The sequence below is a fragment of the Danio aesculapii genome, chromosome 23 (assembly GCF_903798145.1).
Source record: "Danio aesculapii chromosome 23, fDanAes4.1, whole genome shotgun sequence".
Taxonomy (NCBI): domain Eukaryota; kingdom Metazoa; phylum Chordata; class Actinopteri; order Cypriniformes; family Danionidae; genus Danio; species Danio aesculapii.
In genome coordinates this window covers 31,077,930-31,197,929 of record NC_079457.1, presented here as the reverse complement: position 1 = coordinate 31,197,929, position 120,000 = coordinate 31,077,930, and the positions used below count along the sequence as shown (strand labels likewise).

Sequence of the window (120,000 nt, the reverse complement as noted above, 5' to 3'; positions counted from 1 at the left end):
TAAAGACTTCTGTTTATTTTAGCCTTACCACTAACCAGTGCAGATGAAACATATATCAGTATTGATAAAGAATGGAGCACAGGCTGTAGTTTTTCCAGACAAATTGTTTTAAATTGAACATGCTACTATGAGAGATTAGGAGAACTGGCAGGGGTCATATTCTTTTACATGTAACTGTTTATTCTACAGTTAGTTTTCATGGCATATTGTTCACAGACTTATCAGTCTGCTATAACGTCAAGCTGTGCATTAAATCTGGGAAAAACACTAGTATTAACGCATTATATTGATGGGCTCATTTAGTAGCAAACTTGAGCTTATGTGACTTAGACTTTTCGTTGAAAAAAGCTCCTGATATCCACCTTTTGTTTTGCTGCCGCCATCCTCACGTGTGTCTCACACACCTTATACTTTTATATTTATTTTTTATGATTTGAACTTTTTATTGATTTGTCTTGTTTCAAATAATGCACATGAATATCAAATACAGAGCATTAACATAAAAGCAGAACAATGCAAAATAAATAAATACAATAAAGAAATAAATCAGATAAATTAAGTAAACCAAACCAAAACGAAAGAAGAAAAGGGTGGTGGGTTGCTAATATCATAGCCTTAATTATTATTTTGTCTTGTTACATGTTTGCTAATATTGTGGGTTGCAGAAATTTAGAAATTTTCCCCATTTATCAAAATAAATTTCAATTATTCCATGTAAACTGTAGGAGAGTTTTTCAAAGGTTGCTACTCGTCCTAACTCTGAGATCCACTCGAAGATCGAAGGTCCCCTGGAACATTTTCAGTTTTTAGTAATCACCCGTCTGCCTAGCACGATACACCTCTGTATCCACTGTGATTCAGCTTTATTCATGTGGCTTAAGGGACAGGGGTCACCAAGTATGTTTAAGCTTGGGCAAAATCAAACTGGGTCTGCAATATCTTTACAAGGTATTCATGCACCTCTCTCCAAAAATGTTTCACTTCTGGGCATTGCTATAATACATGAATAGGTCACCTGCTTCTTGGCATCGCCAGCATTCTGGATTGTTTGTGAAACCTGCTCTGAACAGTCTCTTATGAGTCCAGTAAAATCGGTCAAATTTTAAACTGTATAAGACGTGTTCTAACATTTCTAGACTTTAAATTCCCAGCAATTTTTCCCCAGTTCTCGTCTTTAAATGTGCATCCCAAATCTCTTGACTTAAGAACTAATATTTTCACTCGTTTGAGTAGTGCATAGTATTTAGAAGCTTCATTGCCAGTACCTATAATATTGCGGGCCATGTAATAAAAATTTTTACCCTTAGGAGAATTTGAAAGGGAGCCAAAGACATTTGTGAGCAAATGTCTCAACTGTAGATACCTCCAGAACTGATTATTAGGCAGATTAGTTTTATGCTCAAGTCTTTCAAAAGATATTAATTTGCTATCTTCATAAAGATCTTCCAAAATGTTAATATTATTATCTATCCATTCCTTGCATAATACTGGTGTTCCATCTGGGCTAATCCAAAATTGTTAATAAATGGAAGACGAAGGATTTAGGAAAGGGTCCGATCTGAAATGTTAATTCATTCGTTCATTTTCTTTTCTGCTTAGTCCCTTTATTCATCCGGGGTCGCCACAGTGGAATGAACCGCCAACTTATCCAGCACATGTTTTGCGCAGCGGATGCCCTCCCAGCTGCAGCCCATCACTGGGAAACATCCATACACAATCACACACATGCACTACGGCCAATTTAGCTTACCCAATTCACCTATACCGCATGTCTTTGGACTGTGGGGGAAACTAGAGCACCCGGAGGAAACCCAGGCAAACACAAGGAGAACATGCAAACGCCACTCAGAAATGCCAACTGACCCAGCTGAGGCTTGAACCAGCGACCTTCTTGCTGTGAGGCGATTGTGCTACCCACTGCGCCACCATGTCGCCCAAATCCGCAATGTGTTTTTCAAATTGTTTGGAGATGTGAAATAATTGGATGGTTGCGTACTGGCATTGGTAATTTCACCATTAATAAGGACATTCTGGAGGTAACATCCATTGTCCCAGGTGCATCAAACCAAATGCGTAATAATACAGAGATAATTTTGGGAGACCTAGGCCTGCCCTCTTAACTGGAAGCTGCAGTTTCTCTAACTGCATTCGAGGTTTCTTCGCATTCCACAAAAATTGTTGTGCCTTTCCCTGCTGTCATGTGAGAGCTGCAACCCAGTACTGGGAAACACCCATACACTCTCACATTCACACACTCATACACTACGAAAAATTTAGCTTACCCAATTCACCTATAGTGCATGTCTTTGGACTGTAGTGGAAACCAGAGCACCCAGAGGAAACCCACGCCAACATGGGGAGAACATACAAACTCCACACAGAAATGCCAACTGACCCAGCTGGGACTTGAGTCAGCAACCTTCTTGCTGTGAGGTGACAGTGCTAACCACCATGACACCCTTGAAAAAAATATACATATATTTATTTTTGTTTATATTATGATAGACACATTTTGACCCTTAAAACAAAACAAGTAACCTTAAAAGTATGATAGAGCCGCATTTGAGTGCTAAAACGCAACTCAATACAATTCAGTCTAAAAATTGTGCATACGTCAACTCTCAGTACGTGTTCATTTATTTTTCCCAGACAGAATTTAAAACGTTAATGAGCACTCATTATTTGCAAGACTTGTTTAAGCTGTGTATAAGTTGTGTTTACCTGAAATTAGCAGATCCGCCCCGATATATCGCCCTAGTAGAACTATTGTTCCAGCCACCAAAGATGAATTTATAAATAACTTACCTGATCTTTCTTTATTTCGAAATGCAAACGCAGATGACCTTGATGTAGTAACCAGCAGTATGGAGGCCATCTTTACTAGCACTCTAAATACCGTGGCACCCATCAAACTAAAAAAGGCTAGAGAGAATAAAACTACACCATGGTATAATAGTCATACCCGCGCTCTCAAAACAGCAACCCGTGCCCTGAAACGTAAATGGAAAAAAACTAATTTAGAAGTTTTTAGAATTGCGTACAAAGACAGTATGTCCAGCTATAGGAGAGCTCTAAAATCTGCCATAAAAAATAATCATAACAATCCTAGATTCTTATTTAACACCATTGCTAAATTAACAAATAATCGGCCATCTTTGGAACAAAATGTTCCACCGCAAATTAGTAGTGATGACTTCATGAATTTTTTCAGCAATAAAATAGAAGGCTTTAGACAGAAAATAGGAGATATTAAACTTTCTGCACGGCCTTATACTTCAGAGCCAGTAAACACGCCACTGAATCTAAATAACGTACAGTGCTTCAAAATCATAGAACAGGAAGAGCTAGATAAAATTCTAAATAGTTCTAAACCAGCTATGTGTATGTTGGACCCAATTCCAACAAAGTTACTGAAAGAATTGCTACCTGTTATAGGCGAACCTCTTCGTAATGTTATCAACTCTTCTTTATCTTTAGGCCATGTTCCAAATCCTTACAAGCTAGCTGTTATTAAGCCTATTATTAAGAAACCACAACTGGACCCCAGCAACCTAGCTAATTATTGGCCTATTTCAAATCTTCTATTTATGTCTAAAATACTAGAAAAAGTTGTTTCTGTTCAATTATGCTCCTTTCTGCAGACGAACAATGTTTTTGAAGTGTTTCAGTCAGGTTTCAGAGCTCATCACAGTACAGAAACTGCATTAGTGAAAATAACCAATGATTTACTTTTAGCTGCTGACCAAGGGTGCATCTTGCTATTAGTTTTACTCAATCTTAGTACGGCATTTGACACCATTGACCACAGTATCCTCATAAATCGCTTAAAGGTGTCCAGGGACAGGCTCTACAATGGTTTAAGTCATACTTAGCTAACCGTTACCAGTTTGTGAATATTAATGGACAGCCTTCACAAGTCAGCCCAGTAAAATACGAGGTGCCTCAAGGATCAGTTTTAGGCCCTTTGCTGTTTACAATATACATGCTACCCCTGGGAAACATTATTAGAAGACATGGGATCAGCTTTCACTGCTATGCAGATGATACTCAATTCTATATTTCAACTAAACATGACGAGACGTCTAAACTGTCCAAGCTAACTGAGTGTATTAAAGATGTTAAAGACTGGATGACCAACAATTATCTTCTCTTAAACTCAGACAAAACAGAATTATTACTTATTGGGCCTAAATCCTGTACACAGCAGAAATCACAACTCGACCTACAATTACAGGGATACAAAGTTAGCGTTAGCTCTACTATAAAAGATCTGGGTGTCATATTAGACTGCAATTTAACTTTTAAAAATCAATCATATATCCCATGTCACAAAAACTACCTTCTTTCATCTGAGAAATATTGCTAAGTTACGAAGTATGCTATCCATCTCAGATGCAGAAAAGCTAGTCCATGCTTTTTTGACTTCTAGGCTGGACTACTGTAATGCACTGCTTGCTGGCTGCCCAGCATCCTCTATTAACAAACTTCAATTAGTACAAAATGCAGCTGCCAGAGTTCTTACCAGGTCTAGAAAATTTGATCACATCACCCCAATTTTATCCTCCTTACATTGGCTGCCTGTTAAGTTTCGTATTGAATTTAAAATATTGCTTTTTTTACATATAAAGCTTTAAATAATCTAGCTCCTGTTTATCTAACCAACCTTCTGTCTCACTACAATCCAATTCGCTCTTTAAGATCTCAAAACTCAGGGCTTCTGGTAGTACCTAGAATAGCAAAGTCGAGTAAAGGAGGTCGAGCCTTCTCATTTATATTTCCTAAACTCTGGAATAGCCTTCCTGATAACGTCCGAGTCTCAGACACACTCTCCCAATTCAAAACTAGATTAAAGACCTATCTGTTTAGTAAAGCTTGCACTCAGTGCACAACTTAGCGGGTTTCCACACAGGTTCTGCATCTTGTTTATATACACTATGAACAGCAGCTATGCTAAATATTCTCTTTATTCTCCATTTCCACCTGGGGATACTCTTCCCGAGGCCCTCCAAGACCCAAGATCCAAGACCAACGACGAGATGATCCCAAGGTTTCCGTATCCTGGACCAGGCCCTATCCTGAGCAGCTACTCATGGAGGAGTGGAGAACATGAGACTGATTCCTGTGACGCTCCAGGGACAGACGAGTCTTCGCTGAGGCCAGCTTCCAGCCTCCGCCGCTGAGACTGCAGCTCTGCACAAGACGTTTGGCCAGCGGAGAAATTAAAATAGTCGTGCCCAACTGAGCCTGGTTTCTCTCAAGGTTTTTTTTCTTCACTTTCGCCAATTAGTGAAGTTTTTTTTTCCCTCTCCGCTGTCGCCACTGGCTTGCATGGTTCGGGATCTGTAGAGCTGCGCATCGTTGGATTTGCTCTTCAGTGTTTGGACTCTCAGTAGTGATTTTTAAACCACACTGAACTGAGCTACACTGAACTGAACTTAGAATCAGAATCAGTTTTATTGCCAAGTGTGCTTCACACACACAAGGAATTTGTTTTGGCTACACTACACACTGAAAAACACTACACTACAACACTACAAACAGAACTACACTGTTCCAATTTACTATGACCTTTTATGTGAAGCTGATTTGACACATATCTACATTGTAAAAGCGCTATACAAATAAAGGTCAATTGAATTGAATTGAATTGAATTGAATTTTTTAGCATCTATAACAGGTGAGGATCTGAATCCAAATCCCATCATTTAGTTTCCATGGCAGTTATAACCATGGCGATTCTCCTTGATTCGTTTGGAAAACTCAATTGAATTGGAATTTCAGTTTTGCGTTGAACTTGCCTCTTCTGCTGACATCTGTACTGTTGCATCAATCAGCCCGTGACATCATGACATTCAAAAGTGTTCCCTTAGTCGACATCTGTGTTGTCGATTAGAGGACCTCAAAACATTTTCACAACACCTTTCTGTTTGCGCTCACTTTCAGACATCTGTGCGTCAGCACAGGAGTGACAGTTAGACCTGTTCGTCACAGGAAACTGCAAGTGTGCAGTAAATAAAGCCGCCTGCCACCAGCGTGCATGCTAAAACACAGAGACCACAGCAGCATCAACATCATCCTTTACCTCAATCTGAGAACATCAGCAAACAATAACAGTAACTTGGGTTAAAATTGCACTCTCAGTATCTCAGTTTTCAGATGTGCATGTGAGGAGCTCTGTTTGCCCGTGCAGAAAGGATTATCATCAATTGAACTCTAAGGACCATGAGGTGAGTGCTATACTTTGTTTAGTGAAGTGTTTATTCATTTAATAGAATTCAGTACACTCCAAATAGGTTTTTTGCTGCTTGTTCAAACTACTTATTTAAAATGAGCTGATTCAACACAGTTCATGAGTTGTTTTATGTTTAGTCCACTTAAAATTTGTAAAAAAAATTATGTTAACTTAATCAATTTGTGTTGAGACAACATGAAGGAATTGTGTGGAACCCAGCACTTTATTACAGTGGACAATTGATGTTAAGTGTTTCAAAGATCGTGTGCTGAATAGTTGTATATACTTGACCTAAATATATATATATATATATATATATATATATATATATATATATATATATATATATATATATATAATTATTATTATTATTATTATTATTATTATGATCAATTGCTCAGGTATATGTTGTTGAGTCAAAGTCACTTTTATTAGTGTTAGTAAATTAATGTATTGATGTATGATTTACATCAGTGTTCTGAGGTGTTTTGGCATGTTTGGTCCTCAGTATACTCAGTGACTATTTTTAATCTTTCGAATTTTGGTTTCTGTTTTTACTCTTAAGCATTTTTTTGCATTTGAACATATAACGAGAACTAATCTACACAACCAAATTACACAACCAAGAAACAGAAATATGCGCACATCTAGGATTCTCAAAGGCAGGTGCTCGATCAAAAACGAACACAGTGGCGAAAGATCAAAAGAATCGGCACACTACCACTTTCGCTCTCAAAAAAAAGTTTAATATAACGTTAAATTAAAAAATTTAGAGAGCAAAAGTGGCAGTGTGCCCATTATCTTTTGATCTTTTACCAAAAATTACACCCCAAAAACATATTTGGTTGAGAGAAGACTGCGAATGAACACTTTATATATTAAACGAATGACTAAATAAAAAGGGGGACACATGTCTGTGTCGTGTAAACATGAGAAGTTCTGAACTTCAAAGTTGTAATCTTGAATCAAAGTCAGGATCGTCTTGAAAAGCATGCTGCTCTTGCACTGAAGTCTTCCTTTAAGAGAGTTTCAAAGAAACGTGCGGCTTTGTGTGCCATTTTGAAGTATCAGTGTGATAACAACATAAAAAGACATGTTTCAAGTTCCAAGATATTGATCAATCCTTTTCGTAATCATTTTCATTTTTGAATTTTACTTTAGGTATGTTAGTCCTCTAAAACGTAACTTTCTTTAGGCCAGGGGTGCCTAAACTCGGTCCTGGAGGACTGGTGTCCTGCAAAGTTTAGTTCCAATCAAAGTTAGACACACCTGAACCAGCTAATCAAGCTCGTTTTAGGTATACTAGAAACTTCAAGCAGGTGTGTTGAAGGAAGTTGGAACTAAACTATGCAGGACACCGGCCCTCCAGGACTGAGTTTAGACACCCCTGCTTTAGGCTATAGTCACTCAGTTTGACATTCAGTTTCTGTTAAAGTCCCTGTATTCCTAGTAAATAAGTTCTGCTGTTTATTTTTCTAAACGTTCTGCTGACTTCACTTTGGGGCTGAGGATTGAAGTGTGTTCTCTATGTTTATCTTTTATTTAGTTCTAATTCAATATTATTCATTCATTAATTTTCCTTCGGCTTAGTTCCTTTATTAATCAGGGGTCGCCACAGCGGAATAAACCGCCAACATTTCCAGCATATGTTTTTGCATTCATACTCATACACTACTGCCAGTTTAGTTTATTCAATTCACCTGTACCACAAGTCTTTAGACTATCGGGGAAACCGGATCACCCGTAGGAAACCCACGCCAACACAGAGAAAACACGCAAACTCCACACAGAAATGCCAACTGACCCAGTCGGGACTCAAACCTTCTTGCTCTGAGGCGACAGTGCTAACCACTGAGCCACCATGTCACCCTAATTCAATATTATTTACCAACAAGTTTAGTCTTCTTTGTTGCACCTCTGAACAAAACCCCTAGACTGAAAAGAAAGCCGTAACAAGCTCTAACTACAACAGGATGTTAGTAACCTTGCTCTTATATATGGCTAATATATAGATACAATGTTAAACGTTCATAAAAAATTGAGAAATAATCTACTTGTGAATGTGTACGTTACTATTAACCCTTTAGGATGCACACCTTGAAAGTATTTTTTGGCCCACATCCTGTATTAAATAATATACTGGCACAACTCTGATAAATAGTATTAAGCAATTAAAATAATAATGATAACCTATGGATAAAAGGTCAACCAGGTGGTTATGATGCCTCTTAAAGGGTTAACAGCTTTCTACTTCCAGATTTAAAGTTAAATTCAATGTGTTTTCTTTGTAATGTTCTGTATATGTTGGACTCCATGATAGCGGTCTTCATATGTAATCAGTTACATGTGTTGTTTTGGTGTGGTGGGTATGAGGTCTGTAATTTGGACCTGGAGACCCTGATGACCCAGTGAGAGACCCATCTGTGCCACCAGTTGACCATCTGCTCTGTAATGCCACATAGCTGTGGGATCAGTGCCTTCGTTTTGCAATATGGAGAAACCTTACACTCAAAGCTCAGTATTGAGTGCTGATATAGCATTCAGGTCTTGAGGATGTTGAAATCATAACACTGGAGACATTTTGTGTTAATTGCAGGGATTGAATTATCATTCTATTACAATGTAATAAAGGTGTTATTACTATGTAATAACATGCGATATTATCAGCACAAAGCGAGAAAAGCATTAAAGTGAGTATTTTGAGAAAACACTTAGCTTGCCTTTGTTATCATGTCTTTTAAAAGCTTTACAGTGATTGTTTTTCACACCAACGCTGTAGGAAAGCAGTGGAGGATTAAACCTCTGCACTTTGTGTCGCTGCTTCTTAAGAATATTAGAGTCACATTAAGAGAATATGAGTCACTTTATATCATAATATAGTCTCGGAGTGTGATATGTTACCTGTAATTTGCATATGGACTTGGTTTAGTCTGGATTTACTGTTTGTGAGTCAAAGGCAAGGCATCTCATTTTGGTTCTGCATCAAATCCAATTGAGAAAATAGATTTTTAGCACCATTTATTATTTTTAGTTTGTATACAAAATGTGTATTGTAAGGTATTTAAAATATAATATAATATTATTATTTTATTTTTAATAAATAAGTAAATATATATAATATATCTATTTATTTATTTATTTTTTTTATTATTTAATTGTAAAATTGTTACATTAGCTATGATTCCATCCAAAAATGCGAATTAACTTTATGCACAAAATTGGATTATCGCATAAAAGATGTGCGAATAAAATGGTGTTTCCATCCAACGAGTCAAAGAGAACAAAATCGTCACTTAAGGATTAACTTGTGTCAAATTTTAACAGTAAAAACGGAATTAGCTGTGGTAGGAGAAGCTGCATGAATCTTTTCTTCATTTAATATTACTTGCGCCTCAGAAGACAATGTCGACACGCAATAAATGTGTGTTTGAAGGTGTGAGAGGCGGAGCACAGACGCTCTTGATTCTGGAGGTGATTAATAATATAACACTAATACTGGAATGGTTAAAGTGTTTTAGAATGACCAAAACAACATTTCAGATGTTTTACAATGTAGTCAGCCTGCTGATTCATCCATTCACACACATTTTCATCATCACATGATCTCTAATTTTCAAAATGTATTCAAATCTTGGCATTTCCATCAACCTTTTTTATGCGCATATCTAAAATGTGCATAGTTGGATGGAAACATAACCATTGTCATTCTGCAAAATATATTTATATAGAAATAAAAACAACAGATGTTTTGTCCTTTACATATTAAAATACATAATATAAAATATTGTCTTTTCAATAATTAAAACCTTTTGGTGAAAATAAGATTGTGATAAAAGTATAAAGACTAGAAAAAAACAACTATAAACTATAAACAACTATATTTTATGTGCTTCTTTTAATATGTTGATATTTTTCTTTATTTTCTATTATAAAAAAAATTCAAAATATGCACATTTTTGTTCAAATATAATTACTACTAGTTCAGGAAAAAAGGAAGATTTAACTAAGCATTTATTTAATTTATTTAATTAATAAAAAAGTGTAAATATACCTAACATTAAACCTAAAATAAACATGTATTCTATTCACTTTTTTGATTCCTTTATTATTTATATTATTATTTATTACAATAGTAATTACTACTAACTCAGAAAAAAATGCAAAATGCAGTTTATTATTAGCCCCTCTGAATTATTAGCCCCCCTGTTTATTTTTTTAAAATTTCTGTTTAACCGAGAGAAGATTTTTTAAACACATTTCTAAACATAATAGTTTTAATAACTCATTTCTAATAGCTGATTTCTTTTATCTTTGCCATGATGACAGTAAATAATATTTGACTAAATATTTTTCAAGACACTTCTATACAGCTTAAAGTGACCTTTAAAGGCTTAACTAGGTTAATTAGGTTAACTAGGCAGGTTATGGTAATTAGGCAAGTAATTGTATAACGATAGTTTGTTTTGTAGACTATCGAAAAGCTTAAAGGGGCTAACTGCTTTTATTCTAGCCGAAATAAAACTTTCTCATTAAATAAAAATATTATCAGAAAATTTCCTTGCTCTGTTAAAAATCATTTAGGAAATATTTAAAAATATAAAAAAAAAATCAAAGAAGGGCTAATAATTCTGACTTCACTTATATATAATTTAAAGCTATATTAGACTTTGTTTGGTGCTCTTCATGTTTGAGCAGAATGTTTTATGCAATTGTTGTTTACTTAAACAGGGCCTATAAAACTGTGATGTAACTGAATGTGACTAAAAACAGCAGAACGTTCTCAGCATTAAAGCAGATCTATTTTTAGACCGGCCACCCCATTTCTTCTTTTTTTTTTTTGGGGCCATGTTTGTGATAATGAAAGTGTGGATGGAAAGTTTTCATCTTAGTACACAAGTGGTTTATCGACATCCTGCCACTTTATGTTTAAAGTGTTGCATAAGGAAGCCATGGTTTGATAACTCTCGAACATCAGATTTAATTAAATTGTTTTATTTAAATGTATTTTATTTTAATTCATTACATCTTTTTATTAATTTGTTTTCAGTTTCAGTTCAATTTAATAAACTTTGTATTTGATTTGTTTGTCTATTTATATATTTTCATTTATTTACATTTTGATTTTTGTTTATTTATTTTTATTGGTTTATTTTAAGTAATTAATCTTAATGAAATTTTATATATTTTAATGTATTTTTTATTTATGAAGTTATTTAATTTACATTTATTTTAATGTAATTTCATATTTATTTATTTCATTTGTTTATTTATTCATTCATTTGTTTCTTTGTTTGCTCCCTCTTGCTCTCTTCTGCCTTGTAATTTAATATTTATTAATTAAATTTATTTATTTATTTTAATTACATGTTTATATTTATTTATTAATTTAATTAGTTTAATATTATTCATTTATTTCAACGTTTATTTATATATTGTCATTTGTTTATTTTAATTTAATTATTTGTTTATTTATTTTATTTAAATGTAGTATTTTTTTATTAATTCATTTATTTGTTTATTCTCTCTTCTGCCTTCAGATTATGTTTTTTTATTTAATATGGTAATGCATTGTTTATTTATTAATTTTATTTATTTATGTTTTATTTTAATTAAATTGTTTATATTTATTTATTAATTTTATTTATTGTTTATTTTGTTTATTTATTTGAATGTTTATTTACATTTGTAAATTGGGTTAGCAAAATTGTCCGAAGTGTATGTGTGAGTGAGTAGTATGGATGTTTCCCAATGATGGGTTGCAGCTGAAAGGGTATCCGCTGCGTAAAACATATGCTAGATAAGTTGGCGGTTCATTCCGCTGTGGCGACCCCTGATTAATAAAGGAACTAAGCCGAAAATAAAAAATGAATGAATACATTTACATTTGTTTATTTGTTTTAATTTGATCGTTAACATCTTTTAATTTATTTAAATATTATATTTTATTTATTTATTCATGTTTTTGTTTATTTATTTGTTTGTTCTTCTCTCTCTTCTGCCTTCAGATTGTGGTTCGCATCGTCTCTGTGCAGGTAAACACTGTAGATCAGTATGGGCAGTCGGCCAAGTAAAGACCGGCGTGGATCCAATGCTCATGCTGTCCTGTTGGACACAGAGGAGAGCAACGGCCTGCTGACCATGGGTGAGTTCAGATATGCATCACTTTATACATCAACAACAGAAAAACATGCTGTATGGTTTTCAATGAAAGCATTCAGTGGCCTTTACTAGTGGTCATACTTGAAGGGATACATTACCCCAAAAATAAATATTTAGTCACTATTTACTCGGTTTTTTTCCCTGTTGAACACAAAAGAAGATATTTTGAAGAATGTTGGAAATTTGTAGCCTTTTATTTCTATAGTAGTTCAAAATGCCATGGATGTAGATGGCTGTCAGATTCCAACATTCCTCAAAATATCTTCTTTTGTGTTCAACAGAAAAAAAGAAAGGCAAAAAGGTTTGTAGCGAGCAGAATTTTCAATTTAGGATGAGCCATTACTTTAACGTTGGGAAATTTCTCTGTATGGTTTGTCCTACACTGTTAAGAATTGAGTTTGATAAACTGCATAATAATACTGTTAAAATGTAAATATATATATATATATATATATATATATATATATATATATATATATATGCATATAAGGAACAAATACATGGAATACACATGAATTTAAATATATATATATATATATATATATATATATATATATGGGCGACGCAGTGGTGCAGTAGGTAGTGCTGTCGCCTCACAGCAAGAAGGTCGCTGGTTCGAGCCTCGGCTGGGTCAGTTGGCATTTCTGTGTGGAGTTTGCATGTTCTCCCCATGTTGGCGTGGGTTTCCTCCGGGTGCTCCGGTTTCCCCCACAGTCCAAAGAAATGTTGTATAGGTCAATTGGGAAGGTTAATTTGTTCGTAGTGTATGAGTGTGAGTGTGTATGGGTGTTTTCCAGGGATGGGTTGCGGCTGGAAGGGCAGCCGCTGCGTAAAACATATATATATATATATATATATATATATATATATATATATATATATATATATTTAATCTTTCTAAAAAAGTTTAGCTAATTGATAATCAATGTTAGCTAATAGTTTAACTGATGTTAATTATTTAAACTGTCCTCTGTAATGTGCATGTACAATGTCTAAAATCAAAACAAACGTACAAATCTTTAGCAAATATTAAAGGAACAAATAAATAAATGGACTTCAAATATACTACTAAATAGACTATTAGTGAAAAAGAAATGACACTGGTGCTGCATCATGCAGGGCAAAGTCTTCACCATCAATTCCAAAATAATGACTTTGTGTAATTAAACACTGACCACTTACATTTCTTCAATAATGTATAGATACAAATAAATTGAAATACACTTTCTTTATTTTCAAAAGTTTTTATTCTCGCAGTATAGTTGTGTAAAAACTATTTATTGTTTTACAGTAAATGTTCAAGTAACTTTAAATATAATTAGGCGTCACTTTAAAATAAAGGTCTTTTAATTCATGTATTAACTAACATGAAGTATCTTGTATAGACTTCAAGTATCTTGAAGTATAAAAGCAGATTTAAATTTTTTAAACACCATTTTAAAGTCAAAACTATTAGCCCCTTTAAGCTATATTTTTTCAATAGTCTAAAGAACAAACCATCGTTATACAATAACTTGCCTAATTACCCTAACCTGCCTAGTTAACCTAATTAACCCAGTTAAGCCTTTAAATGTCACTTTAAGCTGTATAGAAGTGTCTTGAAAAATATGCAAGTAAAATATTATTTACTGTCATCATGACAAAGATAAAATAAATCAGTTATTAGAAATTAGTTATTAAAACTATTATGTTTAGAAATGTGTTGAAAAAATCTCTCCGTCAAACAGAAATTGGGGGAAAAAACAGGGGGGCTAATAATTCTGACTTCAACTGTATATGTTAATATGTTTCTAGTATGGATTAGTATGTTGCTAGTATGTATTGGTTTGTTGTTTAGTATGTTTCCAGTATGGATTTGTATATTGTTAGCATGAATTGGTATGTTGTTAGTATGACCAATGTAAAGTCAATGGCAGTTTTGTACAATGGAAGTCTATGAGACAGTTGCTAGGGTGCCGTAAGTGGTTGCTAGGGTGTGGTTAGTAAGTTGAAAGGTCGTCAGTGATTGGCAGATTGGTAGTCTGAGTTAAATGAGCCCAACCTTAGGTCTGTATGACAGTCTGGTGCAAAATTAGCACCAAATAAATTTGGTCCAATGTTAAGTCAATGGAACCCTTGCAAATTTTCCAGGTCAGTTTTCTGAAAACTGTAAGTTGAATCAGTTGGAAAAGATATTTGAACGGTTTAGGAGGAGATGCGTTCTTAAATTAGTCTAAGAAAAAGACGGAAGAAGAATAGGTTTATGTAGTATAACAGTATCGTGACTTTCTCAAGCTGACATAATAATAAATACTGTGTAAATGTATTGTTCATGTTAGTAAATACATCATATTCCATGAGTTAATATTAGTTTTAGTGTCACTGATACAATATTTTTCTGATAAGAATATTTTTCTTAAAAAAATGTATAATAATGTTCCTTGTTAAGCTACTCATATAGCTACGTAACATGAGAAACACTGAAGTTGTGTTTGTGTATCCAGAGAGTGTCAGATTTGTGTTGGTGTCTCTGTATGACTACCCGTCCAGAGGCCCGGGCGACTGCGCCATTAGAGTCGGAGAACGCCTCAACATTCTGTCAGAGTAAGAGCACTGATGTACAACAAAACATGAGTCTGATCAGTGTTATATGTCTTATAATATAACACGTGTGTGTGTGTGCGTGTGTGTGTGTTTTACAGTGAGGGAGAGTGGTTTAAAGTCAGCTCATCAGCCACAGGAAATGAGAGCTACATCCCCAGCAACTACACCGCCAAACTCTACAACAGGTGAGGTATCAGAATCAGACTGTTGTGCCCTTTCCAGATTATTCCTACACCCCCCATGATGCTTTGCGTGAATTATGGGAGTCACTTACGATTAGGGATTCTGATAAACAATCAATGAAGTGTCTCTTAAAATTGGAAACATTGGCTTCATTCTCCTTGATTTTAGCTAATCATTTAACTAATGTTGTTTATTAAAACTGTTCAATGGTAAATGTCCAAAACCACAACAAAATGACTAAAAATTAACTAAAATTCAACAAAGACACTTCAACAAATATACAGTCAAACATTAAAAGACCAATTATTAGAATTAACAAGTAACTTTTGGAAAACTGAATAACTTTTTTGCGCAGTGATATTACTTGCGTATGAAATATTATTGTACTGCAGAGTTGCTTAACCATGTTCCTGGAGGACCACCACCTCTGCACATTCCATGTCTCCTTAACCAAACACACCTGATTGAGATCATCAGCTCATTAGCAGAGACTGAAAGACCTGTAATGGGTGAGATAGACAAAGGAGACATCCAAAACATGCAGTTCTGGTGATCCTCAAGGAACGTGGTTGAGAAACACTGTTGTACTGTATGGAATACAAAGAAAGAAAATCAGAATTATTAAGTTACGTTTACTTTATTTTAAACTTATTTACATAATTTTTATGATTATAACGCACAAAGAAAAACATATCTCTCTCCCCGTTTTCAATATGTTTATGGATTATCACAAGAGTGTCACTCATATTGTTTTGAATGGAGAAAATGGACAACGGTCAATATGGACTCACTAGTGAAGGAAGCCCCACCTTCTAGTAAAATAGCCAATCCTTCATTGATATAGAGTAACGATTCTTTGATAGAGAGGCTCAATAGAAATGTGTTTTTCTGACAGTTTCTGAAGCTTTATTATGAACTCTCTGGGTTTGACAAATGTACTGAATACTTTCCTCACAGACATGGGAAATACAGCTGAAGTCAGAATTATTAGCCCCCTTTTGATTTTTTTTGTAAATGAAGTTTAACAGAGCAAGGAAATTTTCACAGTATGTCTGATAATATTTGTTCTTCTGGAGAAAGTCTTTTTTGTTTCATTTCCGCCAGAATAAAAGCAGTTTTTAATTTTTACATTTTAAGGTCAAAATTATTAGCCCCTTTAAGCTATAATTTTTCCAATAGTCTACAGAACAAACCATTGTTATACAATAACTTGCCTAATTACCCTAACCTGCCTAGTTAACCTAATTAACCTAGTTAAGCTATTAAATGTCACTTTAAGCTATATATAAATGTCTGTAAAGATATCTAGTAAAATATTATTTACTGTCATCATGACAAAGATAAAATAAATCAGTTATTAGAAATGAGTTATTAAAACTATTATGTTTAAAAATGTGTAGAAAAAATCTCTTCGTTAAATAGAAATTGGAGAAAAAAATAAACAGAGGGGCTAATAATTCTGACTTCAACTGTATATCAGTATAAACCTGGAAACATCTACTTTTATACAAACCAACTACATTTGAAAACAAATGTTCTCTGGTTTTGCAATCTGTATTAAACGAATGCCACACAGTCTTTCCGAGTCTGACCTCATTGTTTTAAATAAATTCCCACTTTAGTCATTCAAACGGAAATCCCATGATGGAAACCACTTGAATAGCGACAAACCTGTAAACAAAGAAGCCTCTGTCATTTTGGGAGAAGATTTGCAATCAGAAATGCGTAGTGAATTACTTCAGAAGACTTTCGGTGTGATTGAACACAGCGTTTTCTTAAATTTCATTGATTATTCCAAATCTGAAATTGAAATTCATAAGCTAGCCAAACAGTTCTGCAGTATTTGATGTTTCTTTGTTCAAAGAGAAAACAGCAGCACTTATATGCATGAGAGGCGTTTCAAAGATGGCCACTGGGGCTTTCGTGCAACCCATAATCTGAAATGCAGTCGTCACATGCGAGAAGAGTGGCTTGCTTGACTGTGTGCATACATCATGACATCATGCAATGGGTGGTCTGGCTTATCGTGTCCTGTGGGTGACATCATGATTCCCCCAGAGGCGCTCTGCTGATGTCAGCTGTAGTTTTTCTGAGTGGGCTCAGCTGCTGTACTACAGTGAGGAGACACCGTGACCTTCTTACTGAGTACTCTGCCTACTGCTTTTTCCTCTGCTTGGCTCTTCTGGTTTTGTCCTCATACACGTTACTCACATGTGTGTATGTATGCGTGTGTGTGTTCATGCAGGTGGCAGTTTGTGGGTCTCAGCAAACGGAAATCGGAGGAACTGCTGATGCTCCCTCATAATCAGCCCGGCTCTTTCCTCATCAGAGAGAGCGAGACCTTCCCAGGTACTGATTCACAGATGACACAAGACACTTTGCAAATTTTCCATGAACTATTTATTCTCTTTCATCTAGTGCAGGGGTTTCCAAACTTTTCAGCCCACGACCCGCAAAATTACAATGCCAGTGACTTGCGACCCCCAATATCCTCTGAGGTGGTTATAAATATATAAAACTTGCATACATACCAACAGGCACAAGTTTATTTATCATTTAATTTTGAATAACGCCACCTGGAGACCATCCTACATGTTCAGATGTGGCCTGCATTTATTTTTAATGTATGTGAGTGCCGTAAAGGTGCCAAAGTTAAACATGGTGCCATAAAATCAATGTGCTTTGTCTTTAATATAACGTAATCACCCCAGGGGTCGCAAAAATGGAAAGGCTGATGACTTTTTATTAGCATGTTGTTTTTATTTATTTATTTTTAAAGATTTACTTTTGCCTTTATTAGATAGGACAGTATTGAGACAGGAAGCGAAGTTGGAGATAGAGAGAAAGAGGGGGGTAGGGTAGGGAAATGTCCTCGAGCCGGGATTCGAACTCGCTTTGACATGCTACTGCACCACAGTCAGAGCGCTAACCACTAGGCTATTGTGCCAACAGCATGTTGTATTTTTAATATAACTATTAAATGCTATTTTTTGTAGGCTTTTCTGTAGGTTATGTATACAATATTACAACATGGTAATTCTAATAGTTTAATAATATGAATTCATTTTGGAAATCACCAAGCAAAGATGATGTCAAACTCTAAGACAAATACGAAAGCAAATGTTTTTTCAAACTTTGAAGATTACCAAAATAAACTGTTTCCAGTGGATTCACTTGCAGAGATGAATTGTTCACCTAAAAAAATAACAATGTGCGCTAGCAAAATAAACATCGTAAATTTTCACACAGACTTCAATACCTCTGAAACAACATAGCAACATTTATTCATTTATTTTCTTTTAAGCTTAGTCCCTTTATTATTTTAGGGTTGCCACAGCGAAATGAACCGCCAACTGATCCAGCATATGTTTTACGCAACGAATGCCCTTTCAACCACAACCCAACACTGGGAAACACCCATACACTACGGCCAATTTAGCTTATTCAATTCACCTTTCACCAAATCACTTGCTCATGTCTTCGGACTGTGGGGTAAACCGGAACTCCTGGAGGAAACCCACGTGAACATGGGTAGAACATGCAAACTCCACATAGAAATGCCAACAGACCCAGCCGGGGCTCAAACCAGCGACCTTCTTGCTGTGAGGAGACAGTGCTAACCACTGCGCCACCATAACACCCCAGCATAGCAACATGTTAAATAGCATTTTTGAATGCCTCAGAAACAGCACAGAAACCAGCCACAATAATATAGATAAATATAACTTTCCTAATACATTATCACATGCATAGCAACCACACAGAACACCCTAGAAACTGCACAGCTGTTAAATGCCATTCCCAACACATTAGCAACCGTGTAGCACCTGCCTAGAAACTGCATGGCAATATGTTGAATACCATTCTGAACACATCAACAACTGGCAAGCAACCACCTAGAATACCCTGGCAACATTTGTTTTTATTTTCCCCCTCTAGGTAACTACACTCTGTCAGTGCGTAAGAGCAGCTCACAGGAGCGTGCGTCTGTCAAACACTACCGCATCAGCTGCATAGACAACGGCTGGTTCTACATCTCTCCTGGACTCACCTTCAGGAGCCTCTCAGACATGATCGCGCACTATTCAGGTACAGTACACACGAACACACACTTCATTGACACTTAATGATTGACTGGGTCATTGCTGGATTTGTGCTTAATACTGATATAAATCAATACCAGTGGTGGACGGTAACAAAGTATTTTACTTCAGTACCATTACAACTAAGTGAGTCTTCAGTTAACAGCTCACTGATTCAGAAGATTCTGTCTGAGTGAGTCTTTGACCAAATTATTTCAATCTGTAAATTCCCAAAGTGGTCAAATTGAGTTTACAATTAATAACTCACTGACTCAAATGATTTGGTCTGAGTGATGAGTCTTCCAGTTAATGACTCTATTAATGCAATTAATCTAGATTTTATTCATCTAGCTGGAACAAGTCTTGACTCCAGTTAATGGTATACCGATCAAAATAATCCAATCAGAGTGAGTCTTCCAGTTAATGACTCACTGATTCAATCAGTTTGGTAAGAGCGAGTCTTCCAGTTAATGACTTACTGATTCAATCAATTTGGTAAGAGCGAGTCTTCATTCCAGTTAACGACTCACTGATTATATAATTCTGGTAAGAGTGACTCTTCACTCTAGTTAACGGCTCACTGATTCACTCAATCTGGTAACCATGAGTCTTCACTCCAGTTAATGGTTAATTGATTAAAATAATCCAATCAGAGTGAGTTTTCCAGTAAATGGCTCACTGATTCAATCAATTTGGTAAGAGCGAGTCTTCACTCCAGTTAATGATATACAGATAAGTGTAATCCAATCAGAGTGATGAGTCTTCCAGTTAATGACTCACTAATTCAATTAATCTGGCTGGAGCAAGTCTTCACTCCAGTTAATGGTATACCGATCAAAATAATTCCATCAGAGTGAGTCTTACAGTTAATGACTCACTGATTCAATCAGTTTGGTAAGAGCGAGTCTTCTAGTTAATGACTCACTGATTCAATCAATTTGGTAAGAGCGAGTCTTCACTCCAGTTAACGACTCACTGATTTAATAATTCTGGTAAGAGTGACTCTTCACTCCAGTTAACGGCTTACTGATATAGTGAGTAAATGATCACAGTATTTGTGTTTAGGTGAACTATCCCTTTAAGCATGAGTTTCAGTAGCATTAGTGTGTGTTGTGGCTGGAGTGTAATAGTGAACTGTCCTTCAGAAGTAGCGGACGGGTTGTGCTGTACTCTTGGAGAGCCGTGCTACATCATCGGATCCAACAATGTCCCTGTGGTCAATGGTGCGCCTCCAGTTGCAGTGAAAAGGCCAACTATCAACTGGAAAGATGTTGACAGGTGCGTCAAACACACCACAATACACGTTTCTAAAATAGCTATGTATCCATGGACAGATTTCTGTGCACATTTTAGTAGATCGTACATGACATCATGCTGAATGGAATCACCAAAATGCATATTGGATAATTATTTTTAATCTGACAATTAAAACACATTTACTGAATAAACTCCTTATCACACTTCTTTTGGAAATAGGCTCATTTTAGAGTTAAACAGTTGAGGTTTTTTTTTTTATCCATTCAGAATATCTTCGGGACAGGCATTTAACTTAGCATAAATCATTAAATCTGATTAGACCATTAGCATCTCAAAAGAGTTTCATTAATTTTCCTATTAAGACTTGACTCTTCTGTAGCTTGCTGTTATACCAATATTATGCAGCACCTGAAAATAGGCCCCAGCTTGGTAACAACACTGCATATTATCATGGTGCCTGCTGCAGCCATGGTACAGCAGCAAATGACAGCAGAATGACAGTATAGTTCCTATACAAATCAACTTTCCATTATCCGTCAGCCTTAGTACACAATGTAACTACAAAAGAGTCAAGCTTTAATAGAGAATCTATAAAAACTTTTTTTTTTGAGAAAGATGCTAATGGTCTAATATGATTTATGCTAAGCTAAGCTAAAAGTTCTCCCTCCAATCCTGGAGATCAGCTGAATGGATTAGACAGTAAAATTCAACTGTTTAACTCATAAAAACAAGCCTATTTACATTAAAAAAAATGGTGTTTCAAAAGTAAATTCACAACAAAACAGCTAATGTCACACTAGTGCTCTCGTATTAAAGCTCCATCAAATCTCTTTCAGCTCCATGATCTTCAGTCAGACTAAAGAAGGAGCTGAGGACTCTCTGGTGAGTGAGGGCCTGAAGGAAGCCATCAACTCATACCTCTACATGACAGAGAAATGTGAGGACTGCTGTCAGCTCTGGGAGACGTGACAGGAGAAAGAGCGAGCCCGGAGGACAAGCGTTCAAAAGACTTTCGCTCGTCTGTTTCTTAGAAGATGAGTGCAGAAGTGGTTTGGGCGTCCGATTAAGTTTTCCCTGACTCATTGCTGTTCTTCCAGAGTGGGTGCTGGAGATGTCAGATGTGAAACTCGTCCTGAAAGAGCCACAGAGGAGTGTGTGTGTGTGGGTGGAGGAACAGATGAAGGTGGCGCATCCACTTACACACGCACACACTTGTGACGCATTTACATGAGGCGGCACGTCACTGGAAAACCAGAGGAGCTTTACTTTCAGTATTAAGGAGGTATTGGTGTATTATTTCAATCGCAAAACAATGTATTTATAACTTGGAATATATATCAGTTTGTAAATAAATGTACAGCTATGTCAAATATTAAGAGACTTCTTGAAAAGTGATTCATTCCTCTGGATGTACAAGGTTTGAATATTGTGTAGGGCCAGATGGAACCTGCGGACATTTTTTGCTATTTTTGTGCAGAATTTTTTTAAAAATCTGTGATTTATGCGGAATGATTTTGAGAGTATCATAACTAAAAACTTAATATATAAAATAAAAAGTATTACTTATATTTAATGTTTACAGAGCAAATCCAATTAGATCCACTTTATTTGGTAAACAGAGCAAGCCTCTCATATATCTACTAAAAGACAGAAAATATTACTTTACAAACTGTAGTGTAAGTTAATCATATGAATATTGTCATATTAGTCAATAATGTTACTGCAGTTAATTTAAAAACTGAATAAATATAAATTTACACACATTTACACAATAAACAGAATCAATGATGGGCTAAAAATCTGCGGAATTCTGTGCACGCAGATTCCATGTGGGCCTAGTAATGTGTTAAAGGGATAGTTCATGCAAAAGCCAAACCAGTTTTGTTTTGCTGAACACAAAATATATTTTGTAGAATGTTAGAAACATGTAACCATTGATTTACATAGTAGTTGTATTTCCTACTCTGGAAGTCAGTGGTCACATGTTCCTAACATTCTTCAAAACATCTACTTTTTGTGTTCAACACAAAAAACATACTCAAAGGTTTGTAACCACTTGAGAGTCACTGACTGTTTACATGTACATCAATAATCAAATTATTTGCCTTAATCTAGATTAAGACAATATGATTAAGGCGTTTACATGAGTTACTTTTTGTAAGTTCCTTCCATGATTCTGTTTTACATGTTAAAGCAAATAATTCAATTAAGGTCATCGCTATCTATTTACATTTCCTCCAGAGTTTCATGTAATTTCGGGCATTTAATTTTTTCTTTTTTGACTTTAACGGCAGTTTCTTTTTCATTCAGGAACATTTCATTGATGTCCCCCCGTAGTGATGGGAAGTTCAGATCATTTTACTGACTCGGAAAAAAAAAAAGATTTGTTTATCTCGATGAACAAGACTCAAAGGTCTGAGTCATTTCATTCAATTTGCCAAAATAACATTGAAATGTTACGAGATGCTTCCAAACACATCTACAACGCCCAAACGTTAATCATACTACTTACAAGTCATAACTAAAATGCTACTGTACAATGCTACTATATTAACAAAGAAAAAAAGTAATCGTTCACCGTTTACCTGGGACTATGTATAAAGCTGCTCAGTGTAGAATTTTACTTTTAAGTGTGTCAAAATTCTAAGAATGACTTCATTTTACTTTTATTTCTAGACTTAAGATTAAGTGTTAAGACTTGGTCTCAGCTCCTAAATTATTTAGGAGTGTTTGCGATGTGTCTTAACCTAGTTAGGAGTAACAAGATGGCAGCAGATAGGAGACCACGCACCTTTCAAGAACAAAAGAATTTGTTGCAATTATATAATAACAGGGATTTGCTAAAACGTTTGATCATGAAGATATTCTTTTTGTAACTAATCTAGTCAGAAATGCAATAACTTCTCACACTCTACGAAACAATGCCTTAACTGCAGAAATTAAGGTAATAATGACTCTGCGTTTTTTTGGAGACTGGAAAGATGCAGCAGTGCATCAACCCCTCACAACCCACAGCCAGCAGAGTGCTGTTTATGACTATAGCAGCACTAACAACACCAAACATAAGGCAGTTCATTGACTTTCCAAGTGACCTCCAAACTATACAGCAAAAGCAAGTGGCTTTTATGTGCATTGCGGGCTTCCCTGGAGCCCTCCCTTCCCTTGTAGGAGCCATTGATGGCACTCATGTTTGCATTATTGCTCCGACTGTAAATAAGGAGGCATATGTCAATAGAAAAGGATTTCACAGCATCTATGTTCAAGTTGTGTTTGATGGAAAGATCCTGGATCTTGTGCCAAAATGGCCAGGGTCAACACATGATGCCTGGGTTCTTTCAGAGTGACCTCACTGGGTTATTTGAACAAAATTATGTTCCCCTGGATGTCATCTAGAAGAACATTTTCCGAATCCATTTTTTAAGGGTTTTAAACTTTGGTCTTTCTTTTAGCGGTAGCTAAGAGTGCAATTTACAATTATGTGATTTATCAGCTTAATGACTTAAGTAGCATTACATTTGTCCATGCAGTCAATCAATTTGTGCAAGATTGTGTAAAATGCATGTACATATTTGTATTTTCTTTTTTCACATAATGCAAAACTACTAAATGATATTTGAAATTATTGACTCATTTTATTGTATTCATCAGTGAATGGTGTCATGCTGCTGTGACTTCATCCTTGCAGGCCCCTGATAGGCTGATTCAGAGGTCAAGGGTGGCCATTTTGTGTTTCAATCATTGATTGGGTCCTTGATTTACAACTCTTAAGTCAGAACTTAAGAATCAGTCTCAAACTTTACTTAAAGTTGCTTTTAGATTCTTTATAAAAGTATATTTATAAATATACTCTTAAAAAAAGTCCTACTTCTTACTAAGAATTTTTTTGACACAAGTCAAAGTTTAAGACTTCTCTTAAGAGCATTTTTATTTTTAAGTTTTATACATACGGCCCCTGGTGTTTTTTCTAGGATTAGCCCTGTTCATCTCTTCTGACGTGTCTTCAAATTTGAGTCGTTCGTTCACCTGACACTGACAGTCCCATACAAGGTTAACTAATAAAAAATAAATAAATAAAAATGGCTTTCAAATGTATAACTTTATATAATTTCATTTTTTTTATTTACTTTAATTTAAATGCTTTAATTTAAATGCTTTGATTTTTTTTCCTCTTTTTCTCTTTAAAATGTGTTGTGCAGATTATAACATCTGTTACAAGTTTCTGCAATCTATTGTTAACTGTTTTTGAAACCAATAAAAAAAAATATAAATAAATTAAAAATAAATAAAATAAAATAAAAAGCTTAACTAATGCTTACAGTCTGAGCCAAAGTTCATCATGTGACAGTAAGTAAAGATCACTCAAAATGAGAACTCGAGAAATGAACAGATTAAATCTTTTTCCGGCTCTAAATGCAAATGACTGGCTTCTGTCTCTTATGTGAAGAACGAACAACTCAAACCCGATAGAGGACTTGAAAAATGAACCAATCTTCTACTCCACCTGCACAAATGTGCGCATACGCGAAGAACGAATCACTCTCTGAGAGGACTCATCGTTCTCGAGTCACATAAAACATTCGTTCAAAATGAACAAACCCTTCAAGACCTATCGAGTGTGACAAACTGAGGTATTGGATGCTCGGGCTGATAGAAGAGTGTTGTTTTAATAGAATTTGATTAACGCACGTCGAATGGAAGGAAAAAAAGCATGTGGTCCTTCACTGACTCAGCCTGTAGACACACACAGCTGTGCACCTACTATCCTGTCGCAAAACACGATGAAAAGTCCTACATGATGGTGATATTTTGATTAAGGTGTTTACATGTCTTCAATAATGCCACTAAAATCTGTATACTCCCCATGTCTTAATTTCTGTTTAGTTTATGAATAAAATAAAAAATAAAAAATAAATAAATATTAAAATATTAAAATAATTTCTGTTTACATGTTAGACTCTTAATCAGAGTATTGTCTTAATCTTATGAAAAAAATGGATTATTGGGGACCATGTAAACGTACATGTTTTTGATGAACTGTTCCTTTAAGTTTGTTATATTTCAAGATCTGAAAGCATGTCTTCCATATATTAAACTTAAGAAAACAGTTTTATTGAAATATTTAACGCTCCTGAAGTTAAAACTTTAGTATTATTTTGCTCTAAAATCAGTATAAAAGTCTATAAAATATAAACAAGGCACCGTTTTGGTATTTTTGTATACATAAAGTGCTTAAAACAACAATTTTGCAGTCATCGGCACAATACTTTACTCAAAACAAATACAGTAATATAAATTGTAAACATTCATATTGAATTCCTTTAAATGTTATTTCACCTATAAATGGAAATAATTAACTCGCCTTCATGTTGTGGAACACACATTTTTTTTTTTTTTACATTTTTGGGACTTCCCATTGACTAACTTTGAGATATAAATGTCAAGATATTTTCAAAAGAATGAGGATTTGTCTTATACATGGTCAATATCATAATTAACAATATTATGATATTCAATGTGCTCAATATTCACTTTTGACGCAGCTTAAATGAGCGATCACTTTAATGGGTGTTAAAAAAAAAAAAAAAAACATCAATGCGTAGTGTGTGTTTGTAGAAGCTGACAAAAGCATCTCAGTGAGGTGTTTCCTGTCAGTGTTTTCAACTATTGTTGCAAAAGGACCGCAGCGTTGAGCAGCAGGAAGTAAAGATGTGGTCTGATCTCAGCGCAGAGACACATTTATACCTGGCATGATCTCAAAAATAAACATTTAAAAAAATCAAGGTTAGAGTTGAAGGATTTACACTATGTTCTTTTCTTTTCAGCATCACTAACAACATATGTGTTGCATTCGACATTTCCATTATATATAATTATCTCTAGCGGATGTTTGTGTTTTTCTACATCTACAGTAGTGCGCTTGAAACATGCAGAGCTCAGATATGATAAAGTGCCTCCTTTAGGCTGTAGTGTGTATCTGCACTAATTGAAGCAGGTAAATACGGCAATAAAATTGAGCTCACAGATGTAGCACTAGCATCTGATTTGGTAGCACATGCAGCATCATGTTCATCTGGCTGCACTTTATTTTAAGGTACGTTCCTTTAAAACTATTAACAAAGACTTTTAAATATACTAATAAGCTGCTCATTAATAGACAGATCTTAGTAGGATTTAGGTATTGGGTAGGATTAAGGATGCGAAGGACTGGTCTAGTACTATTAAAAAGAAAATATCTTAATAGACAGGTAACAAATAGGCCCACAACATCTGTGCAGAACTCCAAATTTTTGAGCCTGCCATCTATCCATCCAGTCAATGCATTTATCTATTTATCCATTTGCCCATGGATTCATCAGTCAATGCATCTATCCATCCATCTACCTATCCATATATCCATCTATCTATCTACCTATCCATATATCCATCCATCCATCCATCTATCTATCTATCTATCTACCCATCCATCCATCCATCCATCCATCTAGTCAATGCATCTATCCATCCATCTACCAATCCATAGATCCATCAATGCATCCATCCATCCATCCATCTATGGATCATTCAGTCAATGCATTCATCTATCCATCCATCCACAGTCAATGCATCTATCTATCCATCCATCTACCTATCTATGGATCCATCAATGCATCCATCCATCCATTGATCCAGTCATGCATCAATCCATGGATTCAGTCAATGCATCAATCCATCCATCCATGGATCCAGTCAATGCATCAATCCATCCATCCATGGATCCAGTCAATGCATCCATCCATCCATCCATCCATCCATGGATCCAGTCAATGCATCAATCCATCCATCCATCCATGGCAATGGCATCAACCCATCAGTCAATGCATCCATCTAGTCATCTATGGCAGTCAATGCATCAATCCATCCATCCATGGGTCCAGTCAATGCATCTATCCATCCATCCATCCATCCATCCATCCATCCATCCATCCATCCATCCATCCTACCGAAATGGATGGGTGGATGGATTGATGCATGGATGCATCAATCAGTCAATCCATCCATCCAACCAATCAATGCAATTATCTTTCCATCCATTTACCTATCCATGGTGCCGTCAGTCAATGAATGCATCCATCCATCAGCCCATCCATCCATCCATCAGTCAATGCATCCATCCATCTATCCTTCCATCCGATCCATCAGCCAATGAATGCATCCATCCATCAATCAATGTCAATGCATCTATCTATCTATGGATCCATCAGTCAATGAATGCATCCACTCATCCATCAGTCAATGCTTCCATCCATCCATGGATCCATCTGTCAATGTATGCATCTATCCTTCAACCCATCCATCCATCCATCAATCCATGTATTCATCAGTCAATGCATCTATCCATCCATCCAAGTGATATTATCGAATCTTTTTGTGTAAATCTGCAGATTTTTTATTTTACTAAATTGCAGAAATAGAAATAAAAGTTCACAGATTGTGTCAAGCAATGGTAATAAGCCGGTAGTTATTAGTGGGAATTGGGTCAATTACCGCAACTGCACTTCAGGAGTCCTGTGTTCAAATCCCTGCTTGCAAACCTTGCCCAATCCCATCTCACTCACTCTAACATTGCTTCCTATCCATATACAGTTCTATCAAAAGCAAAAACCCAAAGATAAATCTTTAACAAAAACAAAAAATATTGAGAGAATTGGTATTTAAACTTTTACCTTTAATCTTCATGGCACCAAATTGACCTTGACCAAAATCAAGTTTCTCCAACACAAAAAAGGTTGCAAAAAGGATAAAAGGGAAAGATCAAATGAACCCTTATGCACTAAAAACAGGAGAACAATCTCTTAAAATCTCATTTTAATGAAACATCAAATTCCACAAATTATTGTATACAAGCAGAAACGGTTCATTGAGGACAACTGAGTGTATTCTAGGACACTTTTAAAGAGAACGTGAGAGAGGTCAACCACCACACCTCTATCTCTTGGGCCAGTTGTGCCGAAATCCTCTGCAAACAGAAAAATGCCATCAAATAAATAAAAAAATAATAACCATAATAACACATTTGAAAGTAAATTCAGCTGTGAATGTTTGAGTGTTACACTACCTGTCAGATTTGGCGGGAACATAAGACATGCTCCTGCCTCCCCCTCCACTCTTCTTCTGTCCTTTTAGGTTTTTCTGAGAGGCAGAATTAGTTGAAAATCAGAAGTCTTACTAAACTGTCCATCATAAGTGGATGACACTAACTACTGGTGTAAACAGGGCCTAAAAGCTTCAGATGTACTTCCACTTCCAGATGTACTCAAATCAATTTTAAGAGTTTACATAAATCTCTTTTCCACTGCATGGTACTGCACGGTTCGGTATGACTCCCTTTCCTCTGCGCTCCGTCCCCAGTACTTTTTAGCAACACCTCGCCCAAGTGAGAGTACTGTAGCGTTAAAATTGTGTAATTTCCAGATGTCACAGCAGTAGAGGAGGTGCAACTTTAGCGATATTCACACCCACTTGAAGCGGCACTAAACTGCAGTGGAAATGCAAACTGAGCATGTCGAGTTGAGCCATGCCCAAATGTACAGCAATGGAAAAGCTGACTTATTCAAACAGCTGCAGAGACCAGCTCTAATCTTCTTTAACATCGTGGAACATCAGCTGTTTCAATCAATCTATTTTTATACACATTTTTTGGGGTGGGGGGTGGGGGTGATGCAGTAAAAACTGCTTAATAGAAATGACAAGATGCACATCAATTATGAAAATGTGCATTAACATGTAGGATAAACTTATACATTAACTATGAATGTGCATAAACTACAACGGAAACTGATTTATGGAATAAAACTCCAGCATGTGCAGTTTTGGGTCACATTAAATGGACAAACCAATAGAGCGGAGGATCTATGACGTCAATTTGTATGCAAGAACCCGGAAGCGAGTAAACATTTTAGCAGTTCCAGTTCCCTTGTCCCAAAGTCAATGGGTTTTTTTGAATGAGATTTTGGTTAAATCTGTTAAATAAGATTCGTGGCTAACACAAACTCAAGATACTTTTACGTTTTATTCTACAACATAACACAGTCACGTCACACTCTTGATTTATTTATTTTTATTTTTTAATCGGTTACACTTCATTAAAAAGACGGTTGCTATCAAGTTGCTAAATGGGACTACAGGCAGTGTCGGAGACATTATACGTCCTCAAGCTGAACAGGTCTGAAATGCAGCTTACTTGTGTTGGGCATTTGGATTTGTCTGTGATTTAAGTATTTTCATAAGTACTAGTATTTTATAGTTTGTAGTATTTTTCTAATTGGGAATTCATAGTGTGTGTAGATAATGCCTTCACTTGTAAAGACTGTCAAGACATCAATTTGTTGATCATTTATTTTAATTGAACTATACTATGGGGATACTGCTTACCAGTGCAGCCTGTCTCTTTCCTGCTCTCAGTAATGCAAACATGTGAATAAACGCGTGTATAATTATAAAAAAAAGAAAAAGTACATACGTTAACTGTCACTTTAACATGATCAATAGACTTTTTTGTGGGGTTTTTTTCTTCATTTTGTCATAACTGCAGTATTTACACTCCTCCTCAAAATGTATAGCATATGTGACTGTATGGGCTGCTTTTAAAAAAAAAAGAATATTGATTGTTCTGTGTCCATGATAGAATTTGCAGGCATATAGACCTGTCCCTCACGCCTCATTTCGGTCGTCTAAGGTAAGCTGGCCGTATGCACACGAGTTATACACTTATTTAAATATCTCTTATGATAATACTATGTAGGCACATTTATACATAGTCTTAAAAATTAACAACAACTGTAAAGCAAAACAAAATTGTATTTCTCACTTAAAAATAAACTAGGTCAGAGGTCTATACAGATGTGTTTTTGCATATTTATTTGTTTATAATATATAGGGTGGATTATAATATAATAAACCGATGGAGTAAATCTTTGTCATGGACCATATTTCTAAAAATGAAGGTAATGGAAATAAATAAACCGTATTTATTAAAGGCTTGGGTTCACCTTATTGGTTTATTGATGTTTGCTGATGCAGGACCAGCCACGAGCAATCATAGCATGTGATCCTCTTGAAATTAGTTTATAAAACTTCACTTATTTGCAAAAGTTTTACATGATATTGCAGTTTATTGCATGAGATTAATAGACATCTTTGGATGGAAACACACAGCTATTCTTGAAGTATGTTGGCCATACAGAAATTAAACTATAATTTTGGCTTGATGGTATTGTGAAAAAACTCAAATATAGAACAAACAATGTTTTCTTACAGCCTTGATTGATTCGAACAAACACATTGTGCCTTAGTTTTGCAGCAATCTCAGCATTTTGAAAGCTGCTGCTGTCTGGATTGTTTTCTGTAATCTCATTAGGTGTTAATGTAGAAATTCTATGAGATTATTTTACATTATAATATCATACCTGCTCAAATACCCTCAAAGAAAGTGTTGGATTGAAAGAGCAGGTGTGAAAGTGGAAGTCTCCCTCATCTACATGTGATCTGATTGATTGAATAAAATGTCAGCAGAACAGAAATGAGCGGAGCAGTGAAAACATCATATCAGCTTCATACCTTCTGCTTGGGTCCTTGTCTGTTCGGATCAAAGTGTGAGCCGTCTTTTGATTTACCTGTGTGTATTAAAGACAAACAATGAAGAACACACACTGAAGAGTATTAAAGGGACAGATCACCCCCAAAAACAGACAATCTCTGCACCATTTGCTCAAGTGTTCATGAATTCCTGTAAATCCAAACCAGATATTTTGAAGGACATTGGGGATAAAACAGCCAATGACATCAATGGTAGGAACTAAAAAATACTTCAGAAGTCGATGGCTGTTTTATCAAACATTCTTCAAAATATCTTGTTTTGTGAAATTTAAACTATCGCTTTACAAATATATAAAGCATGGCAGATCACTCACCAGCAAATAATTTGAAATTGGACTGGCTGTAGTCATAAGGTTTAAAGTCTTGTTTGGGACCGTCGGGCTCCTGAGACATTTTCTGTTTCTGTTTTTTCTTTGCAGGTTTTGTGGACTGATGAGCTACCGTCGTCTCGCCTTCAGTCTTTGAGAGTTTGACGTTTGGTTTAAGACCATCTTCGCTGACATCACTAACAGCTCTTTCTCTTTTCTGTCCGGCCTGCTTTGCTTCCTTCAAGGACAAGATTTAGAACATTCAGAAGAACAGAACGGATGTAATGTGGTGAAATGGAGCTGCTCCTCACCTTCACTTGCTCTCTGACAGTGTGAACGTTCTGAAGCGACTCTTGGTAGCTCAGTTTGGCTTTCTTTCGTTCCTCTGAAACACAAATACAAACAATTTTGGACAATTCTTAAAGTTGGGGGCTAAGCTGAGTTATATCCACCTTAGTTTTTATGCAATAAAGTGGATGCGGGTAGGGGTGTAACGGATCATGGTTGAACCACGATTCGTACGGATCACAACCCATGGTTCGAAACACTCATGATCCGCAAATAAATACATTTATTTTATTTTTTTTACTTGTAGATTAATTATAAATTTCTAATGATCGCAGAGATATCACCTCTCATGTCATTCAAATCACACATATGAAAACATTTAGGCTTTCCTGTAAAATAATGATGACAGGAGAAGTTGTGGTTGGTTATTCAAGATGTGAGGGGTTTCTTAGGTTATTAAAGGTGTTTTCTGTCACTACTTGTTTAGCCTGCATTAATGCATTCATTGTAAGCTCCACGATGAATCATTAAAGGATCGAGATCTCAACACCCACACAACAAAATAGAAATGACTGTGATTTGCATATGTTTTTGTCTTTTGAGTTAGTTATGAAGTTACAAGCAGTCAAATAACACAGAAGTACTGAGATAACAGTTTATAGTTTAGATAAAACCACTGATGTTTATGGAAAGGATTAAACACCGTCATATGCATTTAACAATGCTCAAAAATGAAAGTTGTAGACAGCAATTATATTATTTAACCAATAGGTGGCGACAACCAGCCATTAGAAATATGCCACAGAATAATTCTTCAAATATGACGCATCTAGCAATGAAACATGAAGTTTTATGAGTGAATAACTGAATCATTTATTGAAAATGAGACTAAAAATAAATATGGGTTGTACAAATTATAATGTTAGATTTCTACATTTAGTGTTATCAGCAACAGTCATAGTAACAGTGAATTTTTCACAGTACTGAATATTTTACAACTTATTTTTAATCAACTGATTATTTATTCATTTTGTATAATAAAAAATCATAACCTTGACCATAACTCAATCATAACTCATGTACCTTGAGCTTTCTTGGCCTGTTCTTTAGCTTGCTGTTTGGCCTGAGCCTCTTTCTGCTGCTGCTCAATACTCTGCAGTTTCCACCGGTTATGAATCTGCGTTAAACAAACAAAAGTAAGCCAGTGGTCAAAATAACCAGAAAAAGCACCAGGAATACTTCAGGGATATTTATGAGTCCCTTAAAATCACTGACAGTCAAACTGCACTTTCAGAGTTAACTTAAATAGACAGTTTGAGTTTCTTTCTTTTGTTAAACACAAAAGATGATATTTTGAAAAATGGTATTTGTTTTTCCTACAATAGATATAAAAAGAAAATTAAAGTTCAGCTTTCTTCAAAATATCTACTTTTGTTTTCAACAGAATAAAGAAACTCAAAGGTTTGGAACCACTTAAATAGTAAATAGTTATTTATTTACTATTAGTTCATTTTTTATTGTTAAACTATCCCCTCAATGCCTTTGTATTTCTACTTTTTATTTTTATTTTCTTTTTTGTCAGCACCCGCAGTCTATTGTATTCCATCTATCTGCGGTGTTAAAATTAATATTTAAAATTAGAGACAGCAAAAGCAAAGCAAGCAAACAAACAAACAAACAAAACAAAACACTGAATTCATAAATGCACAAACACACAACTAAAATAGTACCATTACTATAAATAAATAACTAATTAAATAGTAACCGAATAGCAAATAATTATGTACATAATGTATAAGTAATACATGATATAGAATAACTATTTATAATGACAAACACAAAGAACATTCCAGATGGATGGACTAAACTCACATGCTCATACAAACATTGTACTCCAATAACAAGAAAGTAAACAACAAATAAATAATGAAATAAAATACCTCATAGATCTTTGAAGATGGATCATACTTGGCATTCTTTGATATGTGAATGTCCTTAGATGGCAAATACTGAAAACAAGCATTTAAAAAAATTAAGTAAACAAGTTCATAACTTCTGACAAAATGCATCAACTGAAGTAAAGTACCATTCTGAAGGGGTTTTCAAAAGACTCCATGATGCTGTGAGATTTCTGCTGTGCTACAGTCAGATGAGCTGAAGCTGAAGACACTTCCTCCTGTTAAAACACACACAGACACATCACATCTACTACAGTGGAAATCAAAATCAGAGAACAAACATTTCCTAAATTTATTAAGTTCTTATTAAGACTAAAAAAAAAGCATCAAGATTACACAAGACTTTCAGATCTTCATTTATCAGTGTTTATCTGAACATGCTGGTGATATTTCCTTAAAGAGATTCAGAGATTAAAGAGTTCACCCAAAAAGTGAATATTTCCTCACACTCAAGGGGTTCAAACTTCTATGAATTTCTCTTCTGTTGAATTGTTTATTCAAAATTCTTCAGTATATCTTGCTTTGTGTTCCACAGAAGAAAGAAACTCAAACAGGTTTTAAAGTAGAGGATGAGGAAATGACAGAATTTTATGTTTTGGGTGAACTGCAGCTTTAATTATTTTATAAACACAGTTTAAATGGCTGCAAATATTACTCTTCACTGATGTGTCAAGGTAATCTTTCATTGTGCTTCAATCATTGCTGTTCTCTAATTTGTGGGAGTGTGTGTGTTTTCCACAAAATAAAGGGATTTAGTTGAAGTGCCTTGGCCACAATTATAATGCATTCATTTTCCTTCGGCTTAATCCCTTTATTTATCAAGGGTTGCCACAGCGGAATGAACTGCCAACTTATCCAGCATATGTTTTACACAGCTGATGCCCTTCCAGCTGCAACCCAGTACTGGGAAACATCCATACACGTTAATTCACACACATACACTACTGCTAATTTATTCAATTCACCTACAGCACGTCTTTGGACTGTGAGGGAAACCCTGGAGCAAACCTACAGCAACACGGGGAGAACATGCAAACTCAGTGACGTTCTTGCTGTGAGGCGACAGTGCTTACCACTGAGTCACTGTGCTGCCCCACAACTATAACTGATACAAATAAGTTCTGATATAGTTTCGAACAATGCATTACATTATTTCTTAAAAAAATATATATATAAAAATCAAGTTTTCATAAATACACCAACTTTGATCTGCTTCGCACATCCTTTCTCTCAAAAAATAACTTTAATGTAAATATTTTAAAAGTATATACATATGTATCCATCTATATATACATAAATACATGTAGCACACAGTTATGTAAAACCATTTATTTTGTGATAAATTAAGTTCATCTAAGGTGAGACAGAGAATCTCTGTTAGCTCTGTAAATACAAAAATACATACAGTAAATACATGCACAGACACCATAAAAATCACACACTGTACAATTCACCAATCAAGAAAGCATCTGGAAAACACAATTTATACACAAAACAAGTAAATAAATAAGATCAAATATCACACATAAAAATCCATAAAATAACTTAAGATAAAAGGAAAAAAAAGAAAGGAAGAAATGTAAAAATTAGTAACAATTAGTAACGATTAATCATTAAACAGCTACAGAAAACACAGGTTCCACTTAACTAAGGGCCCGTTTACACTAATATGGTTTAGTTTTTAAACTGCGTTTTAGAATGAAAATGATCCACGCCTCCACTGGCGTTTCACCTAGCGTTTCTGAACAACTCTCAGTCCATACTATCCCACTGAAAACGCACATCACGTGACCACACACACACACACACACACGCACGCACACTCTGGCATGCGCTGCAGTGTATGCCCACGTCTGAGCTCCAGGCAGTCAGCGGGTGCTTTGAGCACATCTACCCAGGTGAGAGCTGTGCACGTCGGATGGTTCATCAAGAATCTATTGCTGGTTCTAATCTCACTATATTTGTTAAACGTGTTATTTAATTCATCTTGTTGTCTCTACCTAATGACATATTCCCAGACTTTGGTCTTTTGAACCTATTACTTGTTCTCAGGTAACGTGTTTTGGCTGAGTGCAAAGATAAGCTAATATATTTATTAATGTAACCACGTACACCAGGGGTGTCCAAACTCGGTCCTGGAGGGCCGGTGTCCTGCAGATTTTAGCTCCAACTTGCCTCAACACACCTGCACGGATGTTTCTGGAAAGACTAGTAAGTGCTTGATTAGCTAGCCCAGGTGTGTCTAATTGGGGTTGGAACTAAGCTTTGCAGGACACCGGCCCTCCAGGACCGAGCTTGGACATGCCTGACGTACACTGATTCTGCACATGTGATCGATTGCTCTGATTTATTTTCTATAATGTATAAACTTATTGTACGTTATACTTTTATAGCGGCCATTATTGATTATTAAAACTGACATTCAGCAAAAGAGACAGAGTGTGTTTTGTATTTTTTTACTGAAAATTAAAAGAGGCAGTAATGGTATAGGGTCCGTGTACGTTGCGTTCATTCGTTTTTCGATTTTAAACAAAATGTGAAAAGAGAAAACTTTTTCCGTTTTTTCACTTGCCTACAAAAAACAATTTTTGGCTCAATTTTTTATTTTTTTTTTGGTTCAGGGTAGGAAAACAGATAAATGACTTAAATTCATTATACACATGTAGGCGGTGCTGAAACGCTCATTTTCCTCTGATTGGTCATCGAAATCTGAGCTTGTGACTTTGCTCTCAAAACAATAGTCCTTTAGTCCTCTGCGGATCAGTACCCAGGTATTAAATAATTATTATAACTAAACTAAATTAGCAGTATTATTAGACATTTAACATTACTATTTATCATAAAAATAACCGCCAAAACTTGCTACTATGTACCTGATGCTGAGCAAAAGATTTCCATATATATAATTTTTTTTAATGATTGTTCGATTAAGTAAAATAGGCTACAATAGGATTGGTGGCTCATTTGAGAGCCGAACCAAAAGTTTAAGTGCAATAAGCCTCTACAATTAGGCAAGCCGCAGTGCCTATTTCTCGTGCATTCTCTCTCACACAAGCCTTCCATTCGAGACTTTCTAAAAATCTGGATTAATGTCGAGTAGGCTACACTATAATAAAAATCTGTAAATTAACAGTTTTCTGTATTTTGTGATTCATGTTTTTTTTATATATATATTTTTTGAATCGCATTGAGACCTTGATCTATCATCTGAAAACTTTTAACCTTAAAAAGTTGAAAACAGTGGGTTTTATGAATATTTTTAATAGTTTAAAAGTGATACATTGTCTGGGTTGGTGTTGTATATTATGCTGCAAAAACCTTATAATAAGCTGCTAGTATTTTCTGTTATTTTACAGATTTATTTATCTATAGCCTATATTATTTCTTATACAATATATATTTCAAACAGCTAAAATGTCAAAAGTTACTTTGTTAAACTGTAGAGTTGTATTTTCAACATCAAAAGTCAACAGAGCAGAGATTAAGGTCCCATAATGCAGTTCACAACCGCAAATAAACGGAAAACCCAAAATATGGAAACTGTTAATTAACAGATATTTTTTACAGTGTAGCCTATTCAGGGCTGGTGTTCAGTTTTATATTTAATTTGTTTATTAGAGTGGTCATTCATTCCAATTGACATTTGTAGCTGACAAAATGTGCTAACCCTGGTTTTTTTTAGATGAAATATGACAGATTGAGCTACCGGTAGCACATTCTGAGAAGGTAGCACAGATCGTCAGAATACGCTCTAGGCATGGGCAGCCCACCCATACGTCTGCCTTGCCCACCCAATCAAAAAGACAGCATACGCATACTTTATTTTAGATTCGATAAAAGCAATCTAAGGTGGCCTCTGTGTTGAAAAATGGAAAAATTTTCCAGCAAAGCACTGCACCATCATTTCACAATTATGATGATTTAGTACAAATATCCAATTACCTATTTTTCATTTTGGAAATCATTTCACCTATTTCTCTCTCTCTCTCTCTCTCTCTCTCACTAAAACTTATTAGTGTAAAAGGGAGAGAGAGAGAGAGAGAGAGAGAGAGAGAGAGAGAGAGAGAGAGAGAGAGAGAGAGAGAGAGAGAGAGAGAGAGAGAGAGAGAGAGAGAGAGAGAGAGAGAGAGAGAGAGAGAGAGAGAGAGAGAGAGAGAGAGAGAGAGAGAGAGAGAGAGAGAGAGAGAGAGAGAGAAAGAAACAAAGACAGGCAAAGACTATATAAAGGGACATTGATATAGACCTATGAGTTTTGTTAGGTCTACTTTTAATGACATCACGTTAATATGTGAAAATAATCACGTAAGCCTGATTATTATTATAAATTTAGACCTAGCTCATGCAAACTAGGTGCTGCTCAGAAATGGCTTTTGCTCAGCATCAGGTGCACAGAACTATGAAGTTATTTTAATTGACAAATGTCTAATTATACTGCTAATTTACGTTTTTATTTAATTTTTGCGTATTCAATGAATGTATCAGGCTTATGGGGTTCAAATGATAGAAAAGGTCAATTTAGTTGATCCGCAGAGGACTAGAGGACTTTTATTTTAAAAGCCACGAGCTCAGATTTGGTTGACCAATCAGAGGAAAATGGGCGTTTCAGCACCACCTACATGCATATAATGACTTTTAAAGTCATTTATCTGTTTTCCAACCCTGAACCAAAAAAAATTTAAATCAAGCCAAAATCAGTTTTTTTTTTCTTTCATTTTTTTGTGGGCAATTAAAAAAAAAAAACGAAAAACGTCCATTTCCTCGATTTTTAAATTTCGTTTAAAATTAAAAAAATGAATGAACGCAACATACACGGACCGTATAGGCTCCGTTTTGATATAAATATGCAGCTACATGATGCCTCAATATTTCTGGTGTCTGTTAAGTTGTAATACCAAAATGAAAATAGGCAGTCCCTTATATCATGTTTTCATTTTATTAAGTAAGTGAAATAACATAGCCAGGATGATGTGAATAAGGTTATAAAGTACACTGTTCCTTTGAAGATTTACCTGACGTATCCTCGGGAGTTTGATTTCCATATCAAACTTGCGAAGTCTGAACTTACAAGGAGAGGATGCAAGACTGAACTTTGTGTAGGCTGCCTAATATTGAGGTAAAAGCCCCAATCAGATAAGTGAATATGTCTGCAGTCACACCTCCGTTTTCAGATGTCTCAGTTTTCCCTCATCCACACTGACACAGAGCAGCAGCGTTTTAAAATAAAATGGCCTTTTCAGCGTTTCCAAAACGCTCACTTTTCGGTATTCGAAAACTCTGGCATAGTGTGGATGACTGGCGTAACAGTAGCAAAACTTAGGCCCCTTTTTCACTAATAAGTTTTAGTTTTAAAACGCATAAAGCAATCACTGCCTCCCCCCGCATCCCATGCCTTTGTGCTTTCACCCCCCAGTGTGGGTAGGTGGGTCTGTGACCAGCGCTTTTCAGCTGCAGCCCCAGATGGTTGTTGCCTAGATCAGACCATCTCCACATCCCCCATTGCAAAGTTATGTCTATGTGTTTGTGCTTGTTGCTGGGGCTTTTTTTGTCCACTGATCTCACACTGTCCCACTTTAAGGACAGTCTGAGAGGGGCTTTTTTTTGACCTTCCTTTTTCCCCTAATGTATCTTATTTTCTCTTTCTAAAGCTACCTCTCATCTGACCTGTCTTCTCCTAAAACGTGTGATGTTTGTGTATGGTCAGAGGGGTCCAATTTCGCTACATCTAACAGTGTATGTGAAAAGTAAAGATTTTATCATCATCCTCATCAACTACTCACTGCAAAAAGACTGATTTTTGCTGGAGCGGTCAGACCATACACCGATTTTTTCTCTCTATCCACACTTTCCTCATCTTCCTCTGAAAACAGCACTCCTGGTTTGGTTGGGGTTTCTGAACGAGTGGAGAAAACAATCTAATTATCAAACTTATTCAAAAATATACAAATAAAAGGCAAATAAACACTCATGGCATATTTATAATATTATTTATACCTACCAAAGGAAGAGAGGTCCAGGAAGTCACTTTCAGACAAGCGTGATGTGTCATGGGGTCCAAATAAAGTAGACTGTGGCTGTAAATCAACAGCAGTTAGGAATAAACTTCTTTCACCAGTTTGAGGCATACAAAACAGATATTAAAAATAATATTAAATCCATTGAACAAATCAGTCAACACACCTTTCGTTTAGGGGTCATCGATTTCCTCTTTTGAGCTACTACCTCCGCCTGAAGAGAGATAACGTTAAGCAATCACTTATCCATTATAATAAAATACGACAAATTATAGTACTGGTGCATTCACAAAGCACGAAAACTAAAACAATATACATTTTGTACATTTTATAAAGACAATGAAGTCCACACCACATCATTAGATCACATTCAGAATTATTTTCTTACAGCTAATTAAGCATAAAAACATGGACAGCCAATTAAAATCTTCCTGACTATGATGAGCATGAACAATTAAAGTGGCAGAAGCCTAAAGAGTAAATACAGGTTATCATGAGTCCTGGTGTGGATGATGAAACACTTACTACTCCCTGAATCACCTTGTATTTATGTTTTTTGTAGAGCTTAAGTCATATAAATATGCACACGCTAGGAATAGGAATGTTCATAAAAAGAAAAAATAAATAAATAAATTAGGCTCAAGTCACAATACGGTACATGTGTTTGTTTGTTGTGTTAATATGGCTATGCCCTACTGCAGGTAAAGACTATAGAATACACAAGAGATGTCACTTGTATAGTTTTGAATAGGAAAAAATTTTAACTAGTACTGGAGCCAATCAGCAATCACTGTAGATCTATCACTCTGAAGATCCTTCAGGGGAGGGGCTCAGACCAGAAGTGAGTTTCTGCAGATTTTGTGCGATTCAAAGGTTTAGAAATTAAATTAAAGTGACAGGTGAAAATTAATATGAAAATTAATCGTAAGCTTGGCAAGCAATTTTGGAGAATTTGATGTTTACCCATTCAGAGAGTGTCCAAGCATAACTGCCCGAGAGGTGTTTCAAAGATGGCTGTCGAGTGAAATGACTTGCCTTTAAGGGACTTTGCTGCAGTCTTATCACATTTCTCCTGAGATTACAGCATCTCTCTCACAGTTAATGCGCATGCTTCAGGCTATATCAGTTTAAAGACTCCATCGCAAAACGTGGCAAAAACTCAATACTCACACTCCTGCTCATTTCCCTCTCATCTCACAAATGCTTTTTTTATTCAACATTCATGCTTTGCAACATATAGGCATATTACATGCAAAAACATAAAAATACCCAAATTTAAGGACTAAGTCGGGAGTCTAAAGAAAGCTTTAAGCTCAGCAACCAAAATACTGTATCTGCGCTGTCTTCATTACCATTGAACAACAACAAAAGGCTAAATTAAAAGTTATTTTTAAGGTCATGTATTCTAATTTCAGTCTTAAAGTTTTAAATACTGTAAATTATCGATTATATGGTTATATATATATATATAAGGCTATGTATTTCATGTTATATATAAGGCTAGGTATATTAGGGTGTTGGGAATGGGGTAGGTGGGCAGTGGTTCACAGGTTGCTAGGTCACCATCAACAGTTTACTTAGAGGATGACAAGCTGACAAAACATTGCTGTCACTCTGATACAAGTTTTATTTGTGGAAAAAATTACAAAGCACTGCAGTGTTTTTCTGAAATAACACAACGTATGGAGCTGATCGGTCAGTTATTGTCATGTGACTCGTGACATTCATTCAGCTGAGTGCGTCTGGAAGGCACGAGCACATCACACCAATTGTACACGCAAGCCGCACATTGGCAATAACGATCGTGCGCGAACTCTGAACAATATATGAACGGCCCCTAGAAGCCCACCATCATTTGCGATCTTCAGCAGTTGATCTTCTTGCACAGACATGCTGGATTCACCTCATTTGTTGACCAATGGGTTGCGGATCCATTCCTTGGCAGTTCATGGGTCCTTTACTGGGTCTTTTTCCCTTAGCTAAGAAACTTTCCAAAGACGTCTGTTTATTACACATTTTGCTGCTTGTGGGTTAAATTTGGGCACTCAAGTGACCGAGATTTAACCGAGAGAATACGATAAATTTTCAAAATAAAAGACTCATAGTAAATAAAACAGAAATTATTAAGTACCAATTGATCCACGGCCCAATGGTTGAGGACCACTGCAATAAGAGATTTCTTACAACGTATAGCAAATCAAACTGAAAACTGTTACCACAGAACCATGATACTAACCAAAGCGACAATTTAAAAAGACGCATGAACTGCATACAGACATGCGCATAACGAACCATGACAATAGAATCAATTGTTTTGTTTTTTTCTTTTTCATGAACCGTCCCATCCCTAATACATATAATATGTATATGCGTACAAACCTTTAGTAACGGAGTCTCTCTGGCCTGTTTGATGAGCTGATGAAGCTCGTTGATCTGCTGACGCACTAGTGGTGGAGTGGGGTTACAGCACGCGATGATGCCCTGAGGCTCCCTGCAGTCAAACACACACACAATTAAGAGTTTTTCACACCAGGCAGTTAAAAGAACTCTGTTATAGGAACTGCCAACCAGGTCTGCTCACCAATAAATGTGTTCTCTTAAAGCATTCAAATCAAACTGTACAGCTCAAACATGTAATCCGACCCCTTTAAAACTTACTTTGGAAGCTCATCTGCGATCTTCATCATCATGTGGTTTGGTAAGATGTACCTGAGGAGGAGAAACAAGTTTAAGGATAAAGTCAGTAAGACAATCAAAATGAACCAAAATGTGAGATACGCACAAAACAATGGCAGAAATGTGCGTCAACAACTAATTTAAAAGTTGATACCTCTAAAAAAACAATGTTGATGGGAGAATGTGCACAGTTGTAAGTAAAATAAACATATTTATCTTAAATACAGACTTAAATGAAGCAATTTAAATCATCATATGAGCCATAATCATTAATAAATACATTTAATTTACAAACACATTTATTCTGTTGTACATTAAATTTCAGGACGGTTTCCATGCTAATTTTATAAGTCAGACCCACTGGTCATGGTCATTACCCAGTGCTCTCGTCTTCCTCTCGGGCCAGTTTGTCTCTCCAGGCGTACATCAGTCTGAAGGCTGCAAGCTGCTGTGTGTTGAAGCTCTTCTTCTGCTTGCGGTACAACTCCATGTATGAGTCCTCCGTAAAAATAGGCTTCACATATTTCTAAAGAAAATGGTGAAAAAAAAAAAAAAATTTAGAAATCATTTTGAGCCTGAATATTTGAATTGATAAATCTGAACAGATTCAAAGTGTTTAATGGAGAAATAGTGTTTATTTGGTGTTTTTAAAATGCCTATAGTATACCATTTTAAAAATACTACTTTTATTTTGGCATCTCATTTAATGGTTTTAATTTAAGGTAAAAAAAAATTATAATTCTCTTAATGTAAGAAAAGCAATGGCTCTTCTCTCACAGTGTCTGAAACATAGAATGTAAAATATATGGACGTAGTATCCATGACGTCACCTATAGGTTTCTGAACACTGCAAAAGAAGCTACAAGTAGGCGCGGCCAACCGTCGCCATTTTGTTCGCACGTCATCGCACCCACAGCGGGATACCAAACAAGGGCAAAGAGGCGGAGAGTGAGCGGAGCTACAGACACCTGCTGGCATTTTGCTTAGACCTGGCTTAGACAGACTTTACTTTGTGAAAAAGCTTAATACTTTATTACCTGCGACGCATTTGTATTCTGACCACATGTGCTTGGCTGTACACTATATCAATAAAGTGTTTAGACTTTTAAAAACAATGTAGTAATACATTGAGCCACTAAGCATTGTTCTTATGACGCTTTTCTACAGGAGGAAAATGCAAATTACTTTCAAACACTTCAAATATAGTGTGTGTTAGTAAATGCAAGACTATTGATGAACTCCAGCATAACACTGTATGATAACGCTTCAGATGACTGTTCTAGAGCCTACAGCTAATCAACCTGTCATATTCTGGAGTGCTTTACGGGTCTAAAGAAAAATATAAATGATCTTAAATAAAACAAATACATTTATAGAGATGGTATACAAGTATATAACTTTACTCACATGGGAAACGGAGGCCACGTGAATGGTTTGTGAGCACAATTAAGTGCACACAGCATCCCATATCATCTCATAATTGTAAGAAATAAGTCCAAAAGGCAACTGACTGTGTAAAGCCACATAAAACAAAACAAAAATACGATGAATATGCCGAGATCAGTGGCTAATCTGCCGGATTCAGCGGTGAGGTGACGACGACCAGCGAGATCTAGCTGTCACTCAAGTGGCCACGCCCTTAATTAAGCAAACTTAATATAACCTAATATAAAGGAAATGGATGAGTTATAAAATAATTCACCCCCCTCACAGTTGTCATGAAGGGTAATAATAGCTATTTGAACCAAAATCGTTTTTTGTACCAGGCTGTAAACAACTTTTTTCTGCTGTAAAGTTGGCTATTCTAACAGTGGGCTGAAATTGCTCTATTATGGAGCCAGGACTAGCGGAATTTTGATAAATTGCAGTTTCAGTTACTTTCATATTGTCTTCCCGAGGGAGAGCGGGAGGTTGCCGCTTGGTCTGAAACAATTGGCTCATAGGTAAGTTCTTAATCTCTGCCTTTCTAAAGGTGTTCCCTGTTCTGATTGGTCAGATGAGACCAGTTTTAATTTCGCTGATGAAAAATTGGTCATCATTTTCATGATAAACAAGTTTCTACCGACGAAAACTAAATAATTAAGTGATAATGATAAAAATGAAACGGTGTAGCCTCTCGCTGACCTTTAGAGACGCCTTAGGTTGTACATTAAATATTATTATATCGGTAACATGATCATGGCATTAATTTTCGTGAGGAGTTGTTTTATTTTAGCTGGCTTGATCTAACTCACGATAGTTTCACATGCGCTGCCGGCATTTGTCGCGATCGTCATGACAACAGTCATTTGTGTACCTCTGCCTCAAAATTGCTTTAGTCAGCACGCCATTCAGCGATGTGACAATTTCTTACTATAAGGATGTAATGATACTGTAGTGCTATAATCTCCACTTATCATGGAGTCACATTCTAACGAAACTGCCTTGAAGTGAATCACACTTTTACTTTTTATGTACATTTTCGCTTTATAATTCCTCTATATGAGCTAATAACCCGTTTCCACTGAGTGGTACGGTACGGTACGCTTTTATGGACGTTTCCACTGTCAAAAGGCGTACCGAACCGAACCACTTTTTCAGCACCCATTGCAAAGGGAACCAAAAGGTTGGAGCTAGACGCACAACTGAACACTATTGGTTTACAGAGATATGTCATTTTGTCGGCAACAACAAGCCAGAATGAAAACAAAAGGAACACAGCCGAGAAATTACACCGTAATAATATATACATATAATAACGAGCGATGGTCGACCCGAGCTCAAACAAACCTTGTCGTCGTCTTGATGAACAGCCACAAAGCCAAGAAGAACAAAATCTGCCGTGTCCTGTTGTTGTTTTACCAGCCTGTCTAAAAGTGCGATCGGTTTCACTTTGTCCAGAGCGCTTGCGATTGCGTTTATATTTGAAATAACAAACTTTTTGAGCTCAAATTAATAATGTGCTCGTGCATTCTAACAAGAGGCTACACGTGCTGCTGAAGATTAAAGAGACATATGAGAGGTTTGCTCTGACTGTGGGCTATATTTCGTGTTGTTTTTTAACCTAAATAAGCACTAAATGTATGCTGTGTGTAGTTTTTCTATAATTGGTAACATATCAGAGACTGTAAGGGTCTGTATGTGTTCATATATGTTGCATTTGTTCATTTATTTTATATAATTGCAGATGTTACAGTAGGCTGTAGGCTCATTAATCTGCAGATAATCAAATTATTTTCATAGAAAAGTTAGTAATAAAACATTTATACAGAAGTATTTGTGTATAAAGCATCTGTTTTGGGAGAAGTGCTTCTCACATGATATAGAACGACCCGTACAGCTTTACTGTTGACATTTCCTAAATTCCTAGAGCAAAAATTATGTCATCTGAAACTCTGTCGTACACCACGCCCACCAAACAAGTACCATTGGTACACTTTTAGCAGTGGAAATGCAAGCCTGATAAAGGTGACCCGTACCATACTGTACCACATAGTGGAAACGAACCATAACAGAGCCATGGGACTGAGCGCACATTTTACAAGATAACACATTATCATTTGCCAGTCATAGGTCATTACTCTACCCATTTTTACTTTTTTACATTTTTATACAGCTGAGCACCATACACTGTAACACAATCTACAACAGTAAAGCTTGCTATAGACTGACATTGTAAGATCCAGCGTCCTGGATCTACTCCTGCTGACCACCACCTAACTCTACCTAACTATGATATGGTTTGTCTTTCAACAGGTTGGCTTTTTCACCGAACCTCCTTTTGTAGCCAAATCCAGAGAGATGTTGCTTCCGCTGTTCAATGAACATTACATAAAGAGTAATATCAGGAAACACATAATGAGAAACTATGTTGAAAATGTGTTCATACCTTGAGCGAGAGGTCTCTGCTTTTGGCCCAGACCTGCTGAATGAGGGTGGGCTGTCCATTGCCCCCATCAAACAGATCTGCTCTGACCCGATCATACACGTACAGCAGGTAGTGAGTGTCAGCCTGAGCATACTTCAACATCTCATCGGGCAACGGCCTACAGACAACACATACACTTATTCTGTGGTGTTCAAATTTATGTGCATTTTTGGTCTGTTCATTTTTGGAAAACAGCATGGTCCTCTCTATCCGCACTCTGAATGCACATAAAAGGACCACCAAAAAGGGTCCTCTAAAGCCCAAAATGATTTATATTATTGTTATAGTGTGTTTAAATTGAAACTTGCCAGTGGAGAGAAATATAATATGGTTGAAAACAATAAAAAGTGCCTTTTTGAACCAAAAGATGCAGGAATTAAGCACTCAACTCCATAGACATTATCTACAATTTTAAATGCAGATCATAAACATCTTACTCTTTGAAAATAATAGTCTATCAATAAGGTTTAAAGGCATTATGGCAATAAGATGTAAAAGAGTTTTTACATTTTCCATTATTAGCAAAAACAGAGCTGCTGCATAGCTGAAAATATAAAAAAAGTATCAATTTCAAATTAAAAATGAGAAAACTTTGTCATTTTGAACAATTTTGACTTTGCTGCAAAATAGTCAGAGGTTGGTTGCACCAGCAGTGCGCAAGTTAAAACGTAGTCTAGTTGTGACTTAAAGGGACACTAAGTTACAATTTACGCACTACTAAATATTTGTGTGTTGCACCACTGAACTTAGTTTAAACATAACGCAACGTTCCAACTAAATATTTACTGCAGCCTCCCCCCTTGTATAACAGTAGAAAAGAGACTACGGCAAGATTAGTTTACATAGAGGAGCTTGCGATGATAAGGTTGTGAGTAGAGGGAGATCATTCTGCATTATTTTCCTCCCAAATCTTGTTTTTTTTTTTTTTTGGTTTGTGAAAGAAGAGTTAAGGAGTGTTTTTTATTTATTGTATCCATTGATCAAAACAACAAATTTCATCATGACTGAGGTATTCTCCCTGCTCTTTTCTCTTTCATGTGAAGGAAATACAAAAATTAATGCATTCGCGTGCATTCAGGTGTGCGTCATCTGTTATTAGTGACTGACTGTAATGTAATGTACTATAAAAATATAATGTCAATTCATTGTCACAGGACAGTTATATAGATGCATTAGTTGTGGAACTGTAATGTAGTTTAATGATTTAAATGCTTTTTATTTGATATTACGTCATTCAATGCAACTACGCATGACTTTACAAAGCGCTTATGACCTACTAACTAAGGTTTGCCTTAAAAACAAGTGGTGCAACCAAAGTGAGAACAAATTTATTTACAAACTAGCTAGCAGTTACTAAGCCCCTACTGTGGACTTAACGTTCCAGTTTAAGAAAGCTCTTATGAACAGCTGGTGCAAACCTACCCAGTTGAATTAATGGGGTCTTAATTAGAACTTTAAAAAGTTAGCATATTATTTCAACTATACAGATGTCTGTGTTTAATAACCCACCATACGTCTACTAACAATTAACATCTTCACTGGAAAAAATATTTAGCACCGTTTTTTTAAACTCAACTTAAACAATGCTAAAAATAATCTTAAAATATTAAATAAATCATCACTAAATTTAACTTTGCCTAAGTTGACAAACTGTTACAAACTATTTTATTCACAAAAAAATATCTTAATTATTCAAACATAAGCAAAGATCAAATTTTTGTTTTAATTAATGCTTTAAGATAGAATCTCATAATTCCAAGTGGAAATAATTTTTAAAAATAGTTTTACATCAATTAAACAAACAGAAACAGAGTTAATTTAGTCTTGCATAAATGAGTATCTATGAAAGTTTATTGTGCTGGTCATAATGAGCTGCATGTACCGTATCCTCCAGTCTGCCAGCTGGTAGCGTTTATCAGAGCTCACGTCACAGTAGACTTTCAGGAGATGGTCAAGAGAGTTTCGGCCGAGGTTTAGACAGCGGGCAGCATGATGAGTGTCAAACATGTTGACCACGTAAAGACCAAAGTCCTTCTGCAGCCACTCAATGTCAGAGTCTGCACCGTGAAACACCTGCAGGAACAAGACATTTACAAATCGGGCTCAGGGAGTTTTCCGGGAGACAGAGCAATACAGGAGGTGGGGGGTAGATGGGTCTGAAATATGGGAGACTCCTGGGAAAACGGGAGTGTTGGCAGGTATGACCATATCCAATCTGTGCCACATGGGAGAAAAAAAATCTGAACTGAGTCACTTGAACCATGCAGTGTAAATGCTGCCAAACTAATGCTTTTCATATTTTTTGAGACATTTTTTTTTATATTTTGGAAAGCGAGTCTCATGTTTCACAGGGTCAGCACATCGACTAAACATTTACAATATTATTCTAAACAAATACTGTACATCAATAGTACATAGATGTGGCAGCTCATGAAGAAGGTTTTTTTTTTATTCTCTAAAAGTATGCAGTAAAAGTAAACTAAAGGCTGTGGTATATGAAAGAGGAGTACGCCTGCAGAGGAGGGTGCGGAAGTGAAGAGCTAAGCAGGAGAATAACTAAATACGTAGAAAAACTGACTATGTAGAAGCACTGATTGTATATGTTAAATACTCAAATGAAGCTATATCTGAGAGAGGCTTTCGGAAGAGTGAGTGACATATCAAATTAATGGACTATCATGACAATGTATGTAAACACTGAGAAAAACGTACATCAATAGGGAGACAAATGCATACAGACATTTGCTTGAAGGCATGGGCCGGTATGAGATTCTGACGGTGTGATAACCTTAAATAAAAATCTCACAGTTTCATGGTTTGATGGTATTCTGATTACTGTTTTAAAATATATTCTTTTAATATGTCTGGGTAAAAACAGGGTTGCTGCAGGTTTCATCACATCAAATTTAAGACTTTTAAGACCTTTTTAAGACCATTATGTATGCAATTTCAGACTTTCACATGGCAAAACGCTAATAATTTTCAGTAATAACCAGTGGAATTTTAACTTACCCCATTAAAATTAAAATTCAGTTATTTCTTAACCACATATTTTAAATAATGTGTCAAAACAAGCAAACTCTAGTTTTATACGTATATTTTTATTAGCATAATCTTTCTTTAAAATAAAGATAAGTTTAAAAACTTTAATAAACACAATTTATGCACAACATTTATGCATAAAAACATGGATAACTTTTAAACAAATGTTATTGTAAGGATGTAAGGAAGACAATTAAACCATATTTATAAATAGTTAATAAATGTTAATTTTGTTAAACATGTTTAAGATTGATGTGTTGGTTGTACCGATTAGCCATAGCTTTACATGGACAATTAGTGAAAATTAAGACCTGTTTAAAAAGTATTTAAGACCCACAATGGCATATGTACGGCACAACGGTAAATGTAATACTTTTTTTTTTTTTTTTAAAGTTTAAGACATTAAGACTTTAAGACCCCGCAGACACCTAGAAAAAATATAACTTTTTTTCCCCCTTTGAACACAATTTATTTTATTTTGAGAAACATTTAAAGTATTTTGGAGCAGTAAACATGTCAGGCTGAATAATGAAAATAAATCATTGACTTCTGTCTTCACTAGTTGCAAAAACACAGATTTCTTTACAGTTTAAAACGGTATCTTTCGATATTTTTTCTACTGGAGATACTGCTGTCCTAAAAAAACAATAAAAAAAAAAAAAATAGTAAATATATTTTTTTTACACATACCATAGGAACGGTATAGCAGAAAATGTTGCCGTTTTTAAAACCCTGACTTTTACAAATCACGGTATACCTTGAAAACGGTTATCATCCCATGCCTATTTGCTTGCACTGCAGCATGCAGAATTGTAAAAGAACTCTATGCACCTAAAGACAATGAACCTCTCAGTAAAGAAAAACATCCTAAGATGGTCAAAAGTTAAAACAAGAACACACAGAAGTGGGGGAAGAAAATCTGTATAAAAGAGCACAGAACTCAAGACACTTCAGATTGTCCAAGGGTACCTTCAGGTTGTCCTGAAGAGCTGCTTTCAGACATCTCGGCTTTTTTTATAATGATGTAAAAATAAAGTCTATCTTCTGGTATTGAAAACATCCAGACTGATCGTGGTTAATTAATGGAAAGGCCGGGAACTACGACACTCATTTCCATACGGGCAATAACAATGTACTAATGCTGCATTTACATAACATGGTTCAATTTACCCAATTCAGATTTTTTCCTCATGTGGCACAAATCAGTTCTGGCCCACATACATGTAAGCAGGACAAAAGACAAAAAAAAAAAAAAAAAGACTGATTTTGATTCAGATTTACTCATATTAGATTCAGGCCTCGTTCAAATGTGGAAATGTATCTGATATGAATCAGTGCAGTGCAAAATTTCATATACAAGTTAATGCATTTAATGTAAACAATATAAACCATTGCATACATCACATGCATAAATAACGCTGTTAACGCTGATATTAAAATGCCTACTGGTTTAAAAAAAAGCCTAGACTAAAATAAAATGGCCAAATGTGAACCTGTCAGAAACAAAACAACTTTTCAAAAATTAAATATCAAATTAAACCCTGCAAACACATTAAATAAATGAATGGAAAACCAACAAATAACTCCAACAAATGCATATGCAATATGGTCACCTAGAAAAACTGTGGCTATTTTTTTTCAACTTTAAATGCCATCTTTAGAAAATCCTGACAGTTACTAATGGAGAGAAGAAAAAAAAGAAAAAAAAAAAGTTACATTTTTAACTGCGATCAACATGCACAGATCTTAGAATAACTTTATCAGAAGAGCATAATATTATAAGTCCATCACCTTGACGATAGCAGGGTCTGTGAAAGTCTCGTTTAAGATGTACATCTCACTGCGCAGCTCCAGTGTGTCAATGATGAAATCCTCCTCCCGTGTGGAAATCTGCATCAAACACGTGATTCCCAGAAAGCTTCTGTAGGAATGATGCTGTGGGTGAAGAATTGAGGCAAATGAAAAAAACAACAAGTAATTCATAAAGCTAAAACACATCACAAATATCCACCATACCTCCAGATCCACAGCAAACTCAGTGGTCTTGGCCAATTTCTCATTCAAAGCAACGAGATCTTCTAAAGTACTGATAAACTGACAAGTGGATTCGCCAATAGGTTTATACATCTAAAACACAAAGAAAGCAAAATGATTTCACTACAAAAACTATTTTTATTTATAGTTTGCCTCTAGTTCAAAATACTTTTGGTTCTAGTCCAAATATCAGAAAAATCTTAAATCAAGAAGCTTTTTCCAGACAAGTAAACAATGTATTCTTTTAAAAAATAATTAGGTGAATGTTCCTTAAGACATAATCTGCCTATGAGGTTACCCCATTGGCGGTTTAATTTGCTTGTTTTCAGGAAAAAATAAAAATTTTTTAGATACTTGGACTAGAAACAAAATCTGGGGTCCGTTCTTCGTACATGGATTACTCAATTAGCTGTATTTGATTACTGATGATTTGACATGATCCAAGATCGTTTTGTTCTTCTAAACTCATCCAAGAGTTGTTGTCATAGCAACAGTTCTGGTAGCACAAACTTGCTCAGGAGCAGGCTTATTTCATATAAACAGGATTAGATCGGCTCATTTCAAGCAATGGTGATACTGATAGTATGTACCAAATGCTGATGTTTTCTTACAGTAGTAATTATATACACTTGGGAAAATAGTAAAATAATTGTTTAAAAAAAAAAATTGTCAAAAATAAATAAATAAATAAATAAATAAATATATATATATATATATATATAAATATACACATATACATATATATACACATACATACATACATACATACATACATACATACACACACACACACACATACATATACACACACACACACACACATACATACATATACACACACACACACGTGTGTGTGTATATATATATATATATATATATATACACACACACGTGTGTGTGTATATATATATATATATATATATATATATATATATATATATATATATATATATATATATATACATATACACACACACACGTGTGTGTGTATATATATATATATATATATATATATATATATATATATATATATATATATATATATATATATATATATATATATATATATGTATATATATATATATATATATATATATATATATATATAGTTTCAGTAAAAAAATATATATAAATAAAACTTATGGAATCTGCACACCGAAAAGTACATACACTTAAATACAAACGCATACTATTTTAAGGTACCAACCAGCTTTAGTACTATTTGTGTATAATAATAGACATGAACAATATTTAAATGTTTTTTATTATAAAAAAGTATAGGAATAAATTATAGGAATAATAATTTATGCAGTCAACATACATGTTTTGACAGATAATATGGTGGCAATTTGATGGTTCGCTAAAGTTGCAGACACTTTTGCCGATATCAAAATGTTTTTTTGAGGCACAATTAATTTAAACAGCCACTTACTCCTTAAGCCGATTAACATAAATGGACAACTTTAATATTGTGTATCATATTTAACAAACCATTTGCTATGAGTTTTATGTAATTTTACTCGCATGGATAATAGAATATATATCAGATGATGTCATTACGCTGCTGTGCCATCAGCCAATCACTGCATTGCTGATCATGATTTCGAGGATCGATAGATCGGTCCTTCACAACACGCAGCGATCTCAGATCAACATATCCAAACATTTTAATCTAATTTGCGAACTTGTTTGAAGAACCAAATTAGCCAGAGATCAGTTATCAAGATTAAAAGATCCAGGATCTGCCAAATCATCTTAGATCATTTAAGCGAGGTAGAAGAACGGACCCCAAAACTCAGTAAGAAAAGCATTTCTTTGCAGTGTTAAAAGCAGCAAACAAAAGTCAAGAGGGAAAGGTTAAATAAGGCATTGACCTGGACATCAGGTTTACACTTCAGACTCTCTGGCATGACCAGATGATCCAATTCATACTGATAAGGGTGAGAAAACCTGGAAAACAGGATTACAAGCCATTTAATAAAAGACAGGCACATTGAATGAATTGCTTAAACGGATCTTACATGTCGTCCACATGCTCTTTTGTCCTCTGTTGGTGAATAAAATCTGCCAGAGCTGCAGGAACATCCAGATCCTCTGGCCTCTCCTTACGAATGTGCTTGTCAGCAAAATCTAGTCACATATTTTGTTAGAGTTTAGAATTTGTGTACAATTGCTTTTTTAAGTTTAACATACATGCCTTTTTTAATTTTCCCTAGGGGTGTGCGATATTTATCATCCAAAACAACACTGCAATTGTTAATTATTTATTTATTTATTTGTTGCCACATCAGCAACTTATGGCTATTTCGTGGCAAAATGAATATACATAAAATATTACATGATAAAAAACAAATTCGCACTACAATAAAAAAGTTACTTAGATGAATATATAAAATATAAATAGATAAAATTCACACAAAAATATTTTTTAAGTTAAATATGATTTTTCAGTAAAATTTTTGATAAATAATTTAAGACTCTTCCTCGTGGTACCTTTTTAAAAATGTCCAAAGTACTCTCCTTAAAAAAATTTGGTCTAATGGTATTAAAACTTCCACATTCCAACAAAATATGTTTTATGTTAAGAGCAGTCTGGCAGTAATTACATTTGGGTGGTGCTTTGTTATTCAGTAAATATCAATTCGACATCTAGTAACACTGCAATTGTTGTTCTAAGAATGTGTAAGGTGACATTATCTAGGTTTGCATCCAAAACTGAAATATCGCAAAAGAAAAAAAATTAATTTGCAAATAAAACACCATTTCAATTCATTGAGTCTAAAGCCACGTTTTCACTGTTGCGCCTAAAGTGAGCGAACCAGTGAGAGCCAGGGCCAGTCACGCTTACATAGTCACTTCCGGGGACTGATCGGGGCAACGTACGGCTTTCTCAGGGCCAGCGGGGGGCGGAGTGAAAGAAGAGGCGGAGTTTGCAAGATGGTGTGCCGCTGTCATTACACTAGTTTTCCCATCTCACACACACGCACAAAAGTAGGCTACATGTGCCAAAAAAATAAATACATACATACGGGAAAGAAAAAACATAGCTACTGGTCAGTTTAAGATATCCCATAAAACACCTTATAGGCTAGGGGTCTTTTGCTTAAGATCGCCCTTATGTTTCCCTTTTAAATGCAAGGCTGTTGCATAAAATAATAATTTAGGTAGTTTTAATTTAAGTAAGTGATTTTTTTTGCTGCGTCCTCAAAGTTAATAATGTATAATAATCTTTAAACCATATTAAAAACTCAGCCGCCAGTAACTTTCTGTTGTCGAGAGTTTTGGCCAAGCTTAAATTGTTTTTGTGCGTGCAACGTGCACGTTTAGATGAATGTGTGTGTGTGTGTGTGTGTGTGTGTGTGTGTGTGTGTGTGTGTGTGTGAGAGAAAAAACAGCCAAACAGCTCTTGTCATTTCTGTGAGCAGCTTCTTACTTTCTTTCTTTCTTTCTTTCGGAGATAATACAAAATATGATTACAACAGAAAGACATAAATCTTTACAAATTACATGTCCACTTTTGTAGTGTCATAGATATAGATAAAATAAGCTATAGGTTACTGAAATAATTTAAAGAATTATAAATATTGGATATAATAAAAACTAATTAAATAAGCCAATATAAAAAAAGCTATAACAAATTTAGGTATACACAATACAAAAATTAAACAGTTTCAAACTATTTTAAACTTTCATTTGACAAAATAAAAAAAAAGATTTTAGATATTTTCTAAAAACAAGGAAAAAAAACAAAGGAGTTTTAAAATTTAATTTATAAAGTATTTGGATATGATGATATTAATCAAATCATGCAAACAAAGCATTTTTGGATAAGTGAAACCATCAGAAACTACCTTTCAATTCCTTTCTGTCATCCAGTCCTGCACTGCTTTATAAATGGATTGGGGAAAACTGCACGGTTAAAATTGGTTCTATGTCCTCAAAACAAATGTTTACGTTTTTATATGATGGGGTTAAATTTAAAGAAATTTATTTTAAATGTAGAGCTTTATCAGAAGGATATTTAATCATTTAATTATGCTATGGGGAGAATCAGTCTAGATATGCTGTTCTGCCAAAACAAGGATGTCATAAAAAACTTTTATACGGAGTTATTAACAATGAATTATGTGGGTTTATATTTTATATGGTGCGCCCAGTCATCCTTCCGTTGGTGGCAAGACCACTTGATGCACGATGCCAACTGTCGGTGAGTAAACAAATATAATAAATGAAACATAGGCCTGTGCGTTTAGACATATAATGTAATGCTGTACAGTAACGTGTCATTTGTTTGTTTCAGTTGTCTCCATTTTAATCGTTTTGTAATGATGCGATGGTGTGCTTTATCTGCCTGATTCCCGCTGAACTGGGCAGGTTGTGTGACGCTTGATTCGTGGGGCGTTCTGGGGGCGGGGCTTGCATGCTGCACTGCGAGTTATTGACCTGACAGTGGAAATGCGACATGACTTCTTCCTCACTGCTAAACCTTCGATAAAAGCCCTGGCTTGCACTGGCCCGACACTGGAAATGCAGCTATAGAATACATGAATTCTGCCTCAGAAGACAAAGACAAAATATATTGAGCGTAATAATACCAATACACTTAGATGACAGACTTTAGCTGAAAAATTTTAGAATGACCAAAACTACATTTCAGATGTATTACAATGTGGTTAAATCTACTGGTTTGTCCATTAATGCAGCATCATGACACAGTTTTTTATGTAATTAACATGAATTTAATGCTAAATTTATTTAGTAAATGTATTTTCATCTTAGTTTAAGCTCATTTAAAAAGTGTATCCAATGAGCATAAAATAGGAGGTTGTAACAGCTATTGATTTAAAAAAATAAATAAATGAATAAAAACCTAAGAGAACAAAAGTACTGAATGAGTGAGGTTCAAGTTAGTGTGTAGGGGCACGGCTGACCAGAACGGGGCCTATGATAACATTCTGGTGGGTGCTGTAGTGGACGAAAGTAAATAGCAGGTGGTGGGAGAAATGGAGGGGGTGTGGGTTGAAATAGTAACTCTGGGAGCCCCCCAAAAAAAGCTAAGTTTCCCACCCTAGCGGCACCCATAAAAGTGTTCAAAAAAATGCAATACTGATTTTATGAAACAATTGAACAAACAATCAAGTTAACATTAAGTTACTATTTTTTTTCTAGAATGAAAATAGTCACTAAGATAGAGAACAACAATTGTGCATCTCAGAAAAACACTTCTGCGTTTCATTTATGAATGAATCTATTTTTTACTAAATTATCAGTCAGTGATTGGATCAATAAAACAGTAATTTGCTTAGTTTCTAAATAAAATCTGCACTTTTGAACAAATCATTTGAATAAATGATTTAGTTAGTCACCCATTAAAACAGGGATTTGTTGGCACATACTGGCAGTTTTACGGTCATATTTTTTTCCCAATGAAAAGTCTCAACTAGCAGCACAAAAATCACAAAGCTAAATATTGCTTAATGATCAACATCATGAAGCAATAATTTTAATATTGTAAATTTCACAAGATATGATACTCTAGCACAGAGGTGTCCAAACTCGGTCCTGGAGGGGTTTTTAATGGGTTATGCACACAGACTTTTAATTTTCAGCCAGGCAGCCCAAGAGCATCCGGTGAACTGTCTTTCCATTACAAAATTGTCACATCTAAGATCTGATTTCTTTAATAATCAGCGATCTTCACTGCCTGTTAGATACAGGATATGAAGTGGGACTCAGATCGGACAAGAAGCACTGGATTAAATTCCATTTCCCCCGGCATGTGTTTAAAATATGACAGTATATTTTACCTCAGTATTTTCAATGGAATTTCTGAGCTAGCCTGTTGCTACTGACGGCGCTAGTGGTCACATGGTCTTTCATCTTGTTTTACGCTTGAACAACTAAATGAATGCTTAAGTCAATTTAACTTAATGTATTGTAATTACATTACAACATCGATGCTGTAAAAACAACCTTGTGAAATTGAAAATACTCGCATTAAAATTTCACTGGAAGTTTATCATTGGATTTAAAACTCTAGCTGTACATAGAACCCATTGGGGTTGGAACTAAACTTTGCAGGGCACCAGCCCTCCAGAACCGAGCTGTAGCAGATGTCTTCATATTGACCAAAAAAAAGCCCACAAATACAAATCATCATGCTGTAGTTGCTGGTTTCCTTGCATACTTACATGAGGGCAGAGGTTTGACTGCGTTGGGTTTGATGAAGATTTTACTGAGAAACGGAGTGTTGCTGTTGTCCACTTTATCTCTGAACTTGAGCTGGGGCCGCTGTATGTTTTTGGCAGCTAAAAGTTGAAAGGTCTGGGCTCTGCTGCCTCCTCCCTGAAAGGAGAATATAACCTCAAAACTAGTTAAATTGTAACATGATTGAGCTGCAGCTATTGTTACATTAATAAACTTATTTTATATAATATTATTCAACCCCAGACGCTAAAACAATCCACAAATGCAGGCTTTTCTGAAGATGCAGATGTGATAAAAAAAAAAAAAAAAAAAACTTGGAAGTGGCATATAATTAAAAGTAATAACGTCACTATGTGATATAATCTTTTTGAGTAACATTATTTTTTTAAGTAAAAATAAAAAAATAAAAGTACTTGCACAAATATAATCTTTTCTAAAAAAAATGACATTATGAAATAAAAGAAAGATGTGCAGAGAAACTAACCTTGCGATTCCAGCTGGACACAATGATTTTGGGTGGCTGATATCCTGCAGGCATCACCGGCTGCTGGGAGCGACTCACACCGGATGCCTCATCCAGGAGAATCCCCTGCTCATACACACAAACAAAGCAACAGTCAAATATGTGGTGTGAACTATTTTTACGCAATTTCAAAGGATATCAAATAAGGATGCTCCAATCGATCGGCTGGAGATCAGTATTGGTCGATAATCACATTTAATAACTCGATCGGTACTCACCAATCTTGCCGATCTTATGAACCGATAGCAAGTGTTTTTTTACAAGTTTACACACAGAGGAAGACGCACGTGTGCTCGTCAGCAGTGCTACAACATGGGAAGAGGTAAATGATGTTTGTGGGCGTGAGTGATCACTGTGCGCATATCACAGAAGCTAAAATATACAGTTATTACAGTCTATTGGCACGACTCGTGCGAGTGATATGTCTCTGTTCAAAGTGCAACTATTGAATGTCCAGTGTTTTGAGCTGCTGTGATGCGAGCAGAGCGATCACTGCTATCTAGTGTCAACTAACTGTATGACTTCTCCTGGAAGCTCCGCGATTCACCTGCATATTTATAGTGGCGCTGTGATGCCAATGAATGAGATAAAATACCCTGCAAATCATGGCGATAAAAGAGAATGAGCAATGAACAGTTCACTAGAGTGTGAACATCACAAAGTGATGCTCTAAGCATTATATTTGTTAGGTCAAATGAACAGTGCAGTTTTTAGGCCTATTTCCTTTCAGTACAGTAATGTACTAATAGGGGTGAATTTTAACTTCTCATCCATCAAATATAGCCTACGCTCCAAACTTTTTCATCACTGAGACATGTTGAATTCTTCTTCCGTCATTTGTAGTGTTTTTACACATATTGCATTGTTAGTTATTTCTTACCAATTCGTTTAACATGTTTAATCTATTATTTTCTGTAAACCTGCATCTAACCATTACATTTCCAAACTAAATTGTAATAAGAGATGTGTTAAGGGATTATATGCAACAACTTTGACTTATTCTTCTAGGTAAGGAGAGATCTCAGCTGAAGTATCATACTTAGAGGGTAAATGTGCTTTAGGCGTTATAAAGCTTGAAGCATCAGAATCGGTACTCAGTATCGGCCGATCACCATGATTTAGCTCATATTTTGAAACAATTTTGCTCTCTCCCACATATGATAGCTTAACAAATGTCTATATTCGATAGCTTAACAAATTTCTTAGGTATGCTTCTGACACCAAGTTTTTGAATTGGTCATCTGAAACCAAATCTCTTACAATGTAAATTGTCCTGGCATGTTAGCCTCGGTTAAATGACTGTCAGTTGATAAGAGTAACTAAAGATGTGAATATGGTACAGAAAAGTGCCATTTTGATAAAAGGAAACTAAAATTTAAAGCACTAACACAATGGTCCCTGATGAGCATTCCCTGACTTTCAGTGTCTGGAATAAACATTTTAAAATTCGATGATATTCCAGAAATTCCATGAGTCGTGGGAACCCTGATATTAGTTTTCATTCTCAGCCTTAACAACAGACATGCAAACAGGAAGCACTAGACCAGAACTTCAGCGGTGCGTGTGTGTCTGTCAGTGAGAAACTCGTACCACTTTCTCCAGGATGGCATCATTTGCATCCACCACCAGGTCAAAGCGGTCCTCCAGTCCAGTCAGTTTGTTCCGGTCTCTCATGTGGGATCTACAGCCATGGTGCTGCATTATCTGGCTCATACTGTCAGGAAAAAAAAACAATTTCACCAGATGAATCGAATAGCTCTATTTGAAAGATTTCAATAATTTGGATAGTCTGAGGTGATCATTCAGATGCTGCAATGTGACCATTGTGAATACACACAATGCATAATCAATGCTCAAATTATATATTGTTCTGGCCTACCTAGTAGTACCTACCTAGTAGTAAAACTACTATACTATAATAATATAAAAGAATCCACTGTCCAAGAACTTTTAAGTTCACATAAAATAATAATAATAATAGCAATAATATTTACTATTATAACTAGTAGTAGTATTTATAGCAGCATTTTTTACATGAAGGGTTCAAAATAGTGAACAAAATGTAATAAAATAATTTTCTTATCATATTTGTAACTATTATTGTTGTTATAACACATGCATGTTTTGAATTTACTGTCCAAACACGTTTACATGATGTCTGTCCAAAAGGCCCTAATATCACATCTAAAAAAACATTATTGTTGTACAAATCATTTTACTAGTGTAGCAAATGAATACTCCAACACTAATAAACATCACAGTTGTTGCATTACTATTGTTTTAATGCATTGCTGTTTATCTACTTTTTCATTATTATACAACATGAAATGACTGTTCAAGTAATCTTAATGGCATTTTTAAAATTATATTTCAAAAAGTATTATAACGAAAGATAAAGGTCAATTTATTTATTTTGCTGCTAGTTAGTTGGTTACTGGTATGATATACATTGAATTATATGGTGTTTCTGGACAATTACTGTACGAATTCTGAAATTTGCTCAAGTAGTATAATACTATATAATAATAAAATAATAAATAGTTTAAATCATATAAAAATCAAACAAATGTTCACCAACAAAAAGTATTATTATTTACCTTTTATCTCTAAATCTGACATGTCATGGTGTTAAAGGGTCACGAAACACCAAAACACATTTTTTGAGATGATGACAGTCATATATTTGTCCCACGCTGTTATAAACACTATTAGGACATATATTTCACAAAAAAAGTGAAAATTGGTTGTTTTTGCGTTGTTTAGAGCAAATTTGTTCTTCCGGTTTGAAACAAATTTTTGAAGCTGCGTCACAGCGATTAGATCCTTGCGTGTTTTCCAGCGTGGAGATTGGATGTCTCTACCTGCGAGTACATCATGACGTCTCTGAGTGTGCAGTATTAATTCATGAGAAAGACTTTGTTCAAACCAATCAGCGCGCTCTATTGTGCATGAGCTGCAACTTCATTGATATGCATGACAGCTTTGAATACTGTTTTTACCTGTTCCAGTGTTCAGACGGCAGAAAGACGCCACGTTGTGTTGCCAAAGCAAGTGGAACAACAAGAATTTGGAGACACGGGTCGTCAATGTTTTGTTTATAAATGTGCTGCAACGAAGGTTTTGTTTTCATTTCCTGCTATGGGAGTGCAGCTGGACTCCCGTGTGAATTACACAGGGGTCTTGCACCATTTTAAAAGTAAAACGTAATGCTTTTTAAGACCTTTTTAAGACATCAACAAATATAATTTAAGACCCCAAAATTTTATATCTTCTTTGGAATAGGCTACTCAATTTAATGTCCTCGTTTAAATGAATTGTGCTTCATCACAGTATGGACAACCCACAGTACCTGCCTTTTTGGTGTCTGGCAGTGAAATGAAACTTATAGCTGACTGTGAGGTGGTGTCTGAACTAGAGCTGTAATCAGGCCATAAAAGTTATGCCCAATAGGGCCCGAGCCTGACAAGTACATATTGATTGACAGCTTTTAAAAAGCCCGAACCGTTTATAACCCGACATTATTCAAATGTGCACATGCACACAGCTCTTTTGCCTTTTTTTCATGAATGAGTCGTTTATATGCATGTTAACATTATTTATTCATAACATAGGCTATAGGCCACTTGGAAGTTGGAACAAAAAAATAAAATAAGTCCTCTGTAACATCTTAACATCTCAGGACTCTAAATAGGCCTGGGTAGACTACATATACTTTGCCTTTAAATTGGCCAACACACCAATAAAAATAAGTCTTTCTTAACAAATTAAATTAAAATAAATGATGACGGGTATTTGGCAATAATGAAATTAAGATAAAGGCTCTGCGAGATTTGTTTTGCCACTTCTCTTCACAATCTGCATTAAGGCGACGGTGAAGCAAAATAATAAAAGATTAATGCCAACATTGGCCTATATACTCTGTCTACATTATGATTTTATGGTTTAATATTAATATTTAGTTATAATTTGAAAATTCTTTACTCATCAAGATTAGGCTATGTGTTTTTGTGGGGGAACATCATTGAATCCACTGTAAATGGCTTTCGCGCAGTCCTGCACTCACTGAGCATTATTGACCTGGCTAATTTAGCATGTTTTGGGTATGGGTAGGATTTTTTGTTCATCTTCCACCAGTCAAAAACATCCATTTCATCTTCCCTGTTGGCTCACTGTAAATTGCTGTTCAGCGCTCTAACGTAATACGCAGTGTATGAGCGACCGCTGAAATACCTTAGCAGCTAGAATGACTGTTCTTATTGAACAAGCAGCTGGCCTGACCGCAGTCAAAATTCGCTCCTTTTGACTTCTCCGTCATCATTTGTTTCACCTTTGCAGGGATGGATTTTAATGTTGTAACAAACGATTTGATTACTTTCTCGCGCTAATCGAAATGCATCACATGACTGTTTATTTACTGCGCAAGCCCAAGCCCGGCCCCATCTAAAATGATAGAAATTAAGTCTATCATCGGGTTCGGGCAAAGATCCTCAGCTCTAGTCTGAACTAGTAAGATTGTTAAGTCTAGCTGCAAACAATGCAGAGATTAACCTGGACCCGCTATGACTAACTGCTGCAACGCAAGTTACCGTTGGTGCTTTCCTCGACTCGATGGCTTTGAGCCTCATGGTCCCTAACGAAAAGGTCTTTTTGCAGAATTTACACATTGCCACGTCGTTAAAATGACACTTTCCCATCTTTGCATTTTGAACCTCACCACGACAATCGCGTAATGAAAGCACGCTGGTGCAGAAGCGTCTGCATCCGACCAACCGTAATAAGCTAATAAATCACGGAGAATGTCATTTCTCTCCTGTTTCACACATACTAAATTAATCAACTATTAGATGTTTTATAGTGGACCAATGTGCTTCCCTATCGTCCTTAAGCACACCGGCTGAAAATTTCATAGCTACAGCCACTTTACGGTAAATTTAAGACACTTTAAGACCTTAATTTCCCAGATTTTAATTTAAGACATTTTAAGGAGCTGCGGGAACCCTGTTACAGTGCACGCAACAGAAATGCGTTTGTAAGGAAATTTTTTTTTACCCGAGAGCTTTTTGCATCTGGAAATGGTGGAATCCGGATTTGCCGCTCGTCTTCTTTTAAAATTGACACAGCTCCAGTTGGTGTTGATTGTCCTGTCTCTACAGATTTGGTAAGTGTGTGTGATCCGTGTTCTTTTTGTTTAACTTGTTCTGTTTGTTTATTCAGATGGCAAAGTTAGTTTGTATCGTCAGCAGTACTCTTTCAGTTTTTAAAGACATACCTTAGTCAAAATGATTTAGTTACTAAGTTAACAGTATGTTAATATCACTGAAATATTATAGTACGATATCATAGAGTGAAAGATCCTCTGTAAATGCTGCTCTCCGAATGTAAACACCTTAATCAAACTATTACCGTCATGTAGGATTTTCGCTGCATTTTGTGACAGGATAGTCTATACACACACGGCTTTCTGAAGCTACCTACCGAATGCATCTAAGTTACTGAGAAATGCGGAGGATTTTTTTTTCTCCCATTGGCTGTTCATTTTCAAACATTCCATTAAAACTGCACTCTCCAGCAGTTCCTCGCATCCAATATCTCGTTTATTACGGGGGGCATGCATGAAATGTTCCTGAATGAAAATGCCAAACTGCAGTGAAAGTTGTTAACAATTTGGCAAATAATTTGATAAATGTTGTCCATGTAAACATCAGTCACTGTCTTTCTCCCCTGCGTCTGTGTTCGTTTTGCCTCTGAGAAAATCAGCGCATGCTCAAACGGAAACTCCCATTTTTATGCTAAACCTTCCCTCTTTCCCTCCCCCCGACACTCCCACCTAAACAGAGCTGGACACACCCACTTTCCTGACTTTTTTCAAACTAGAGGTGTGAAAACACCCTGCAGAGACAGGGGGGTTTCGTCGCTCTTTAATGACATTCTATAAAGTAACTATTAAATGTTATAAATGCATTGAGGTTTTATATTCGGACATTCATTCAATTTTTTAAAATGGTGACAACAAGTGACACGTTTCCTATGTTTTACCACGCTTCTTTGAATATTCGCTCTGAAATCGCATGCAAGTATGACTTCAAAACAACATTAGCACTACTTAATTGACTGTGAACAATGTTGTATTTTAATAGTCATTGGCTACTAATATGACTTCACTATTTAGCATTGACAAGAATTACTTTTCTGAAGATATATTATTAAGGAGAATGTCAGAATGTGCAAATATGTAACCACATCACGAGTGTGTGATGCTCCAGTGTTCCCAGTGTTTGTAAATCGTGTTTCACCAGTGTTTCAGTGTTTGTAAATGATGCTTCGTTGTTTGTTTATTGAGTGTTTACCAGTGTTTCAGTATTTGTTGAGTGTTTTACCAGCGTTTGTTTAGAGTTTTACCAGTGTAAGAGTTGGTCTCCCTGTGAGGCGCAGAACTGCTGGAAGGAGGAGAAACTGCGGTACAGATCAAACTCATCTCCGGCTGAAGGAAGAGCAGCAGAGGCTTTGGTGGCGGACACCACCGCTCCCAGACCATGCTGAACATACACAAAACAAACCTGCTTCAGCAACTACAATCGTTAAACGAAAACATACGTGCATTTAATGATCGAAAAACACTCCGTGCGCACACATGTCTTTCTCAATCTCTCCACGCTGCCGTGTATTTACAGATAATGACAGCGCTGACACACACTAAAACAAACCACCAACCTTGACAAATGCATCGACGTCTTTAAAGCCCGGACAAAACTCGGTTTCTGCCTCTGTTTCTTCGGCTGACGGAGAATGATCGCTCTGTTTAGCCGTGGTAGCGCTGCTCGAGGAGGCAGCCATATTGAAAACATTAAGTCGAGAAAGTGCAGCCACACGAGAAAATATTTTTCTTCTTTGGCAAAGCGTGTATGAACGATCGACAGCTGATATCGCCATCTGGGGGATACAATGAATACACTGAACATACTGCCGCTCAAAACACTATAAGCTTGGCGTCATCTGCTGGTCAAAATTACGAAACTGCAACGACACATCAGACCCAAACGACACATCAGACACAAAATACTTTATTTACAAACTGATAATTAATTTTAATTAACGTGCCGTGCCTTGTAATATGTTAATTGATCGCCCGAAGCAGTCTTTTAAATGCACTAATTTCCTTGCACTTGCTTTTTATGTTTCTAAGTACCTTTTAAAATTTTCCAGTAATATCCCTACAGAAAAAAACAGCTTAAACCAGCCTAGGCTGGTTGGCTGGTTTTAGCTGGTCGACCAGCCTGGTTTTAGAGGGGTTTTGGCCATTTAAAGGCTGGTTTCCAGCCTGGTCTTAGCTGGTCAGGCTGGAAAATGACCAGCTAAATCCAGCTAAAACCAGCTTGACCAGCCTAGACAAGCTGGGAGTCCAGCTTAAACCAGCTATGTCCAGCTTAAACCAGGCTGGTCAAGCTGGATTTAGCTGGTCATTGTCCAGCTAAGACCAGGCTGGAAATGGCTGGAAACCAGCCTGGAAATGGCCAAAACCCCTCTAAAACCAGGCTGGTCAACCAGCTAAAACCAGCCAACCAGCCTAGGCTGGTTTAAACTGGGATTTTTAGCAGGGAAGTTACATAAGTGTGGTGATTTAACGTACAGTTTTTATATAGCAAGTTCAAAACAAAAACAATAAATAAATACGCAAATATATAAATAATGAGTAAATAAACCCATAAATTCCAGCATAAATGAATGGTTGTAAACTGAAGAGTAATTTCGGGCGAAATACGGTAAATTCGGCGTGTACGCGCAGACAACACAAATCAGATAATGTGGACCAGCTATGTAAGGTTGGGCAGTGTCAATGGTTTTTGAGGTAAAGCTAAGTTTGAAGAATCATGTTATGTGATGTTTTAAGTGAGGTAATGCCTGTAATCATGTGTTTTAAAATAGGATGTGCAGTCGGAGATACCTGCAGCAGGTGTTGCTGGGTGTTGCTAATGCTGGGTAACAGCTATCATAGCTGTGTCCAGGTATGTGTCAATGATTTCGTTACATGTTTGCTACATGCTGTGTATTTGTAATTGTATTGTGTATGTGTATTGTAAGGGTTGTCTTTGAGGTTTAAAAGGTTTGTGATGGATGTTGTATTTTAAATGTTTTATGCTTTGATATTGATGGTAGTGTAATAAGGGTGTCTTTTCTGGCTCTGTTTCAGGAGATGGTTTATGTCACTGTTTTGAATTACTAGTATAAAGACTATCGAGTATTGCGTATTTGCACATTATCTAAGACTGGGGTATGCCCCAAATTAGCTTGAAAATATTGCACGTTTGCACCTGATATGAAAACCTTATTGTGATTATTCTGCTCACCTGCTACCAAAGTGTTTTTGTGTAATTAATAAAGGTTTTTTTAAGTGGAGGTCCTTTTTCTTTATTTTCTTTCTAACGAACTAGGGGTAACAGTTTGGCGTCACGAACAGTTTTCTTATCTATTTAGGACTATTTATTTATTTATTTTTCTTACTTAGTTTTTCGTTTCATTGGTAGCAGGATGGTCCAAAGTAGAGTGTTCAAAACAGTGACATAAGCCGAAGAGTTGAAGATTGTGGATTGAGACAAAGAAGGTCAGCAAGACAGTGGATATAAGAGCTGTAATTCATTCTGAATGATGGAGCTGGCGGCACTGCAGGAAAGGTTGGTCTGGGAAAAAGCTGCATTTGATGAACTGAAACAACAGAATGAAACTTTGACTGCTCAGTTAAAGCAAGCAACAACTCCGGGTGTTATGGAGTCTTCACAATCTTCCTCGGGTGCAGGCGTAGTTTCTGCAGCAACGAAATCACAGACTGGAACTGCAAGTAAAGTTACAACATCGGTTGAGGTGGTTTATGTTCCAAAAAATAAAAAGATGTGGTAACACTTTATAATAACTACACACTATAAATCATTTACTAAGCATTAGCATCTAGTGAATTCATTATTTGTTAAGCATTAACTATACATTAATAAACGTTAGTAAGCAGTTTATAACTGGAGCTACAAATGCTGTATTCTTGACTTATAAGCACCTTTATAATGTGCTTAAAAATTGTATTTTCATACTTAATTAATGATTTATTTTTCATTACTAAATTAAGTATTGCATTATTTACAAACCAGTTGTATATAAGAGTAGTTTAGGGTTTTTAGGATAATTCAGAATGAGTTAGTAAATGATTAATAAACTATTGAAATCAACATTTATACTGTATATCTTATTATTCAGGCATATACTAATAGTTAACTAATATGTTAATAAATGCTTTATTAACTCAACTTCATGCAATTTTGTGACCTAATCTAAAGTGAGGACTATTTATGCTTTATAAATCCCTTATAAATGACAATTAAAGGCTCAGAATCAAATAAACAAAAATCTTTGCAATCTTTTCTAAAAAATAAAATTACTGTAAAGTTTAAACATTGCCAAATAACAGGAGTGTCAAAATACGACATAAAACTGGATAAAACAACAACAACAATATAATAATTTAACAATATAATAAGATGCAATGTTTAAACTCTACAGTTATTTTATTTTAGATAAGGTTGCAAAGATTTATTTTTCATTTGAAGTACAGTTTTATTTGTGTCTTTAAATGAAAAGGAATGAATAATGACATTTTCCTGTTTAGAATTTAACTGAGCCTTTATTTGTCATTTATAAGGGATTTATAAAGCATAAATAGTCTTCACTTTAGATTAGGTCACAAAACTGGATGAAGTTGAGTTAATAAAGCATTTATTAACATATTAGTTAACTATTAGTATATGCCTGAATAATAAGATATGTAAATGTTGATTTCAATAGTTGATTAATCATTTACTAACTCCTTCTGAATGATCCTAAAAACCCTCAACTACTTTTAAATACAAATGGTTTGTAAATAATGCGATACTTAATTTAATAATGAAAAATAAATCATTAACAAAGTATGAAAGTACAAGTATTAAGCACATTATAAATATGTTGGTAAGTCAAGAATACAGCATTTGTAGCTGCAGTTATAAACTGCTTACTAACGTTTATTAATGTAGAGTTAATGCTTAACAGATAATGAATTCACCATTTGCTAATGCTTAATAAATCATTTATAGTGTGTAGTTATTATAAAGTGTTACCAAAGATGTTTATGTTTTCTGGGGATCCAGGTACAATTTCATATTATGATTGGGTTGATTAAGTGCAGAATTCTATGACTTATCGACATGTAAAGAAAGGGAACAGGCAGCTTTTCTTTATGATCATCTGGAAGGGGGAGCCAAACAAGACATACGATATAGTACCCCCGAGCAGTGGCGCCGCTGGGCGGGGGAAAGTTAGGATGATTCTAAGGGCCCACGCCATTTTGGGGCCCACAGAGATACTATTAGGGGCCCAACAGAACCACCATGCTCTTCACTTTTTGCGACACCCATGAATGTTGTCATAGGGCCCGTACCGGTCAGCAGCACCCCTGCCCCCAAGGTATGCAAGAATCCTGCATCGATTTTAGAGGCGTTCAAGGAGGCATATGGTTGTCCATATTATTTAACTCTCAGAAACTTTTTTTTTTGATAGAAAACAGAAGTCAAATGAGGGGTTGCGGGAATTTTCTCATGCACCGTTATCGTTAGCAGGGGACATAAATCAGTGTAATGGAATGGTAGAGTTGTGTGGAGAGCAAACAATTAGAAATCAGTTTGCAGAGAATGTCAGGGACCCCTCACTTCGTAGGGAATTAAAACAACTGATAAGACAAGATCCAAAAAATTCTCAGCTCTCCGGAGGGAGGCGATGTTTTGGGAAGAGGATAATATGCCTGATAGAGTGACTTCTAATTTAGCATCAGAAGGAACAACAGTTGAATGTGCAGGTATTGCTACAACTACTAATCTTGTGAACTCTGACTCCCTTCTTCTGGAGCTTAGAGAGACCTTGAGAAAACGGGGGGAGAAACTGGAGGGGCTTGTGCAACAGATGACACGACTGCAGGTATCAGAAGGGAGACGGGTACGCAGACAGAGACAAGAACCTAGGTATGATTCTTTAGTAGGGCCCATTTGTTTTAGATGCCAAGGGGTGGGGCATATTGCTAGGTTTTGTTCAGATGGTAGCACTGGGAATGACAATGGCCGGCAGGTGGTGTCATCTGAGCCAGCTAGGGGGGTTGGTCCAGCTAATGTGCAGCAGGGAAACTAATTCCCTCTGTAGCTAAGAGCCAGGCTGCAGGAGGGGGGTGCTTGGGCTCGGAAAACTTGGATTCTCCATTTTTATGGGAAAATGTATTTCAGCAACTTACAGGGCCAACTCCAGTTATGGATGTTATATATAAAGGGGGGGGGGTATAGGGGAGGGGGAGGGGGAGTATGTGTGCCATCAATGGTAGATACAGGCTCTATGGTTACCATTATTACAGAGAGTTTCTTTAGACAAAATTATAAATGTCAGGGGGAGGATGTTTTAAAAAAATGTGGGTGGCTGACACTAAAGGCAGCAAATGGCCTGTCTATACCATACCTGGGTTATTTGCAACTAGATGTCAAAATTATGGGCAAAATTTTACCACAGCGAGGGGTGTTGGTGGTAAAAGATCCAACAGATCCTGTAATGAAAAAGAAACGGGATATAGTGCCAGGTGTGATTGGTATGAATATAATAAAGGACTGCAGTGAAATCTTGTCTGGTCACTTGAAGATAATTCCACCTGAACAATGTGCACAAGTATTTCAGGCGTTCGCTAAGGTGATTGCTCCAGCACCGGTAATGATACCCGCTGGAACTATGTGTTTAGTTCAAGCTACTAGTTTTCAAAAGCAGGCAGGGTATACAGCCCTGGTAGAAGGGTTAGAAGTGAATGAGGGGATTTTACCTGGAGGCCTTATAGTATCTCCTGGTTTAGTAAGGGTGCAAGATGGCCAGCTATTTGTAGCTGTGGTAAATGCTGGTGCTGTAGATATCAGTCTAGCCCCTCATACACGGTTAGCATGCATGTAGGTAGCGGAGGTAGTAGCAGGGGGTTTAGGGCCAGTCTCTTTAAAGAATGTGGGACCTGGGGAGGTTCAGGTTTTATTGGGTTGGAAGAGGCTGTTTTTTTTTTTTTTTTTTGTCAGGAGGCTGGGCCCTTTCCAACTGCTTTTCACTTTGAATCTCCATTCTTGACAAATCAGCAAATAGTTCAGGTGAATTAGATACTGAATGACTATGTGGATGTTTGCTTTTAGTGACAACGATTTAGGGTGTACTGCAGTTATACAGCATGAGATTCCACTCACTGATGATGTCCCAGTTCGTCAACGTTACTATCGCCTTCACCCAAGTGAGTACGAAGAGGTTAAAAGCCACATTAAACAACTTTTGGAACAAGGTATTATAAGTGAGAGTTGTAGTCCTTACTCCTCACCACTTGTTATTGTTAGGAAAAAAGATGGAAGCATGCGTATGTGTGTTGACTACAGACAATTAAATGTAAAGACCAGAAAAGTTGCTTATCCGCTCCCCAGAAAAGAGGAGTCACTTGATTCACTTAGTGGGGCCCAGTGGTTTTCAACACTGGACCTTGCTAGTGGGTATAATCAAGAGGAGGTGGTAGAGAAAGACGGATATAAGACTGCGTTTTGCACACCATTTGGCCTATACTATTTTAACCTTATGCCCTTTGGGCTGTGCAATATTCCAGGAACATTACAGCGATTGATGGAAAGAATACTTGGATCAACATTTCCAGTCATTGTTATTGTATTTAGATGATATGGTGGTTATTTATTCATCTTTTGAACAACATTTGAGTCGGCTTGAACTTGTGCTTTTCCTTTTTCGGGAATGGGGTCTGAAGGTTAAATGGAGCAAATGTTCTCTATTTCAGTGGCAAGTAGGTTTCAGTGGCAAGTAGGTGGCCACAGATCCTGAGAAAACCTGGGTTGTGGCAAATTGGCCAAGGTCTGCTACATTGTCAGAGCTCAAATCATTTTTGGGTTTTTCTGGCTATTATAGACGATTTGTGAAAAAATTCTCGAAGTTAGCAGCACCTCTGCATGCCTTGGCAGTACAGGCTACACCAAAAGCAGGTAAAGCAAAGGCATGGAGGGTGTCTTTTTCTGAGTTATGGTGTCCGGATTGTGTTTGCATTTCAGACCTTCAGACCTGATCACTGCCCTGGTGTTGGGATATGCAGACTTCATAAAACCCTTTTATTTGGAGATTGATGCTAGTCATCAGGGTTTAGGAGCCATTTTATCCCAAGATGGGGAGGGAGGAAGAAGGCCAATTGCATATGCACGCCATGTGTTGAGACTAACTGAGCGAAGTATGGAAAATTATAGTGCAATGAAATTAGAACTGTTAGCACTGAAATGGGCTGTCACAGACAAATTTCGTGACTATTTATTAGGTCACAAGTTTATTGTATTGACAGACAATAATCCTTTAGCCATTTGCAGACAGCAAGATTTGGAGCTATTGAACAGAGGTGGCTGTCTGAGCTTGATAGATTTGAGTTTGAAATTCAGTATCGACCAGGACGTCAAAATGTGGGTGCAGACGCATTGTCATGTCAGACTCAGTCAGTGCCCAAACCGGTACAGGGTGAAAGCTGTGGTAATTTGTCCCTGGAGGAGGGTCAAATATCGTTGGTTAATGAGCAGACAACCACATACAGTTTCCCATTGTTTTCACCGGAGGTTTGGGCTGATGAGCAGCAGGCCGATCCTGTCATTGTAAGGTTTCTCGTCTATTGGGGTAAGCGGATGAAGCCGGATAGATTAGCTAGAGGTGAGGAGGACAGTAGAACACTTGAGCTTCTACGGCAGTGGGAAAAAGTGGTGGAGGAGAAAGGACTTTTGTATCGTAGATTTGTAGATACAAGGGTAGGCCAAATTAAACAAGTGCTTTTACCACAGAGTTTAAGGGAGGAAGTTCTTCAGGGATTGCATGACGAACATGGACATCAGGGGGTGAAACGAACTTTCAAACTAATCCGAGCTAGATGTTACTGGCCAGGTGTGTTTCATGATATCGAAGACTATTGTAGGCAATGTAAAAGATGTATTGTAGCAAAGACTCCATTGCCTAATCTAGTAACTGAGACAAGCAGTTTGTTAGCGGGCAAACCGTTTGAAGTGGTGGCTATGGATTTCACTGTCCTCAAGCCTTCCAGCAATGGCAAGGAAAATGTATTAATTTTTACAGATGTGTTTTTAAAATTTGTAGTTGCAGTGCCTACCAGGGATCAAAAAGCAGGGACTGTGACCAAAGCACTGGTTGGGGAGTGGATCCATCGGTATGGAGTCCCTCAGCGGATTCATTCGGATCAGGGGAGGTGTTTTGAAGCTGAGGTTGTCCGGAACTTATGCAAGATGTATGGTATTAAGTGGAGTAGAACAACCCCCTATCACCCCCAGGGCAATGGTCAATGCAAAAAGTTCAATCGAACCCTACATGATTTGCTGAGAACTCTTTCACCAGCAAAGAAAAGAAAATGGGTAGAATATTTGCCAGAAGTAGTCTTTGATTATATCACCACGGAACATGCTACCACTGGCTATAGCCCTTATTTTTTGGTGTTTGGGTAATCACCAAAGCCGCCACTTGATATTTTGTTTGGGGTGAATCAGCTAGAGCACAATAAATCCGTTGATGAATGTGTCTTGGAGCATCAGGAGCAATTTAGGGAGGCCTATCAGAGAGCAAGGGGACAGATGGAGCATGCTGTAGAAACAAGGAAGAGACGGATGGGTCCATCTTCAGTAGAAAGTTCTTTGCATGTGGGCCAATTGGTTTATCGCAGAAATCATAATTTTTCAGGAAGGCATAAGATTCAGGATTTGTGGATGCCTACACCTTATAAAGTGAAAGCTCAACCCGATGACTCAAAAGCTGTTTATACAATTGCCCCAGTAGATGGTTCTTGGCAACCGAAGAATATTCATAGAACAGAATTAAGACCATGTAGTCTGGGTATCAGAGAGTCTTCCAGTCAGGATGTACAGAGCCATCGTGAGGTAGTCTCCGATGAGGAAATGGAGGATGCATGGGTTATTAGGGGGGAGGTCTTGGCCGACATTGTATCAGAGGGAGAATGCCAGTCAGAACCGGAGTCGTGTATGGAAATTGTTGACCAAACAGATTCAGAGGAATACATTTATGAAGAAGTGGTTAAATCACCTACAAACCAATTACGGCGGTCTAGCAGGCAAAAATCAGGGAAGCATTCAAACCCATTTAAACTACCTAGGTCAGTGGGGTCTGAAAGAGTAGAGGAAGAGGTGGGAAGTTAGATTTAATTCTTGATTTTTGGTAAAGAGAGTAAAATTGAAATGGACTAGAATTTTTAAGAAGTTTTGGAAAAAAATAACTCAAGTAGGCCCACTGTTTAAGAAATCATCGGGATGATGGTCAGTAAGAGGGGGTGAATGTAATGGTTATAAACTGTAGAGGATTTACAGTAATGGGGCAGGCTAGGCGAAATACGGTAAATTCTGGTCATACGCTGCTGTTATGAATGGAGCGGTAGTTGTGAGGAGGAAGTGTGGCATGCACGCGCAGACAACACAAATCAGATAGTATGGACCAGCAATGAAAGGTTGGGCAGTGTCAATGATTTTTGAGGTAAAGCTAAGTTTGAAGAATCATGTTATGTGATGTTTTAAGTGGGGCAATGCCTGTAATCATGTGTATTAAAATAGGATGTGCAGTCGGAGATACCTGCAGCAGGTGTTGCTGGGTGTTGCTAATGCTGGGTAACAGCTATCATAGCTGTGTCCAGGTATGTGATCAATGATTGCGATACATGTTTGCTACATGCTGTGTATTTGTAATTGTATTGTGTACGTGTATTGTAAGGGTTGTCTTTGAGGTTTAAAAGGTTTGTGATGGATGTTGTATTTTAAATGTTTTATGTTTTGATATTGATGGTAGTGTAATAAGGGGGTCTTTTCTGGCTCTGTTTCAGGAGATGGTTTATATCACTGTTTTGAGTTACTATTATAAAGACTATCGAGTATTGCGTATTTGCACATTATCTAAGACTGGGGTATGCCCCAAATTAGCTTGAAAATATTGCATGTTTGCTCCTGATATGAAAACTAATTGTCATTATTCTGCTCACCTGCTACCAAAGTGTTTTGTGTAATTAATAAAGGTTATTTAAGAGGAGGTCCTTTTTCTTTATTTTCTTTCTAACGAACAAGGGGTAACATAAATAAAACATTCATTCATTTTCTTTTCGGCTTTGTCCCTTATTAATCTGGGGTCGCCACAGTGGAATGAACCGCCAACTTATCCAGCACATGTTTTGCGCAGCGGATACCCTTCCAGCTGCAACCCATCACTGGGAAACATCTATACACACTCATTCACACACTACAGACAATTTAGCTTACCCAATTCACCTATACCACGTCTTTGGAGAACCCATGCGAACACGGGGAGAACTCCATACAGAAACGCCAACTGACCGAGGCGAGGTTCGAATCGGCAACCTTCTTGCTGTGAGGCAATCATGCTACTCACTGCGTCACCGTGCAGCCTATAAATAAGTAAAACATTAAATAAATATGAAAATAAATAAATATAAATTAAAAATTCACATTTCTGCATAAATATTTCAATAATTAATAGTGCGGGCAGGTAATTAATTAAATAAAACACACGAATGTTGGGAAAATGAGAAGATGCTAAACTGAAAGTAGATTTTTCTACTCTTTCAAATGTTTATTCATTTCTTGAACGTAGTTGCGTATTTACTTTTCCTCAGGTCAACATGCTAATGAAAAAAATCCAACGCAATTTTTGGGTGAGTAAAAATTGTATAATTTACACAAATGTAGGGGAAATAAGAAAATGCTAAACTGAAAGTATATTTTTTCCTACTCTGTCAATCACCAGAAGACGGACTTTTGCCTTCATTGGTTGATCTTTTAAAACGTTTGCATTCGATTTTTTTAATTAATTTATTTATTTATTATTATTTTTTTTTACTGGCTTCTGATGTGAATTGATAAACAGCCTCTTAATACCATGTTGAGCTGAGGAAAAGCAAATATGGAATTGCGTTCAAATTTAAAAAAGGGGGGAAAATGAACTTACTTATTTCCCCAACATTCGTGAAAATTATTTAATTATTTGCCTGCCTGCACTATTAATCGTTTATATATTTATTTATCCAGGAATTTGTGGATTTATTTACTCATTTATTTGCATATTTATTTATTTAGCGTTTATTCCAAATAATATACTTGTTTTGGGCATGCCTGAATGGGAGATTTATGCCCTCCTATTCAGGCATAAATCTCTTTGAAGCCAGATATTCAATCCTGTCTCAGTTTATTCATTATGGGTTGGAAATAAAGCACGTTCATTACATAGGAAATGCTGCGCGCGCACGTTGCGTCATAAACATCCTGTTCGCTGATTGGACGCTGTCAGCCATTGATACAACCAGCGCCACACACACACACACACATATACATATCTATTAGCACGCCTGAAGCTACTTCATTTGAGTGTCAGTCTCATCGTCTCCAGAATTGTTGAATAAAATATATTATACAGACTCGCTGTAAACAACGACCTTCAGAGCCACAGGAGAGACCAAACACAGCCCGCAACCATCAGGTTTGACAAAACTCTACAACTATATGGGCTAATTGTTGACATCTGTGCTGTTTATGAGTGTAATCTGGTAAAGTTATGCCGTGTCATGGTGAGTGTAGAGATATGATCGTTACATCATCATATAACATTACCTTTTGCATCTTATATTGTTTACAGTCTCATTCATTTGCGATTCAATTAAGTCGTAAATAAGTCACTTCTCCTTTCTCGGCAGTGCAAAGTCCGAGTAAAGCAAGTAAATGTTGTACACAATATAAGGACATGTATGATAATGTGTTATTTATTATATTAGCAAGATGTGTGTGGGCGAAAAACCAAAAGGATTTTTTACTAAGAACAATTTAAGTTTATTACAGCCTTTTATATATAAAATAAAGTAAATATATATTTTTATAAATGCAATATCACTTATACATTTTAGCATGATTCAGAGAACACAGCTATTAAATATTGTTCAATGTAGAATTTGTTAAAAAATTAAGAAAAAAATAGATCTAATTATCTATAAAAATGTCATGGAACAAGAATAAATTTTCATATATTAAGAGTTTTTCATTAGAAATTGCTGTACATCCCAAAATACTCCATATTTTTAAAATTTAAATCTCATACTTTCTTTAAAACCTTTAGCTATTTGGCATGAGGAAGTTTGTAATGATTTAAAATGGTATTTTGTGTGATTACTTAAATTGTTACACATTTAAATAAGTACTGGTTAGTACATTTTTACATGAACGTATGCTTTACACTGAGATATCATGGAATACAGTTTCTATCTAGACATGGGCTGGTATAAGATTCTGCCGGTATGATAACCTTGGATTAAAACATCAGTTTCATTGTATTGTGATTACTGCTCTAAAATATATTCCTTTTAAGTGTCTGGGTAAATAAAAACAACTTTCCCCCCCCCATTGAACACAATATATTTTATTTTGAGAAACATTTATAAAATTTTGGAGCAGTAAACATGTCAGGCTAAATAATTCAAATGATTAATTGACTTCTGCTGTCTTTGTTAGTTTCAAAAACACAGATTTCTTTACCATTTAAAACGGCACCTTTGGATATCTTTTCTGCTAGAAATACTGTTGTCCTAAAAAAACATATATAAAAAATATTACGTATACCGTAGTAACGGTATAATAGAAAAATGTTGGTGATTTTAAAACCTTGACTTTTACAAACTGCGGTATACCTTGAAAACGGTTATCGTCTTATGCCTATTTCCATCCATATTTTAACATTTTATTTTCACAAAAGTCACTTGAAATGAGAAGACCCTTGAATTTCATGCTTTCTATTTACTAAATACATCTAGTTTTTTAACATTTATGCTTGTAATGTGGGTGTATTAGGAATTTAGATAAGCCTGTTTTATGTTGATGTGTGTGTGTGTGCGTGTGTGTGTGTGTGTGTGCGTGTGTGTGTGTGTGTGTGTGTGTGTGTGTGTGTTTGTTTTTGCTAATACATAATAACTGCACACAATAACTTTAATATATTTATGAACACAGGGCTTGTAAAAAAAATAAAACATAAATATGTGTTTCATTTAACAGTTTAATTTGATAGTGCTTCCATTATAGGGAAATAGTGTACAGTTATTTTAAGCCCCCTGTATTTTTCCCTAATTTCTGTTTAACAGAAAGAACAATTCTAAACATAATAGTTTTAAAAACAAATTTCTAATAACTGATTTATTTTATATTTTCCATGATGACAGCACATGATATTTTACTAGATATTTTTCATGATACTAATATTCAGTTTAAAATGACATTTAAAGGTTTAACTAGGTTAATTAGGCAAATCATTGAATAATGCTGGTTTGTTCTGTAGACGATCGAAAAAAAATCTATTGCTTAAGGGAGGAAATAATATTTACATTAAAATGTTTAAACAAAAATGAAAACTGCTTTTATTTCTAGCTGAAATAAAACAAATAAGACTTTCTCCAGAACAAAAATGAGAATGAAAGATGAAATATTATGGAAATACAGTGAAAAATTCCTTGCTCTGGTAAACATCATTTGGGAAATATATGGAAAATAGAAAACAAAACGGGTAAAAAACACAGAAGGGGTAATATTCTTGACTTGTATCTATATGAAAATGTCTACTGAAAATCAGACTTGGACAAATGAAGCGTTTCCATATAAAATGACTCAAATGTGTTTTATTCTGACTGCAGATTCAGTGCTATGTCTGTCAAACTGAAGGACACCCTGAAAGATGAAAACCAGATCAAACGTTTAGAGGAGATAGCAAAAGACTCAGCGCTGCTACATGGAGTGTTGATGCGGACCAAAGACATGCCAAACTCTCCTGAAGTAAGAGAACGTCCTTATCTACTTCGAAATAAAATTAAGAAATGCACCGTTCATCCAAGCTGCAAAACTTACCAAGAGAATGTTTACTTGTGGTAAAATGTATGCATGCTATGTATTATGATATTTATTGGTTAACTTATTGGTTAACACTTGTTAGTTAATGGATGTATTTATTAACATGAACAACCAATGCAATACATTCACAGTATTACAGTATTTATTTGTCTTTGTTAACTTTAGTTAGTTATGGTGTTTATTGTTATGTCTTTTTACTGAAATAACTAATATTAATAAGCATGAATTTGGGTTTTAATAATGCAGTATTTATTATTATTATTATTATTATTATTATTAATGTTGAACCATGATTAATAAATGGTGTTCAAGTATTGTTTATTTATGGTTTGTGTTAACTAACAACAAAACAATTCATTGTTTAATGTGTGATATTATAAAATGTGTATTATTGTATTAAATGTGTATTAAACGTTTAATTGTTTTATAATGTATACTACTTTTTGTTTATCTGCATAGATTTAGAGCTAACTTTGTGGTTTTCATTTTATTTTAATATAAATAAAGCTTTCCCTTGTGGCATTTCAGAGCTAAAATGTCCAGACTCATAGGTGGCATTTATGAGTGTTTTGACTGAAGCACAGAGCGACATCTTATCCCAGTCATGTCTGGAATTCTGTGTGTCCTCTGGCTGTTTTTGTTTCTGGATTATGGAGTGTTAGTTCTGCTCCATCGTGTGACACTGTCAGAAACCCCTCGCTCAAACAATCAGAAGTGACTGAATGGCTCTGCTGCTGTAGATGTGTATTAGTGTAAACAAGATACATTTTTATTAATGTTTCAAATTGTCATTATCATTGAAACCATGATTGGTTATTTTGAAGCATGATAATTTTGGTCAATAATCGTGATATGAAATTTTCACACTATTATATCTCTAGTGTAGTCAATCAAATCTGTGTTTGTGTTTGGAGTTTCCGAAGAATTTTTGAGACTTACACTGGTACAACAACAGTTTGTTTCATATGGGTTGATCTCTGCCAACAAACATATCCTTTTGTTTTGGAAGGAAAAAAGAATTTCCGATGCTTAAATTATGGCTGATAGACAGGGCCGGCGTGTCCATAGAGGCAACCTAGGTGGCAGAATAGAGAGGGCGGCGTCCGCGACACCTCCCTCACCACCCGCGTCCTCAGTTATATCTGCGACCGCTCCCCCTTCGTTTTTAACTGTGCTAATGGGTTACTTTGGTTTTCACTTTCGGGTGGAGGGCGGCGTGATCGTCCTTTGCCTAGAGCGGCAGTTCAGCTTGCTCTGGCCCTGCTGACAGAGTTAACGGGTACATTACATCTGGAAAAATTTCAGTATACCTTTATAGACAAGGTTTTGTTATCTGGAAAAAAAATTGGTCCCCTTTTTATTTTTTTTCTACAAACTTGTGATTAATATATTTACTATGTTTTTAGTACCTACTTTTACCATTGGAGAGCACTGGTTGGTGGTTGGTTGGGGGAATGCATGGTTATTTTTTTGTTTAATTATTATTTGTATGACTGTTGGTTATTGTTTTTTTATGTCTAATTGTAAAAATGTAAGGTTTATGTTTATATTAAAAAAGTGTATTTACAAGTAAATATTTTCTAAAATTTCTTAGAATAAAAATATTTAAACCATAAATCTGTATTCGTTTACAGGTGGTGAGCTATGCACCATTCACGTTGTTTCCCACACCGGTGCCCACAGCACTCTTTCATCAGGCACTGGCAGTGCAGACACAGTTTAACCGCTTGGTGGACCGAGTCAGCCAGAATCACAGCTTTCTAGAGGACACACTGGCCAGGTATGTTACGATTGATCTGCTGCAGTCCTTCCTAAACTGAAGTTTCAGAGGCCTTTTTTTACAGCGGAATACTGCCGACACTTGCCAGTTAGTCACTGTAATGGTTTGGTTACAGTTAGTAGCCGGTTAAATACTGTACCCAAACCATAACTTTATTTGGCATTGAACTCCACTGTGTTATACGCTCGCCGGCCACAATTTTGGTGAGCCTGTTTTTGGACCATTCTCTTTAATCCCTAGAGATGGTTGTGGGGGATAATCTTAATACTGTAGATCAGCAGTTTCTGAAATACTCAGACCAGCTTGTCTGGCACGAACAACCATGCCACGTTTAAAGTCACTGAAATCCCCTTTCTTCACCATTCTGATGCTTGATTTGAACTGCAGCAGATCATCTTGACCATGTCTACATGCCTAAATGCATTTAGTTGCTGCCATGTGAAATTTGTGTTAACGAGTAGGCAGGTGTACCTAATAAAGTGGCCGGTGAGTGTAAATGTAATTGTTTTTATCGCTGTAAGTTATCATTTAAGTTATACTGCATTAGTTAATATGATTTAAAAGTAATGTTTTCTGTGTATGTTTAAATGTTATGAAAATATTAGGAAATTACCCATGGCAACTTTTATGTAATATAGTTTGATATTTACCTTCTGCCCATGGCTTTCAAAGATATTTGGTTTCTGGCTTTTCATACGAAAAAATTTGTGCATCACTGTACCAGAGGCTTTAATGTTAGTAATTATATTGCTCTATTAAGTATCTACTTTTTTTCTTTTTTTTCCAAAAGCACCATCAAAGTTGACGAATTTACAGCCAGACTTTTCAACATATGCAAACAAGTTCAGCGGGAGGGCCATGCTCAGGTATAATATAAATTTACCAGTTATTTGTTGCTCATCCTCAATTGCTTCCAAACCTTAATGAGTTTCTTTTTTTTTGTTGTTGAACACAAAAGAAGATACTGTGAAGAATGTTAGAAAGGGGTAACCACTGACTTCCATAGTAGGAAAAACAAATACTATGGAGGTGAAGTTTACTGGTTTCCAGCAGTTACTTTTTAAATATTGTCTTTTGTCTCCAACTGAAGAATAAAAAACTCAAACAGGCTTTTGAATGGTGATTAAAGATTAGCGAATTTTCGTTTTTATGTGAACTGTTCCTTATAAATTTCAAGTAAAAATACTTCACTGTTCAAACTAATAAAATTAATAGTCAATTTGTTTTTTAGGTGTAAATTTTAATGTATTTAACTTCTCTCTTATTCAAGAAAATAGTAGTGGGTCTGAATCGCTCAGACTACATGTTGGACCACAATCCAGACGGTCGAACATCTCTAAAGCAGATTGAAATCAACACTATTGCTGCAAGTTTTGGTGGTCTTGCTTCACGAACACCAGATGTCCATCGGTGAGTCTGACCATACATTTTAAGATCTATTATGGAAAATCACTTTTATAAGGGGTTTAAATACAGTTGTGTGGCAGCAAGCTGGCGTCTAATAGTAAAATTTTATTAATTCTATATTTTTCTAATCCCACTTGATGAAAACTTTGACATTCTCCCATTGTATGTGTCATCAGAGGGGGAAAGCCCCACCCATTAGTAATAATCTCTTCCTCATTAGCATAGACAGCCCTGAGTGAGAAGCAACCGTCTGCTATTAAGAGTTTTCTCACCGTACCTGCTGAAGATAATGTCAGCAACAAAAAGGGGTTTGTAAATGTGGAGTTTTAGGAAGCACTAATGGCCACCGTAGTCTGTGTAAACTACCTTTTTCTGAGCCACTTTTTATATTTTCAGTTTTTCACGAAAATAATGTTAGTTCTGTTCTGAATCTGCCACTATGCTGACGTACAGGCATTCGTAGCTCCTCCCTCATTTAAAAAAAGAGTACAATCTAATTTAAAATTAAAACGTCAGTCACCAATTCGGATCAAAGTCTAAAAGAGACATTTTTAAAGAGTTATGAAAATAGTTTGTGAGATATTCTGAGCTAAAACTTCACATGCACAGGGAATGTCACAGACTTATTTTATATTATGTAAAAAGGGTCATAATAGGTCCCCTTTAAAGCTAAAAACAACACTATAAAGGCTAACTCAATTAAAGTAGATTTTGTATTAAAATGTTTCACTGGTGACTGAATGATGTTTGTTGTATGATGCTTAACCTCTGATAAACTGTTTCTCATTTGTGTAAAGACACATTCTGAAGGTGGCAAACCTGCCAGACGAGTGCAGTCTTGTTCTCGACAACAACCCAGCAGCAGGTCTGGCCAAAGGTCTGGCCAAGGCCTGGGAGCTTTACGGATCCAAGAGGTGTGTTAAAAAAATTATGTCTATTCATGTGAACGCAAAGCTGAATTTTTAGAAATCATTCTCATAAGCTGATTTAAAGCTTAAGAAACTATTGAGCTTTTATCAGTGGCTTTTATTTATTGAGATTATTATCAGTGGTTAAAATAATTGTTGCTTTAAAGCAAGGGTCTCAAACTCGCCGCAGCTCTGCACAGTTTAGCTCCAACCAGCTCCAACTCACACTTGCTTAATAGTTTCTAGTAGTCTTGAACACATTGATTAATTAGATCAGCTGTGTTTATTTGGAGTTAGAGCAAAACTGTGTAGCGCTATGGCCCTTCTGGAATCCAGTTTGAGACCTTTGCTTTAAAGGGACAGTTCACCCAAAAATGATTCCCACCATTTTTTTCCCACCATTTATTCACATGAAATTGGTTCCAAACTTTAATGAATTTCTTTCTTCTGTTGAACACGAAACCGAATGGAAAAAAGCAGCCATAGACATGCATAGTAGGAACAAAAATACTATGGAATTCCATCACTCTAGATTACTCGCAGGATGTTGTTCACCTCAAGTGAATTATCCTCTTGAGTTTAATTATTTGAACTTTTGCGGAAGTTATGAGCGATGTGACCCAGCTTTGCTCCACCCAGCTGAAGTTCATCTTTATTCATCTATGTTTGCATTGACATTTTATGTAATCAACTGTCTATTCAAATACTTCATTTTGTTTTTGGGTTTAACTCAGGATAAATAATGACATGTATATTATTCTTGATGAACAGAGTTCAAAACATATATATTTTTAACATTATATATGATTTTACTGTCATGATTCATGTAATGCATTCTTACCCAAACGGCATAGTTCACCCAAAAATGAATATTTACGCACTGTCAAGTGGTTTTAAAAATGAATGAGATTTTTTTATTCTGTGGAACACAAATTAACGAAGTAAAAAAGTTGGTTACCGGTTTTCAACATTCTTTAAAATATCTGACTTTGTGTTTGACAGAATTCAGAAACTCAAAACAGGTTTGGAACAAGTTGAGGATGAGTAAAAGATTTTTTTTAGTGAACTATTTCTTTTAAAAAAAGAGTTTTTATTTAATTTTTTTTTAAGAAATTTTATACAATTATATAAAATCAATGTACTGACCCCAAACTGAAACGTACTTGCACTTTAAATATTCAGTTGCATCAGTTTGTGGAAATTATTATTGTAGTCATGATGGTTTATTTTATCATCACGTTATGAAGTGTTTACTTTGCGATCGTAATGATGAAGTAACCTCTTCCTGTCTGGTTTCATCCATTTCAGGGCTGTGGTTTTGTTTCTGGTTGAGAATGTACAGAGGAATATTTATGACCATCGATATGTGGAGAACGAGCTGTGGAAAAGGTACAGGAAGTGCTCAGATAATCTTGCTCTAATTGGGATTGAGTATACAGAACATTTCTGATACCTCTTTCTCCATCCAAGAACATTTATTGGGACTGAAGTGATGATTTGTTATTTTGTATCTACAGAAATATACCTGTAATAAGAAGACAGTTTGAAGATGTTTACAGGACTGGATCTTTGGATGAAAGCAAGAGGCTTTTCGTGTGAGTGATTAAAGATATAATATCACACATTTCTCATCTGTGTTGTTAACACACTAATGCTAATATTGTAGAGTTAACAATATTAAAGGGCCATGAAACCCCCTCTTTCGGTTCAAGTCTACCCCAGAATTAAAAAAAAAATGCTTCATGATCGGCCTGGAGCGTTGTAAGTAGAGGGAGGAGTGGGCATGGCCGGCAGAGCAGGGGAGAAATAGGGGAGCGAACAACTATCATTTGACTCACAAAATCAGACACAAACCGCGAGGAGACCCATGATTTTATAGTTTACAAAGTTAAAATGCAAAGTTATAAACAGCAATTTAATGCCCTGCTATATTTGTTATCTGGAATTTCATATACACATAACCACAACTTGTTATATCATTATATAGATAATCATGTAAACACTATAAATGACGAGGACTTCTCTCCTCCTGAATCCCGGGTCTGAATGCAGACACAATGGATAGCAGTGCAGCAGGTCTCTTTCCCTATCTATTCCAACCATTAGCCCTGCCAGTAATCTGGAGGATTTTAAAAATAGGCAGGCACAGCAGCACAGAGATAGGCGATGTGTCTGAATGGTAACGAACTCAACCGATAAAAGACAAAGTCCACCATTCTCCAATTCTCATACAGCTCTCTCGACAAAAATCCTTGCTGCAAACCAACAGTATCGGCCCTGACAGCATCGCAGGAAAAAACATGCAACAAATCATGTGAATCATGGTAACAAACGCATAACATTACCACCCTTCATGAATGGCTAAATACTGCTTGCTATGCGCGGATGCAGTCTTACCCTGTCATTGGATCTTACAGCTTGGCAGGTCTGCCTTGCCTTCAGAAAGCACGTGCTCACATGAATATTTAAGAAGCAGGGTCTTCTCATAGGATAAGAACTCTGCTATAAATAATAGTGAGAAACCGAGGCCTCATCACCCCACTAGCAAATTCGCCCTACGTTGCCGATTTTGATCCCGCCCCAAAAATGATTTTTAAACCCCAAAGATGAAATTAGCTGACAAAGTTCAGAATTATCCAGTTTCCCCCACAATTAAAGTTGACTGGAGCTAATCTCAAAAAAGTACTCCAGGGTGTCTTGAACCTTTAACACACTAATGCTGATATTGTAGAGCTGTGCAATATTTACTGTCTACAATAATCATATTTGTAGATCTAACATTGTGTGACCTCAGCTGATGTTGTCAAGTATATAAAGTAAAACAAAAATGCAACTTGCAAGAGTCCAAAAGCACTGAATACATGATAGGTCATTAGAATGCTGTTAAAATTAGCCTTAAATTCAAGTTATGAAAGAGTTTTGTGTTTTAGAAGAGGTTATATAGTCAGCTTTACATTTTAGTCAGTATTTTATTTATTTAATTATTTATTTTTAACCATTTTAATCCATTTTTAATATATTTTTATCTTTAATTTTTTTTGTTTTAAGTTTTACCAATGTTCCCTTGTTCATCAGATTTCTCTCATATGACGATTACACAACAGCAAAAAATTATTTTTTGGAGAATAATAAAAAGGCAGTCTAAACGAGGGGTGTTTTCATCCCGTAATGAAATTTTAAAAGAAAAATACACTAGTATAAATGGCACGTCAGGCATACTTTCATAAAGGCAGCCATCTTGTATTCTTCTCAGTGAATCAGCCATTTTGAACAAAACATTCGGATGAATGGGGTGTTAATGACTGATTTTTGTTATGGTTTTTTTTTTTATTATTTATTACAGGCCTAAATCTGCCATGGTACCAGACCAAAAATACAATACAAAAAAATGAATACAAAAAAATAAATAAATAAACAATACAAAAAATACAAATTATTGTTAAAAATCACCAATGTCTTTTTTTGCATCACACAACACATATAAATGACTTGGTTTTCAGTCATAAAAATATTAACATGCGTTTCTTATTTTTTAAGAAAATTTGTCCACAACTTTCTGTTAAAGCAAATGCGAATGATTTTTGGTGACAAATCTTATTTTGGGAAAATGCTTTGAATATTGTCCAACTCAACAATACACTGTGGGCTAATGTACTACCCTTTCGTTATGTTGGTGGCCGTTTTTGCCCCATTGACTTCCATTATAACAACATTTTTTTGATTGCAAAGCCATGACACCATATAAGCACGCATTCTTGATTGTTGCTAGTTTTGTTGGTGTGTGTGTGAGAGCTTTTTGAGCATTTACCTTGATATGTCTAAGAAAATCAAAATAAGCAGCTCAGCTCTCAGAACTACATGGGGTAAACAAAAACATAGTAAGTGTATTCATGAATGCACACTATAATTTGCTGTTATACGCCATAGAACTCCATATGAAAGCTCAACTTTTTTGCACAGGCCTATCAAATTTATTAGGTCAAGAATGCGTGATTATATGGTGTCATGGCTTTGCAATAAAAAAAATGCAGTCATAACGGAAGTCAATGGGGCAAAAACGGCCACCAACATAACAAAAGTATAGTAAATTTGAACAATCCACAAGTGTTAAACATTTTACGTTTTTATAATTCATTAAATAATTCATCCTGCAGAGATGGCCATGAGATTGCCATTGTCTACTTCCGAAATGGATACATGCCTCAAAACTACACATCAGAGCAGGTGAGGATTTATTTCCCTGAAGTAAAGCCAGATGCTTGTCAGAAATGCATGTGGTTTGATGTGCTTTTTGTGTTTCAGAGTTGGGAGGTGCGTCTGATGATGGAACGCTCCGTTGCGGTGAAATGTCCAGATATCAGCACTCATCTCGCCGGTACTAAGAAGGTCCAGCAGGAATTGGCTCGGCCAGGTGTTTTGGAGCGCTTTTTCCCTGACGAACCCGAAACAGTTGCTCAGATCCGGGCCACTTTTGCTGGACTATACACGTTGGACATGGTAGACATGGTTATGTTCATTTATAGTCAACAAGGTAATGTTTTAACTTCAGAAGAGTTAAGATAGCAAAATTTGGTGGAATATTCCTGATTTTTTCAATCACAGCAAGTGAAAACATTTGATATTATGACCAAATATAATTTTCTAAAAAAAATTCATAAAAGTTTGTTGAAATTTGGAAGAAATGTGAATAGCTCTTCATTTTACTCAAACCCATACCTAGTAAATACAAATAATTTAAATAGTTAAATATCTTAAGGTAAAGCGAATCTTTTCAAATTTTACAAAAAAGGGTAAATAACCCAAATGCAAATTACAGTAGTTGTGTTTATCACATTTTTAGAACACCTGACTGTAGTATTGGTAACCTAGTAACCAATCAGTAAACAAGGCAAGCATAATGGAGATTAATGATGGTGATTAATCACATGGGTGCAATGTTCGCCTCATCAGATTTTCCTCAATAAATGTGTACTTTTTGTTTCAAATGTAAACCCTTTTTTAAAGTCCAAAACCACCTCAAGTGAAAACCTTTGTGAATTGAGGAATTTGATTTGAAATTTGGCATTTTTCATCACTCGTTTCTCACGCGATACCTCAAAATGAAACCCGATAATACTTCATCAGTAAATATAACAGTACATTAAATTATTTGGAAAACAAAACGAGAGAACAGCTGAAGTTTGATAAGTCCAATCTCATAGAACTTTATAAATTGGATCTGGCTTTTTCTACAGCTAGACATATTTATACCATATTCATGTCTTTCAACTCATTAAATTTAATAGTATTCGATTTTAACAGATTTAGATTTTATTTAAAAGAATCCGACAATTAAATCAAATCAGAAGGTTACAAACTTCATCATGATTCATTTTTGTGAGTTTATATTCAGCAGATTGACCAGCAGCCTGACTCAAAAAGGTTATTTACCAAAAAACCTAAAGAATTAGACACACATTGATCTGAGCTGTAATATTTTAGCAGCACTTCAATTAAATGTAAAGTTTGCTGGAAGAAAAATGTCTCAAACGGCATATTACATAATATTGTGTGTGTATGTGTAAACAGTGGTCCCTCGTTAATCGCAGGAGTCTAAAAATAGAAGTCTGTGAAGTAGTCAGCTTTATTTTTACAATTATTATAGACGTTTTAAGGCTGTAAAACCCCTCACTACACACTATACACTTTACTCACACAGGCTCTCTTGTTTAAACACTCTGAGTTCAAACTTTTATAGAAAAATTAGTCCAGTATTATAGAATGAAACCAAAGATCTAAATTATTTGATCCTCTTATTTATTTTGTAATGGCGCCATACAGCCACGTAACTTCTACCTTCCAGGAGCATGTCCAGAAGTCCAACTTTTTCTGCGATGGTTAGCATCTTCCTCTGCCTTTTGGGTGCTACCACAGGTGCCTTTGACTATGCAGAACGTTTCGTTGACATTGTGAGAATTTGCAAACATGCAGCACTTCAGAGTCACACTGCTAGCGATTTGTAGATTTGTGTAAATTTGGCAAGCTGAACGCACTCTGTACTGTACAGGAGCCACTGCTTAGAGGTGACTGATTGACACTGTATACAAATGTATTCACTGGCAGTCAAGATGATTCAAAGCTCTTAGATGAGCCTGTTATTAGTTTCAGGGGTTGTTTTCTGGGAATAACATCAAGTAAGTCTAACTTCAGCTGTATTTAAACTAACATTAATGGCTCGTTTCCACTGACTGGTACGGTACGGTTCGGTTTGGTACGGGTCGCCTTTATCAGGCTTGCGTTTCCACTAACAAGGGTACCCTTTTGGTGGGCGTGGTGTATGACAGAAAGTTTCAGTCGACGTCATTCTCGCTCGAGGAAATGTCTACAATAAAGCTGTATGGGTCACTTACAAATCATATGAGAAGCGCTTCTCACAAAACAGATGCTTCATACACATAAATACTTGTGTATAATGTTTATTACTAACTTTTCTATGAACATGAGTTGATTGTAACTGAAGATCAATGACAGTGCGAAACAGCCTACTGTAACGTCTGTAATTATATTAAATAAATAATTGAATGAAAATATATAATCACATAAAGACCCTTATAGTCTCCGATATGTTATCGATTACAGAAGAACTACACCCAGCAGACATTTTTGTCCGTATTTAGGTTCAAAACAACACAAAATATAGCCTACAGTCAGTGAAAACCTCTTATCTGTGTATGTAATCTTCAGCAGCACATGTAGCCTCTGTTAGAGAGTAATTCCATCATTCCCGGTTCATATTAGTCCAAAATGTGAAGATAATAAGTTAGTTAAACATGGCATTTTGTTCATGTTTGCTGAATAATAATGTGCTCCTTTTTTTTCGGCTTCTCCTTTGTTTTTTCGCGCTTCCCGATCCTGTCAGACACTGACAAACGCGAGAGTGTTTCAAAAGCACATCAATAATCAAGCGCAGGTTATTATCATCAGCTCAAGAAGTTTGTTGAAACTGCTCGCGCCTCGGACTGGCTCGTAAAAAACTACGGGGCACAGGGAAAATCTGCTCTTCTTCTTGGCTTTGTGGCTGTTTATCAAGACGACGACAAGGTTTGTTTGAGCCCGGGTTGACCATGGCTCGTTATTATATGTATAAATCATTCCGCTGCAATGTCTCAGCTCGTCGGCTGTGTATTTCAAGCATGGTGGGTTTTTTGTTTTCATTCTGGCTTGTTGCGTAAGCGAATGACGCCTCTCTGTAAAAGTTCAGCTGCTCGTGTGGCTCCGCCTTTTGGTACCCTTTCTCGTGTTTGGTACCCTTTTGAAAGGGTGCCGAAAAAGTGGTACGGTTCGGTTCGGTATGCTTTTTGACAGTGGAAACGGCCATAAAAGCGTACCAAACCGAACCGTACCGTACCACTCAGTGGAAACGGGCCATAATATATATGTATACCTTTGAATAAGGTATTCGAATAACTTGGAATGTCATGATTGACCAATCAAAATCAAGTATTCTGGAGAGGCATGCAATAATAATGTTAGTTTAAATACAATTGGTCAGAATAAGTCAGAATTTTTTGCCCCCTGTATCTTTTTGCCCCCAATTTATGGTTTAACAGAAAGAAGATTTTTAAACATAATAGTTTATTTTAATAACTAATTTCTAATAACTGATTTATTTAATCTTTGCCATGATGACAATAATGTTTTACTAGATATTTTTCAAGACACTTTTATACAGCTTAAAGGGCACCTAGGTTACCCCTTTTTTCAGTGTTTTGCGTCTCCAGAATGTTTCTGTAAAGTTTCAGCTCAAAACACCCATCAGATTTTTCATTATACCTTTCGCAAGATTCTATTTTATACATTTTTTAACTAGGGGGCTGTTTTGTCGTACTGCGCCTTTAAGGCCAGTCCTTCACGCCCACTGTTTCTACGTGCCTTTTTGCGTGCCTTAATTTCCTCCCTCGGCTGCGTCAGACAACAGACAGACTTAAAGGAAGCAGATCTCACGTAGCGTTTGTGAGAAATACTACAGTAAGAACTTTTTACCAATGAGTATTTGTTGTGCAGTTGCATCGATGAGTCGCACACAATGTTGTTACAAAGTTCACATGCGCACACACACCGCAGCAGACACGCGCACACACACACACACACAAACACACACACACACACACACACACACACACACACACACACACACACACACACACAGACACACACACAGACAGACAGACAGACAGAGCACGCGTTTAACTTTGCACTCTTTTTGCACGCAAATGTGACAGGCTACAGGTTAATCTCCACTGCTGTATGGATATTTGTTATGTTAATGTACAAAGTAAACCTGATTTAACATCCACAAACCGGGATTGAAGCGTCTTCCTTTATAATTGTTCTGACATGCGGCTGTGCTGATGAAGTAAAGCTAAGCTAAATTGCTGTAATTCATTACACACGTGCACTGTTTTAAAACATTTTAAACATGTGAAACTTACTCTTACATCATATGGGAAATATTTGAAAAAAAAATCACATTAAGGGCTAATAATTTTGACTTCAACTGTATTACATATTAGAAAATGTTGTGCTCTTTGTCAGAAGCAGTATTGAGTGCCACTGTATAAACTACTCTACAGCATTTCTCTTGTTGCAATTGTTAAAATGGATGTCCTGTCTTTCCACAGGGGGAAGAAGGTGATAAAACGGTAGCAATGGCTTTGACCAATCCAGATCAGTATGTGCTGAAGCCTCAGAGGGAGGGAGGAGGTGAGAATCACAAGTTCTGTCATGCATTTGTACTGTACACCCATGGGGGAAGACGTCAAGTACAGCATGTGTACAATGATCCTGCATTAGCCAATGTGCTGTGATGGGTGTGTTGCCCATTAAACTGCGGTCAGGCCAGCTGCCAGTTCAAAATGAACTGTCTAGCCCACCAAGGTATTTTGGCGGTCGCTTATACACTGCGTATTACGGTAGAGCGCCAAAAAAAAAAAAAAAAAAAAAAAAAAAAAAAAATATATATATATATATATATATATATATATATATATATATATATATATATATATATATATATTCCTACCTGCGAAGGAAACTCATTTCGACAGCTTGTATCCAAGATCATGTCCTTTCGGTCATGACCCAAATATGAGCTTTGGGTCATGACCGAAAGGACATGATCTTGGATACAAGTTGCCGAAATGAGTTTCCTTCGCAGGGTGGCAGGGCGCACTCTTATAGACAGGGTGAGGAGCTCTTTCACCCAAGAGGAGCTTGGAGTAGAGCCGCTGCTCCTCCACATCGAGAGAAATCAGCTGAGGTGGCTCGGGCATCTGTTTCAGACATAATATTTTGAGGGGATACAATTATTAAAAAAAATCTAAACATTGACAAATTGCCTTTAAAGTTGTCCAGAAGAAGTTCTTAATAATGCCTTTTTCACCTTTTAAACCAAAAATAGGTTTTTATATGTTTACAAGGAAATTTACTAAATGTATTTAAGTTATTTGTATAAAGAAAAATAGATATTTTGAAAATCTAAAAAATATCTTGAGGGTTTTTTGGGGATAACTTAATTGTTTTATGTTCAACTAACTTAAAATTGTTAAAAAAAACAAACAAACATTAAAGAGCCCATATTATGGGTTTTTGAAAATGCCCTTCCATGTAGTGTGTAACACAGCTCTAAGTGAAGTGAAATATCCAGCTAAGGCTTAAATCTGTAAGTGTACAGTGTTTAAAATTATTGATTCATCTATAAAAGAGTCGACTCATAGTGCTTCAAACGAGTCGCCTTGATAACGAGTCATTAGGTGTTTCGCGATGACGCAGCCACGAAACACAAGCCTCGCCAGTAGTTACGCGCGCAAACCAGGGAGATTTGAAACCTGAAGACACACACACACAGACGCCGCAGGTCGAATGAAGTCACGCTGTGCTCAGATGGATAATATTGACAGTCTCTACCCAAAGATGAAACTGTGAAGAGTCAGTGGTTAAGGTTTATTCACTAGTGTAAGTAAGTGCGATTAAAATTGCTGCCTCGTTTACTCTAGCTTGCAAATTAATGTATTTATTGTTTTGTTACTTGTTAACCTGGTACAGTACACGCGGTTGCTCTTTATATTCTCTTATCGCATGTAAGCCACGTTGAAAACGCGACGCGTGCCGCTTTGTTTACGGATTTAAAGTTAAATGCTAGGAGACAGGAGACTCGTGTCGATCTCCCTAGTTCTTCTGAGGAGCGTGATGTGTGTGTGTGTGTGTTTGTGTGTGAGAGAGGAAAAGAGCAGGTCGAGTGAGTGAGCGACGGCTAGGAGACCGGAGACTCGCGTCGCTCTCCCTAGTTGTTCTGAGGAGCGTGATGTGTTTGTGTGTTTGTGTTTGTTTGAGTGTGTGTGTGCGTGTGTGTGTGTGTGTGTGTGTGAGAGAGAGAAAAAGAGCAGGTCGAGTGAGTGAGCGACAGCTAGGAGACCGGAGACTCGCGTCGCTCTCCCTAGTTCTTCTGAGGAGCGTTGTGTGTGTGTGTGTGTGTGAGAGAGAAAAAGAGCAGGTCGAGTGAGTGAGCGACAGCTAGGAGACCGGAGACTCGCGTCGCTCTCCCTAGTTCTTCTGAGGAGCGTTGTGTGTGTGTGTGTGTGAGAGAGAGAGAGAGAGAGAGAGAGAGAGAGAGAGAGAGAGAGAGAAAGCAGGTCGAGTGTGTGACAGCTAGGAGACTTGCGTCGATCTCCCCAGTTCTTCTGAGGAGGGTTGTGTGTGTGTGTGTGTGTGTGTGTGTGTGTGTGTGTGTGTGTGTGTGTGTGTGTGTGTGTGAAAAAAGCCTTACACTATGAAGCGTGTATGCACTGTGACTACTTTTATATTGTTGATTATCTGCTGGGCATTTCACTCTGTCTCGCGCTGAAGGCTGTCACTGTCGACCAATCGCAGCAGGCTGTCATCGGTCCAATCAGCGCACATTAGCTTCGCGCTGAGGAGGGGGTTGGGAACAAAGGAATCGCTGAACGATTCATATGGGAGTCGCTGGGATAATTAGGTAACAATAAATGCAGATTATAAGACCATGACAGTGTTTTTTGACCTTGCATGCATATTAGACTGTTGTTGGAGACCCTTACAACCTAAATATGACCCTATTTCATGTACAATATGGGCTCTTTAAATTAACTTTATCGATTTGCGTTGGGACAGCATGAAGGCACTGTGTGGAACCCAGCATTTTTTTTTTTTTTTTTTTACAATGTACAGTGTATTTTTGGCTATTTTCACAAACATACTTGTGCAATCAGGTTAAAATGTGCTTTTTTTAAATATTAAAAGAAAGAATTTCACCAAGATATCCTACTCTACATCTCAGGTAACAACATATACGGCAATGAGATCTGTGAGGTGTTGGAGAAGCTGAAGAACTCCAGTGAGAGAACAGCCTACATCCTAATGGACAAGATCCAGCCCATCCCGGTCCAGAACATCCTGCTCAGACCCGGAGCTCCTCTGAAAGTCAGCTCTTGTCTCAGTGAACTGGGTGCATTCGGGGTGTACGTCAGGTGAGGTTACTTCTAGCAGTTCTTCAACACAATAGCAGCTTCTGTCTACCTTTGTTCTACATGGGATGATTGCTTTTGAAATCATGGGTTGCACTTCTGGTTTGAGAAACGAAAGAACTGAAAGGAATAGCTTCAAATAATAAGGTTACACTACTACTAATAAATTTCGCAGATATGGGTTGCGACTAAAAGGGCATTCGCTGTGTAAAATGTGCTGGATAAGTTGGTGGTTCATTCCGCTGTGGCGATCCCGGATTAATTAAAGGACTAAGCCGAAAAGAAAATGAATGAATGAATGAATGAATGAATGAATACTACTAATAAAAAATTATATCGATAGTGAAAACTGAGTGAATTGTATGTTTGGCTTTATATTTTACTCAGTTAATTTACTTACCCACAGGTCATCTAAGAAGTCACTTTTTTCTTCAGTAAAAGATTAAAGATGATTTTGAGCTGAATCTGTGGTCCTTGGTGATTCATATAATGGCAGTGAACAGTGATTAGGTCTTTTAGATTAAAAATAAAAATGCAAACAAGTCCAAATCAATAGCCATAACTCCTGATGACACAGTGAAATGCATGGTCTGTGTAAGAAATTTAACATAATTTACAATGTTATCACCTATAATTCACAGCCTAGACAAACAGTTCTCAACACATGTGTGACTAGCCGATTGTAATCTAGTCTCTTTTGATGATGAAATTGCTTGGACAGTAGGTCAGGTGATGCAGTTTGTTGAGCGATATTGGTGATCGCATTACCAGCTCTCACACTTTCATCATCAAAAGCATCCAGAGTACAATCGAACAACACTCGGACATATACTGAGAACTGTTTGACCAGGCTATGGATTAAAGCTAATAGTATTGTAAATCATTTTCTGTATCTTACATGGAACGATTTTTTTCACTTCATATGACCTCAGTGTGTCATCACCTCCATTTGTTATTTTACTTTATTTTGGTTAGAGTCTAATGGTTAGAGATATAGGGATGGGGATAGAGCCTAATGGTTAGAGAGGTGGTTGGAAGGTTGCAGGTTAAATTTTCTTTTTGATTTTTTTTTTTTTTTTTTTTTTTTTAGTAGATGTATGCGCCACAAATAGGACAGTCTTAAATTTTGTTTTATGGCGATTCTAATATAAAGCCATGCAGATGCCAATGCTGGAATTTGGTGGCCAAAATCTGAGGCAATTAAAGAAAGAATTCAAATTTTTCAGGACCTAAATTTTGGACCATTTGCTTGAGTGTGTAATTTTAGCTAGTACAGAACTCCAAAATTCTAGAGGGACTGCTCAACACAACAGCTGCCTGTTTATAAGGATTCAGCTCTTTAGTCGGTGAAAGTCAGGGAATTTGGCTTAAAGTAGGAACCTTGCGTTTCATTGTAATATTACACTTTTGGCCCATTTCCACTGAGCTCTGTCAAAGGCAACCTAAAAGCGAACCTTACCGTACCACTTTTTGGTAATCCTTTGCAAAGGGTACCAACAGGCCCAAAGGGTACCATAAGGCAGAGCTAGATGCGCAGCTGAATGCTATTGGATTACAGAGAAACATCACTCGCAGAAGCAGGAGAATAAAAACAAAGGAAGCGCAATTTTTAAAAACACAGCCGAGACATTCATTGTAGTAATATATACATATAATAACAAGCCATGGTCGACCAGAGCTCAAACAAACCTTGTTGACCTCTTGATGTACAGCCACAAAGTCAAGAAGAACAATATCTGCCATGTCCTGTTGTTGTTTTACGAGCCCGTCTAAAGCGCGAGCGTTTTCACGTTCTCCAGAGAGCTCGCAGCGTGTCTGTGTCTGAAATAATGAACTTTTGAGCTCGTATTAATAACGTGCACGTGATCATTGAAGCACTCTGATATCCGATCCTGTCAGCAAATGATGCAGCAAATGATGCTTCAAAAGCAGCAAATGATGCTTCAGCAACCTGAAACATGAACAAACTGCCATGTTTAACTATTATCATCACCTTATGGACTATTATTAACTCGGCATGACGAAATTTCTTTCTAACAGGAAGTTACATGTGCTGCTGAAGATTAAAGACCTGCATGAGAGGTTTGCACTGACTGTGGGCTATATTTCATGTCGTTTTAGAACTCAAAAAAGGACTAAATGTACATGGCTGTAGTTTTTCAGTGATTGATCAGAGACTGTAAGGGTCTGTATGTGTTCATATATGCTGCATTTATTTATTTCACACAATCACAGACATTACAGTAGGCTATTGATCATTGATCTGCAGTTATAATCAAATCCTGTTCATAGAAAGGTTAGTAATGAACATTTATACACAAGCATTTATGTGTATAAAGCATCTGTTTTGTGAGAAGTGCTTCTCATATGATATGTGAACGACCCATACAGCTTTACTGTGACATTTCCTCAAGTAAAAATTACATTGATTGAAACTTTCTGCCATACACCACACCCACCAAAAGGGTACCCTTTTGGCAATTGAAACGCAGGCTTGATAAAGGTGACCCTTACCGACCTGTACCGTACTGTACCTCTCAGTGGAAACAGGCCATTTATGTGTCAGTTTGTGTTTTATTAACACTGTTCTATAGTTAAAACTGATTAAGTGGTGCAGCAAGGTTAACTTACCACCTGCTAAACCCTGAACTCTGGGTTTATTAACACTAAACCTGCTTACTCGAGGTATGTCCATTTCAGATCTGCTCCTGGGAGTAAGTTCAGTTAACTACGATCTATGAGTCATCATCAGGGTTCATACGGTCATGGAAAACCTGGAAAAGTAATGGAATTTTGACATGACATTTTCCATGCAAGGCATTGTTTTCCACAACATTTTAGAAAAAATCATGGAAATTTGTTAATAACAAACCTTGAATAGAGCTTGGTTGTCTTTACTACTTTTCTGTTCTTGGCCAATCACGTGCTCTCACATTATAGCATTATCTAAATACATTTGATACAGATTATTAAATAAATTTCGACTAAATAGATTGATGCGTATTTTGTTACCACATATGTAGACATAAAGTCTTGAGAAAAATATTTATGAACCCTGGACCATGAACACAAAAGACAATGGCCCCTTTCACACAGTGAGACCGGTGAATATCCGGAAAATTTCTGTAGCGACTTTACCAATGAATTCATAAAAAAGTTGTTCACACAGACGATGCGTAATTTTTCCGGAATAGATCATTCACACATCCATTCCAAAATACCAGTAAATTCTGACATCATTAACCAGAAATGACCTCTAAATGGCAGCGCTTGTATTTGTAAAAATTTTACAAAAAATGTTTACACACTTGACTAAGTTACATGACAAATTCTGTGGATGGATCAGTGTAGTCGAATTACCGATTTGTAAACATTCAGGATGCACATGCAGTGAGGTTGCAGAACAATACAGGAGCGCTAGCATTTACAGCGAGGGAATGACAACCAATGCGGTAGAGTTTGTTGTTGTCTTAGAAATAAGTTATATTGATTACATAATATATATATTACTTGCATAATACTTTCAGCGTATTAAAACAGCTTGTCAGCCAGTGATAAGCGCAGTTATTCAGCAAAATGAACGTTAAAGTAAGCGCCGTTCGTCTGACAGGTCCATTTGCGATAACACCTTCCCAATGGATATTGGATAAGATGAAATGACCAAGCATCCAATATAAACCCAAAATATCTCATTAAACTCCAAGTGATTTTACAAGAGAGAAGTTAAAGGCCTACAAGTCTTTGGATGCCTACAATTTTGTTCTGTGTGGTCATGTGCAAGAAATAATGTTCCATGATAACCAGATTCAAAACTTTGTAGTGCTAAAAAGTTTTGCCTAGACAAAGACAAGGAAAAAAAATACAGAGCTGTACAAGGCCTGGGTAATCATCAACAGACAAACAACTGCATTCTTACAACGAACTACACCTGTACGGCAGGGTATGTGAACTTACATTTTTACATTTCATTCTAAGCATTGTCCGCAGTTTAATTAACCATATGTTACTGTTTTTGCTGAAATCATTTCTGCAATTAAAAACGAGTAATGTGTATGATTCAGCATAGTGTGAACTTACCTGGTATAAAAAAGAACTGCAGAGTCAAGCATTTTTAATTAGGTCCTCACTCAATTCAATTCTCTTTAAGGCAAAGACATCTGCAGTTGGCATTAAAAGCAGTGTGGTGTACGGTAAAATTTCGAATTTAGCATCCTACATCATGTTTGCTATTGCAACCGGTCTCTTTTTGCAACTGGGAACTCCATGTGACGTCATGTGTGACGTAGGTTGGTAATTCCTCTATTGTGAACAACTTATATGAAAACATACAGTATGGAGGAACACTTTCACAAGTCGAGATGCTTTTAACGTGCCGGCTCCTTCACAATCACGCGTCAAGCAGAGCTTGAAGGTAAACAAACTGCGGGTTATCATAAGCATTTTATTGAAAATTTTTTACACAATTGACACAGTTCACACATACAGACAGGTCTATTGTCAACAGAAGGCCAAAACCATGGAATAAAGATGCCAAAATGCAGCCTTTCACACCACTTCTTTCTTCTGTTTAATGGAGAGTTATAGATGTGATGTGGATATAGATGTGGATAGTAATTTTGTTTGTGAGAATATACTATGACACAATTTGCTACCATTGACTAAACAAACATTTTTAAAGGTGCTGTATATAAGTTTTTGACTCTTCTAAAGCATAAAAATACCCTAATATTTACAGATATTTAAGAAACATGCTAAGTTCATTTTTTTTGTAATTTAGTTTTTATGACCAAAAATGAAAATATAAATTTTTTACAATAAAATTGAATAATACTTTTAACAGCTATACCCCCTATATATTCCCCCATCCCCCCACCCCATTATATGCACATCAGGAAACACAGAATAACTCTAGTTTAGACCAAGCTATTAGATAAATTACATTAAATTTGACATTCGTAGTATCAGATGAGGGTTAAGTGTCCAAGATTTCTTTGACATTGCCTATATAGATTTTCTACACCATCAGAATGTAACCCCGTGTCCTAACAACAAGCTACTGTATGTCACAGGATTTGCAGTGATAAACAATTTGGCTGTTTGCACCAGATGTAACACGACAGAAACATTCAGAATACAGCCATTCAGAAGCACAGAATAGTGCACTCACTCCACACCAACAAAATGATAAGGTTTATAACATAATGAATACACATTAAACCTCTTTAATAAATGTACCTGTACATGCTGAATCACTGATATTTGTTGGAGTCACAGCTCTATAATATCAGATGGTTTATTTTATTTTTAAGGTTATTTTCAGTAGTATGGCAAAAAATGTCATGAAAACTGCATTCAAACTCATAATTAGGATAACAATATTAGCATTTAACACTGAATAAAGCACATGAGATGTACCTGATGTGATCATTGTCATTTCTAAAATATAAATTTTAGGTGTTATTAGAACAAAAGCTCCTTTTAAAATGGAAAATATTCCTTCTATCGCGTGTTGTTGCTTTTAGAACACAACTTACATCAGTCTTTGGGCTTGATATTTAGGCACGCTCCTGTTGATGTTGTCAATCTGGAAATATGCACTTGCATGTGTTTTGAACCAGGAGTGCAATACCTACTTCAGCCACTGGGTGTCAAACTTACGTACTGCGCTATTAAGTTAAGACACTAAAATAATAAGAAAAAAAACAAAGTCTGGTCAGTCTATTCACCTTATTCTCCGCGTACAAGAGGGCGCAGCCATTTGAATGATTTTGGCACGAGACTTCCGGTCTCATTCACTTCCATTCATTTTTAGACGTTAAAAACAGCTCGTTTTGCTGCTTGATGTTGCAAACTGATATTTTCTTATTATTTATTCTATTTTGTCTGTATTGTCATGCAAACACTTGTTTGTAGAGTAAGTAGTTTAACCGTTTTCTGCCGTTTATTATTCATAGTCATTTCTCCCATTGGCAGCTGAATCGGAAGTTCTAAAACAATCGCAAAAACGCGCACCCTTCCGCATTGTAGAATAAGGTCAATATTGTACCCAAGTTTCGTAAAACATTTCACAGATTGTTTACAGCTGAATGGAAGCTACTCCTGTAATTTACTCAAATCATCAGGAGAAAGGTGGAATCTACATTCATTGTCAGCTAATCACAAATGAATATATTCCCACACAGGAAAGGCAGTGAATTGGTGTTGAATGAGTGCGTTGGTCATCTTCTGAGGACCAAGAGCTCGGAGCATGCAGATGGCGGCGTCGCTGCAGGAGTAGCAGTGCTGGACAATCCACTGCTGGTCTGAACCACAGCGCCACAAGCTGGACTGGAGGAGAAACACATATGACTGACATTGGGGGATTCAGCCCAAATCAATGCATTTCTACCTGAGATCTGTTTTATCAAATGTTTAGAGTTGATTATCGTCTATTGATGAAGTAATCAATCAGTCATGACTGAACTATTCATTTTCTTAATATGTTTTATACCTCATTCAAAGGGGGTATCTGTTGAAGTTTAGCTTTTAATGTTTTATAAATGGTAATTTTATTAATGCTTTTTTGGATGGTAACAGATGTTATCAACCCTCTGGTGTTGTTCATTTAGCTGTCACACTTGTGTTGTTCACTGTCAAAACAGACTGGAGACAATAGTCCTATATAGTCAGAAATTTACCCAATAATTTAATGATATTTCTTTTTTTATTCTTTGAAAAAAGGCAAACATAAATAGTCATGAAAGACATATTACATGCAATGGATGTATATTTAATATAATTTGACATAATTCACTCATATATTCTATTGTAAACTTTATTTCACACAAAATTTGAAATTTACATCCAAAATTTTCACATATAAAAAAAAATTAATACGACCTAACGTTGTGTATTTACACACTGCCTCCAAAACTTTCCTGTCATAAAAAAAAAAAAAAAATATTATTATTATATATATATTTTTTTTAATTTTTCACATACGTAAAAACCTTTTAGAGAGGTGTTTGACCATTCAGAGCTAAAACACGAGCGAAAGCCAAAATCCAAAATGAGAGAGAGGAACAAACATTACTACTTGAATTGACTCCAAACTTTTTTCAGGTTTTTTTTTTCTTTCTAGCAATGAATAAGTTAATATGCATCAGACTCTATGTGAAAGGTTTCTGTGCTTGACATTTATTTCAGATGGAAATACGGAAAAAAACGCAAATGCAAATTTTCAGACTTCAGACCTTTACTCAGTATTAAAAAGAGTTAAGAGTTATTTAATAGAGATGGAAGCATCATTATTTACACACACACACACACGCACACACAAAATATATGTGTATGTATGTATGTGTATTATATGTCTGAGGAGAAAATGGCTTTGAAACTAAACTGTCAGTTGTTTAAGTTAAACTCGCAAACTTGCCGTTTCTCATTGAGCCGCACTGAAGTTTATATATCTCTGGAAATGACTGTTAACGCCCAAATTATCATAGGATATAGAGGTTACAGCCATGAAAAGATGTAACTTTTTCTGTTTTATAATGTCCCCATTTGCTAAAGTACGATAAAGATGTCTTTACTAACTGTCAAGTGTGTTAAAAAGAAAAATAGCACAGAATAGCCATCTTTCTAAAGTAATTTTTAAACCCCTGTTACTTGGCTCCAAATCTCAGGTGAAAATTAATATTTAATATTAATATAATGGAAACAGTTGTGAATTAGTCTCAGGGTTGCCAGGTTTTCGCAAAGAAACTACCCCGATGGCCAATAAAACTATCTGTGTAAATCAAAAACTCAAAATATTCCACCGCAAATATGTAGAATACATATTTTACATATACATGGTTGTATATTAATATTACAATTATTCTTTTTCATAAATAAAGTTAGCAACACATCTCTGTTACTTTTGAAATGTCAGTCATGGCGTAGTGTCTTCTTTGGAGCCTTTGGACCTCACAAAACTGTGCTTGCTTACCCTGTTTCAACGTCCCAGTAGTTGATCATAGGTAGGATATATATTTGGTAGAGTGTAATTGGTGCAAACCCATAATATCGAACCCATAAGTTAACAAATGGAAGAAAAGAAAACAGTGCCAAGTGGGTTAAAAGTAGCCCAATTCCACTGGAAAACCATGCACTTGGCAACCCTAACTACATCCATGACACACATTTTGGCTTCCTTTACTATTTATGTTTGCGTTGAACAAATACTGGACCAAATTATGGACCATTTATATGTGTATTTGAGTTTGCTGTTTGTTGCTTTTTATGTGTGTATCATTGTTGATTTGTAGATTGTTTCCCCCTTCCTCCATTCACAATATTCATAAAATGCTTAGTACCATTTTGAAGGTTAGGGTTTTTAAAAATGTTTTTCATTTAACTTTTCTAAAATGATTGAACAACACCAGAGAGTTTAATTTCGCTGACAACATTTTCATGGTAACCAAGATCCATTGCCAAACATAACCAGAATGATCACGATTAGCCAAGAATAAAGCGTAAGTGTGTTTAATATGCATTACCGTTCAAACATTTGGGGTTAGTTTTTTTTTATTGTTATTTTTAACACTTTTCATTCAGCAAAAAAGAGCTACAATCATTTACAGTTCAAATCACTGCTCTTTTTCTGTTCTTATCGATTAATCCTGAAAAAAAGCATATTGGAGTCATTTCTAAAGTGACCATGAAGACTGGAATAATGATAAAAATGATAACAGATAACATTAATAATAATAATAATAATAATAATAATAATTTAAAACTACACACTACACTGAAAAAAAATATTCAAAGAAGATTCCTTGGATTTACTCATTTTTTTTTTTACATTAAGTGGTTGTAAACAATTTATTTGGGCTGAATTGAAACAAACAAATTAAGTTGAACATTGTTAAATTTAATTTATTTGTTTAAATTCAACACAAATAAATTGTTTGCAACAGTTTTGCATGCAACACTTTTTTTCAGTGTATTTGATACATAAAAAAAAACAAAAGTAAAAACATAAGTATATATGTATGGGTGCAGTAGGACTGGTGGGTTATACATGGTGGCTCGTCCAGGATGGGAGTGAGGTTTAGGGGGGACTGTAATGGTAGACAGCTAGCGAAGTGCTATGCAGGTAAACCTCTGACCTCCAAAGGTGCCCTGGTGACATACGCTAGTGGCCATGGTCTTTAGCCACCTTGTTAGAGCAGCTGACTCCCATGCAAAGAATCGCCGGTTTGATCCCAACTCAGAGCGGCTTGGGTGCAGTAGTACCAAAGGGTTATACGTGGGGGCTCGTTCGAGATGTGAGTGAGGTTTAGGGTGGTGACTGGAATGGTTAACTTCTGAATGCATAATTATCTAAAAACCTGAGGAGATTTCTCTGCATAAAAGACTCACGCATGGCAGATTAACCTGCTGCTAAATCGCCAATAAGAAAGGTAATTAAATGAGAAAGAAATGTGGATGATTGACAGGGCAGGTAACTAAGCAACATAACGGTTCATTAATGAGGAAGTAGTATGTCCCAAAGCTTGCATACTTTTCTGGTACGCACTCAAAAGTATGTACTTTTTCTTCACAAAAGTACATACTTATAGGATGTAGTATAAGTATGCGAACTGGAATGCAGCAAATGGTTTTCACCATTTTTCAAATTATCTTCTTTTGTGTTCAACTGAAGAAAGAAAGTCATAAAGGTTTGACAAAAGTATAGGGTAAGTAAATGATGACAGAAGTTTCATTTTTGGGTGAACTGTCCCTTTAAGTTGAACCGCATACCACTGATAGTCAAGAGGAGCTACTACATTAGACATGATGAGACCACTGAAAACACTCACTGAGCCATTAATATGTCAGCAATTACAGACACACGTATATGTCTGTGTTTGTGTGCGTGTCTGACCCAGACGCTGAGATTTAACAGATGCCTCAGTGCTGCCTGGCCAAAGGTCACAGATATAAATCTCTGTTCGTTTGAAAGATTTCTGAAAGGTCATTTGCTTTAGGCTTACATTTCTCAAGAAACATCTAATGTAGCTACACAACAACAACGTACAATTATTTTCCTAATAAAATATTAGAATTTTCTTAAAGCAAGTGTGCTTGTAAGATGTATCTTGATATGAGTTTTCTGTTCTTGTTGGGAACATAAATGAAACTAAATTTATTGATGTTTATGATTTCATATTACTATTTAGGATAAATAAAGCTTGTTTTTAGGAAGGTTAAAAACATTTCTTGAGTAAAATTATTAATGGCAAATAACCACATCCAGTAAGAAACTTTAGGCTAAAAGGATTTTTCGAGGATAAAAATATAATTTTAATAGGATTTTTGCAACGTAAGTGTTATGAAAAAAGTCCTAATGCAAAATAAAAGGATGAGATTAAAAAACTGATACTGAAACAAATAAATCAAATCAAATCCTAAAATTGGATTTATCATATGTGCATATAAAATATAGCATCATCTATTTTTTTTGTGATTTGCAAATTAATTTGCATAAAAGAAAACCAAATTGATGTAATAAATAAAAAGCTTAAGCATGGTGCAAGACTAAAATATAAGCCTGAGCTATTTCAACTGAAAAAAGAACTTGCACTGATTAATCTAAAACTATATAAAAGTGAGTTAGTTTGGTGTCAGGATGGGCATTTTATTTCTATAAAAATTACTTAAATGTATAAATTATATCTTATTGCTGACCTAATCGATACACTGTCTGTGAATCTAGGCCAAATCCAATAAAATACTAAATAAATGCATATATAAAAGCAATGAATAAATAAATGAATGAATAAACAAGTAACTAAGTATGTACAGTTGAAGTCATAATTATTACTATGATTTTTCAAATATTTCCCAAATGATGTTTAACAAGGACATTTTCACAGTATTTCAGTATTTCTCTAAATGTTTTTTCTTCTGGAGAAAGTCTTATTTGTTTTATTTTGGCTAGAATAAATGCAGTTTAAATTGTGTTTAAACCATTTTAAGGTCAATATTAGTAGCCCCTTAACCCCCCCCCCCCCATGTCTACAGAACAAACCATCATTATACAATGATTTGCCTAATTAACCAAACTTACCTAATTCACCTAATTAAGCCTTTAATGTCAGTTTAAGCTGAATACTAGTATCTTGAAAATATCTAGTCAAATATTATGTGCTGTCATTGTGATAAAGATAAAATAAGTCAGTTATTAGAAATGAGTTATTAAAACTATAATCTTTAGAAATGTGTTGAGAAAACCTTCTCTCCGTTAAACAGAAATAGTGGGAAAAATATACAGAGGGGCTAATAATTCAGGGGGGCTAATAATTCTGATTTCAACTGTATATATGTGGAATATACACATTTATATATAAATAAACATATCCCAAAAGTTGAGTTTGTAACAATAAAATAAATACAGTGTATTTTTTTCTTTCCATTTCAGGTTTATAGTCATACTAATAAATCTTTGCAGACTCTGACCTTGATGGAGAGATTAGAGTCGCATTAATGACTAAAACAGAGTCTTGTGTGGGAGATCTGAAAGAACACCATGCTTATAAAGTAAAACCACAAACACACCCCCACACACACAGACATAGAAAGTGTGTGTGAAGAAGACTCCTCTTTAAACGCTTTCCACCCTTTTCCCAAACCCCATGATGCTTTGCATGAACTATGGGAACCTTTTTTAAAGGAACACTTCATTTTTTAAACAGTTGAGTTTTCCTATTTTTAAATCCAATCAGCCGATCTCCAGGGCTGGCAGGAGCACTTTTAGCTTAGCTTAACATAAATCATTGAATCGGATTAGACTATTAGCATCTAACGCAAAAACCATCGCTGCAGAAGGCACCATGATATTACGCAGTACTTGAAAATAGTCCTCAGCTAGGTAACTAGGTAACCACAGTGTGTCATTGCCCCTGCTGCAGCCATGGTACAGCAGCAGCAGTTCCTTGATTATTATGCCGGAATTACAGTATAGTTCCTAGACATAACCTAGAAAATAGCAAGTTTTCAATTTCAGTTGGTCTTAGTGCACAATGTAAGTACAGAAAAGTCAAGCTTCAAAAACAGAAAATTATCTGAACTTTTCTTTTAATTTTTGAGATGCCAATGGGTGGCGCAGTAGGTAGCACGATCGCCTCACAGCAAGAAGGTCGCTGGTTCGAGCCTCCGCTGGGTCAGTTGGCATTTCTGTGTGGAGCTTGCTTGTTCTCCCCGTGTTTGTGTGTGTTTCCTCCGGGTACCCCGGTTTCCCCCACAGTCCAAAGACATGCGCTATAGGTGAATTGAATATGCTAAATTGTCCATAGTGTATGTGTGTGATTGAGATTGTATGAGTGTTTCCCAGTGATGGGTTGCAGCTGGAAGGGTATCCACTGCATTAAACATATGCTGGATAAGTTGGCGGTTCATTCCACTGTGGCGACCCCAGATTAAGGGACTAAGCCGAAAAAAGAAAATAAATGAATGAATGAGATGCTAATGGTCTAATCCGAATCAATGATTTATGCTAAACTAATCTAAAAGTGCTCATGCCAGACCCTGAGATCAGCTGAATGGATTTATAATTGTTAAGCTCTGCAGTTCCCTTAAACTATTAGTACAATAATCTGTGTAAACAATCAGAGCAGTGTTTAAAAAAACTAGGTACAGTGGCTTGATTCTCCTCACAGTACATGCAATATTAAAAGACATCTCATTACAACAAACAAACTATTTCCACAAAACCATGAATAATTATGAATTACCACAAAAAATTTAAAAATGAGTCTTGATTTTGAACATACATTGAATATTACTGTACTATAGGAAACCTTCATAGATCATTGGAGAACATTCACATTTACATGAACTAAGTCCTGTCATGCAACACACACACACACACACCTGCTTCAAGTCTCCATTGATTAGACTCACGCAGCTGATGCTGCTCCAAGGCTGATTACAAGGACTATAAAAGCAGTACAAACACAAACATTGTTGCTGAGTCTAATTAATGGAGACTTGGAGCAGGTGTGTGTGTGTTGCATGACAGGACTTGTAGTTAATATGAGACAGGATTGTAGTCCATGTAAATGTAAATGTTCTCCAGCGATCTATGAAGGTTAGATCGCTAGTGAACGTGACAGCCATATTAGCTCTAAAAAGACAAATTTAACTGGACAACGTTTTAAACTACAAGATCTTCATCAGGTCACTTGTAGAGACTTGTACACTTGTAGAGAACTTGTAGGTTAAAAGGTCCAATTAAATTTGTCTTTTGAGAGCTAAAGTGGCAGTGTGCTGATTTGTTTTTTTAACTTTTTCTATTGTGTTTGGCTTGATCGAGCACCTGCCTTTAAGATTTTTGTAGTTGTGTGCACACTGATCTTTTTCTTTTTTATGACACACACACACAGAAACAGTGCTGTCACCTGGTAAGCATGGTCAGTGCGGATATGGCACAGTGCCGAGGGTGCTGATTGGCTGAGCGGGGTGTGGATCACGTTGGCGGGTTCAGTTCGGGACACGTCACAGGTCAGGACGGGGAACACAGGCGGAGGCCCGGACGTGGTCGGAGAGGTGGGCGTGAGGTTGGACAGACCCTCCGAAAGAGTGTCCATGTTCACCTCGATTTCAGAGTAGTAGAAATCCTCCTCACCATCGCTGTAGTCAGAATCTCCATTTCGCCTGAAAACACACAGATATAAACGTCAGATTTAACTTGTGTTAAGGATGTACGGGGCGACACGGTAGACCTGTCGCCTCACAGCAGGAAGGTCGCTGGTTCGAGCCCCGTCTGAGTCAGTTGGCATTTCTGTGTGGAGTTTGCATGTTCTCCCCAGGTTCATGTGGGTTTCCTCCGGGTGCTCCGGTTTCCATCACAGTCCAAAGACATGTGGTATAGGTGAATTGGGTAAGCTTAATTGTCCGTATGTCCTGGTCCTCCAGAAAAGGGGTTGAGCGTTGGGCTAAGAACTATGAGGTTGATGTTAAACTAGATGTTACTAAACATCAATATGGTGCGGCTAAAAGTCCACTTCAATATAAATGGCCCTGGGAGTAAGTAAGTAAGTGTTAGGATGCACAATTTATGGATTCAGCATAAACATCATAATGTGCGCATATGAAATAATCACATAATTTGGAATTAAGGGACTAAGCTGAAGGAAAACTTTACTTTCTTTATTGTCCACAAGTGGAAATTTATCTTTGGCTTCACCACACAACCACATCAGCGTTCACATCACGCATATCATAGATTACACCAGGGGCGTCTCAAGACCCAATTTAATAGGGCACGTGCCCCAGTAAACATCGCCAGTGCCCCAGTAAATGCTTTGAGATATGAATTACTTCATATGCAAGTGTATTTATTAAGAGTGGTAATCCCGGAATAAAGACGTTACTCTCTATGTGCAACCGCATCAGCGCTGGTAAAAGCAATGTAGTTTAATCAAAAAGCAAACTGACACATCTCTGCATGTGCGCAGAAAAAAACAAACCCGCGCGCCTCACAAACCCCTCCAGCTAGACCCTGACGCGCTGCTCTTCTCCCAGTGCGAGTTCCGGTTGTTAACACGCAGGCAGAAAAAAAACACCCGCTGCTCATGCGTTGCAAAACCGTCATTAATAGCCTTTTATGGGGAGGTGTCGGCACGCAGTCGACAAAACTAAAGTTTAAATAATATGATGGTGATCTTTACTATAAGCATGACTCCTGATAGAATTTTTTTTTTGTATGAAGGAAGTGATGACGAGTCAGGGAGGTTAAACCTAATAAAGCTAATTCTCTGCCACATATCATGTCATAAACGACAGATAATTCTATTAAACATTTTTTATATATTCAATAGAATTGTCTAAAGAAATTAATTCAAATGAAATTTATATTCATGCAAAAGATTTCTTAAATGAATAATTTCCATTTACATTTAGGATTAATTATTTAGAATAATAATTGTTTAATAACAATAATACTTATTTATTTATAATAAATATTTTTGTGCATTTATATATATATATATATATATATATATATATATATATATATATATATATATATATATATATATATATATATATATATATATATATATAATTATTTTTTCATTTATTTATTTATTTATTTTTTGAGGGGGGTCGTGCCCCAGTAGAGCTTTATGTCTAGCAACGCCCCTGGATCACACAGACATACAGTTGAAGTCAGAATCATTAGCCCCCCTGAATTATTAGCCCCCCTGTTTATTTTTTCCCCAATTTCTGTTTAACAGAGAGATTTTTTTCAACACATTTCTAAACAAAACAGTTTTAATAACTCATTTCTATTAACTGATTTATTTTATCTTTGCCATGATGACAGTAAATAATATTTTACTATATATCTTTACAGACTTTTCTATATAGCTTAAAGTGACATTTAAAGGCTTAACTAGGTTAATTAGGTTAACTAGGCAGGTTAGGGTAATTAGGCAAGTTATTGTGTGTTATAAAGTTATAAGTTATAAAGTGGTTTGTTCTGTAGACTATCAAAAATATATATAGCTAGGCTAATAAGGGGCTAATAATTTTGACTTTAAAATGAATTATTAAAAAATTTAAAACTGCTTTTATTCTAGCCGAAATAAAACAAATAAGACTTTCTCCAGAAGAACAAATATTATCAGACATATTGTGAAAATGTCCTTGCTCTGTTAAACATCATTTGGGAAATATTTAAAAAAAGAAAAAAAAAAATCAAAGGGGGGCTAATAATTCTGACTTCAAATCACTGACTGTAAATCACATTAAAATCATACTTAAAAGCCAGTATTTAACATTTTAATGCCAGTCGGACATTTGATACACATTTTTCTTTACTTGAGGATGCCTAAAACATCTTTTTGATTGCAAAAATTGAAATATTATGAAAATGAATGAATGAATGAATGAATGAATTCGAGATTATAGCTGAGCAGCACCACAGTTCAGAACTCATGCTTTGTAGAGACGCCGCAAAATTTAGACACAACACATTGAAATGTTATCATTTACATGTGAGTTTAAGTGACTGTGTACACATCCTAGCCATTTTAGAACATTCACGCACAAGAAATTGTAACATTTATATCTTTATTTTATCTTTATTTTTAACACTGTCCCCCACTGACTCTTTTGTCCCTTTTGTTTTGTCCCTGACTCTTTTGATCTATCTATCTATCTATCTATCTATCTATCTATCTATCTATCTATCTATCTATCTATCTATCTATCTATCTATCTATCTATCTATCTATCTATCTATCTATCTATCTATCTATCTATCTATCTATCTATCTATCTATCTATCTATCTGTCTGTCTGTCTGTCTGTCTATCTGTCTGTCTGTCTATCTGTCTGTCTGTCTCAGCAAAACTATTGCAAAGTTTTTCCCCAAAACCGTGCAGTTCTTATCATATGTACTCGCCAGCAGGTGGCAGCAGTGCCAACATCTTCACTGGTGGCTCTGACTGTTTACATGGGATGGTCAGGTAGCAACATGAGGCTATAAAAACACTCTTACTACCAACATCAGAATGTGTTTCCCTCTGGAGCTCCTGTTATGGTGCTCTGAAAGAGAAGAGCACCCTGAGCTGTCCCATGACAGACAGTCCTGATGGCTCCAAATCATCTTTACAGCAGATTTCGCAGGCCATATGCTTGGTCATGTTTGCCATTTTTCCACAACTGGTGTTCAAAAAGTCAGTTCACCAAAAAATGAAAACTCATGTTCCGGCCATCCCAAATATAGGTCACTTTTTTCTTCAGTAAAACATTAGAGAGTTATCATTGGGCATTCTTAAAATGCAAGAAATGCTGAATTTAATTGAAGGTATAGTTCATCCAAAAAGTCTGTCGCTTTCTTCTGTTAAATACAAAAAGATACTTTGAAGAAAGCCTGTAACCATCAAATTCCATGATCTCTGTTAAATCTGTATCAATGGTTACAGGTTTCTAATATTTTTGTTTTCTTCAAAATATGTTATTTTGTGTTTAACAGAAGAAAGGAACTCATAAAGGTTTAACACTGGAACTACCAGAATTCTAGTTACCATAGCAGTCTGGCAGTTCTCATATAAGATGTCATATCACGTCATATTTACATTCAAAGCTTCTACTCAAATATTAAAATTAAGCTTTGAATGTCTATCATTGTATTTAATGAAGTCATTACCCTAAAAATATGTGTAGTTAGGCAACTTAAACAATGTCGAAAGTCTACGCCTTACTTTCATTTTCACTTTCACAAGCAGGTGAGAAGGCTTTTTGCAGCACTGAACATGCTGTTTTGAAGAACATATCTTAAGTAAAGTTATGTTTTTGCTATGCAAAAGTTATGTTTATGTTAGCAGGAAGTTGCTAGGCAACAGAGGCATCCATATTCAATGTGACCGGGAAAAGAAGCGGACACTGAAATATGCTATCGTAATTGAATTAGAAATGCTCATAGTTCATTTGTGTTTTGTAATTAGAGGTTAAGTCAAGTCAGCATGACACTGCAAATATTCCTTAGAGATTTTGGTCCATACTGACATGATTTCATCACGAAGTTGCTGCAGATTTGTTCTGTTTGTTCCACCACATCCCAATGTGCTCTATTGGATTGAGATCTAGTGACTGTGGAGACCATTTGAGTACAGTGAACTCATTGTCATGTTCAAGAAACCAGTCTGAGATGATTCACACTTTATTACATGGCATGTTATCCTGCTGGAAGTAGCCATCAGAAGATGGGTACACTGTGGTCTTAAAGGGATGGACATGGTCAGCAACAATACTCAGGTAGGCTATGGCGTTGACACAATGCTCAATTGGTACTAATGGGCCCGAAGTGTGCCAAAAAATATCCCCCACACCATTACACCACCATCACCAGCCTGAACCTTTGATAACAAGGCAGGATGGATCCATGCTTTCATGTTGTTGATGGCAAATTCTGACCCTACCATCAGAATGTTGCAGCAGAAATTGTGACTCATCAGATCAGGCAACGTTTTTCCAATCTTCTATTGTCCAGTTTTGGTGTGCCTGTGTGAATTGTAGCCTCAGTTTCCTGCCAAACAAGGCATTTGTGCCTACAGAACTCCCGCTCACTGGATATTTTCTGTAATATATATCTGTAAACCCTAGAGATGGTTGTGCGTGAAAATCCCAGTAGATCAGCAGTTTCTGAAATACTCAGACCAGCCCGTCTGGCACCAACAACACCAATCAACCCCAACCCAACCAACAACCATGCCACATTCAAAGTTACTTAAATCACCTTTCTTTCCCATTCTGATGCTCAGCTTGAACTTCAGCAGATCATCTTGACCATGTCTACCTGCCTAAATGCGTTGAGTTGCTGCCATGTGATTGGCTGATATATATATATATATATATATATATATATATATATATATATATATATATATATATATATATATATATATATATATATATATATATATATATATATATATGTAGTTCTAGTGTTAAAACCACTTGAGGGTCAGTAAATAATGAGTAAATGTTTATTTTTGGGTGAACGTTCCTTTTAGTACATGTGGCTCGTAATGAATTGAGCTCTTATCAATTAAAATATTTAGTCTGTGCAAAAACGAAACATTATTTTTACTAAACATTATGTTTCATATGTTAAAAGGAAACAAACAAATCTTCAGTTAATCTTTACATTAATTTATAGAGCAAACAAACTAATCTTTACCAAGCCATCTTTTCACACGAAACCACAAGAAAACATTTAAACTTTCATTTGGTCTCTTTGCTGAAGTACACTGTTAGAGGAATTGAAGCACAGAATGACTTTGCAAATACAGGCATCTGGATTATAAGCCACAACTACAGTTTAGTATCTCTTAAGCCTAATTTGTTATCTTCTTTGTAGCTGCCTAGTTGTTAGTGAGCATTCCCACCTTCAGGTTGCTTAGGTAAGGTTGAAGATGATATTCACTAACAGCGAATGAGTTTTTCTTGTGGCAGAAAATAAACGAACTCTGTAGATAAAATGCTTAATTGCAAATATTTACTGTCACAGAGAAATTCTGAGAGGATCATGTGAGCTCTACTGAAGATCCTATTGGCTGTCGTTTGTGAAAGTCGCTCTTCATTTGGATAAAGTCGAAGGATCCCAAAGACTTTAGATAATTTAATGGAGAGAAAAAGCTACTGTATAGTATTGTAGGCAATTGACAAATATCAGTATCGGTCTAAAGTTTTTTTGTTCAAACCATTAATACACCAAACATTTTTTTGATCTGCACTGCCCATGTTGTATGACGAAAATGTGATTATACTTTTCCTAACCTAAATATAATAAAATAAGGGCAAATAACATTTATGTCACAATCATCAGTGATCTAATCCTTACAGATCGCTGGTAAACACACAGATCACATAGAACTACAAATCCACCATTATATGGACTACAAGGTCCAGTCATGCACCACACACACTCACACTGATTCCTGATCTTGACTGATTGCAAACATACAGCCGGAGGATTGTTAAAGACTGATTACTAGGACTTTAAATACAGTGCACACACACATATATCTGTGCTGAGACTTGTTATACTGCATTGTGAACATGTAGTCCATATAATAGCGGATTTGTAGTTCTATGCGATCTGTGTGTTTACCAGCGAAATTTGGTTATTGCTAATATACAGTGTTGGGCAGTAGCGTCGCTACTAGCTTAAATACATTTCTCAGTAGCGTGGCGGTAGCGTCGCTATTTTATAAATCCAATAGCTTTTCAGTAGTAAAGCTATTTTTTTTGTCAAGTAGCGCAGTAGCATCCACACAAGCTACATTTACCGATCGCAGATCAATAAGTGACAGCACCAACATTCACGGCCGCTGTCTAGCCGATGAAGGTAAATCCATATGATGGCGAGAATGACGATTTCTTCTTCCTGTTTTACGTTGGTTGACAACAAACTTTTTGATGCGTTACTGCCACCTCTCCCTCTGGTCGGTGATGTTGCAAATCAATCATTGGGCTGACACGAGAAACTTGCTTGATGGAAAGATGACTGAGGGAGAGGAGTTATATATATATATATATATATATATATATATATATAATATAATATAAAAAAATAAAAGATTTGGCTATTAATTTGATACTGTCATAAGAATATTTACATTCCCATGTTGTTGAAAATTGTTTTTATAAAGCCAGATTAGAATTTTTTACCAGTAAGTGCCAACAGGTTAATTTTGAATGCCTTTATTATGCACTGTGCTTTTCACAATGCTTATGTTTTGTGTTCAGTGCCACAATGCCTTTCTGATGGATCTATTTTAAATGCTATGGATAAATATAGGGGGTTTATGGATGTCAAACAGGTATTAGAGGCAATAATACCATGAGTGAATGTGAATTGTATGTATGTATATTGGTTTAATAGATTGGTTTATTGCATATATTTATTGCACTTATACAGAATAAATAAATGTTTCAACCAAATTTAAAAGGTAAGATTAGTAAACATTAGTTATAGTAGTAAAATCAACAGCGAGAAAATGTCTGATTTATTACAGTCATTTAATACCTTAAGTTTAAACAACTGACTCCATTTAATGAAATAACTACAATTTGTAATCGGATTATATTTACTATGATTTTAACGTGTTATTGGGCATTAACTAAGAAATTAACATCAGCTAAGATTACTAAAAGCTTTTTAGCTTTCATCATGAGATTAGTTAAATTACTAATGTTAACTATTGGAGCCTTGTTGCTAGACTATATAAACAGTCAGAGAATTTTCAATCCATATTTCAGCATGGAGCCCAGATTAACATGCAAAAATATTAACATTTGAACTATTAAGCTAATTAAACAGTTAAGTCTTTGGTGCTGTTATGAACACTGTTGCATATGCAATTTGAATATTCTTAAAAAGCACAAAAAAATTGAAATAATAAATAAGTATTCACTGTATTTGAAAGTACCCACGACTTTTAAGACCATTTTGAATGAAATTTCAGACCTAAGGATTACTAAACACTAAGGATTTTAAGGGAAAAGATTTTTACTTGCCTTATCAAAGAAATCCTATGTTAGTGGAAAAGATTTTTAATGCAAAAGATAATATATATATATATATATATATATATATATATATATATATATATATATATATATATTTAATCTGTGATGTACATTTGAAAATGTGAAAATTAAGACCAGTTTAAAATTATTGAAAAAACTTACAACACAATATTACAGGGAATTTGAAGGCTCTGCAGACATCCTGCTAAATGTTAATAACACATTTTTTAGTAACATTTTAAGAGACTGAGATATTTTTTGGGGGAAATCTGTTGTGTAGAGTTGAATAGACAGACGTAGGATAAATATGATGGTCAATAACAGGACAGAAGTCATCTGTCCCAGCTGTGAGTTTCTCTTACCCCAGGTGGACGGTGCGGATGTGGCGCTGGATCCCTGAAGAGGTGCTGAGGACTTTTTCACAGTTCTTCCACAGACACTTAAACATCACCTTCATGGAGTTCTGCAACAAACAAACACAGTTTACAGGTAATAAAAAGACACCTCAGAGAAGCTACAGTTAAAACTCAATTTCTTTTACACATTTAAGTAGATTGAACATAAAACAATTAAGTTAGGCCGCAAAAATCTTAAGAATTGTGCTGTTTCAGCTCATTTTAAATAAGTAGTTTAAACAAGTAGGAGAAATCCTTTTTTTTTATGTGTAAAGGAATCGGGATTCAATATACAAATTTCACAAAGACATCTCTTTAACTATTAACTGAAGGAATTGGTTTTGTAGAGAAAACAGGATGTTTGGTGAATATCAACACGGTTCTTCCACTTCACAAAAGATGAATACTGAGAGAATATATAGTAAATGCGTTTTAAGGGATCTAAATTAATCTAAGATTTCTTAGCGATGTTCGTTTAGTATTGTTTGTACACATAAGTTTACAGTTTAGACATTTTGTTAGCTGCTTTTGTCATTAGTATTCCTTTTTAAAGCATATTTCTATGTATTTTATTTCAGTTTTAGCAATATATGTAAAGTACAAAAAATAGCTTTATAAGTCAGCCGAGCTTTTGGTTTTATTTAATCTAAGGTTTTATTTTATTTGGATGAAAATCCATCCCTGCAGAAAATGAATTAATTAAATGCAATACATAAATAAATAATTTCTTCTTAAATAAATTTAGTCTCATATTATTATTGTTATTATTATTATTCAAAATAATAATAATAATAATAATAATAATAATAATAATAATAATAATAATAATAATAATAATAATAATTGTACATTTTTAAATTAACTTTAGCCCTAAAATGTTTTTGTAATTTTATTCCTTTATCAATTTTTTATTTTTATTTTATTACAATTGTTTATTTAAATTGTTTCTATTTTTTTTATTACTTCTTTATTACTACTTTACTACTTTATTATTTTTTTCAGGCTTGACTCACCTTTCTAGAAAAAAATAATTAAAAAATTATGTTTTAGATATTATATAATTCCATCATTGTTTAGGATCATAGGAAAGTGGCCAATGAACTAGAGTTACAGTATGGAGAGATCAGAGCTGGATCCGAGATGTCATCAGTGCTTCAGAGGTCTAACGGTGTGTGTGTGTGTGTGTGTGTGTATGTATGTGTGTGTGTGTGTGTGTGTGTGTGTGTGTGTGTGTGTGTGTTTGTGTTTGTGTTTGTGTGTGTATGCTTGTGTGTGTATGATTGCACTGCAGGAATCTTCTACAGCCACTGTTGCCCACAGGCATTCACTGCTGCATGTGTGTGTGTGTGTGTGTGTGTGTGTGTGTTTGCGTGTGTGTGTGTGTGTGTGTGTGTAGGAGCTGCACTTTTTATCCTTGCCACTAATATCTCATCTGTGTTTGTGTAAAACACTTGATTTAAACAAATAATCCTCAGCTCACACATGTTACTGCAATACCGGTTAGTTACAGCTAATGTTGAAGATTAACACTTAACAAGAACCAAAACTGAAAAACAAGCCATGTTACATTATGACCTGTGATACAGTAAAACACAGAAATACACTGCAAAAAAGCTTTTCTTAGTTTTTGTCTTGTTCAAATATTAAAATGTTTATCAATTCTTAAATCAAGAAGCAATTTTCTAGACAAGTAAACAGTATAGTCTTGTTTTCAGAAATAATATGCCTAAATGAAGTGAATTTTTCCATTAAACAGCCATTAAACAAGCAAAATAAACTGCCAAGGGGGTAAGCAGAGTAATCTTTTTTCAAAGCAAAAACAACTTTATTTTTCTTACTCTACTACAATAATAATAATAATAATAATAATAATATTGATAATAATGATAATAACAATAAAAATATAGCTGCATATATAGCGGGTCAAATTTGGTGATATTTCGGCAAACAGTGTTTAAAACCAAATTAAGTTTTTAAACAAAACCAATATGGTGGACAGGAAGTGTAGCCAAATATGGCATATTTGGTATCAGTGTTCTCGGCATGACCCAAGGAATTTTACCACAATAAACATATGTAGTCTAAAGTTATTAGCACATTTTTGATTCATTATTGACAGTTAGTGAATGGTTTATAACTTGTTACCAAATTTATGTGTTGTGGTCATTGTGAGTGGCCAATGACACACCTACAGTTCAGTGTCAATATGTTTAAGCATTGCAGAGTTACAGCCTCAGTTGCACTTTGACATCATGCTAGCACATTTGTCGATGCCGTAAACGACAACAGTTACGATGATCAATATGATTTCCATAACAATTTCCAAATTTGGTGACAATTGAATCAACGGTCAAGGAGGAGTTGGAAAAGAAAAGAAGCCTTTTAACAAATTCAATTTGGCAGACGGGATTCATTAATGATGGTTAGTTAAGTTTTTTTTTTTTTTACACATGACCACTAGGTGGCGCTGTTGCCAAATTTATGTGTTGTGGTTATTGTGAGGTGCCGGTGACGCAAAGTTCAGCGTCAATATAATTAAAAGTCATCAGAATTACAGCCTCAGACGATCTTTGACATCGTGCCAGCACAACTGTGTCATGTATCAACATGAATTCAATAACCTTTTGCCAGCATGGTCTGAAGAACATTGGAGTCAAATTTGGTAAAAATTGGAAAAACGGTCTAAGAGTAGGTCGAAAAAATAGGTTTTTCAATTAAAAACAAAATGGCGGACAGAAAGTTCAGTTCATTTCGGCATGATCCAGGGAATATAACAAGACGCATGTCATGTCAATAAAGAATGTTTAGCAAAAGTTATTAGCAATTTTCAAAAATTGCTAATAACTTTTGGCCACAAGGTGGCGCTGCTCCAAAGTACCATCAGAGCATGGTGTCAGAGATGCATACCATGTTTTGTAATGATACGTGAATATGTTTGTGAAATATAGTGAAATATTGTGAAAAATTTAAATGGGCGACGCCCAAAACGGCTGACCTGGGAAAATCAGAGATCATTCGACTCGGCATGTTCTGTCAAATGTAAAGAGAGGTTTATGCGTTTTGGTCTAAGGGTTGAGATGATATTAGCAAAAAAGCTATTTTTTATATCTCTGGACCACTGGTGGGCAGTGCACCAAAACGCAACAGATATCCTCAGACCATGGTTGTCATAACACACACCAAGTTTGGTGTGAATACACCAATGCATTCCTAAAGTCCAATTCTGCGAGCTCCACACAGATTTATTCGCAAGTTAAACAAAAACGGTAAGTCTAATTAACTTGAATTCCATAACTTTTGGTCAGTATGGTCTGTAGATCATGTAATTTAATTTTGGTCAAAAACGGATAAATGGCTTAGGACGAGTTCGATCAAATAAGTTTCGTAAAAAATTCAAAATAGCGAACATAAGAGAAACTTTGGACAAGTGGTGGCGCTATAGAGTTTGAGATTTCAGGTTTGCTGTGATTCATGTTAACACTGCCCTATATCATTGTGCCAAATTATACAACTTTCCCGCATACGGTTATATGGGCTGCCACTCAAATCCGGCAGAAGAAGAAAAAGTGGAATAATAATAATAGGAATGCTAACAGAAACAATAGACCATTTACCATGTTTGTAAACATTCAGGATGTGCGCGCAGGGAGATGGCAGAAAAAAAACAGGACCGCTAGCATTTACAGCGAGGGAATGACATCCAATGCGGTATAGAGTTTGTTGTCTTAGAAATAAGTTATATAGATTACATATTATATATATATTATTTACATAATGTTTTCAGTGTATTATAGCAGCTTGTCACCCAGTGATAAGCACAGTGATTCGGCAAAATTAACGCTAAAGTGAGCGGCGTTCATCTGACAGGTCCATTTGCGATAGCACCCTCCCATTGAATATTGGATAAGACGAAATGGCCCGAAATATACTATCTCATTGAAACTCCAAGTGATTTTACAAGAGAGAAGTTAAAGGCCTACAAGTCTTTGGATTCCAACAATGTTGTTCTGTGTGGTCATGTGCAAGAAATAATGTTCCATGATTACCAGATTCAAAACTTTGCAGTGCTAAAAACTGAGGTACTGCCTAGCCAAAGACAAGGAAAGAAGACAAGAAGACAAGTACAAGGCCTGGGTGATCATCAACAAGCAAAACAACTGCATTCTGACAACGAACTGCACCTGTAATCTGAACCTGAACTTACACATAGAGGTAAAGTTGGTTTTATATTCGCACATTCTGACTTTCTCTTTAATAATATAATTTCATAAAAGTATTATTTGCAAACTCTAAATAGCGAAATCATATTAGCAGCCAATGACAATCAAAGTACAACATTGTTCACAGACAAATAAACAGTGTTAATGTTGTTTTCAAGTCACACTTGCAGGTTATTTCAGAGCGAATATTCAAAGTGTCGTGGTAAACAATATAATGTTAGGGAGTGTGTCACAAGTTGTCACTGAATGAATGTGTGAATATAAAATCAAGTTTACCTTAATAACTTTCACTTTCACGTTTCATTCTAAGCATTCAGTGTCCACAGTTTAATTAACCATGTTTAACTGTTTATGCTGAAATCATTGCTGCAATCAAAAACGAGTAATGTGTATAAATCAGCATAGCGTGAACTTCCCTGATATAAAAGAGAACTGCAGAGTTGAACATTTCTAATTACGTCCTCACTTCATTCAGCTCCCTAAGTAGCCAAAGACGTCTGCAGTTGGCATTAAAAGCAGTGTGGTGTATGGTAAAAGTTAAGTTTTCTATTTTTGGACTTTCAATTTTGGCATCCTACTGCACAACATGTTTACTATTGCAGCCTGTCTTTTTTTGCAACTGG

General features: G+C 35.9%; 4 protein-coding genes across 5 annotated transcripts in view; 2 read left to right on the top strand and 2 right to left on the bottom strand.

The window, feature by feature from the left end:
- The first annotated feature begins 5,964 nt into the window (after positions 1-5,964).
- On the top strand, positions 5,965-24,111 carry sla2b (Src like adaptor 2b). Of its 2 annotated transcripts, none has more exons than XM_056450014.1 (8): positions 5,965-6,227; positions 12,238-12,374; positions 14,875-14,974; positions 15,073-15,159; positions 17,403-17,506; positions 19,097-19,246; positions 20,385-20,517; positions 21,333-24,111. In XM_056450014.1, the coding sequence occupies exons 2-8, from the start codon at positions 12,284-12,286 to the stop codon at positions 21,463-21,465; spliced, it is 798 nt and encodes a 265-aa protein (XP_056305989.1). In that variant the 5' UTR covers positions 5,965-6,227; positions 12,238-12,283; the 3' UTR covers positions 21,466-24,111. The 2 variants fall into 2 exon arrangements, with proteins under 2 accessions (XP_056305989.1, XP_056305990.1); XM_056450015.1 differs by having other exon boundaries at positions 5,968-6,227; positions 20,388-20,517.
- A 4,215-nt stretch (positions 24,112-28,326) lies between these two features.
- exosc10 (exosome component 10) lies at positions 28,327-64,946 on the bottom strand. The gene is made up of 25 exons (XM_056449331.1): positions 64,797-64,946; positions 64,485-64,621; positions 59,676-59,799; positions 58,047-58,151; positions 57,547-57,700; positions 53,377-53,485; positions 53,230-53,305; positions 51,338-51,448; positions 51,113-51,256; positions 48,162-48,352; positions 46,241-46,397; positions 42,750-42,898; positions 42,355-42,405; positions 42,076-42,187; positions 39,863-39,910; positions 39,681-39,756; positions 39,463-39,575; positions 33,814-33,903; positions 33,668-33,736; positions 32,811-32,904; positions 31,751-31,824; positions 31,446-31,677; positions 31,093-31,148; positions 28,592-28,665; positions 28,327-28,492 (listed from the first exon to the last, which is right to left on the bottom strand). The coding sequence occupies exons 1-25, from the start codon at positions 64,917-64,919 to the stop codon at positions 28,462-28,464; spliced, it is 2,700 nt and encodes an 899-aa protein (XP_056305306.1). The 5' UTR covers positions 64,920-64,946; the 3' UTR covers positions 28,327-28,461.
- A 10,581-nt stretch (positions 64,947-75,527) lies between these two features.
- gss (glutathione synthetase) lies at positions 75,528-102,229 on the top strand. Its single transcript, XM_056449037.1, has 13 exons — positions 75,528-75,692; positions 77,884-78,022; positions 79,732-79,877; positions 80,668-80,743; positions 81,148-81,287; positions 82,082-82,198; positions 83,501-83,581; positions 83,710-83,787; positions 86,347-86,416; positions 86,495-86,689; positions 90,853-90,934; positions 93,528-93,717; positions 99,897-102,229. Exons 2-13 carry the CDS (start codon positions 77,894-77,896, stop codon positions 100,018-100,020), a joined length of 1,428 nt encoding a protein of 475 aa, XP_056305012.1. The 5' UTR covers positions 75,528-75,692; positions 77,884-77,893; the 3' UTR covers positions 100,021-102,229.
- Positions 102,230-106,616: 4,387 nt separating this feature from the next.
- The window catches only part of slc2a4rg (SLC2A4 regulator), a 158,316-nt gene continuing 144,932 nt past the window's right edge, over positions 106,617-120,000 (bottom strand). The window contains exons 5-7 of the mRNA XM_056449649.1: positions 115,125-115,225; positions 107,099-107,373; positions 106,617-106,654 (exon numbers count right to left, since the gene is read on the bottom strand). Coding sequence (XP_056305624.1) covers positions 106,617-106,654; positions 107,099-107,373; positions 115,125-115,225 — 414 coding nt within the window. The remainder of the gene's footprint in view (positions 106,655-107,098; positions 107,374-115,124; positions 115,226-120,000) is intronic.

What these genes read in the sequence shown, in the direction of transcription:
- sla2b (XM_056450014.1), top strand. Translation starts at nt 12,284, where the DNA reads ATGGGCAGTCGGCCAAGTAAAGACCGGCGTGGATCCAATGCTCATGCT. An exon ending in CAACGGCCTGCTGACCATGG is followed by an intron (nt 12,375 to 14,874) that starts GTGAGTTCAGAT and finishes TTGTGTATCCAG; the next exon opens with AGAGTGTCAGATTTGTGTTG. An exon ending in AGAGAGCGAGACCTTCCCAG is followed by an intron (nt 17,507 to 19,096) that starts GTACTGATTCAC and finishes TTCCCCCTCTAG; the next exon opens with GTAACTACACTCTGTCAGTG.
- exosc10 (XM_056449331.1), bottom strand. Translation starts at nt 64,919, where the DNA reads ATGGCTGCCTCCTCGAGCAGCGCTACCACGGCTAAACAGAGCGATCAT. An exon ending in GGAGACCAACTCTTACACTG is followed by an intron (nt 59,800 to 64,484) that starts GTAAAACTCTAA and finishes TTTTCCTGACAG; the next exon opens with TATGAGCCAGATAATGCAGC. An exon ending in CAATTTCAAATTATTTGCTG is followed by an intron (nt 31,149 to 31,445) that starts GTGAGTGATCTG and finishes TAATACACACAG; the next exon opens with GTAAATCAAAAGACGGCTCA.
- gss (XM_056449037.1), top strand. Translation starts at nt 77,894, where the DNA reads ATGTCTGTCAAACTGAAGGACACCCTGAAAGATGAAAACCAGATCAAA. An exon ending in GAAAGCAAGAGGCTTTTCGT is followed by an intron (nt 83,788 to 86,346) that starts GTGAGTGATTAA and finishes TTCATCCTGCAG; the next exon opens with AGATGGCCATGAGATTGCCA. An exon ending in GCCTCAGAGGGAGGGAGGAG is followed by an intron (nt 90,935 to 93,527) that starts GTGAGAATCACA and finishes TCTACATCTCAG; the next exon opens with GTAACAACATATACGGCAAT.